Source organism: Paramormyrops kingsleyae, chromosome 3, assembly GCF_048594095.1.
Source record: "Paramormyrops kingsleyae isolate MSU_618 chromosome 3, PKINGS_0.4, whole genome shotgun sequence".
Classification (NCBI taxonomy): Eukaryota; Metazoa; Chordata; class Actinopteri; order Osteoglossiformes; family Mormyridae; genus Paramormyrops; species Paramormyrops kingsleyae.
In genome coordinates, this window is record NC_132799.1 from 16,509,157 (window position 1) to 16,650,709 (window position 141,553).

A 141,553-nucleotide genomic window follows, 5' to 3' on the forward strand; every position below is an offset into this window, starting at 1 on the left:
AGGCGCTGGTATTTGCTCAGCATGGCTTGGGTTCGCTTAAGGGCATGTGAAGCTGCCTCTTCAAACTCCTCGTCCACTGTGATGAAAGGGAGGCACATCGTTAGTGTCTGTTGGCCTTGTGAAGGCTGCGATCTCAATTGCTTCCTGTAAGGGAAACTGGAGGACGGTACCTTTTCTGAGGTCATCGCTGGAAGGCAGGGCCCCCTGGAACACGTGGTAAGCAAGGAGCCGGCGGGCTGCATCCTCAAGGGAGGAGAACGGTGACCGGTCTGGTGCCAGAGCCCTGGCCTGGTCCCACTGGAGCTGCTGGAGGATCCTGCAATATTGCAACATCAGGCAGGTCAGCATGGACTCATAAACAGAGTCAGAGTCTCATACACAGCTAAGCAGAGGCAGGTAAAAAAAAAAAAGAGGCAGGGAGGGAGAACATGGAGGACAAGCTGGCACTTACATGTCGCTCTTGGTCAGCTGGCGGGGGGCAGGTCTTTTCAGCATGCTGACCTGCGTGGGCAAGAAATGGGCTAATTAAAATCACACCTCACCTGACATTCGGCCTTGACAGCGGGCACCTGCCTCTCAGGGGCCGTACACTCAGTGTGGAAGGTACTCGCCTGATTGCCTACTGTGGGAGTAGAGCCAAGCTGGTTTGGCAAGTACACCACCGTTTCCAGGGCTGCAGATGCCTTCAACGCTGCAGGAAAAAGCAAGTGTTACTTCACAAACATCAAGCTGGCCTATGTTCAAACAAGATGAAGGACATGTGTGGTGTGTGTGCATGTGGGCCCAAACATCAATCTACCCCTGAGGGCTCTAGAAACAGTCCACCGACTGTGCGCTCTACAGTGGAATACCACCCATGGCCTCTAGGGGATTTTACCTGTGTGGCCAAGCAGGTTGACCAGCTGTGGTTGCCTCTGCCCATCTTGCATCTTGGTAACACTTGGTGTGAATTGTGAGTCCTGGAAGGAAAAAGAAAGTTTAGTGCTGGTCCAGGAAAGAAATGGAGAAAAATCCACAGTTAAGGAGCCCCAGGACATGGCAAAGTATGACATCACATCAAGGTCCATTCAGTGACTGAATACTCGCCTGGTTCTGATGGGGTAAATGCGTCTCAGGCTGCAGCTGGCGGGTGGAGTCCTGCTCCCGGGAAACCAAGAACTGCGATCCCAGCTGAAGCTCCTGGCCACCCGGAAGCGCCGTCCCTTGCATCGTCTGCACCTGAGTCGCGTACCCAACGCTGGCCGAATCCGTGGCATTGACAAGCGCATAGTGGCCCTGAACGGGGGCAGAGCCCAGTGCGCTGGAGCCGGCGGTGAAGGCCACGGGGGCTTTTGCTGCCACCGCCGGGGTCTGAGACATTTGGACTAAAGCTGGGGAACACTGTCCCAGCTGGCTACTCACCACGCTCTGGTTCACCACCAGCTGCCCCGCTGTCAAAAAGTTCTGCCCAGAGACAAGCTGCACAGCCATGCTCTGATTGGTCAGGAATGCCCCAGAATAGGTGCTGGTGGCAGTCTGAGTCACGAAGCCTTGGTTGGATGTACCCTGGACCTGCGTCTGTAGGACCTGCCCGTTCAGAGCCTGGACGGCGGGCGTGGCTGTGCCAGGGGTAAAAGGCAGAGTGGAGGGCAGCCGGTATTGCCCCAGGGGTAAGCTGGTCTGGTGCTGCTGCCCCACAGCCGAATGGATCACTATGCTGCCCGAGTGGTTGGCCACCTGGGGGCCCAAGGCAGGCTTCTGGAGGCCTGGCTGGTTCACAATGTTAACAGTCATCTGTTGGGGGCTCTGGGTGGGGCCAGTAGCGTAGGTGCCACTGCCAGGGGCCGGGCCTTGGGGCTGCAGACCCAAGCCACTGACACTGTATACAGTCTGCCCCCCTACCTGTAAAGGCTTAGGCTGAATGGGCTTAACCAGCATCTGTGGGGAGGGACCTCTCTGGATAATGATGTTCTGGAGAGGTATGGGCGTCGTACTGCCTTTGAAGGGCATGGACACCTGGCCGCCGCCAGTAGAGGGGCTGAACGTGGCTCCCGGTGTTGCCCCAGTGGCACACGATGGCCTCTGCACCAATGCGCCCCCTGCTAGCCCGGGCGAGTCGGGCTGACCCGGCTGCAGCAGGATCTGAGGCCGCTCTAAGCCGCTGATAGTCACCATAGAGGCGGGCTCTCCGAAAGATCCCATTAGCTGGATGTGGGCGGCCGATCCATTTGGCACAGCTGGAGGAGGCGCCCCCTGGTGGAAGCCCTGGGACTGCACCCCGGTGAACTGTGCACATGGAGACATGCCGACACCCCCGGACACAAGCTGCTGAGGGAATGCCAAGGAGGAGCTGGGAGATTCCAGGAGAGCCTCTTGCGCCAGGGTCTGCTCCGTGATGTCTGCCTCCTGCAGAGACTTCTGGAGGATGTCGAAGGGCTGCTCCTCCCCCAGCTCTGCCGCCGACGGGGAGGCCCTCCCTAGCTCCTCCTCGATGAACTGAAGGCTGCTGGGGAGCTGCAGTGTGGCCCCATCCACCTCGCCCAAGTGGTTGGCAGAGTCGTTCAACGCGGAGACAGGGTCGACCTATCAGAGGAGAAAGGCGGCGTGAAGGGTGGCGACGCCCCAGTGGATTTCATGGGTGCAATGAAAAAAGGCAACTCTTACGGAGCCGCTGATGAAGAAGCTGGCCGAGCCGAAGGCCGCGTTCGCCACATCATCTTCATCGATCTGCAAAGAAAACATCCACCTTTAGATGCATGACTGAGTTAATATTATTACTATGGAGGTTATCAAAGATAGCACAACCCAAGGAAAAAATCTCCCATAAGGTACAAGACAATCTTCCCCTTTGTTCACCCAGTTCCTAAAGAGCAGCACTATTTCCTACCTCAAAACATTTCACATGGTATATGGACTATCATCATGGTGGCAAGAGGAAAATGTGTAACTGCCAGGAGGAGCAGTTCAGCGGCTGCCGGCTTGTGGGCACTAAGCAACTCCGAGGTGGGGAAGGAGAAGCTAAGTCACTGGAGGTCAATCTACGGCCCTATTCCCCACCGAAGGTCATGAACCAAGGTAATGACCAAATGCAAAACGACACAAGTACAAGCAGACGAAATATGGCTTCTCTCCAGGGTTTCTGGACTAACATTCCAAGACCGCGCGGAGTTCTGGAAAGACGTTGCTATTAGGAAGCAGCTCATGTGGTTTTGATATTTTATAAGGATGCTGCTTAGCTGCTAGGTCCCAAGCTGGGAGTCTCCCTGAATGAGCTGCAGTCTATGGCCTGACCTGTTTGCAGTGTTACCATCACAAGGAAACAAGGAAATTATGGACATATGGACTGATACAGACAGTGAAGAATACATATAAATAATTTTAATATCCATGATATATGCCTTGAAAATTCTATGTAAATACTTCAGAATTCAGCTACACTAGCAAGACTATTCCCCACCATCTGGTTCTATAACCTTAATGAAATGCTTTAAATAAAATGAATAGCTTACTGATTTGTTGCTGGAACCATGAAGATAATCATTCAACGCCTGCACGTCTCTGTGGGACAGAAGCAAGAAGATTAACTCAGGATCAGGAACATGATTGTGGGCCAGGGACTGGAAATCTAAACACAGGAATGTCTGAGAGTGCAGGTCTAACAGTCTGAATGCCACAGCGTCTTCTGCATCCATGTTTCAGGCCAAATTTTCAAAAAAAAAGGGGGGAGTGGGAATTTTAAATGGAAAAAAAGATCTCGCCCTTTGAGACTCACCCTATGATGTCTAGAAGACGGCGATCATCTTCATCATCCATGGTGACTGTGTGGCAGGGGGGAGGGGAAGGATGTCATTTGTGACACTGAAATTACATTTGGCCTAGTGCCACAAGCAAATGACTCGATGCACTGTGGGACACGCTAGTCACTCACGTGTTTACAGGAATCATGGGACTTCTCATCGGATGCCTCTGAGCTCCTACACAGACAAGAGAGGCACTGAAATGTAAAAGCGGGAACCAATCTCAATCAAACCACCATTAGAATTCTAAGGCTAGTAATCACATAGGTAGATTATTAAGCTATAAGTAAATCAATGAGGCTGACTTATGGTTGCCTGAAACAGGTCAACAGAATATGAGCAAGTAACAAAATGATGAGAAATAAAGCGGCATTCTGATGTTTAAGCAGGCCATTGTAAAGCTTATGGGAATTCTGAACTGGTCTTCAGTGAACTCATATAAATGACTCACACCACGATAAAGAATCAGCTACTCACCAGGTTATTTAATCCCATGTCACAGTCTTTACTCAGAGGCATATACCATTGTAAACAGGTTTCCCACAACACAATGTATAATACAAGAATGATAATAGAATTAATGACTAGAATTCTAATAATAGATAATAGAATAATAGATAATAGAATTCTCTCTAAAATCACCAAACTATCTGATAATATTCCACTACAAAACCATTGAGAAATCATTTTTGTAACAGCATTAAATCACTACAAATTTGGGCCTTTCTTCTGGTGTATTACAGTGATCATGTAAACTGTTAAATGACTCTTTGGAAAAGAGAATTTATGATTTTAACACACAAACATCCACTTCACCAACAACCCAGGAGCAAAGTGAAAGAAGGAACTCCACTGGGGCGACCAGAGCCAAGTGTGAGTGTTTTCGCTGCCAAGAGTTGTGTGCAAAACAAACCAAAAAAAAAGATGAAACCACAAAGATGGGACCACCAGCAGTGCGGGTACAGTGTGGGTACAGTGCGTAGCCATGTGACAATCACTACACCCAACAACCACAGAAAAGATCTCAGCACCATATATAAACACCTTCCACTGTAAAAATAAGGAACAGGGGACTAACTATAGGTCTGACAGGGTTCTATACCGTTTATGTGTACTGGAAGACTGCATGAACTAAGTTGTTTTAGGCAGGCAAATAATATATATATATATATATATATATATATATACATACATACATACATATATATATATACATACATACACACACACAAACATACATATATATGTGTGTGTAGATAGATAGATGAACACACACACAAAAATACATATTTAAGAAAATACAGACGGAATGTGGGTGACGTAAGTGCCACATATATACACATACATGTATGCTTGCTTTTATACACACACTGAGGGCGGAACCAAAATGGCGGCCTGTCCTTGTCTTACTGCGCCACACAACTTGGCTCCTTGCCAGCCTCTCAACAAAGGCAGATTCTACTGCCGGAAATTATTTTTATTTTCAACCTCAATCACTATATAACGTGCAGAATAAAATATAGTTTGAATAAAATATTTTGCGTTAGTATGTGAAATAAACCATCTGGTCAAGGGGGGAAAACACGGAAAGGCCCAGGCTTGTAATAACCTTGAAAATGACATCAATAATTTCGCTAATACTAAAAATTTAATTTTAAAATAAGCAGCTGATTGAAAATAATATTCATGGTTTAGTCACAAATAACAAATGGAAATAAAAAGTCAACACTACTCCAAAGCAATCAGCCCAGACAAAAATACTTTTTTTTTTTAGCCAATTTGATAGCTATCTAATCGGTTCATGCTTAAAAATAAAAACTCAAACATACATACATTTCGCCTCTTTATTTCATTAGATTAAAATCATACAACACATTCACAGAATATTTATTAAAATACACAAAAATATACACAAGAGCAGCAGCACTTTGACTGCTCGCAGCGGATAACGAGCTACAGCTAGCTAACAATAACCAACACTCGGACTGGAAATGAGATTACTAATAGTTGTTAAAAAAATCCTGCGCTCTATGACACAAAATACAAACGTGACCAATAAAAAATAGACATTTAAAAATAAAGTCACACCGTTGCGAGGAAGCGGATTTTTAGAAAAGTAGCTCGGTACGGAAGTTTATTTCTTTCTTTTTTTTGCCAGAGCTCAACACGGGGAGGGGGCGGAAAATCGACGCAGGAGAGGAAGAAAAAACTAATTTTAAAGCAGCTCAATCACACCGAGTCACCGAAACGTTTCCCCGGATTAGCTGTCGCTGCCTCCGCGCCGTCGCCCACCAGCTTCACGTCTTTCGCTCGCTAGCTGTACGGACACCTTAAGGCGACTCTGTCCGCCGCGTCTCCAAGCCGAGCCGTGGCGCTTCCCCCCTGTGCTAAAACGGACGGATAGCGGGGATCGCATCGTTAGGGCAGACGCTCCCTATGCTAGTCCCGCTTCGCACTCGGCTTTCCCGAACCCCGTTTCCCAGCTCGCCCCGCCGCCGCCGTCCTCTTTCCTTCCTTCACGGAGACTGCGAAGAAAGGTCCAGCCTTTTATAATTAACATCGTTTCTAATTCTTCCAAGCACGGCACGGATGAAAAAGTCTGGGACGCTGCCGATGGACGGCCGATCGTCTGCCTGCTCCGCGGATGTGCAGCCGCACCTCCCGGCCCCGAAGCCGCCTAAGTCTAATGGACTCTCCTTCTTCCCCGTGATCTGGCCGTATGGGAGCCTCGGCTCTCTGCTGTCGTGGCTGCCTGAACTGGCTTAGATAAAAAAGGACGCCTATAAATATTTATTCAGATTTGCATAACATCGAGACGATTAAAGAAAAGGCTAGCCCTTGTTCCCGTCTCACCCCTCTTCTTGAAACCTAATATCTCCATTTGGCAACTTTTAATTTGCTCCCCCTCCCTTCACCTCCTCCTCCTCCTCTCCCTCTCTCACTCTTATAGCTAGCTATATATTTTTCTCCCTCTCCTTTTTTTCCTCTCAGATAGATTTTTCCCTCTCTCGCTCTCTTCCCTCCCCGAAGGAAGGGGAGGAAGGAGGTTGTGTGTTTTTTTTCCTCCTTGAAATTTTTATCACAAAATTATAATACACTCAAAGGGGAACTCACCGTCATGAAAAAGCAGTGCCTTGTCAACGGGGTTTCCTCGCCATCACATCAGGGGCCAGCGGGGCAGTGCCGCTCCTGCAGACGGGCAGCAACTGCAGGCAAGCAGCCCCGAGGAAACTACCACGATCTCTGCACACAGAGAAGCAACGGAGGAAGGTTGTTAAAGTCGTGCACGGTGCAATTTAAAATATAATATATTAATTTGGGCTCCAAAACGAAAAAGCATTCGAAAAAACGGTACTTGGGGAAATTAGGACGTTCAAAGCAGCAGGGTGCTGAATTTGAACTTGACAGCTCTATAAACTCGAACACACGGGGGCAGAATTGCCAACTTGGCATGGAAATCTATGAGAAGGAACGCAAAATATTTAGTTTTTTTTCTTTGCAAATGGCAAACCTTAGGTGTCCATGGCAGGTCTAGAGTTAATATTTCATACAGTTATAAATCATATAAAAGAGGACTAACATTAACACAAAGAAAATATATGGCTAAATATTGCTGAAGTGTGCCATATAAATTCACATAACTTGAAAGTACACGATAAATACATATCCGCATAACCATACCTCTTGTTAAACCGGTCTGGTTATTATGACCAAAATTGAAGTACTCTGCCATGCCTAAATGTAACACTGAGTCTAAAATCCTTATTGAAACGACCTCTCAACGCGGCTCGTGTTAATAAATCGTGGCAAAATAGAATTATTTCAATCTATTTTAAGAAAATAGTGAAAAGTTTTATGTAATGTTTATGCCAGGCTTTGCTTGTTGTATACTGATTGCAAGATGGCCTGTGCTCCTGGAAGCGGTTATATTAATCAGTTAATGATAAAGCAAAACCATAAATCTGTTTGCATCGTTGCTGCTTGGAATACAATAAAATTATACAACACCAATAACGCAACTCTCCTATAAATTTCAGTCGAGGTTTTTAAAAATTCACAGTGAGCTTCCTGATATGCAACTAGGTCACGTTAAACCAATAAGAAAAGTGAATGCTGGGAGGAACATGAAAAATGATCAAATCATAAAATCGTTTGCTGGGCAGCACTTGAAGAACGATTTACTTCCGGCAAATAGATAGTCTAAAGTTTCACTTTAATAATCGTTGGGTGTAAGAGGTGCCTGCGGATAGTGGTGGAGGATAATTAAAAATCAACGAGCAGTTACACAATAAAAGTTTCGTAATTGTATGTGCATCTTGTTGTTAGTAGTAGAAACTGGTATTTATCCGTCTTCTTCTTGATAACATGAACGAAACGGAGAATTAAAATTAATGGACATGTATGTCATGATGTTGTTAGGCAGTGTGTCCTGCGACGCATGATACCGTGACAATGCAACGGCAATGTTACTTATAGTCATTCCATATGGAAAATAACCTTCATTTTACGAACATACTGATTCCTGAATATATTTTTAATTTGTTTTACAGCAAATAGACGCAGAGCGGGTGGGTGAGCGGAACAATGTTTCGCTGGTTTTATTTACTTTTTTCAATACGTGAAGATACCGCATCATACTGGAAGGGTGGCACATATCATGTCATTTAATATAATCCATGCACTGAAATGAATTTCGACATACTCCTGAATTTAAGATCGTATTCCCTAACCGATCTATTCTCAATATTGATAATTAATTTGTTGAGAATTGCATTGTTTATTAGACGGACACGTTAGAATATGGAAACATATACGTAGTGTACAGAAGTCAACCACAGGATAAACATGCCGTATCTATATCAATGACACCTAAGAGGAGTGTTTCCAACCGCAAAATATAAAGACGGCTAGACTTGTATGTGGTATGCAAACTTTCGTGACTCAAAAAACGACTTTTGCAAGTTAGGTTATTAATAATATATCTTGCTGGCAGATAACACCCCTATTAAAATGAGTAAGATGGCGTACTGCTATCTTACTGATTATTGCTGCTGAATATATTTAGGCATAGCCTTGCAATTGAAGGGATCGCAAAAAGTGTTAAATGTGTAGGTGTTGAGGAAGTAGTAAGCCCATTTTGCTCCATAAGCAAATGGAGAAAATATATAATTTGCTTTTAAAAACTTCCTTTCCATTTTATCATGCCAATGAAAGTTGTGGTTTAAGGTCTGTGACGTTTGGGCGCTATCCTGAACCATCCCATAATAGTGGGACTTGGAGCATGGAAACATTAAACTAATTATACCATTGGGCAGGAGATTAGAGCTGCACTCATCTGGAGCCATGGATTTCTGCAAATGGGATCAGGGTGATTAGCGTGTCCACAGTGACGTGCTGGAACTTTCAGCTTGGTCATGAGTCTTCGTCTAGATTTCTTCTTTTGAAGCAAGGTTATACTCAGCAATAGGTGACCAGACACATATTCTGTGGATTTTTGCTAATTAATGAAAAACAAACCTCATATTTGGTGACAGAAACGTCTGCCACTTACAGCATGGAGATCCAGATTCTCAGAATGGGAATACAGTGGAGAATGCATACAAATTTCTCTAGTGCAACAGTCTTCCAGGATAGATTACGCTTTTCAGGGTTTCGGTGCCATTAATTCTGAGTTTTAATTCAAACAAATCAAAAACAGTAGTTGTGAGACACTGAAACCCAGTTCTCTTGGGAGACTTTGGCTGAGGAACAGTAGTAGGAGGGAACCAAACTGCTAAATTTTTAGTTGTCCTCTGGGTGCAGGACTCCAGGACTGATAATGGCACTGATGAAGGTTAAGTTTGACTTGAAGAAGCGGGTGAAACTGGCCCAGGGATTATGGCTGATGTATTGGCTGACCGTGATGGCCGGTATCCTCATCTTCAGTTTGGGGGTCTTCTTCAAGATTGAGCTGCGTAAGCGGAGTGAGATGATGGACAACAATGAGAGTCACTTTGTCCCCAACCTGCTGATCCTGGCAGGGCTGATGGCGTGTGGTATCAACGCCTTTGGCGGGAAGATCTGTCACGACTCACTGGACCCGACAAAGTTCCCCAAGTGGAAGCCCGTACTGAAGCTCTTTTTGGCCGGCTTTGTCCTCTTCAATGTGCTGCTCTTCATTACGGCGTTCCTGTGCTTCACTATGCGCTTGGCCCTGCAGTCCACGCTGGCAGAGGGCCTGAAGAACAGCATGAAGTTGTACAAGGACACGGACACTCCGGGTCGCTGCTACATGAAGAAGATGCTGGACCTGACCCAGATGGAGTTCCGCTGCTGTGGAAATAACAATTACAGGGACTGGTTTGAGATCCAGTGGATCAGCAACCGATACCTGGATTTCAGCTCCAGTGAAGTGAGGGAGTGAGTATTCAGCTGCTGTGTGCGTTTGTCAAGATTTGTCCCAATTAGGGGTTAGTCTGGTGCATTTTTTACTGGGTGACAATGGGAAACAGAGTAGAAGCTATGATATAACTTTAATTTGCTGAAAAAATAGATATTATTTTGAAGACAACTAGCACTCAAAAGCATGGACGGTAAATACTCAAAGTTAGCCTATTGTAAGGGCGGGCAGTTGTCTAACACAGGTTATCTAGATTGTTGTAACACAATACAATACAGCACAGACATCCTACACAGAACATCACATTGTTAAAATGGTTCATAGGGCATGTTTCCCACAGAAGAACAAAGAGGCTATTTATGTGTTTTATTGAAGAAGTTAGAAATCCTGTTGTGCACCAGTACCAATTTATTGCCATATTGATTGGTAATGAAGTGTTTGTGGAAGAGGTGGTAGAGGTCAATTTCTCATGAGTAGATACTCTTCGTGTGTCTCATTCTATGTGTTTCAAAGCTCACTGTCCCTCCTCCGACAAGGCCTGTACAAGTTTCCATTAAAGCCCTGTGCTGTGTTTCACACTAGGGCACCAGTGTGAGAGTGAATCCAAGCCAGCATGTCTTTCCTAATATTTCTTTGTGGGATTTAAGGCTTTTCTTGACATTTAACTTTGAAAGGTAGCTTGAGGAATCGTGCCAGGTAATTTGGACTAATAAAATGTTTTCATACAGAAACAATGCGAGGACAATATTTAGATTAAACCTTTACTCATGGTTTTTGTAGGCAAATATGCTCAGATGTAGTAAGTGTGTATGCTACATTTTTTAATGGTGTGTGAGTTCACTAAGCCAAAAGTGCACCAACTGCTTAGGACAACCCGGATCTTCACCCTGTCACTCTCGCTCATACTAATCGCATCAGGTCAACCTTCTAATAAATGGCTTTAAGGCCTCGCTGTCCTCGTTAATCTGGGAGCGAAAACCTGTGCACCAGTCTCCCAGCAGCGGTCTGCAGCCTAGAGACATGCCTCCTCGGTAACGACACATTAATATTCTTAAGGTTTGTTCCCCCCTATCGTGAGGGTGTTAATGCTGTAAAGAGCATTTAACAGTATGGTAGGAATTTAATGGCAGTTTTTCATAGGATTTTATTTAGTGCAGCTGGTTCACATTAAAACAAATGACTGAACAGAAACACAAGGGAAACCCAGAGGGCTTGAAAGATCAGCACTTCCTCAATGGTTGAAAAAGAGCATAAGGACCTTTACTGTCTTCCTTTGTATATATAAAAAAGGTCCTTTCACTGTAAATCTGGTGATTGTTGCAAGACGTATGGAAGCTAAAAACCTGGATGTGTGCACGCATGTGCATGTGTATGACACGTGACCCATACTTGGTTCCCCCATGGGCAGCCGTGTCATGAGCAATGTGGAGGGCAAGTACCTGATGGACGGGGTGCCGTTCAGCTGCTGCAACCCCAGCTCGCCACGGCCCTGCATCCAGCAGCAGCTCACCAACAACTCGGCCCACTACAGCTACGACCACCACACTGAGGAGCTCAACATCTGGATGCGCGGCTGCGGGGAGGCCCTGCTCTCCTACTACGGCAGCATGATGAACAGCATTGGGGCCCTCGTCTTTCTGGTCAACATCCTGGAGGTGAGGAATGCACAGGCCACTGAATAAACACTCCATGTTCTTCAGCTTTAAATGTCCCATAATCCTCAATGGCTTAAACTAAAGCTAGGCTAACAACTGGAACCAGTTACTCCATTCACTGAGGCCCTGTTCTGGCACTTATGTGGGTGTAATAATGTGTTATTATCGATGATGAGAGAGGATTCAGCGGTGCCAGAAGGTGCATGGTAAGCCTAGGCAAGTTGGCATCCTCAACAGCAGGATTTGACGTCTTGGGTGTTCCAGCAGGCAGTGCTAGGCCCCTAGGGTGGAGCAAGCAGCCTGCATCTGTTTGGGAGGGTCCCAAGCGTGTTGTGGATCAGTTACAGATCACCTTCACCACACTGGAGACCTGTAACACCTATGGAATCAGGCTTGGTTAAAACACAGCTTTTGCTTCAGGGATCAAGCTGCTTCAGCTCCCACAGAATTAAATCTTACTATTTGAGAAATATAATTTATTATTGCGTACATTTACAAAGCATGTGATACTATTGGCAGGATACAACATAATTTGTATTTTGCAGTAATCCCAGATATGTGGACCTCAGTCAGTCATGCAGTTTACTCATCTGTCCCACAGGTGGCAGTAATGGTGGGCTTGCAATACTTGAACACGGCCTTGGTGACACTGGCAAATCCGGAGGACCCAGAGAGTGAGAGTGAGGGCTGGCTGCTGGAGAAGAGTTTTAAAGAGACCATCGCAGATTTCACACAGAAAGTTAAATCACTGGGCAAGGGTGTGCAGGTGGAAGCTGGGGAGGGTGGGCAGGAGCAGGCAGTCGCCACAGTGAGCTGAGATTGTTCCACCCACCCATATTTAAACCCCTCCCTACTCTTGGGAACAAGATCAAAGTGGGAAATATTCTCTACAAACAACTAATAATACCTGTCCAACAGAAGGCTCCTTTTAACTTCAGGTATTTTTCAGCAGCATTATTCTAAATTCCATGGGTAAAATCGTTTAACACTTCAGAATAAAAACAGGATGGCTTTTGCCTTGCAGCAGAGGCAAAAAACCTTCCTTCACGCCATCATGGATACCGTGTCCTTAGACACCTTCCGCAGAGCGGATGCTGAACCTGTTCACCGCGGATGGCATGTCCGCGTCACAGGGCCTTTGAAGTTCAGCCCAAGACCGCGACACTTAGCCACTGGGGTACAGAGACACAAGCAGAGTTTTAGTCACAATGCATTAATATAAAGCTGCTTTAAATAATCACAGGGTACAGAGTCTGCTGTGGGGACTGGGAGGAACAATGGGGGCTCTCTCAAGGAAGCGGTCCTACTTGGGGGCCTGATGGTCACTCCCAGTCCCCCCAGCTGGAAGCGAGAAGACTTGAGTGTTGGAATGAGGCAGCCATCTTAACCAAAACAACCACACAGACATACACCTTAAAGTTGTATCTTCCTGTGTAATACTCACTTAAATCCTGACCTTGGTCAGTAGTGTCCTTGTGTTTGTGGGTTATGTGGCACTGGTAGGTTCAGCCCCAATGTGTAAGATAAACATTACGAAGACATTCAAAGGGTCTGTCTTTCTTCACTGGAGGAAAAGTCCACTAAACATAGAAGAGGAGTCAATTCCTCTGCATCTCATTAGGTTAGGGTGCCGTGCCTGTGCTCAGGGTGTTCAAATCCCAGGGTCTCACCGTTCGCAGTCTCAGTCTCACCATTGGGCCCTTGAGTCCCAGTTACTGCAGGGACCGGCTGAACCTGCTTTCTTAAACATAAAGTGTGTTGCTTTGGATGAGCACCTGCTAAATAAATAACAATGTTATGCATTTCTTGTGGTAACTTCATTTTAAATAGTAACCAAAATGGACAACATAAAGCAAGACATGGGGCAGCGCTGCACAGACTGAGGACCAAGACCAAGAGGGACAGACAGGGACACGGGGAGGGCAAAACGCCACAGGAAGCCGGGTTGGGGTGGTGTGGGAGGAATTCACCCCCCAGGGGGGTCTGCTTTAATTTCAGGGCATTGCGCCATGAACTGTGTAGGACATCAAGCGAGCAAATGACAAAGAACTGAGTAAACCCTGTGACCAGGCAGATCTTTCATCTTTGTTGTTGCAGCTTTTTTAACATCTGGTTATTCTACTGAAGTCTCATGCTGTGAACATGTGCAAGAAAATCCCATAACAAGACCCTGATGGACCCACATCCAACTCATATTTACACCTTAGACAAAAATTGCACAGCATGCATTTAATTATTTCTCTAAAATCATCAAATTCATGCACACTCAAAGTACATTATTTTAAATCCGACAGCACGAGTTGCTAACTACTGGGGATTCAGACAAAGTAAGCAGTGAAAGAGTTAAGACTACAAAGTAAGCTGCTGTAATGAGAACAATTACCACCTTTTCTTGTTTGTGGTGGGGGGGGGGGGCAGAAGGATTTGGGAAGTCATTATACACATGAGCTGAGGGGAAAGGAGAGCTAGGAACTGTGGGAAGGAGAGCATCAAGGATGGTTCCAGAGAGAAGTTACTGGTGGGTTTAGGCTCAAGAGGAACAACAGGTGTTGACAGTAAGCGGCTTTGGTCCCCAGATTAGCCTCCTGTCAACACTGTCCCGACACGCCTCCCTGGAAAAATGTTCAGAAGCATCTTGAGACAGGAGGAGTGCGATATTAGCATGGAGACACATCCCTCACATCCATGTAAGTATACTTCCTGTTTAGGTACCCAGTCAATATTTCCTGCTTTACGCTGGAAGTCTTTCCTTGGTTTTGTCTTTTGCTTAGAGGTTACCCATAGCCAGGATAAGGATCTAGATCCCCCACTGGGTCTAATCTCCATGTAAAGCCAGAGGTCTCATCCCAGATATCCGTTCACCTGCTAGTGGACCAACACGCTCGAGACTGATCAAGGACAGCATGACAACACACACTAAAAACAAACAAACAGGCCAACTATTTCTGCTTGTATTTTATTACTGTTTTACAATATAGTACATTGTACCCATTTATACAAGAATTCACATATTAACAAGTCTGTCCATTACATATCATAATAGCACATTCTCAGTACTGAAAGCATGTCACAGTATGGAGTGTGGCGGGGTGGGAGGTCACATGACAGCATGCCAACTGAGCATGGAGAGAAGGGGGGCGGAGCTTATTGTGCACACACCCTCCCACCTAGGGGGTGCTCAGCCTCACCCTCAGTGGGTAACTGGAAACAGGGTCTGAGATAATTTGTCACTACTGCTCTCCTTTAAGACCTGAAGAGTTTGGGGAACAGGAAGAGGCTGACCCACACAGTAAAATCTCATATTTATGAATGCAAAAAAAAAAAAAAAAAAAAAAAAAAAAAAAAAAAAAAACTTGGTTAAAAAAAAATAATTGCCAAGTGCTGATGATTCCTGCTCATGAGAAAGTCCTTTCAAGGTTTAAAAATACCCACCTAACTGTACTTAAAAACCACACATTTCCTCAAATGAACAGCTAAATCCAGGCTTCCAGAAAAGAGGGGAAAAAAAATGTAATACTGGGATTCTTAAACTTCTATGCCGGTCTGGTCCGAGGTACCCTGACTGAGTGGAAGCAGGGAGTGCTATGAATGAGAACGTTGTTCCTCGTGTAAAAACTAAGGGTCAGAACTGAGAGAGCGAGAGAGGGCCCTTCTCATACGCAAATGACTCTACAGCTTGTAGACATGCCAACCAGGCAGGCCCACGCCCATGTCACGCCATCAAGGCAAGCATGTGTGCGCACACGCACGCGCACACACACACACACACACACACACACACACACACTCCCATACTTCAGAATATTGGCTTGTATTCAACTGTGTTAGGAGCTCCTTAAAAATTAGCGTTTTGTTTTAATAAAGGGACTAATTTGACTGCAGAGACACGTGCCTACCACTAGGAGGCATGTGCATGCATAAACAACATACTGAATAGAGGATCGGAACATCGGAACTGAGGCTTCCATGCAAAGAGAACTTGTGCTTGCTTAAAAAAAAAAAAAAAAAAAAAAAAAAAAAAAATTAATCCACATGTAGTGTCTTGCTGAAACACTACAGAAGTAAACAAAACCAAAGCTAACTTAAACTTATATATGGATAAAGAGAAGTAAAACAGCACTCTGAGCGAGATGCATTTTATATTAAATCAGAATGAAATGCTACCTTGGCTGAAAGGAGCAAGAAAGAAAAGAGGAACTTCATGCATTTTTTGTTTTCTGAGAAGGAGGGCAGGGCTGGGGGGGGGCCATACTGCATTGTCATGGCTACCGACATCCTGTGTGTGTTTGTGTGTGTGCGTGCGCGCACATGTGTGTGTGTTTGTGTGTATGAGACCCAGCCCCACCCTCACTGGCTGGTACAACTGCAGTCCTGCGGTGTAGCCCTCATGATAATTGGGGGGGGGGGGGGTCCAACCAGGAACATCACAAGTGCTGCCAGTCGATCCCCACCAGTGATTGGTTGGCCTCCTGTGCATGCCCAATCTCTTCCGTGATGCTGTGCTGCCTCCATAGCTTCTGGATTTTCCGGTACCTCTCCTGGCAGAGGTGTAGCGGGTTCCCACGCCTGGGATGGGGGGGGAGGGGGGGGGGGTTAGAAACATATAGAAGGATATAGGCCGTGCTTAACAAAAAAACGCTTCGCACCTGAGTCCCTGGTCCGTTTCTCCGTAGTCATCCAGGTAAGGGGGAGTGTAGAAGCAGCCCTTTGTCTTTCCAGCCAAGAAAAGCACCTGGCTCTCCCTGACCCTGCAACACAGACCCGAGTCACGCTTGGCACCGCGTCGGGGGGGCCGGCCGCTACCGGAGAGGCCACTACCTGAGGAAGATGCCCACACCGGCCCCGCAGGCGAAAGTGTGGGCGGTGCAGGCCCCCACGTCTTCGCCCTCTAGGTCTGTCTGGCAGCAGTAGCTCTGCGAGCACAGCATGGCGCCACACACCAGGCACAGGGTTGGGGCGCGAGACTTGTCACCCCCAGACTTGGGACACCTGGCAGAGGGGGAGGATTCAACACCGGTCACATCGCAGGGAGGGCTTTGCTGTTACTGGCAAGCGTGCGCCCTCGCCGGGCTTTTGACTGCTAGCCTGATGGCATGGTGCCCGCAGTGCCAGGCCCTCTCAGAGGACACTTACGTGAAGGTGGAGGCCTGATTGATGAGGGCGCTGTAGTCATCTGGAAGGTCGATCAGCCGATTGGACTCCCGGGGGTAGCTGCAGAGTGATGGACCCATCAGAACAGTTCAGGGGGCCCTGCTGACCTATTGAGGCCATCTTCAATGCATGGGGGCGGGGGACTAACCTGACAAGAGGGCTACTTCCCTGCAGCAGTCCCTGTATGCTTGAATGAGAGCACCACCTATGGGTAGGGGAGTGGAATTAAGCACATCCACCCAACTGGGGCTACCAGAGAAAGACACAAAGATAACTGCCGACCGGAACGCTCCCCGAGTCGTACCCCTGTATCAGGGGGTCCAGCAGATCCTGGTTACTGTGGTACAGCTGCAGTAAGTTGGATGGCAGACCCAGGTATCCGCACAGGTACTCCCACTGACCAGAGCCCCGGGCTGCAGTAGGGTGGGGGGGGAGGGGGACACATCACCATCATCATCTTCATCATCAGCACCACCACCTCAAGGTGCGCTTATGCACTGCCCTGGCACAGCAACTCACCGTGCAGCTCTGAGGGGGTGGGCACCCCATTCAGGTGGTGGAAGAACAGAGCCCCGGCCCTCAGGAAGGGCAGCACCCCTGCCTTCACGCAGCGCCAGAGGTGCCAGGCCGAGCCCACGTCACGTAGGGCACTGTAAGAAACAGGGTCAGCCATGGGGTGTGAGGGGGCAACATTCTCAAACAACCCAGACCACTGAAAAGCTGCAGGCTAGATGCCCTCCCCAGGAAACCGGCGCGCTTACCCGCCCAAGTGTCTCCGAAGGCAGCTATAGAGGGCACTGATGCTCTGTTCTTCCTCACTATGGCCACCTCCACTCTCCTGGTCCATCGTCACCTCTGCTGCAGACATGCACACACACAGACGCACGCTAAGTTCTCTCCCCAACACCCGCGGTGCCTCCTAGCGCCTTCGAGGCCCTGCCATTCTCACCTGGCGTGGAGGTCAGCAGGACTTGAACCACGTGAGCCACGGTGACCAGCTGAAAGAGGTTCTGCTGAGCCGCGTCCACGCTGAGGCCAGAAGAGTCCTGGATGTGCAGCGACGGGTAGGACATCACCATGCTCACCTGTCATCATTGAAACAGCATCATGGTCAGCAGCCATCTGTACATTTAAATGTGGCTCTAATGGATTCATACCTCCAGGGATGAGGGTTTGAACCCTGTCCCCCACCCTGTCCCCCACGTGCCTGTAGGGCTCAGATCGGAGGGCCACTCACCAGCAAGTGGAATATGTCCACATCCAGTAGGCTGGGGGAGCTCTCCACCTCGGGGTCCGGAAGCAGCGCTGCGGACACATGCCCCAAATCAGCACGCCTGAGTACCCGTTTAACACGTCACACCCCTCGTCACACCCCTCATCACACCCCCCAGCGGGTCAGTCTGGGAAGCCGGAGCACCTACCTGCTAACAGTCGGATGAAGTGTCCCTGCACCGAGGGAAGAGACGCTGTGGTCCAGCACGCCGCGGAGAACCGGGTCAGGGAGCGTAAGCAGTCATCCTGCAGACCCGACACACAGCGGGCCAATTACCACAAGTTTTAGTCCTGTATTCATAGATCAAACCTCACCTTCATGCCCAAACAGCAGGGGGTGCTAGAAGCACGCTTACCTGTCTACATGGCAAGCTACCAAAGAGGGGTTTCTCCTCGTCTACCAAGAGTCGCTCTGGGGAGCAGAGATAAACAGGTCAGTTAACACTGAAACCCATCTGATGTAGTATAAATACAAGGGGGGGGGGGGGTTGTAGCAGGGCCCACCTATAGATTGGATGGTGTAGGCACAGCTGCCCCAGCACATGATGGGGACGCGGGGGTCCTGTTCATTGGGGTGAACTTTAAGGCCAATTTTGTAGGTCGCCGTCCCAAACGTCGTCAGCATCTCCTTGACAGTACTGGAGAAGGGGTTCCTAAAGGAATGAGGACCAAGGGAGAAGTTCAGGCCGGGATCTTGAACGTGCTCTGATCCAGCAGGTCGTGGGGGTACCGGGGTGAACGTACACTGGCACATAGTCAGGCTTGAATCCCTCTGGGGGAGGGAAGTCTTCCATGTTGCTGGTCGCATCAACGGCCCCAGCATCTAAATTTACGGAGAATGGTCGTCAGTCCATCCCATGAAACAGGAAATGAATGCGTGAAGACACACATGCAGAAACAGAGAGCTGGGGAAGAGACAGGAAGCAGACACTCACCAACAGGTCTAAGCTTCCTGTGTGCTGAATGCAGGGATTTGATCTGCTGAGAAACAGTCTTCAGCCACAGCCCGAGACCCGGCTGCTCAGTGCTAAGACAGACACATATACACACTTAGCACTTGCAACTGAAGAGCTGCCAGTCCTCTAGAATATTCCATGACCTGCAAGCTACCTGCCGGAACCCTTGGGGAGGGGCAGGAGGGGTATGACGGTGTTGCTGAGGCACTCGCACAGCGGACACAAGAACTCCCCGTTTTCCACGTCGTAGCTGGTGTGCACACGTAGCCGCTGTTGCCGCCGCTGCTCCTTCGCCTGCACCGCCTCAAAGTACCTGCAGGGGGCGCCCAAGTGACATCTCCATGGTGAAAAAACTTCCTGCATGTTAATTCATTACAACTATCCACAATTGACCTCCAAATGACACAGCATCCATAAAGACATTTCCAGCCCAGTGTTTCTGCAGGTAACACACCCGCCATCCCAAAATCTTTACCACCATGGCATAAAACATCTAATCCAACACCTTGGTGACTTGCTTTGGGAAGCCCCATTCTAGCCCCCATCCCCCCCCCATTCATGCATTATGGAATTCAGTTTGTTAATGACACTAATAGGCTATATTACACTGTTCAGCTCTTATAAAGCTCTAATAAAATAAGCCTGCATAATTAAAAAAAATTAAAAAACTATGTACAACAATGGTCTGATGCCTGCATTTTTTCCCCCCCAACAGTACCAACCAAACACTGTACGCCCTTAGTTGTGTCGTGGTGGGTGCCTGACATTAATTCCTATCCAACCCATAAGATCAAGGGTTGTGACAGTGACAACATGCAGGGTCACTGCCAGCCATGTGCTTCTTATAAACACGAAGGCGGCACATCAGCCTATATACCAAGGAGTGACTGGGCAGTTAGCGCACTCTGCCTTGGCTCCATCCCCTCCACAACAGGGTGCCTGAGCACTTGGTAGCTGGCCTATGTTCCCCTTTCCGTGGCCCGCACTGACCCCCTCCCATGCTGCGCCCAGGCCTACCTTTGCCAGCAGTGGGAATGCATGATGTGTCCGCAGCTGCCAGTGTGCGTGCCGAAGGATAGGTCCGGGTGCATGAACAGCGGATCGTGACGCTCTGGAACACCAACAGGACACGCATTACCATCAGGTGGCACGATGCCTAAAGACAACCGTAAGAGATTGTCCTGCTGTATTAATGATGGTGCCTGGTGGGGCTGCTGGGGGAGAGGGCTTAAAGCCCAGTGCGCAGCCAGCGCTCTCCCACTCACCCGGGTTAGGTGGCGGCCTGTGGCGATTCCGGGACATGACGGTGGAGCGCTGCACGAAGGCGGCCAGCACCATGGCCCTGCCGTCCCCACGGATCTCCTGCTCCTCCTGGCACAAGATGCAGGTAACTACCTGCCGCTTCTCCGTCGGCCGCGTCCTCCGGGGGCCGACACACAGCAGAGCGGCATCCGGGGAGCTCGGACTAGCGGGACGAGGTGGATGCATCATTGAGTGCCCCCCCCCCCCACTGGTGATTCACAGCCCTTTGGTCCTCCTACAGGATCGTACCTGTGCTCCAATGAGGCTGAAGTGGAGGCATCCAGCTCCTCCAGGCTCTGCTGGAAGAGCTCCTTATTCTCGTCGATAAAGTGCCGCTGCATGGCTGACATCTGCGCCATGATCTTCTCCCGACGCAGTCGCGCCATCTCCGCCTTGCGCTTGCGCTCCGCTTTGTCCTTGTCCCGCACCGTCTGTAGTAATGAGGGCACATCAGTTACAAGTGCAAACCCATCGGGGACTAGCCTAGTCAGCCCCCCCAGGACTAAGGACTTTTTCCACCGCACCAGGTTCCGTAGTTTTGGTGTTTTGCACTGCCGAAAAACTGGTACCAAATGACATAACAGCGCGAGGCAGGGTACTCTGTACTGCATTCGAAAAATGGCTGTAGTATATTATACGGCTTGGTGATTTGCGATGTTGGTATTAGTATTGCATGTTATGCACATAATTCTTACGTCGCTAGTCAGCTATTTTTCTTACTTTCAATTCTGCATTTGAGAAATTTATGAGCTCCTTTTTTGTTTTATAAAAATACCCCAATATTTATTACAACAAAATCACACCGCTCGGACAGCACACTGTATGCACACGTCGCTAGGATAGCTTGCTATATGTATTAGTATATTCAACAAAATACTTTTTAATTTGTCATGTCATCCGGATCATTTTGTTGTATATATTATTATGACCAAAATCACTTTTTTTTTTTTTTTTTACTTTATCATTATTTTCTGAGTTTGCAACTGTTTTCAAGGTGGCATTTATACTGTTTCAGAGGCAGACTATTTGCATAACCAATTGACAAAGCGTTTCAAGTCTCACCCCAAAGTACCACCCCAGCTGGTTTGGCACTTTAGGTACTGGAACTCAACCAGAAGTCAATGGAAAAGTGAAAGTACAATACGAAAAAGGTACAAGATGAAAAGGTACAAGACGAAAAGTACAGTACTTGGTGCAGTGGAAAAGTGCCCTAACATAGGGGGGTCCTGTTCCAGGCAGACACTACCTAAGAAAGGCTGAGGACTTTTTTCAAACTTGCGATAGATAACACCACATACACAAACTACTAGGTTACACCAGCAGAATGAAAATACACATCTATACAGGAGGTTGCTGAAAGAAATTCCAATCAATTCAAAATTCATGGTTTTCCAAGAGTTATGCACACAAAACCATGTTAAGATTCTGGTGGCCCAGAGCATTAAAGATTGCCCTCTCCTACCTCCTGGTGGTTCTGGCCCCCGCTGTCTGTCACAGGGCTGGTACTGCTGCGCTCCCGCATCGTCTTAATGCTAGCAACAGTCTGTGGGGAGCCGAAGGAGAACTAACAATCCAAACACAGCAACTCCAAATTTATAACCATCCCACCCTATTTCATACTGCTGCCCATTAACTCAATATAGCAATAGCTGCCATTTCTGAAATCTAAGAAAACCACAAATCCTCTTTCAAAATCTACATACAGTGGTACCTCAGAACTCAAACTTAATCTGTTCAGAACTCAGGATCGAATCCTAAAAAGTTTGAGTTCTGATCGAATTTTCCCCATAAGAAATAATGGAAAACCAATTAATTGGTTCCCGGCCCCAAAAATTACACCTAAATGTTTTTTTTAGCATTCAAACAGAAAATGAACTGGATAAAACAAGAGCATATACTAAACACATCCAAGTACATTTATCAAAACAGTACTTTGCAATAATAATAAATGTATCCAAACAATGTGTAAAGTCCGCTCCTTCCGTGTGCCACGCCCCCTCGTTAACCCCATGTGGAATCCCCATGTGATCAGCTGTTTCTGGTTGTTGTCATTAGTCCTCTGTATTTCATCCGCGTTTCAGTTTGTTTCCCCAGTCCGGCCATTGTATTGTCCGTCTGCGTTTTGCCTGCCTTACCTGTAATTAAACCCCGTATTCCCCGATACCCTGACATCGGCGCCTTTGTCTCCATTCCATCCCTGTTTGGCATGACAATATTATTATAATTAAATGTACTAATGGTTTATTATTAATATAAAAATAATTAAGAAATCTTTATTTTTAAATGTATTTTATGATATAATTACTGTTACTGTCATTGTCTAAATGTATTTTTACTGTCTAGTGTAAACATGCACGATGCTATCACAGCGAATGCGAGGCTGAAACTGAAGCTTTACCCTTTGTTGCCGCGTGACTCATTTCCTTGGGCGAACAAGTTTTAGGTCGGCGTTCACGGTTTGACTTCTGAGATTGAGATCGAGTTCTAGGTCATTTTTTTCCGAAGTGGTTGGTTTGACTTTTAAGAAATTTGAGTTCTAATGAGTTAGAGAGCTGAGGTACCACTGTATATAAAACAATTCAGGACTTCAGTGCATGACCTGCAGAGAAAAAGGCTGCTCTCTACTACCTCATGGTATCTGCAGCTCATAATGCAGGGGGAGGGCAGTGAGATCCCACAACAGCATACAGCAGGGCTGGCCAGTCCAGAATAACCCGTTGTGCATGCGTGTTTTCACTGCAACTCCCTAATTACCAATTAGAGGACTGTGCAGGGTTTTGCTATGTTACTTTGTATTACTGGCTGTTCTATTAGCACAGAAACCCCAGCTCATGTGGCCTCCCGTAATAGTAATGGTGTTTAGAAAATCACCCTGCCCTCGCTCCCTATTGAGAGCAAATCGCAAAGTGCTATCCAGCTAACAAAGACTGAGCAATCAGGCTGCCACGAGGTAGTTCATCTCATCTTCTGGTTCCCACTTTTTATCTTGTGGCTCCTGCCTGACTGGTTTATTGTCTTAGACTGAAAAGGCTGGTATCACACACAAGTCAGGAGAAGAAGGTTGAGAAGGTGCGTAACTACAGCACCAGCGGGCATCATCTGCAAATAAAGTCCTTCCTCCCAAAAAGACAGCGCCTCTGCTCTGGTTCATTGCTTAAGGCTGAAACAACTGAACGCAACAACTGATTTGCTGAAGAGTCCTCACACAAGGGTTTGAACAGCAGACCTAAAGGCGATCCCAAAAACCTGCACGCACACCGGCCCTTATAAGACCCAGCCATGATCTACAGGGCGTCTCCTTGACAGACACTGGACCTGCAGGCTGTAGCTCCAGCAGACAAGCCACCTGAAGAAACTGCACAGAATGACCCAGACTGTAATGACGCACCTTAAGGATCCAGCGGATCATGTCCTTGTGTACCTCCAGGTGGGCCGCGTTTTGCAACGTCTCCAGGAGAGCCAGGATGCTTGGGGTGTTACTGGGTGCCTCTCCGGGCCCTGGACACACACATGGACACACATATGGACACATGTCATTCCAGCTAACAGGACAAAGCAAACAGGAACAAAGCCCAGAGATCTCATAGATCCATTACACACCGCGATGGCAGAAAACCTGTTTGAGAGGTCAGCATGCACACAGGATGCCAAACACCACACGCTGAGTGTGAAGATTAACTATCGATCGGGAGTCTGTGCGTTCGTCTGGAAGACATCTTTATCTGCCCGTACGACACGGACAGAAGTGTAAATGCTCTGTGGGGCTGTTTGCGCACGGCTGTGTGACTCACGGGAGATCTTGAGGGTGAAGCTGAAGGTGATGTCGTCTTCGCTGCTGCTCTCCAGCTGCTGCTGTTCCTCCAACAAGGCCATGCCTATAAGATGGAGCACCTGGCCACACAGAGAACCACCTCAGATAAGCGTGAAGAGCACCCATCCCCCCCAAGTTTCACGAACGCGCACACTCGCTCACCCTCTGCAGCATCGACTCCGACCAGTGCCCCCCGCTGGGCTCCACCGCCCACTGCAGCACGACTCCCAGCATGCCGAGCAGCACGTCACACTGCAGCAGATTCACCAGGCTGGCGAAGAGCGGGCAGAAGGGGGGCAGAAGAGGCGGGGGCAGTGCTGGGGACACGGGAGGCCTGCATCAGCCACTGAGTCTCACACCGGCACGATCTCTCCATGTGGGTGTAAAACTCCCTAACCGTGATACCCAGACAGAAGATCGGTGCCATTTTCCCAGAATCTTATCTATGGTTGCTGGGTGTCGGCATGGACTAGACAGACCAAAAACTATAAAGAGGAGTGTATGGGGGATTTCAGGCAAGCATCAAATATAACCCAAAAGGCTTTAAGCACTTCATTTGATTCAACTCCATTAAGAGTTCAAACCAAAATTAATCAATTTCAAATCAATAGACCATAGATCAGCTACCATGCATGTACTCATGAACATTCAGGCATGAGCCACGCAGCGTAATCTGGCACACAAATATCACCGGTATGTTCATACAGACCCATTCTTAAGGTCAAGTGAAGCCAGTTGGTTTTTCTCAGGATGACGGACCTGGCCCAGAAAGCTCACCCAGTGACCTACACAGCAACGGCCCTCATTGACACACGGTTCCTTAGGCAGTACGAGCAGAAGCTGTTGGGAGAGGCGTCCAGTACCTGAGTCCTCGCCACTCTGCCTCCTCAGCTTCCGCTGGGCCTCTTCAGCCTGAGAGATGAGGGATCAGAATAAGGGTGCTGTCTTGGTAGCTGGAGCCCTGCTGATCTGTAAGGGACGGGGCAGCCTACCTTCGACTGGTCAGCACGCGAGTAGTGATAGAAGTAGAGGTTGAACTGCTTGGCACATTCTGGCCTCAGCTCATAAAGCCCCCGGCCTGTAACTCCCGGCTTTCTGTGATGATATGGGGGGGGCAGGAGGTTATATATAGGCTGAAGAGAGAAAAGAGGAGTGGCTGAGTTACAAACGGAGGAAAACCATACTTGAACAAGGCCACAGAATCGATGACCCTCTCCATGCCGGTCTCCTTGTTCTCCTGTAGGAAAATCAAACTTGCATCAGTCACATACCAACCAGCAGCGTCTTGTCACTACATCACCACTAGGGGGCAAACAAAGATAGGAAATGAGGCACACTCTGCTGCTGGCCGAACTGCTGTGCTTCACACACGTGTGCTTCAACATCAACGCGCCACGCGCCGCACATTTCGGTCAAGTGCTGTGGCCCTTCAGGCTCAAACAAGCATGGGAAAATCTTGCGCTCTGCGGATGGATGATTTTTAATTTCCAATATCATCAAGCGTGGAGGAGCAGGTCGGAATTGAGACCCTTCAGGTTGATTCCTGTGCGTATGGATGCTATGTTTACACATCCGAGATGCCTGTTCAGCGTCGACCTCTACTAATTAACTACAAAGAGAGTTCCACACACGGTCCACTGCAGCCACCCCACCCCCACGCTCACGTTCTCCGGCAGAGCCTTGGCTAGCTCGCTGTGCGCCATGGGCCGGATGCACAGCTGGTGGATGATCTCACGCTTGATCTCGTCGCTGGGCTGGACCTGGCCGATCCCCGGCGTGAACCGTTCTCCTGGAACGCACACATGCACGTGGGGTGAGCCCAGGCGGGAAGGCAATACTGGGAGGGTGGGGGGCACTCGTACTCACCCACAATCATCATGATGAGATGCAGCATCTCCTCGATCAGGGTGTTGTTCTGCTGAATCACGTCCTGAGGCACAGACAGCAGTCAGAGGAACATCTGAACTGGCCTCAAAATCTCCACCCACAACCTTCATTTGCTTTATCCCTGGGGAACCCATGGGGTCATATACGACCCTTCCTTTTATTTCTGCCTTACATTCAACCCACTCAAAGTTAAGAATTTTTTTTTTTGCTTTACAGCCCTTTGTACCATATATGACCCAGTAACAGTGACATTTAGTGATTACTGACTGAATTAACCAGATTTTTTTCCACAATAAATATGGCCCCCCAACACATTTTGAGGTTGTTGCTGTACATGCTGCAAAGATTCACCTGTCAAGCTGTGAATAGGTAAGTGGCAGAAATTTTGCATCATCAGTTACAATGTTTAGATGTTACAGAACATGTACTAGGTTTTGGATGTTTTGAAACTTTTCTGCCAACTGTGATCATGTTCCATGTGCTCAACATCAGCCTAAGACAAAAACAGGGAATACAGGTGGTGCAGCAGACCTTACAACCCACCACAGGTAAACTTTCTGAGTGTAGTACACCTTTTTGCAGGTCTGTTCACTTGACCGGTTTCTTGATGGGTTGGCATGTTTGAAGCATGTGTTTTATTGCCAGCACATGGTGAATGATGAAGAGGAAAACTCAAATGTATTTTGAAAATGAGAATGTTGCAAAGATTTGTTTTTTCCTTCTTTTATGTCCTAATTTCATAGGTGAAATTAACAAGTTGGAACAGCATGAACAGTCCAGCGGGTTGTATACGGCACATATCATAATATGGACTGGGAAAGGGTTATTTTTAACAAAAGACCTGTTTTTGATTTCACTGGGTCTGTATTATCATTTTAGCCAATGGACATATTTTTCCTATAATAAGGTGGTCTGGGTTCCCCAGGGTTATTGAAGTTACTGACTGGATACATGGTCATTAACTTGATCTGTTATTTTCATGAGGCTCACACCCTGCACACTTCTACCACAGTCCCCAGAGCACCCCCTGCTGGTCCACACACTGCAATGCAGCAGGAAGGAATTGGGCACCTTGTTGGCGTTCTCTCGGCTGTGCCGTTTGCGGCCGTCGGCGGAGCTGAAGATGTGATAGAGCTCGAAACGGCTGAGCACAATCATCAGGAAGTGGTTTGGATCCATCATAGAAGAACCAGCCTGGGAATGAAGGAGCACAGGAGCAGGGGTGAGCACCCAGGAAGAAGCTGGGGTCACCTGCACATGGAGGGGGCAGGGGGGGGCCGGGGAACGCACCTGGAGCATGACCAGGTCTTTGTCAAACATCTCCACTCTGCACTTCACATTGTGGTAGTAGTAAATCTGGAAGGGTGGTACACAAGAAAACATTACATTCCCATCAAGTTCTGCGTTACTCAGTTAAAAAGGAGTTTCTCACAAACCCGTCCAGGCGTGATTTAAACAGCAAGGATGAAAATGATTATGATTGTCTCGGAGAACGCATGCAGCACTCATGCAAAGGCAGCAACTGTAAACTATTTTTTAAACGTATACAAGATAATCTTGAAAATCATTAACGTTGCAAAGCTTAAAAAAAACGTTTCAGCATGACTTTCAAACCCTGTGCGCTATCATGTCCTTCACGATGAAACAGCCTAATCTCAACCTAGCTGACCAGCAACATAAGAATTGCATGTGCGTAATATGTGATGTTGGTATTAATAATAGCATATTGTACAGCCCTATAATATACTACAGCTATTTTTCTAACTCAGTACAAAATACCCCACCTCATGTTGTGATGTCATTCGGTGCTGGCATCAGTTTTTATGTCAGTGGAAACCCAAGACCTTGAAGTACCAAAAGTATGGTACCTGACATGGTGGAAAAACACCCGCAGAAACGATGAATGCCGCCATATGAGGTCACCAGCACACTCACCTGATTGACCAGAGAGAAGCCATTCCTCCTCCACATCCCAGCATGCACCTGAGCACATAGCACCAAGCAGCGCAGGGGGTGCTCTATCAGCATGGGGGGGCTCAGCTCACTCTGGAGGAAAGGGGTTCGGGTTACGGGATTCACTAAAGTAACACATCCTTTAATGTAGCCGGCTGGCTCTTGACCCTTTCAATGTGAGGTAGGTGGGCGTTAAAGAGCTGATCTATTCTCAGAAGATTCAGGGTACGTTTTCAATGTGACCCTACCAAAACACGGAGGCCTTCCAAGACGTAAAAGCAGCACTCACCAGGGGGAGCCGTTCAGGGAATCTGTAGGCCACCTCCGTCTTACTGAGCAGAACATGCAGACCTGGGGGACAGTGACATTTTCCCAGCTGTCACATTAAGAATACAAATGTGTCTCTGCTTCAGGGCCGGTGGCTTTAATACACAAGCCTCCTCCAGGCAAAACAACTGCTGAACACACAGCTCGTACTGCCAGGAGCTGAGGGAAGCGTCTGCAGCCCACAGTGACCCCAATCTTCAAGCATGGACAGCTTATCTAATCTCAAACGTCACTTAGTTCCAGGGCTATTTTGGCCAGTAGCTGTAGCCTACAATAAGATTTACCAGCCCTGCAGCCCTGTGATTCACTTCTAGCCCAGGCATGACCTGCCTTCTGCGAGAATGTCAGGGTTATTTCCATCCCTGCACATCTACATGAGCTTAAACACTGGGAACATTGTGTCCATTTTTTTTTTGTGGGGGGGCGGGGGTCTGTCATGTTTAAGGTCCACAAAAAACTGAAAGCTGCTGCCCAGACACGTCAAATCTGACCGGTTGTGCAACCTTTGAGCCAGAGATTTCTGAGGGTCAGACCCACTAAACTCCCTTAGATAACACACTGAAAGCCCACCACCACAGTAACAACCAGTCCGGGTAAGGGGAATGGCTGAGGAACAGCAGCATGTGGAATACTGGGTTGAGAGGCCTGCTGGCCAAGAGCAGAAGAGGGAAGGCGGCCGGACAGAAGCTCACCCGCAAGCAGGCGCGACACAGGCAGGTGGATGATTACTTTCTCCTGCGACACGCAGTAGCGGAAGGTGTCCACCGAGTGGCCGCACATGCTGAGCGTGATAGGCTGCTCGCCGTCTGCAAAGCCGCCGTGGCAGTGGGTCAGAGCCACCAGGCACATCCGGTAGGCCTCGATCAGCACCTTCTCCTGGACACGGGGAAAACAGAGGGGTCAGGGGATGGGGTAGGTAGCTTTTCGGAAGATGTGTGCAAGTGAGGAAGGGAGACTCACATCAGAGGCACACCACTCCTGCATCATGGAGATGATGTGCGTGAGCTTCATCTGCAGAGTAAAGGCTGCTTCCCACTCTGGCTCCATTTCAATGTGCTGGCCCACCTGGCGCACAACAGGGTCCATGCCCTGAGGACAGAGCAGTCAAGCAGGACATTAACCCTCTCACCCTGTCAGCCCCGCCCCCTCACCCAATCCGATAGCCCTGCCCCCTCACCGTCAGCCCCGTCCCCTCACCCAATCCGTCAGCCCCGCCCCCTCACCCAATCCGTCAGCCCCGCCCCCTCACCCAATCCGTCAGCCCCGCCCCCTCACCCAATCCGTCAGCCCCGCCCCCTCACCACACCCTCCCAACCAAACCCTCAGCCTCGCCCCATCCCACCCAAAACCTCTCAGCCCGACCCCTCAGCCCCACCCCCCCCTCACACTCTCTCCCACCTTAACCCTCAGCCACATCCTCCACTTGATCCACACCTCCTCATCCAAACCCCCACCTGCATGCACTTCAGCAGCTCCAAGAAGGTCTCAAACCCCTCCAGAAACTTCTCCCTGAGTTTGTCAGTCCACTCTGTGGGGCGGCTGATCAGTACATACCTGCAGAAGAACTTCTCACTTGTGACATAGTCATCTCCTTACAATCACTCTCACACACACACGCGTATACACACACAGATTCACTCATTCGCATAAAAATTCATGACAATGTTATAAACTTTGTATCTGCAAAATCTGATTTATTAATATATTTCAGGCCCTATGCCTTTATTATTTAAAAAGGTGACCAATAATTTTTGACCAGTAATCTTATATTTAGACTGAATCTCCCTCTCTAACCTGCCTGTATCTGTAACACAGTGAACTGCATAATGTCATTATTTTACATCGCATCACACCGCATTGAATTGCATTGTATTGGATCACGTCATGTTCGATCGCACTGCATCGTAACAGAGGTGAACATATTACTAGTTGCTTCATATGTATCTTTAATGTATTAGATCGTTGGCAATGCATGGAGATGCGCATCGCATCAGCCTCTGATGGAGATGCACATCCCTCACTCTCTCTGTCTCACACACACACACACAGACACACACACACACACAGACACACACTCACTTGAGGTCCCCGAGGAGGCTCTGCACGCGCCGGAACTTGAAGGCCTGCTGCGGTGTGTAGCGCTCGAACTGGAAGCGGCCCTGCAGATCTCTGTGTCGCAGATGCTCCACGAAGGTGCGGATGATGGTGGCCATCAGGTTCTCTTCCGTCATCAGCATGCGTGCCTGGTTGTTTTTGGAGGGGGGGGGGTTAATGGGTCGTGGACCGAGCCTAATCGCCGGTCCTTGGGTTTTACCCCTGGGCATTGAGGCCGGAGCTTGTAAATCCAAACTGGCGAGCGATAACCCAGCCTCAAAGCACTGAGTAATGAGATCAGAGCTCTCAAACCGGCACCGTTTGGATCCGGGCAAACGGGTCGGAGTGATGCAACACTAAGAAACGCTTCCTGGTGTCTAGACAGCCTCTCTGGTTTGATGTTGAACACAAACCCACACGCTTTTAAAGTGTGCGTATAAATAGATAACAGGAGTGCAAGAGCGCAGTTCTAGAAGATTCTAATGATACCGCCCCGTGAGGCACCTACTCACCAAGGAAGGCACCGTGAACATTTGCACGGAGAGGTCCGTGACTGAGAACTCCCTGTCGTGGTCGTCCTTCACATAGTCGCTCTGCAAGCGCTCATAATTCTGAATGGGCAGGGGGGAGGGTGGGGGGTACAAGAAGGCAGAATTGTGTGTGGGGAGGGGGGGGGGGTTTGGTACTCACCATGGTGGGCACAGTGAAGAGCTGGACAGACAGAGATGTCACTGATACTACACGCTCATGATCGTCCTCCATAAAATCTGTCTGAAGGCGCCAGTAATTCTAAACGGGGGGGAGGGGGAAGAGATTCACTTCCAGGGCAAAAGGCGGGCAGACGTCCCAGTGACCATTCCAATGACCTCTGCCCTTTGTCCTCCCCCCCCAGCAATAAGGCCAGCAGGCCATATGATCAGACAGGTCTGTCAGGCTGCGGAGCCTGGACCGGGGAGGGGGCGGACTAGCCCACTTAAGGGCCCAGCCCCAGACTCCCTTCAGCTTCACAAGGACCGGCTTCCAAGCTCAGATTTTAGGAGGGCGGCTGGGGCACTATTCCTGAAGTCATGGCGTCATCTCACAATCAATCACTGGCTGTGTACGTGTTTAACTTTTAGCTAGGTTAAGTTGGGGGATATGAGATGACTGGAATACATTAGGAATAGGAGCCCTCGTCTTACCTACTGCACTGCTGAAAACTACAATCAAAATTTCTACACAGAGACAACCCGTAAGCAGCCGGCACTGAAAACCAGCATTAGAGATCAAATTTTACATGGTTTACAATGGAATTCACTGGTTCTGGTTACATTACTTTTGACACCAGAAACTCTTAATTTTCTAAAGAGCATGAACAGGCTTCAGAGAGCCGCTATCCTCAGAGACCAAAGGCCTTTATGTTAATGAGGGCAGGGTGTAGCATTCAGTTTGGACTGTTTTCAGCTGCTGCAGCGGTTTCACACATACATGCACACACACACGGAGGTTTCTCACTTTGGCAAACTGAATGGCGAACAGCTTCTTATATTTCGGGTCCATGAGAAGGCTGCTCATTAAGAGCTGGTGGTAGACGTTCCTCGCACCTGGAGAAGAGCCACCGGCATGAACAGGGGAGAACGCCAGAATCGGGGACCCACTGGAGACCACTGTGGCCCCACTGAAGGCAAGCCCGCATGGGCTGCACCTCCACGTTAGCATCCTGAGGACCAACCTTTCCACATCTTGGAGTCACAAAGCATAAGGGTGTCTACCAGGGAGTTCTCCCCTAACGGGCCCTTCTCCAAGCCCACCTGGCACAGGATCCTCCGCAGGGCGTCTGGCATGGGGGGCGGGGGGAGGAGAGAGCAGCTTTAATGACGCACAAGCAGAGAGATGAAGGAGAAGCATTGGGAGCGGGCGGGGAGGAGACTAACCAGAGTGTCCGATTACCTGGCCCAGCCAGGCCAGGGCTTTGAGGGCGAAGCACTGGTGAGCCACCACTGAGGAGTGCATGACCTGCACACGTAGGGGCTTGGTCTGCCGGCTTGTGTTCCTCTGTGGGGGTCAGATGAACACGTGGTCAGAGACACCAGGGCCCGCAGCCCCACAGCGATCAGAAAGCTTTAGGGAGCTCTGAAAGCCGTGGCCGGTTAGGTAACCACACGCCTCTGGCTGCAGATTAAACCAGGCTGGCAGACTCCACCCACCGTGGCCCTTTAAGTACCACTGCTCAGCACAATTAAAGCACAAACTCTTCATTGTCCACCAGAGGAATGCAGGCATGACATTAGGGCCTGTGGCTGATGTGGGAAACCTTGGTGACTTTAGGGTCTCTCAGAACCCTAAATTTGGCAGAAGCTCATTTAACCACCAATCAAAATTACATGCAGGACCACAATGGGAGTGCCCATACAATGGCTGTACAAAGCCATAAGCTCAAAATCAGGGTAAACGGGAAGCAGATTGCAGATGGGTGCTACACAATAGCTGGGAAAGTGTTTCACATGCAGTGCGCTTACAGAACAGTGCAGAATACAGTCCCCCCGCCCCCCCACATAACAGCAGACTCACCACAATGACAGTCTTGGCCTGCTCGCAAAAATGGAAGTCGCCATAGCGCACCGACTTCCGCCCCTGAGAAGCAGAAGAAACACACACATTAGGAGGCAGACAGATGGGGCGTAAACCTCACGCTGAGCCAAATTACACCGGGGGGGACGTTCACTCACGTCTCTGTCCACCGTGGTGGCGAAGCTCACCGCCTCCTTCTGGGTACAGTTGACAGCCTTTTGCAACGTGTAGATGACCTGCTCATAGGTGTGCACCTCATCGTTGAACAGCATGCAGTAATACGTGTCCCCCCGCTCCCTAGAGGGGACGGCCGGGAAGTGAGTCGAAGTCTGTCCACCCCATCATTCAAACCCCCACCACTGTCAGCCATCCAATGACAGTGTTTATAAAGAAACACCATGAGGTCTCAGCCGGCTGCCTTTTTGGGGGAGGGTACTTACGGAGGTTCCAGGCCAGCTGGAAGCTCGTTTTCCTCTTCCCAAGTGAGCATGTCCACAGCGTACCTCAGCACAATGGAGAACACGCTGTAGGTGCGAGTGATCATGTTGGCGGAGAGTTGATCCAACGGGTCCTGTGGGCCATCAGATGGGGTGACACTCGTGAGACACGCAAAAGGTCAGCACCTACCAGGCCAACATCGGCAAACTAAACACGATGTGGCGTCGTTTCCGCATTCAGGCCAGGTGAGCGTGAAGGCGGCCCAGGCCCGTGAAGGAGGCCCAGTGCCCGTGAAGGCGGCCCAGGGCCCGTGAAGGCGGCCCAGGGCCCGTGAAGGCGGCCCAGTGCACACGACACTCAGGCCTCACAGAGAGGCCTCACAGAGAACACTGCATTCTGATTTTCCAGTGCAAAGAGCTGATTTATAGGATGTGCATGTATCACAGCACTGATGTCTGACTGCTAATTTTCCAAGCAGCACATTAACAGGAGTCTCATAATGCTAATGCAAGCAGCACACGGTGTCATTTTTAAAGAGTAAAAGCGCTAATTATAAAAACAAACAGCCAGACATTTCACAGGAGCAAATTCTACATGAAATGCAACACCTGACTGGGAAAGCCATGAAAATAACTGACCCTCCCCTACTACTGACTGCCCCCAATTAAAAAAAAAAGCCATTCACACTCCATTAGTAATGCATCACTAATGTTTACAGGAAATGGTCGTTTATGTATTTTAGTTAAGACTAAAACCTGAATATATAAAACCAGCCAAGATGAGACCATAATACCAGAATGGGCAGGGGGAGGTGCAGGAATGCACCGGTCATGTGTTTTTCTGAAGTGAGGGGCATCTACTTACACCTATCTGCTCTTGCAAGCAAGATGCCAACCGAGTGAAGGACTGAAATGTCCTCCCTTTACGTGGCAGACTGACCCGGCACTGAACACCCTGCCCGCGGTTTAACGCCTCACCTCCTGTGAGGAGTCACTGATGCTGGGCTCATGTTTCTGGCAGTAAGGACCCTTTTTCCAGGCTTCCGTGTCCCCACAGTCACAGAAGCCTCCGCCCCCGGAGGTCGTCATCTGCAACGGAGGCATGCGAGTCAAAGGCAGAGCACATTCTCACACACACGCGCTCCAGCACACGTACCCAGAGCCTTTAATGAAACATCTTAGCTGTTCTCACACACAGACACACACAGCCCATACCGTGACACAAAATGCTGTCACCTGCAGCAGCGGAGGCCAGCACAGATAACACACACACACACACACACACACACTTATACTCTATCATAATAAACTTAGAATTTGGTGATCAGTGATCACTGTTGATACACCACAGCACATTGTGCACAACAACGAAATGTGTCCTCTGCATTTAACCCATATGTGAGATCGTGACATAGCAGGGGGCAGTTAATTCAGCACCCAGGAAGTAGTGCTTGGGGGTTGTACCTTGCTCAGGGTACCTCAGTGGTCGGGGATTTTAACCAGCAATATTTCAATTACAAGTGCACATCCCTAACCATTAGGCCACCACTGCCCACTTGCTAAAATGTTTAAAATACCAATGAATATAATATGAAATTAGCAGTGGGTGACAGCAAACACCTTATCTTGTAATTAATCAACGTAATTAAAATGACTTCCAGGGTACACTTGAAATTCCACCAATCAGATTGCATATTATCCCAGGTGAGAACAGGGATGATGCCATTACAGGGTGCAAATTACCTATGAGAAAGGTCTGGTTTCAGTTGGACACGGCCTTTGACACTGAAAAATTGACAGCTGGGCTAATATGTGAGTGGTGCCACAGCCAATAGGCTCTTGTGGGCGTGGTCTCACAAAAGCCACATGCCAGAAACTAAGAGTGACACTGGTGCAAGCACTGGCTTCATGGTGGAGAGAATGGGCTACCGATCCTCACGCGTGTGTGTGGGTTCATGTTCCTACCCTGTAGCGGTGTCCTTTATGCACGCTGCCCAGGAAACATTGCATACAAAGGACGCAGGTAGGGTCGGCGGCACACTCCCTGTGGGCATGGAGGAGAAGGCACACGGTGAGAAGGCATGCAAACAGGCAGACACACACACGCACACATGTACGCGGCTCACTGTAACCCTTGAACTTAGCTGGGACCGCTTGGCCAAGTGGGGAGATTTCCATAATCCACGGTAAACGCTCAGGCCATGTAAACTGCACCGTAATGCCACTCATCCTGTCTGCCTGACAGAGACCCAAAGCCTTCGCAGACTTCCTCTTCTTCAGGAAGCCCGAAAGCTGCCCTGCTGAGAGTCACGACAACAGACGGTTGAGCGGGAAAATCCCTCACCTGCAGGAGTAGGTGGGCTCGCCCACCTTGAAGACATGGCCGCACAGTTGCGAGGGTTGGTTGCTCTGCTCCAACTTGGCCAGGCCTATGGAGGGGTCCTCCCCGCACAGGTACCACTCCAGCGGTCCCTGCAGAAGGAGCTGGGCCAGAAGATCCTCATTCTGGGGGTTCAGGTTGGGCCCCAGGCAGTAGATCTTGGGTACATAGCGGGCCAGGTGCTGGTAGACTGCTTTGGGAAGGTCGGAGGCTTGGAGCCATTTCTGTGCAAATAGAAGTAGGCGCTTCATTATTGTGATGACTGTGCTGCCATCTAAACACAAAACCATAGTCCACCATAAGCCAAAAGGATGCCAGCCAAAACACAGCTCTCTTAGATCCCCGCCAACCCCCAACCCATAACAGTGAACACAGAACAAGGCGACAGAAAGAAAAAGTAACTGACACTGCAAATGGAAGAGGGTGATGTATGAGTTGATAGAGAGATGGCTGGGTTAAGATTAGATTAAGATTAGACAATCTTACACTGCAGGAGGCTAAAATGAAACACTGAAGTGTAGTTTCTCTTTAGCTCATAATCTGAATTGTATCCGTCTATAGTAACCTGTCCCAGAAATAGTACAGTTTCGTACTAATAAAGAAAAGGTCATCTGACTAATGGTGTGTCCAACCAAACTAAGCAGCAGTATGTAAACGGCCTGAGTCAGTGAACACAAGCTTTGGGGCCAAGCTCTCAGATTAAGAAGAGGTAAACATGCCAAGTGAGTTGCTCTGTGTGTGTGTGTATGTGTGTGTGTCTCTGCCAGCAGCTTCACACATCGAGTCTGTTCTCCTAACCCTTCACTTTCCTCACAAGACAAACAGCACCCCCCATTTCAAACCAAAAAAACAAACAAACAAAAAAAAAACTAAGATAATACATTGGGCTCCTGCACCCTGTGTTACTGACGACGAGTTTTCTTTTTCAAGAAACCCTGCTAATACTACACAAAGTATTCAGTATGAAATTAAAAGGGGCTGTGAAAATGAAGACCAAGTAAATAAGTCAACAATCTGTGGATAAGACAGCCACATTTATTACTCCGGAGCTTTTTGTTGCTAGAAAGTCCCAGACATGGCACCAGGAAAAATATGGAGTTCCCAGCCGGTAATCATGCGGATTCACTATCCATATAATCTACTTCATCAAAAGGTGAACATTCGAAAGCATCTGAAGAGCTCTCAATAAGATGGCCTTGTTTTACTTATCTCGTCTGAAAACATACCAACCTACTCAGAAATTCCCTGCCATGTTCAGACAAGCACCATCTCCCTGACAAAAACTCAAATACCCTGTGCAAAAACATAGCATGAGACGACATTTCTGGAGTTGCATGCTTCTGCTTGTGTGTTGTTTTGATCAGGCCCCCACTTGGGACATGCTACCACACACCCCACCAAGACCCTGCAGGTGTAACTATATGATAAACAGGAGGGCATCAAACAGCTGTTGTTCTCAGCTATTGCACAACCAGTAAACAGATTTCTACACAATATACTGCACCTGTTTTAGAACAGAGAAAACCCTGAACCATCAGGAAAAAAACAAGTTACTTACTTTTCCTCTATCCTCTTTCACTAACTACCTGATACCCAACATTTTCCACCCTGTGAGATTTCACACACAGATCCAAAGGAGGAATCTGTTCTCCCTTATAATTAAACCACGCACAAGGCAGCTTCTCAGCTGTGCTTAAAACAACATCCAGACAAGACATTAAATATATGCAAACTGCATTTTTGCTGACCTACAAAATCAACACACACGATGCAGAAATGGCCATTGTATAGCACAATAATCACTCCTGCTCATTTAAAAGCACAAAGAGGAAGAGATGCAGTATTCCAAGCTTATAAGAATCAGTTAAGCCACAGACAGAACACAGAAATTCCTGTTAACTGAATAGATGACACAAAATCGCTCATCAATGGCACAAATAAGAGCTTTTCAGTTAAACGTCAAAGATCTGCTAACCTGGATTTAATTTAGCACTTTTATGGCAGTTTCCTAAATAAATATTCATACTGGCAAGCTGACACCCAGAAAGGTGTTTTCTCTGTACAACAAAATTACTGTAGATTTTGTAATCTATGTCTTCTTAAGCGTCCACAACATATTTTATAGCTACATTAAAAGTAAATATATTAATAATTCACCAATACTTGACAGTAGATAAAACATTTTGTACGTACTGAGAGTGAGCTATTACCAAGCTGCACTATAGACGTGCACCTATGTGTCCAGCTATGTGTGTGTGTGTGTACATATACTAAAAATTGTATTTGCTGACAGCAGTTAAACGCTTCCAGATCAGTGGACTCATTAATGCACCGCGAGGGTATTAATCTAGTTTCGCCTTATTCTAGTTAAAATGGGAGGATATAAATGTTAGCAAGCAAATTATTTGACAATTGGATATTTTGATCAAATGGCTAGTGTGTGGCATAAACACGATTTCAGTTAACCTGTAATGAGAAAGCACACTTAATAGAGGAATACGTTTACAATTACACCCAACATTCAGTATCCACAACTCCAACTAGTTCACAGGCGCATCCTATTAGTTAGTTAGCAACGAGAATAAGCCGCAAGACTGTTTACTTGGCGATAACAACAGCTGTCTTTGCGAGCTAAACATACAGCTGTAGCCAAACAAACTGTAACAGTACGTGGAAAATATTTTACGACAATACTAATCGTTTTCGGAATGCCAAAGCTACCGAGAGCACTGTCAGTAAAGGCGGGGGGAATAAATGTCATTTTCAGGACGTGTTGTACAAAGCAGCGTTTCGCTGAGCCAGCTGAGTTAGCAGGCTAACGGCGTAGCAAACTAGCAGCTAGGGCCGCAAACGGCAAAACAAGCCGAGCTCGGAGGGGAAAATTTAGCAACTTTCATCGCTCCGCGGACAGAGAGCGACTCCCTCGCTTAGCTCCGCCACCAAGCACGACCGCTGTCGCCTACCAGGCCCGTGTCCTTAGCGGAGAAGTCCAGAAATTCACTGCAAAGGGCGGACGGTGGTTCACGGTCTGACTCGGCCGCAGCCATCTTGAGCAGCTCACTCTGGCCCTCCCTCGCGACCAGGTGCAGGAAGCGGAAATCAGACGCCGTGTGCCACGCGCCGCCGTCACACGCGACTCCTGTTTAGCTGATCTATGGCAAACGGGGAGCTGATGCGGCTTTTCACGGATGTACGGGTATGGGTATGGGAGCATTCACAGCATCTTTAATTATATCATTATGAACTTCAAATAGTGCAAGAGTTATAATTAAAATGCAAAAGGGACAATAAAAAGGATTCAAAGTTTCCACTCTAGAGTGCACATGGACAATAAGTGTTTCTAACTCATGTGATCTATTTGTCCATTTATGCCAGTGTTGATTATATAAAGACATCGATATAAGGGAAACATGTGTTGTTTCAAGGAGGAAGCAAAGAGACATCAATTAATTAAAACAAGAGAATTTGTACCGTTTCTGTGATTGAAATTATACCCTTCGCCATTCACGTATAACCAAGATAGCCACCGTGTTCCTGAAATACGAGCTACGCTTTGTAATGAAATCCACGCAGAATTGATGTTTTGTTTCTTAAAAAACGTTTTATTATAGTATTTAAATTTCTTTAACTTCCTAACACTCTATTTTGTCATTGGATCTGTTTCATTGTAGATATTTAACCTGTTTCTCCATCTCCTTATGCTTAGAAAATATGATTGTTCATGGTAAACGATAGATAACATTTAATGTGAAACTTGAGCCGTTGAAAGAATTTTTTGGGTACCTTTGGAAGTATGGCTACTGTAATACGAAGTCCCGTAAGGTGAATTTTATTATCTTGTGCGCACAAGATAATTAACTTGTGCGATTTTTTTTAAGCACCATATGGGACTTTAGGGACTCCATACTATAACATAATAAGGCCTCTAAATTATAATTATAATAAATACACATTATATTTAATTTTTGACCATAACAAGATTGATACATCAATAAAGTTGTTTTACTGGTCCCTCTAGCAGGGTATCAGGAGCTGGAAGGCTAATGGGCCTGATGTGCCCCAGGAAATAGACCACATGACTATTCTCAGTGTCACATGGTACACTCCAGGTCAGTACCAGGTGGGAACCCAATGCACCCTGGGAGCTCTCAGAGTCTCTGATGTCTTGGTGCACAGTCTGTGTTGCCTGCTGGTTTGCTGGGTACCTGAAGTAAGAGATGTCAGAACTCAGAAGCAATGTCACGGCTTATTGGCTATTGGTACCATACGGGCTAATTAACCAGCCAACCAGTGTAGGGCACTATATTCCACGCACTGCTTGTCAGCCATTTTAACATGAGCCTGGTGCCTCATAAATGAACAAACACTTCATATAAAGTAGAATTGGCTACACGAGCCTGATTATTGTTACCTTTTGGCAGCCTTAGTAAGACACTCATGTCTTGCTTATAGTGCAAATAGAAAACTCAAAACTTCTAGGGACTGGAAATGGAGCTACCTCAGAATAACACACTGTGAAGGTTATCAGAGCAGAAGGTACAGTGGCACTTTACCGGTTTATTGAGGCGTGGTGAGGGGGGGCTTCCTTCACCGGCATCCTCTGTGGTCTCATTCTTTACACCTGCGGAGAACGTTAACAAAGTGTCGACTCCGTCCGGGTGAATCACTCCCAAATCACTATGTGAAGCAGCTCTTTGCGGTTTCAGTGGTTGTTAAAAACAGAGAGGGTGTGAGTCATTGTTTTAATATTCTCTCTGTGGCTCTGAGCTAGACTGACTGCCTTCTCTGTATAGTACACTGTGCAAACCCTGTCTTATCTACACACAATGTATTTTCTGTGCGGTATTATACCAGAGTGAATACACTTGGATTAATAGTTCTCTGGTTCTGGTCCTGATCAGCTATTTGTGCTGTGTTTCCCTAGAAATTTTAAATCATCTGTGGGTTTCTTTGCAGTTCTGTGAGTGGGTGATACTGACATAGCCTGGAGCTGGACTGTATCAGGTTCTGTAATAGAACTTGCAGCTCCTTCATGTCCTTCTTCAGTGCGCTTAGGTCCTGGCTCAGCTGGTTCTGGCCCATCTCCAGATGCTGGAGAGTACTCAGCCACTGCCCCTCGTTTAGCAGCACCGAACTTTCCAACCAAGAAAAGTTAGAGGGAAATACTCTGTTTACTGGGTATTTACAGGGACATGGCTAGAAATACTGGTCTTCCTGCTATGGTTGCTATTTTTAATCTAAATAAATAGCAGGTATATATGTTATAGAACCTTCCAAGTGGGGGGTCCCCGACAGCAGGATGGTACAAATTGCCAAGTGGAGGTATAATATTCCTCAAGGGTATAAATGATACTTTTTCATATTCAGGGGCCCCTGTAAAGTGTTGGGCCCTCTGAATCTGTCAGGGGATCTGTGGCCCTGCTGTGGCCCCGGCTAGTACATAAGTATCCGTACAATAACAGGCTCGATGCTTTGGGCCGCTACCCACCTGGGTCTTCCCTTCCTGTCACCCCCTTCCTTCGGGTCCAGCGGGGACATGTGCCTGTTAATCTTCAGGAGCTCATCCAGAGTCTCCTGTCACAATAAAGGGCCAAGAAACAGCCATCAGAGAGATTTCCAACAAGGGACTGCGAGCGTGGAACCAGCAGGACCTCCCACCTCCCTGCGCTACCTTGACCCCCACGGCTATCTTCCTCGTCTCTTCATGCCGTTCAGGATCAGTGACAAAGTGCTCGGCGCAGAACTCGCCGAGGGGCGCGCAGCGGCGCTGGACGTAGCGGTCGTCGCAGAGGGCTCTCAGACTGGGCATGGACTGCTCCACCTGCAGGATGACGGCAGCCTGCTGCATAACGCCGTTGGCCTGAGCATTCTCATACACCCTGGGAGGGGGGACACTCGTGAAGCACGCCACCTGGAAGGAAGCAGCACACCCACGCCTCACGACGCCATACCTTTGGAAGGTGTCGGACAGGAGTGCAATGAGCAGGTTGACGCAGAGTATAGCCGACAGACCAAGGAAGGTTCCGCAGAGCAGGTAGGCCATCATCGCGTCCATGGCAACCATGGCGTCAAACTCATACTCGTCCACCAGTGTGATGCGGTACAGACTGTATAGCAGCTGGGGGACTGTCTGCATGCTGGGCACAGCCTCCATGCCTGAACATGGCGTGAGAATGAAGTGGAGCGTGACAGAACCATCGGCTTAACGATACCAGGAAAAACTGGATCCACTCACTGACATGGTGAGTGCAAGCTTCCTGAGTGGATTATACCTTGGGCAGTCCGACTGGGCTTGTGGAACGTCGGAACCTATTTGGATGCCCCCTTACCTCCGAATATGATCCAGAAGGCACAGGCATAGGGAATGAAGATTTCCACGTACAAGAAGAGGAACCGGAGGACGTCACCGACGATGTTGCCAAGCATCACGATGAATGGGCCCATTTCCCTGACGACACAGCACAGTGCAGGATGTCAGTACATCCCACAACTACGTGCACTTTCACGTCCCTCTAGTGCAAAACCACAATGATGTGTATTAGACAAACATGTCACTTTTAAGAAAACAGCGTCTTTAATGCCTTACAGCAATTAATAAGTAAAGATGTAATTAAGAGAGAAAAGGCGATGAATTTAATTAGACTGCCGAGGATTCCTCTGATGAAGGATCGAGCGTCCCAGTGGTGAAATAGCCTGTGGAGTCAAAAACACACAGTTTCCCATGGTGATCTGAAGGCTCTGGCCATCTGGTGAGTGGATACCTGATGATTCTATCCCACTGTCGTCACGGTTACCTTAAGGCTCTGGCAGGGAGTCACTTTTGCGGCATTGCCATGGTTACCTAAAAGCCCGGACATGTTTCATCAGCCGTAGCCAGAGGAAGATGATGGTCACGGCGAAGAGGCGGAGGCTGTACTCTCGCAGCGCGCTCTCGACAATGAGGATGTCGGCCACATGGATTCCGAAGACCACCGTTAGCAGCACGTACACCAGCCAATCAAATACATTCCTGTTAAAAGAAATACACCAGTTGACAGGTGTGACTAACATACCTCAGTTATAAGCTAAACCTCAAAATGGATCCATTTGTGTCACAAATGAACCTACTTGAAGCGTTTTAAGGTTCTGTCACTCTTGTGGAAATATTTTAAAGATGCATATTATGAACTTCTTGACACGGACAATTTACCGTGGAAACAGATGGCAAGATAAAAGCCAACCTGACAGCAGATGAAAGGCGTACATGAGCACCTAGGAGCGCGCTGGGTCATTTACCAGAGATCTCGGTAGTAGTCTGGCTTCATTTTCCTGACAAATTCAATTTGCTTCTCCAGGAAGTGCTGCTCCTTTTCAAACAGGAAAATGAAAGCTCTTCAGTCTCTACTAATTACACCTCAGACCCCTGAATTTTTTTCCTGGTATATCTGAAGCGAAATAGAGGCTCAATAAGGTTTATTTAAGCAAGAAATCAGCTGAGAAGGTAATTGTGACCAGCGGAGAGTGCTCTTTACAGTAATGGACTGTAAAATGGGTTTGTAGGGAAAAAAGCCAATATGCAGCTGCTGTGACGGGTCAAGCTCTCTCTTTCTCTTCAGATCCTTTGGAGCCGCACCGTCATATGACGCGACACGCACATGTCGGTGCTGACCTGGGGCCACATGGGATGCACACGGCGCAGGTCGTCATGGATGCGCCGTTGGAGCCAGCCGCGCCACCTCCGCAGCTTCCTGTGGGAGCGAGTCAGCTCGGCCACCTCCCGGGAGACCTCCGCGACAGTGAGCCCCAGGGCGAGAATCACCACCAGGACCCTCCACCAGTCCTCCATGGAGTAAAGGGAGGTGGAGTGGGAGAGAGATGGGGGGGGAATGAGAGGACGTGTCATTGGTGGTGACAGTTTGGTCACTTGCCTTCCCTTTCTGTCCTCATCGATTAGCCCTTTGTTCATTCTCTCTCATGATCGTCCTTTCTTAGATTTTCACTACGAGATCACGCCATGGTCCCTTATCTTTCTTGTCAATTCCCCCCCCCCCCCCCCTTCTCAATAATCACTCCCCCCCCCCCCCCACTCTCCTTCAGGGGTCCCATCTTTTCTTCCTTCCTCACCTCAGGGAAAACATAAGGATGCTCCTCATCTCGGACCACGGACACTGAAATGGCAACCGTTGTCCAGGAAACGATGAAGAGGAAATTTAAAATCAACAGTATCCAGGCACCAGTTCTGTAAAATATAAAGGATAAATGGAGTGTTGTATCAGTGAAGACCTCCCAGATGCCCTCAGGCCAGCCAGCCCCGATGCCCTGAGATGGGAGTCAGATAAGAGAACCGCAGAAGGAAGGCCAACTGAACGATTTATCTGTGAGCCTCTCTTCCGTGTTACTCACGGCAGATGAAGGGGCTTCAGACAGCACACCAGATAAAGCTGCAGCTTAGTCTTCAGAGGAACAGGGTACTTACTCTTTATTACTTTACCAAAATATCCTGCTCCACACTTGCCCTTGGATATGTCTGACCCCGATGCATGAACCCCCGCCAAATTTGTTGCCCCACCCCTGCTAGACTTTGACTCATCCATGAACATCTCTAGCAAGTCCCTGCTTCAGATTCTTCCATCTCGACCCGAGACATAACCCCCCTCCCCCGAGTAAGACATACCTGCCGTACAGGTTCCACTTCACTGTGATCAACTTCAGCACCACCGGATGCATGATCAGGTCCAGCTTCCCATTCTGCACGATTAACTCCAACTGTCGAAGTGAGATCTGGGATAGAGCACCAGGAACATGTGACCCTCAGCCCCCCACCCCCCAACACCCAACTCCCTTATTGGCCTACCGGTGGCATCGGTTCATTCACAATCCTCCCTGAAAAACAACCCGACAAACATGGTGCATCACCAGAAGCGAAAAGCTAAACAGACCAGGCTCTGCTATGGACCTGCTCAGCAGAGCGAGTGAATCCACTTACCGTCTGAGTCACACGAGCTCCCTTTCCGGGCCGGTTCTGGTTCCAGCAGGTGCAGGTAATAAAACTGCTGTCGAGTTGTCCGGTCTGTCAAGTGGAACTGGTTGAGTGCCAAGTGGGCCTTGAATGACATGGTAATATAATGAAGGACAGCAGGACTGCTGGAAGAGTGGGAGTCTGGAAACAGGCAATAAACGAGCTATAAACTCTCTGAAAACTGTGATGAGCTGCAGAGTGACGCGAAAGTCCCAGTTTCCATGTTCACTGAAAGGCGGCAAGGAAGACTCCGACCCCTGCTTACCACGGGAGCCATCTGCTCGATCATAGCGGAGATGCAGAGCTGTCCGTCAGAGTCCTGCACACCGGCGTCCGCCCCAAGCTCTAGTAGGACGTGCGCGGCTTCGCTGCGGCCTGCGGATAGGAGGAGAACGCAGAGACATCAAGAGTGCGTGCGTAAAACGAGGCATGCAGTCACGCTACACACAACACGCTCTGAAGGTACCGCGGTTAGCCGCCAGCTGCAGCGGCGTTCTCTGCTTGTAGTCGCGGGCGGCAACGTCGGCCCCGTGCTGCACCAGAAGCCCGATGGCAGTGGTGGCATCGTTCTTAGCGGCGAAGTGTAGCGCCGTCTGCAGATCTGTGCAGGTCCGAGCCCCAAGGTCAGCTTCACGGGACAGAGGCCGTGGGAGGGCCAAGGGGGAATGGGTGAGCAAAGCAGAAACAGATTAACAAGGATATGTCTCATACGCGCACACACATACACACATTAAGTATCCATATCTTTGTGGGGACTTGCCATTAATTTCTAAGGGGATAGCCCTAATCCCAATATGACATCTTTAACCCCTACCCAGCCATAACCTTAAGCATAAGTAACCAAAGTATAAGATTTTTTACATTTTTAGTTTTTTGATTGCATACACAGAAGTTGCAGGTTTTTACTCGCATCATGAGAACCTGTGGGGTCCCCATGGTGTAATATATACATGATTACATACACACACAGCCCATCGTCGTGGCGACCAACTCAACTGCTAGGTCGGACATCAAAAATGAGACCACAAACGATTAAAAAAGGTAAAGTACCAAATAATTGCAGAACATTACCAAACAATTTATTTTTATTCATCATAGCTCTAATAAAGTAGGTGTTTTGTGCACTTTGTGTGCATTGTGTTCCTGTCCTACTGCGGACCTCGCATCCCCAGCAGGAAGCAGATCATTTCCTTATAGTCCAGGGCTGCGGCCACGTGGAGAGGAGTCACTCCGTAGGCGTCCGCCTGCTGGATATCAGCTCCCTTCTCCAGGAAGAAGCGCATCACATCCACGTTCCAGGCCCGCGAGATCTGTCCCAGATGTGTTTTGCTCAGTATCAACTAGGCTGTCTCACACACACACACACACAGCCAACAGCACTGTTTAATCATTAAATTTAAAAGAGTAACAAGACATGGCTGACAGGCAAACAACCTGAGAGCAGTGACCCCATTCAGTTCTACATCCCACCTCATGCAAGCACGTCTGTCCATATTTGTCGGTAGATTTTGGATCCGCTCCCTCTGCAATTACATCACTCAGGTACTGAAGATCCACCTGTAAAGACAGAGTGAGCACAGAGCTCTGTGACATCACAGGCGCTGTCGTCTAAAAGCTGTCTTTCGTCACCAAGGGGATGCTTAAGTGGCCCCTCTCAGACCCTGGGCCCTTCATCTCACCTCATCGCTTTCCTGGTTACTGGCCCCAATCGCTCTGAAGTAGTCCAGCAGTTTTCTGTTCGGATTTTTGCCCAAGCCGTCTGTAACGTCGCTGTCATCCTGAGCTAGGCCCTGGTACTTGCTCACTGTGGATTCTCCTGTAATTCGGTGACAGGAACAATGTATCCATCTACTGCGACCGTGTTCGGTCTACACATCTACTGCAGTCGGGGTGTAGATCCCAGAGCCGAATTTTCACACCATGGCAACCGTGAAATAAATGTATCAGTGCTACATGACATAGTCTTGGCTACCTGTGGGTCTTCCGGACTCGATCGTGTGACTGGCCTGCATCCAGCGGCTGCAGGTGTACGATGCCCACCAAGCCTGTGCCCCCTCTCTGCTGCTGGGAGACTCTTTGGACGCCTGGGGGCCGAGGAGCTGCTGGTCCAGACAGACGTCTTATGTCAACGCACCTGAGAGTGACCCCCCCGGACTGCCACAACTTACATGGCAAGCCCGAGGCCCCCCCCCCCCCCCAAGTCAGCTACACCGAAGGTCACCACTAAGCCCATTAATGGCAGGTGGCTGCAGCAGTACTACATACGTGATATTACATCAGAGATCAAAAGCGTTTAACAATCAAACAGCGAAGGGCTTAATTACAAAAAGGCAAGTCATACAGTCGTTCGGCTGTTCCTCACTTGCTCGGAATCTCCATCTTCGATCCCAAATGCTGCATTATCATGACCAGCCTGCTCCGGTCGCGTCGGCATTTCACACCACGGGGTTTCCTCGGGAACGCCAGTCGCCGCAGTAAGGAAGGGCGGAGTAACTTAAAGGGCTACCCTGGAGTGGCTAACCTCTTGGGACCAGCCAGTCAGGTATGCCTTCTGCTGGGGAGGCCTTGTCCCTGGAAAGAAGGCAAAACCCAAAGCAGCGGAGAGCTACACCCCGACAGGTAGAGTGGTCGTGGTTTATCTGGCACCCAGCCTGCCCCACTTATCTAAACAACAGGCAGTAAAGGTCAGCTGAGCTCATTACACAACCCGAAGGCGGCCGCTCGCCTAATGTTTAACGGGAAGAAACAGCACAAACCCGAGGCGTGCTTTATGGACCTTATCTTCTGCCGGCTGCTTGTGTTGACAAGCATTCACCCAGGGGGAGGAAGAAAGGCTGATTTATGGGAGATGTGAGCGGCCCCATGGGTGCGTGTCTATCCAGAGGGGCGGACAGCAACACGCCACGGGGCCTGGGACAGGGGGGGTCTGGCACAATGGCATGGCCGGCAGGATCTGTGACAGACGGCCCGGTGGCTGCGGGCGGGCCTGGGCCATAAGCGCTGGCCGAAGTCCGGGAGAACAAAAGTCCGGGAGAACACGGAGAAGACAAACAGAGGAATAGCGCAGAGACCAGGCTGCTTTCCCTGCTCTTTATTGGTGCGATGTGACAGGAACACGGACAAGCCCTCATTCCTTACATAGCACGACACAAATTTAAAGTCCAGTCCAAGAATAACAAATCCCATCATTACAATCCAAAACTGAGGTAATACATTTACTCAAATTCATGCAAAACAATTCACACATACAGTGGTACCTTGGAAAACAAACTTAATTCATTCCTGAAGGCTGTTTGAGTTGCAATTTGGTCGATGTCCAAGTTAAATTTCCCCATACAAAATAATGTAAATGAATTTTATCTGTTCCAGACCCCCAAATGATTGCCTATTTAATCTTATCTACCTACCTAATGATAAAAAGCACTGACAGTTAATATAAAACTCATACACACAGGAAAAAGCACATATACAAAAGCAACAAACATAAAATAAATGACAGTCTCATACTCCGAAGCGAGAGCAGACACACGTGCACCACCTTCAGGTCTTGCTATAATTTCCTTTGCAAGTTTTACAGTTACTCTCACTACTTTCCTCTTTGGTTTGCTGCTATCACTGCTCACTTTCTTTGGATTCATGATTACTGTATCACTAAATGTACTGTAGATGAAGCACAAAAAAAATTCACACCAAACACAGGAATACAGCATTCGCAAGTCAAACGTGGTTGAGAGGTACTGCGAGACTAAAATGGATTCATAGACATCAGCATCCCAGTAGGTCAGTTCGCCTTTGTTTCAGCCCACTCAGAGGCGTGCCTCGATTCGTACAAGTTTTAGCAGGTCTGTTTTGTTTTGTCGTGCTCCGAGTTTTCGGTCGAGTTGCAGTTAGATTTTTTTGGTAGAGCTGAAAGGGTCTCAACCCATACAAGTTTTAGCAAGAACGGTCGAGGTACAAGTAGAAAAAAAATTCAACAGAGCCATTCAAGGTCTGAGTTGGTCAAGTTAAGAGGTGTTCCAAGAAGTTCCAAGGTTCCACTGTATATTTGGCATTAATAATTCGATGATGATATGTCGGGGGTCAGATCATTACAGCATTCTTCAGAGCCAGTCAAGAATTGCTGATGGAGGGTTATGAACTCTACCTTGACTGTGTAGAGAAATGTACAATCATTCTCAATACCATTTTGTGATCCAACATGATTTCTGAGAATATGACTATGCTAGACAATATTTCATACCCAAACACACACACACACACACGCCACTTTCTGTAACAGGATCAGGAATCATACACTCAGTCAGATTCCCAGATAGAGATATATGTCTGTTTTCTGAGTGTGTTATTGGCTGTTTAGTCCCAGGTCACCAATGCTGCGTCGGCCAGCTCAGCCGAACCAGTGGCTGCCCATGCAGTCCCGGTTCCACTCCACTTGGCACAGCCAGCACCATTCAAACTTGCACTGGGCTTGGGGGCACACCATGTGCATGCAGCCTCCTGTGAACAACACACACACACAAAAACATGGAGCTGTCAGGGAAGGTGGCTTAGAGTCTAGGTGGATGGAGCGGTCGGGGGAAGTGGCTTAGAGTCTGGGTGGGTGGAGCGGTCGGGGGAAGTGGCTTAGAGTCTGGGTGGATGGAGCGGTCGGGGGAAGTGGCTTAGAGTCTGGGTGGATGGAGCGGTCGGGGGAAGTGGCTTAGAGACTAGGTGGATGGAGCGGTCGGGGGAAGTGGCTTAGAATCTGGATGGATGGAGCGGTAGGGGGAAGTGGCTTAGAGTCTGGGTGGATGGAGCGGTCGGGGGAAGTGGCTTAGAGTCTGGGTGGATGGAGCGGTAGGGGGAAGTGGCTTAGAGTCTGGGTGGATGGAGCGGTAGGGGGAAGTGGCTTAGAGTCTGGGTGGATGGAGCGGTAGGGGGAAGTGGCTTAGAGTCTGGGTGGATGGAGCGGTAGGGGGAAGTGGCTTAGAGTCTGGGTGGATGGAGCGGTAGGGGGAAGTGGCTTAGAGTCTGGGTGGATGGAGCGGTCGGGGGAAGTGGCTTAGAGTCTGGGTGGATGGAGCGGTCGGGGGAAGTGGCTTAGAGTCTGGGTGGATGGAGCGGTCGGGGGAAGTGGCTTAGAGTCTGGGTGGATGGAGCGGTCGGGGGAAGTGGCTTAGAGTCTGGGTGGATGGAGCGGTCGGGGGAAGTGGCAGAGTAGAAGTGGGTGTGGCGACACGAGATGCGCACCGCTCTTCTCCACGGGGACGCGGCAGCGTGGACATGGACGGGTTGTCTCCCCTATGGTCTTCTGGGACGCCTGCTCCCAGCAGGCACGCTGTGCTGAGTCCTCATCCACGATGTAGCCCTGCGGACAAGACAGGAACAGTAAGAGGGAAGTTAGGGGAAGAAAGTGGGCGGGGCTAAGGACTGCAGTGCACTTACTAGGCCTGTAAATAGCGATGAAAAATACAAAATGTAGACAGACTGCAGGTACTGCAGGTGACCACCACAGGGACACTTCTGTGACCTGCCATACCAACCTGCTTAGAGGGAAGAGCTCTTTCTTTAATTACAAGAGACTATCATTCATTGCTGTCAGTTAAGATTTATATAACTAATATAAAACAGTAATGTGTAACAAAGTGGCAGCTATCGGAAACTTTTTTATTAATTGTAATTAAGTATAATTAAGTGGATCTAAGCTACTGAAAATTGTCCTTCCTGTTATATATTGTGACACATCTGTTGTGTGCCAACAGTCAAACTGTGTCACTGTACAGAGCAGCTCCCCTGTGAGGAGGCTGAAGCAACCTGTCACGCAGTGTGGCTCCTACAAAGAGTCCCAAGGGGGCGGGGGGGGGGGGCTACCTGGAGTGCTACACCCGCCTCTGCCGGATGCCTGGTCTGGCACTCGCCTTCATGGAAGCTGTCCTTGCATTCACGGCAGAAGACAAACTGCAGAGAGAAAAACACGGCGTACAGGGGACATGAGACACAGCACAGGGGACAAGAGAAAAGACAGGGGAGAGGACAGGGGACAAAGAATAGGGAACAATGGACAAGAGACGACACGGGACAGAAGACAAAACAGGACAAAGCACAGTATTATATTAAGATGTCTTACTGTACGGTACTCATTACATGCATGGTGCAAAATTAAATGATGTTTTTAAGTAGTTATACTACAAGTTGTGGCTTGTGGGTATAGAGGATGGACACTGGTATGTGCTCACAGACATATTACATACTACGTAATATATATTACATATTACACAGTATGTTCTCAGGCCTTCTATATATGACTCGAATGAGATTTTATCACCAAAACGTTCCTGTTGCCTGTCAAGGTCACGTCTCACACACCATCCATTCACAGTGCATGTTAACTGCGGTTGTATATTTGGGGAGTCGTACATATGATTCAAATGCCCCATTTTTTGACCCCGGAAAAATGGAACATGACGACCCCATAAACCTTACACACCATGACCCAGCTCATAAAAAATGTTTTTATCAGCCAGTTTACTCGAATCAAAACTAACAGGTCACACTATGGGCACCGTAAGCTAAGAAAAAAAATCCGGTCACATGACATTCCCTCCTCAAGGTTTGCTGTGCCAGTCGGGCACTAGGGGGAGCAAACCCTCCACCATTTCCCAGCACGGCCCCGTCGTGACTCCCATGGCAGAATAAGGAGGTTCCCTCTCTATGAGGCCTCATGCAATTATTTTTTAGACATTTCTGGCCCAGCTGTATCACATGAGCTCCGGAGTGACACCGTCCGCCACTGAAGTCTGCAGCCTGGAGGAGGCGAGGTGGGGGGTGCAGTGAGGGCATTGTTTTGTTTGTCCTAAGGGGGGGGGGGGGCAATGTATCAAGATGGAGAAGGAATTAGGGCAGCCAAGACACACCTTCGGCTCCTGCTCTGTAGGCTGTGTTTGGGTCAGTGGTGTGGCCCCCTCCTCACTAAAAAGGGGAGTAAGGGGCACTGGCGTGAACATAGGACAAAGAAAATAAAGAAATACCCACAAGACTCACTTACCTTGGACACCCTCATACAGAAGCCCTCATTTACAGTTTATGTCTGCATTTCACAGCTTATGTGTTTTTAAAGCCACCTGCTAATCATTATGCTGTTGCCCACGTGCAGTTCCCCCTTGCAGGCAGCTTCCCCGGCTTGCTTCATTTAGCAGGCCGCAGTTTTCTTTACAGTTGCATCTTGTCTTCTGCAGTGAAATGAGCTTATTGCAATCGTAACCCTGTTAAATGTTCGTCGTTCAGGGCCATTGATTTTTTTTCCCCCCAACTCTTCAAAAATAGCATAACCACTCGAACCCAAGGACAGAAGAGGAGCCTGCTGCCGCGGTTTATGTTGTTTTTTTTTTTTTGTTTTTTTTAGTGGTGGGGAGGCGGATATTTGGGTCGAGTCAGGCCTAGATGGAAGCAGGCCAGCTGACCCCTGCGGCGGGGCTGAGAGACCGGGTGGCGTGGCGGAGCGCGGAAAACGCACGGGCGCAGCTGGGCTCTGGCGGCGGCGGGGTCACGCTGGCTGCTGACCTCATTTCCTTTTCGCCTCCCTCCAGTGAGCAACAAGAACAAACGGCCACACCTCATCCATTCCTCTCAGCCGGCACGGCCAGGTTCCCCCCCACCCCGGGCACGCCGACTCCAGGGTCACTCAGAAATATCACAGAATCGCGGCTCATTACGCTTCATATTTACTTACTTTAAATCACAATCGTGATTGTATCTACACAATACATTTATATCATTTGGGCTGTTCAGCTATAAACACTATAAAAAGGAAAAATAAATTGCACTAAAATAATGTTTTTTTCCAGTTGGTTTCAAAAGAAACTGTGTGAATGGTTTGTTTATGCAACGGTGAGACCTTAAGAGAAAATGAGTGTAATCACAGAGGGGTCGTGCCGGGGATGTGGAGGCTAAATTCTCACCTTTGTCACTACAGGGATAATCTCTCAGTGGCCCTTGGGGGCCGGGGACTTGCACCTGCTTGCTGTGGGGGAGGGGCGGGTGTGGTTTTGCACACTCTCCCCCTGTTTGCACACAGTCAAGGTAACTGGTATCTAAATAGCCCACAATGTAAATAGCCCTGGGTACCCTCTGACTTGTGCTCTATGCTGGATGGGACTGGCTTCATACTCAGTGTGACTCTATACTGGATAAAAAGCTGGATCATAATCTTGTTTAATTAACCAATTAAAAAAGAGATACTTTTTGTCTTATTCTAGTTTCTATAAAAGCATCACTAGGCAGACTTCCATAATGTACCCTAGTTAGACCCATCCTCTCCCTACAATCCGCTCTGCTAATCACAAATACATTAAATTTCCTGCCCGCTAGAGTTAAAGGATTCAGCCGTGCTTTCTCCTACAGCACTGAGTGGTGATAGCAGCCGACGTCACGAACAGCAGGGAACACTGGTGCCCCCCTCGGAGCCCCAGTGAAGCTGCACTCATCTTTTATTCCTGCAGCAGGGGCATCTAAACCCATATGGGGAAAAGAGGAGGAAAAAAACAGGATGGATTGGCAGACCAACATATCGATTTTTGTGTAAGTGGAGTCTGTAACAGGACAAGTGTGAGGAGCTCCCTGGACAGATTTAAAACCACAGCAACTCATCAAAACCCGTTTGATTATGCTCCCTCCATTCCACCAGGATACCCCTCTGTGTTTGGGCCCCCTTCCTATTCCACCAGGATACCCCTCTGTGTTTGGGCCCCCTTCCTATTCCACCAGGATACCCCTCTGTGTTTGGGCCCCCTTCCTATTACATAAGGATACCCCTCTATGACTGTACCCCCTTCCTATTCCACCAGGATACCCCTCTGTGTTTGGGCCCCCTTCCTATTACATAAGGATACCCCTCTATGACTGTACCCCCTTCCTATTCCACCAGGATACCCCTCTGTGTTTGGGCCCCCTTCCTATTACATAAGGATACCCCTCTGTGATTGGGCCCCCTTCCTATTACATAAGGATACCCCTCTATGACTGTACCCCCTTCCTATTCCACCAGGATACCCCTCTGTGATTGGACCCCCTTCCTTTTCCATGAGGATATCCCTCTATGTTTGGACTCCCTTCCTATTCCACCAGGATACCCCTCTGTGATTGGGCCCCCTTCCAATTCCACCAGGGTACCCCTCTGTGATTGGGCCCCCTTCCAATTCCACCAGGGTACCCCTCTGTGATTGGACCCTTCTTCAATAAACCCTTTATGCAGACCTAACACCACAATGGACAAGACCTCCAATCTCCACCCTCCCACCTCCACCTGGAATCTAGAATCCACACTACAGGATGAATGATGTGACTTCTCTCTCACTTCCTGGAGGGGCAAGCAGGCCTTACACTATAGCAGTCTTACAACAAGTCATTAGAGTATCATTAGGGTCTTAGGGGAACTTTAAAGATAAATTGGCAGGCTGCTTCATTTGCTGAGGCGTCCTATGCCCCGCCTGTGTGAAGCCTATGCAGTCTCTCCCTATCTAATTAAGTAATAGGACATATGTTCGTCCCACAGTATCACATGAACAGATTTAACTGCCTTGATGATGCAATTACTGCTGATTAAGAGCAAGTCTCAGCGCGAGACACCGCAACGCTATATATAAGCTGGAATGAGACAAAACAAAAGCAGACACAGGAAGAGGAGGAGGAGGAGATGCGGGATCAGCTGGTGGCCGGGCGATGGGTGGGTGGGACTGCTGCCAAGCCCCTGGACGGGGCCCTGAGCTCCATGAATGGGGGGCCAGCACGCACCCCCGGGCTCAAGCAGCCACTGGGGAAGCAAGATGCTATTTTGTTTCCCCGCGGCGACAATATTTGTGTTTCCAAAACATGCAATCAATCAGGCCTGATGGATGGCGAACTCCGCCCTGCTTGGTAATCGACTGCGTAATTAGAGAACATTACACACACCGTGTCATAATTACATCTTAATAGCGGCCTGATTGCGTTCATCTCCCACGGAATGATGGAGGGCCGGGTGCAGGGTGGGAAGACGTCACCACGTTCGACAGCAGCTTTGTGAGAAGGTGGTCGCGAAGAGGGTGCGGGGGGGGGGGGGGTGGCTGTCACCAAGGGAAGACTAACTGAGTGGCTCCTGTTGCCTGTCAATATCATTACCACGTCATGGAGTGGAATCTGCTGGAGGGAGAAGCATCTTCGTCACTGTGCTCACCCTACTCTTCCTCCCACGTCCCATTCCCCAGCGTTGCCCTTAGTATTGTCGCATCTGGTGGTCATGCGGTCACCGGCGTGGCAGTCATACCCCGCATCCAAGCTCGCGGCCCGGGTCACACTGAACCCGCCTCTGGCCCTCCTCAGGAAGAAGTCCTGCCCCACAGCCTGGAGTGGGGCACAGGACTCCACCCATTTGCAGCAGACATTCCTCCGTGGCATAGAGCTGGTACCGCTCATACTGACGCCGGGGAAGAGGGGGCAGGAGGGAGGGAGGGAGAGAGAGAGAGACAGAAAGAGAGTGAGAGAGCGCATCTTCAAAAACTCCAAGTACACAGAGGAAACACAGTCAGCTGGCAAGTCGTAGCTCAAAGACTCCACACTAACATGACCAACAGCTCGGCGGTGACATGCCAGCAAACTGACGACACACCTATTCCGCAGCATCACAGCAGTCGAATATACACAGGTCTACCGAGAGCCACGCAAAATAATCATGCAAATTCCCGTCTGTAATGAGAGTTAATTGCCATAATTAATAACCGCTCTGATCACAAAAACACGCCCTTGAAGCCTTGGGAAGGATTTTGGGCTCACTGTCTGGTGGAGGGGAAATGAGGCGGAGGAAGAGAGACAGGGGCAGCCCAGGCAACGGCGCCAGGCCCAGCAGCCACCCACGCCCTCCCCGATCCCGTGACACTGGGCTGCCCCTCCCCACACTGACGACTGGCCTGACGCAGAGCCCAAGTTTTAGCGTAACTCTGTTTGCCTTCTGTATTTTTCTGAAATAAAAGAGGCCTGTCACGTTTGATGGCACGATTTGCATTTGTGTGGGCTTTAAAGTAAACGGATGTGCGGGAGGAGACTGGGGGGCTTAGGATTGAGTCCTGAGCACGAGAATGAGTTACAGAAAAGGGTTGGCGCTCTTTAGCAGCCCCCCGAAAATGCATTTCACAGAATTTTAAGGTGGCAAAGTGCTCTGAGAGCTCAAGGGGGGGGGGGCTGTGTCATTTGAGTTGTTGTAGGTGATGTGGGACAATGGAAGATGCCATTTTGGACAGGTGGGGAGAAACCAATGTGACCATTAATAGTCTGTTTGATGTTGCAACCTGACAGGGAGAACGAAAACAGATTTCCCACGAGACAGGGGTGCGGTCAGGATGGAGCCGTCGCTCACCGGCGCTGAGATCCCCCCCTTCCCCCACCCAGCTGCCAGCCCACAGGGACCAGATCAAAAGCTGAAACTCACCTGCTCTTCACCAAGGACCCGGAAGTGATGGACCTCCTTAATTAGACAGTCTGGACAACCTGCTGAAAGGATGGAAACAGCGAGACAGAGAGAGGAAGAGAGAGTGAGGAGATTGAACGAGTCAAAGCTGCAGCTCTGTGGACATTCAGGCAGCAGGGGTGACCGATTCAGTCCAAGGATAGGTAGACAAAACCATAAAACCAGCCCTACAACCCCAGAATTCAACTCCAATCCAAAGATTATGGGGCCGTTTTGGTCTAGAAACACAGACCACATTATCACTGACAGCTGCATGAGCCCAGATTCGAATGCCCTGACCACCGGAATCATGGGAGTCTCCCCCGTGGGGCTCGAATGCCATTGGCAAATGCATGACCATGAAGACCGATCATATAAGCATGTTGTGACTGCTCAGCAGAGGAGCATGCATGAATATACATGTGAGTGCGGCTGTGCCCGGGCCCAGGTCAGCCAGCCCCACTCTCCTCACTCCTAACAAGCTCCGGATAATGATGCATCTCCTCCACATGTAAATTGTCTGCTTTGGACCAAAGGTGGTGCCTGGGAGTGACAGGCCGGTCTTCATGACGTGGGCTAATGACTCGCTGTCTTCATCGCTCCCCCGCTTCCATTGGCGGCCAGCCGGCGGGAGACAGGTAGCTGGCCGGTAGGGGGGTGGCTTTCTTGAGCTCCCCCCCCCCCCCCCCCCCCCGCTCAGTGCTGTAGGGAAGCTGAAGGCTGTGAGGTGGGGGAGGGCGGGGTGTCAAACGTTTGGAGGAGATAAACAAACAGCCCTCAGAGCAGGGGTCTGGGTGACATCCTTCCTGGAGTCAGCACCTGGGCCCCCGGAGAATGTTTGCTGTGGCAGCCGGGTCAGAACCTAGCTCTCCGTCATCCTGCCGCCTACAGGGTCGGCTCCACCATGTTCTGCTGGAGCCGGGAGGCATAGGAGCAGACAGGGGCTGTGGGATGGACTGCAGTCAGGGAGGGGCACACGCCACAGTGAGCAGGGAGTATTTATTCACTTTTGTTTATTTGTATTTGTCTACATGTGGTGATTTTCTATTGCAGATTGTATCCATTAGTGAGAAAAGTGCATTCATTGATAAACAGGAAAGGCTACTTTTGAAGTTCAGTTACATAAAACGGCATCTTTGGAATAATAATGTGTTGTGTTTATGTCTGTATATAAAATCACATTCTATTATATTTGGGTGCACCTTGAATGAGCTGGATGAAGTAAAGCTCTCTAGGGTGTATGACAAAGTCTGCTCAAAAGCTCATTATATAATCTACATGTTCGGATTTTTATCTTACAAAACAAGAACAGAGATGTCTGGTAGAGAGCTTTCTGGAAAAGGAGAAATATTTAAGCAAAAAAGAATTCAAGGGCAAAATGCAGGTACTCAGAGCTTAATATTATTCCCCTGATTCTGAAATGCAGAATTTTCTGGCGCAGAAAATAGGAAATGAGAGGTGGGTTAATGAAACGATCAGCCCAAAGTAGCCAGGATGCAACTGCAGACCCCCAAAGTCCTGTCAGCCTTGTGCTGGGGGAAGCACTATCACACCATGGTGGACTGGCAGGGACGGAAAGGGACATGTCACCTGCAGAGAAGGGGACCCGAGAAACACAACCAGAGCTCAGGGGCCGATTGCCGGCGCAGCCTCTGTCCACCCGTTCCATGGTGAAGGTAATGGGCCATTGAAAACACCACCTGCATGTGCCCCCCCCCCCCAGCTGGGGCATCTGTTCCCAGATAGGTACGCCCAGGTTCAGGGGCAGAGGTGTCGAAACCCGGGACAGGGCGTGGGCTTGGGGTTGCTGGTTCTATACCCAGGGGGAGCTTGCATGTGATCTATTTCCCCACCCCGGTGCGCAGTAGCGAGTAGCGAGGATGGGAGGAAGCTGCAATAGCAGTGGGCCGCAAGCCAACATCACGCTGGCAGGAGAGGGCGCAGGCACCGACACACACAAGGGGGGCATGGGGGCCGCAGAGCCGACAGGAGCAGCCATTATGCATCATAACAAAGCACCTTAAACACCCCCTGAATGGGATTAGCTTGTTTGGGAAACTGAATTCAGGGCTCGTACCGCCCAATGACGTTTTTGGAGTTGGAACTAAGAAACATGTTGGTGTGAGGACCAGGAAAAGGTGTTGGATTTTACAGCAAAAAAACGTTTGTGTCCCTTCCAAGCTGAGAGTCCCCTCACCTCAACTCTCTGCTGATGCAGAATATGGCACTAGCTTCTCTGGACCAGTATGAGCAAGACCAGAGTGGAAGGACACTACATTCCGCAGATCTGAATAGCAGCCGAGCACCGGCACCGCAGTGAGGAATTCGGAAGTGGCGCCGCCCTAGTGATGGAGAATGCTAATGCAGTAATCTCTCCGGGGCCATCTGAAGCTTCACTTTTATCATGCAAATGCCTCTGACGAATGTTAATCAGACAGACAGGCTGGGACATCTTAGGCGGAAGACATCTCACTTTTGTCTAAATGTAATTAGAGATACGGTGGGGGCGCGGCATGACATAACGTTGCCATGGCGACGTGTTGACGGTCCACGCGGGGGAGGGGGGTGCATGGAGAAAAAGAGCGGGAGCATAAGGATGAACACGGGAAGAGGAATGGGTGTGGAGAGCGAGAACGACAGGCTGGCAGAGAGCTGGACACAGAGAGATGGCGATGGGGAAGCCAACAGGCAGTGAGGAAAATGGAGACAGAGTGACAGACAGATGGAGAAACAGACATGAAAGAGAGAGAAACAAAGGAAGACTGTGCGCAGAGATAAAGATGGAGAAACAGATGGAGAGAGTAATACGGAGGACACAGACCCAGGCACAGAGACAAGGGAGATGGTGAATCACAGGGAGACAGAGAGAGGCACAGTGGACAGAGAGACAGGCAGACAGATGGGTGAAGATGGCGGAGGGAAACACAGAGACTGACTGACAAGTGGGAGGCCAGGGAACCCACAAGACCCATCAATGCCCTCAACTGAGCCATTGACCTGCATTTGAACCTGGGTTATGTAAATGATCTTACAGGGAGGCTATGAGAAATGGGGGTGGGGCCTCATGCATACCAGGCAGGACAGTCAGGTGACCACAACTCATATTACGTTACCACATCTGCTGGCAGGTGGGGTGCTTTGTATTTGATCATTCAGATTCTGTGGCCCCACGACTTCCACTCTCTCAAGATCCCCGGTCCGCAAGCCTCATAGCTCAGTCAAGAGGACCTGTTTAAGGGCTCCATTTGCATGCTGGGAATGGTGGATGCCAAGTGGCTAATGTCTGCAAGAGCTAGCAGATGAGACCATGAAGGGTGCGACCAGAAGGGGGAGGCGGCCAACCTGATGCGGCCATGTAACCATCACATCGGTCCAACTGTCATTATTTATCTGCTGTGTACGAAGAAAATGGCCATTTCCCAATGTGTCCCTTTCCTCACAGAGGGGTGGACCATCACTGAAGCCATTACGTCTCTGACTTTGATCAAGGGCTTAATCTTCTGTCATCTCATTGTTCCTCTAATGCCTATACATATTTCAGGGCGGACGCACGCACGCACAAACAGGATAATGAACAATGCTGGCAGATCGTTAAAGCACCATTTAGCAGATTTTCGGGCGATTAATTACAATCCGCCGCGTTGGCGACGATGAGGATGCCGCGGCCGATTTGTCAGGGCCCCTCGTCAGCAAACGGCATCGCGTTCGACGTTCGGGGAACGTGTGGCTAAACACGGGACGATGACGGAATCTGGGTGGCAGCCTGAATGACAGGAGATTCGGCAGACACCTTAGCATCAAAGTGGCCTGAACATCACAGCCCTGCAGAGACGCCCCCTAAAGGTGCCCAGATGCACTTGTCTATTCTCATTTGATTCTGTGGCCATATCTTGGATATTGCTCGTCGGAAGTCAGGACCACGGGGCAGCGAATGGAATTGGTTTCTTTTCATACAGCACGGACACAGAGAAGAGAGGCTGGGTCCATTCCAGAGCAAATCTGCCCAGGCTTCTCCCACAAAGCAGAAGGACCCTCTTTCCTGTGGTTCACCTGCTTTCCCCCCCCCCCCCCCCCCCCAGCCCCCTTGGCCATCACTTTCCTCATTCCAGCCTAGGTGGAACATCCCGCTGAATGAAGACCTCCCCTCCAATGACTTCTGAGACAAGAAGGGGTTTCGGGGGTCACTGACACCCAACAGGCCACATGCTCCCGGCCTGTCATGATGTCATCCCTGATAACGGGCTGTCCCGTTCGCTCACCAGCCCCGATGCTGTTTGATAGCCCCTTTTCTGAAGGACTTTGATGCCTCCCCCCCATCCGCATCAGACTTCAGTGGTACTGCATCTGAGAGCTTTGATGGCCCTCATCTCAGACTGACTTTCATGGTCTCGCCTTTGATGTCTCCTCGTGATTCAGTGGCTGCTTGCCCCCAATTATAAGACTAATGGAGACCAACTGTACAGCAAAGCCGATAAACGACAGCACATTGCCCCTCCCACCCCGCGTTTCTGACACGCCGGATTTCAAAGATACGCAATCGATTTCGCACGCATAATCTCACTTCCTAATCAGCATCTGATTGCGGGTTATGAGAGAATGAAAAATTTGAATTTGCATTTGAAAGCACAATCAAAATCAATGGCTTTCATTTAAATTATTTACGTAGACAATCGATATCTCTGTCCGCTCGCGTTTATCTGTCCAAAGGACTGCGGGATCAAGAATTTTCTCCACTGATATCATTAATTAGCTGCGTAAACAGAACATGAAATACATCACTGCCGTTCTGCATTTTCATCACTCCATTTGCCGTTAAATAATCCCTCCTATCCAGCAGTCCAGCATCCAGCATGGAGACGTCATGGCTGAAGTGGGCGAGACTCGTGCCTGCCTGTTAAGCACATGCTTCTGGGATGGCCGGTGATCCGTCGTGGTGCCCTGGTGAACTTCCGGCTCTACTGATGGGCGAGAGCGTAAGCCGTATGATTCACTTTGATTAAATACACTATAGGGACAAAAGTATTGGGACTCCTGTAAAATTACTGGAATTGACCACACAAACAGCAGCCATTGCTGACATACAGGTGTGTAATCAAGCAGACGGCCACGCAATGTTCACCATCAAAAAATGGCAGCAGAATGGGTGGTCATACAGAAGAGGTTAGTCTACCTATCACCATCACTGGATACCACTGAACACCTTTCAAACAAATCGATTCTGTCCTGCTAGAGCTGCCTTGGTCAACCACAAGTGAAGTGATTGTGAAGTAGAACGTCATTATCTCGTCATCTTGGAGCAAGTTCAGCTGTAAAGTGACTGCGACACACGCTCACAGAAAGGGAGCTGATCAACCAACATCGATACCCAACCTGAATGACTGCAAATCCCATCAGCAATGTCCCAACATCCAATGGAAAGCCTTCCCAGAAGACTACAGGCATAGCAACTAAGGGTTACCTGACTTCATATTAATACCCTTTGATTCAGAGTGAGATGTTGGACAGGCTGGTGTCCTGATACATTTGTCCGTATAGTGTACGCCCAGACGGCGCAAAAACAAAGTAATCTGAGGCAGACAGTTAGGCACAATGGGGGCTACGGGATTCGATTTTGGCTACAAGTGGGAAAAGCTTTCACCGTCCAACCCAAAACAGCCCCCCTGCCCCGGAAACACCAAAAGGCGGGACATGGGGACAATAACACAGATACATGCTGGGGAGAAAAGATGCAACATTCAAGCCTTCTGATAAATATTCCCGTCAGGAGGGAGCGTGTCAGCAGGGCTGAGTTTCAGAGACATTAGCCTGATGTGTGGAGCTCCCTGGGTGAATGGGGCTGGAGGGCGGGGTGGGGGAAGACCCCCGCAGCTATGCTGGCTCTTAATGGCAGAGATTTTAAAAAAAGAAACTGTTTCTGCTGCTTTATAAACTTATCAGGAACCTGCTGCTACTGGCAGTGGTGTGAACAGGTCTAATGGCCCGTTTAATTACACCATCCGCCAGCGTCTTCGAGACACCGGGGACCAGGACGGTGCCTCGGGGCCTGCTTCATCCACATCCCCCACCCACCCACCCCGCCCGCCTGCCCATCCACCAAATGAGGGAACGGAACCCGGGAAAATGCAGAGAATTTCAGGGGCAAACTGGATCCGCATCAGTCGTCCTGTCACACTGAGGGACGAAACCCCAAATCCGCGTAATTAAGTATCCGCCACGTTTCGTCACCCTAAAATCATCACCAGTAATAAAATCCACTGCTTTTCTTTTACTCACCAGCCTGCTAGGGATTAGCGGCCCGATGATGGATGGATGGATGTTTTTATTTTAATCCAACAAGAAATTTAGATGTACACACGCACACTGCATGAAATATATTAAAATATGCAGCATATAAATAAATATATAAACATCGCCTGTGTGCATTCTCCATTTAAAAAGCAGACGCAATTTTGGACAAGGTCATGATTTTGACAAATAAGTTCCATTTGTAAGCTTTACCTTTCCTTTTAAACTTAAAGTAAGCATATCGCCTGTCAGCTAAAGCTCTTAGTAGCATAGTTTATATATTTAAAATCCCTGTACGTGGAAAAAAAAAATCACTCAGCCTACGCTGCTCCTGCCACACAAAGAGACACAACAGGCTAAAAAAAAAAACAGGCCTTCATCGAGCTGACATCTCACACGCTGTTCTCCAGAAACCACGCTGCAGAAAAGCCTTTTGAAGATGTGTGCAAACAGAGACAGGCGGGCGACAGGACGGGCGCGAGACACTATCCAATCAAGCGCTGCCGGCAGCAGGGAGGTACGTCAACGCCTTATCGAGGCGGCCGGCACGTCACGCCACTCCTGAGCTGTCCGGCGACGCATTTCTGTTGGAGCTCCTCAGAGGGCAGGGCACCCCCGTCAGACAGCCAGACCAACACGGTAACCCTCAGACACTTGCAGAACACTTCATGGATGGAATCCGAGTTTCCATGGCGATACAAGAAGTGAAAACCAATTGCCTCACTTCAAAGGCTCGGGGACTTAAAAGCCACGCTGCAAAGTGCACCTTATCGCTGCTCCTGATGGCAAAGCGCTTTACTGAGCATTACTCCCGTGAGGGGGCTCGTTTTCAGAAACATTTCGCTCCCCCGAGAAACCTCTGCTCTCTCGCCCCAGAGATGGAGGCCACACATGTGCCTGTTTACAAACCCCGAGTGCTGAGCCCCAGAGCGCGGCCCTCTGAGAGAAGAACATATTACCGTGCTGCTTATCTGAGGCTTTTACCCAAAGCCATGTAGAATTTCACTCATTTTCAGGGGCGCATTATTTGATCTGAATAATTCCGGGTAGGAACCTCACTTAAAGGTGCTGCAGGGTGCCTTTTCGGGAACGTTTCGGTTTAAGAACAGCGGGCACCCGGGGACTCTGCCAACTCCCAAGTTTGCATTTTTTTTAGAAGGTCTGCCTATCAAAGGGGCTACTTTGGGAAGGAGGTACACGGGAAGGTTCCAGACACGGGGAAGGCACAGGCTTCTGAAAAGAAGTGGAAATGGGTGGCGTGCCACGCGGGTCCTTCATCAGAGGGCGGAAAATAGCTTATAGCTAGAATGTTAAAAAGCGAATAGTCAAAATCAGCAGAAACGCTGCCCCCAGCTGGACAGGAATTCTACCTGTTATTAGTTGGAATCCGAGGGGGTGGGAAGAGGGGGGCAAGGGGGCTCTGAAGCTCCAAAGCATCTCCATGGGTGATAGAAGCTAGTCAGATACTTCTTCTGTTATTTTCAAGTGGGTCGGATCGGCCCATTCTTGGCCTGGGGGGTGATGAAATCAGATATGACGCCTGCCCGGTCTTCACCAGAGCAGCTCTGGGATGCAGTGTGCTTCGTTAATGCAGTTAAAAACATCTCCCGTTGCTTCACGCACCCCGTTTGTGTTTGGTTTGACTGCGTCCGTCCGTTTCTATGTTTTCCCGTGGTGCGAGGAGGTTCAAACTGCTTCTGTTTCCCCACCGCGCTCTTAAAGGCACGCACCCGAGATGAAACAGCGCCGAGCTCTATTACCTCCCGGTCACATCTGAAAGCTTCTATATTTAACTCCCCCCCTCCCCACACACACTTCTATTGTTGTGCTAAATCCTCTTACGCTGAGCTCGACTTAGCATTGGGGGGGAAAAAAATGCCAGTTCAATACGTGGAAAGAATAGAGGGGGGGCCCAGTCAGGGCTGTCCCATCTGCCCCATACCCTGCTGTGCCCAGCAGTGGTATTTACCACCACTCAAACCACACATTTGCATGGGGCCCCCTGTTGGTCATGAACAGTCACTACAGTGGGGTAGCAGAGTCCCTGAAGTTACTTTTTCAGTGGGGCCCCAGTAACAACGAACTTACTCCTGGTTGTGGTTCCATTTTTTGTACATATCTGAATCCAGTACAGTTACTTCAATGTAAAACAGTTTTTCTGACCTCTTGTCAGGAGAAAAGCAGTTTTTTTTGTTTATTAAAAAAAGAAAATAATACATTTAGTTAGTCACCCGGATCCCGGTAATCAAATCATTGAGAAAATTACTTTAATGAGTACCAGAATTAGATGATGAGGACCAACACAATCCCCCATCCCAAGCCCGGTAAGAGAAGAGGATGAAAGCGGGTCAAGCCAGAGAGGAAACAGAACAACTGGACCAAAACATGTTGTGAAAAATCCATCAGAATTATAACTCAATTTCCACTTTAATAACTAGCTGAAATAGATAACAAAAAAGCACCTTTTTCATGAAGAGAGGAGCCACTGAATCAATACTCATATAAAAACCTGGTTGGCGTCCCCTAGATATAAATACGAGCCATATTTCACCCCCTGCTCTCGCCTCGGGCGTCCCAGGTCTGATAAACGGGGATTGAAGACATCCGAGTCTCATTTTTAACGCCCTTGTAGCAAGCAAAGGGCAGTTGGGCTGGACGTGGGGCTGGGCGGAGGCCAAAGGCAGAGGGCGGGGGGTGTGGTGGTGGCGGGGGCCAGGGGACGAGATTGTGCCATCCCCCAACTCCCCCGATACCCTTTCCTGCACAAACGGCTCCGTCTCACCCCATTAACGTGACGGTTGTTCTCACCATTGGCTCCAGCTGCTTTTTGGGGGTTGAACACAAACCCTGCGAGCCCACCCCCCCCCAGGACCACCGTCTGTGTAAGCGGGCTGGAAGCTCAGAGCGGCTAATCCAGAGGAGCGGCCAGTGATCCTGGCTCTCTATCCCTGCCAGCCTGCGCCATCCTCTGCTGTGTCTTTTTACCATCGCTGGTGGGGGGGGGGGGGTAGGAGAGACGGGGAGGACGCAGGGAGGCCCGTAAGACAGACACACAGCGAGACCCCAATTACACGCGGAGATCCCAGCGACGTGCTCCCACCATCAGGTAGGCCGCGCATCAACCTGCCTCAGATGACACAAGTTAAATCGTTTCTTTTTTTTTTAAATCCAAATTTCCAACCTGCTAATTATCTGCTAATTATCTCGTTGATTAAGGAGCGCGCGGCCCTGTCCTGCAAGTGACAGGGCTGTTGATGAGGATTAATGGGCCCGCCTCTCTCGGCACCGGCAAGAAACAGGTTCATTACCGGCCCGATTGGGTCTCCGGGCCAGCGAGACAAGCAAGGCCACCCATGGCCACCTGGACTGGGAGCACCTGGGCGTGATCCGACTCAGAACCACTTTCCAGTACATGGGCCTTACAGTTCCACTAAAGGTGGATTGTAGCCCAGCACAGCGCTGATTACACCCTGCAGATGCTTCATCTCTGACACGGATGTCCCCTTTCATCGACCAGTCAGCCATGACGGGGTCGTATGTGTTATTTCATTGTATTATTCAGGATCTTCCTCTTCTCTCGTAATATCGCCGTTCTATCTGCCGATGCATAAGAAGGGAAAAAGCGTGACGTCGGGCCGGGAATCTCAGCTTTGAAGAGTCTCGGGTGGTGGAGGGGGCACAGCTGGCAAAAGGCGGTACGGGGACATGACCGGGATCCTCTGATCTGTGGCCAGAGAAGCTTCACAGATATCAGCTCCTCCATCTACGTGGGAATGGTTGAGGGGACTGGGAGGGCCAATCGGGAGTGCTCACCTGGGATACGCAGGAACGTTGGCTATTCCGATAGGAGGGTAGGCAGGAAGTGTGGGGGGGAGGGGGGGTGGCACAAATACTGCCAACAGCAGCATAAAGCTTTTTACTTAAAGCAGTCATCCCCATGGGTTTAAATGGAGCTTGAAGTATCTTCAAAATACGCACCTGACAGCTTCCAGTGACTGTGGCAATGATTATCACTTTCAATGCCTTGCAATACAAAAAAACCCACGCATTTCTGGACTGACACGACAAAGGGACCCTTTGTTGATCAGCCTCACAAAGACAATCCTGTCTCCATTATTCTATTAAAGGGTTTTTTTCCTTCCTGATTGTGCAAAGACAATAACTTGCATCAGTCTGCCAAGCGCTTCACAGGCAGGGTGAGATCACATGGACCAATCAGCTCACCCCCCTCCACTGCTCGTCTCCGCCTTCTCTCTCTCTCTGAATTCATGCTTTCCTTCCAGTCGGCACCCACAAACCTCCCCCCCACCCGTCATACACGGGTGCAGGCACAGGAAAGGTGGGTACATTCCCGTTCGATTGTGGCTTTTTATGGCCGGTCCTGTCCATTTTTCCTGATGGTTTTTCAGAATGTCCATCAGTCACGATTCAATTTATAGTCAGCTGGAATTCCAGAAGACTGGGCAGCAGCCAATGGGTGCCCTCTTTCACACCCTGCATCCAACCATAACGCCTGAAGGTCTGACCCCCCCAAACTGTAGCTCCCCCTTGTTTACACTTTTACCAAAAATCACATTGTTACGAATAAAAGATAACGGTCTCCTTGACTTTGGAGTCATGCATCGTTTCAGTTCATTGTGATTCTCCGTTTAATGGCTCTTACAGAGTTGGTGAGTTTGTGTTAAGCTATTACCCGGAAGGCAGCCATCTTCGCCTTGGCCTAAATGCCCTAGTTCATCCCAGAGACACTCCGCTGGGATTAATTCTCCGTCGGCCATGGCCACAATCCCACTTTATTCTTTGCAAACCAAAATACTTGCAGTATTCATGGATTCTACCAAATGTTGTGCAATTCAGGGGGGTGGGTGTGGCCTGTGCCTATTTGCAGGAATACAAAACATACCTATCATTACTCCATTAGCCCCCTCAACCTGAGTGGGAGCTACCCCACATTCCCAGTCTTTCTGAGAAACGAGATTCAGCTTCCCAGGAACAAACACAGTCCACGGTCATACTCGCAAAACCCTAATCCCATTTGTTCAGGTTTTGTTTCACAAAGAAACAAAGATGGAGCCCTTTCCAGGACAATGACCCTGCGGCGCCTCCTATGGGAACAAAGATGCAATAACAACACGAATAACCACAAAACTCCCTCAAACACAATTCCTAGATGTATGAATGCCGTGAAATTTTGCCTCTATTAACCCAAAACTGTGGATCAAGCATCCAGGAGTTGACTGTTGAGTCAGCGTGCAGCGGCGCACAGGGGGTCCACAGCCACGGTTCTGCCAGCGGCTGCGCCCGTTATTTCGAGCGCCCTTGTCCTCCTGCTTCCATCACCCCCTCTGGCAGACAGGCACGTTCAAGCGAGGCCGTTAAAGTTATTTAAAAGTGGCAGTGCCATTTAACGCCGGGGTCTGACCTTTTCTGCGCGACTGTCCGTCCTCAGCCACGCGAGCCGTGATGGATTGTCCTGGCGCACGAGAGGCTAACACACACACACACACACACACACACATGTTTGTGTCCATATCTTTGTGGGGACCGTCTATTGTTTTCTATAGAAAAAACCCTAATCTCAGCAACGGCAACCTTAACCCTAACCAAGCCCTGTCCAAACGAAATTCAAGACTTTTGGCATTTTTAGTTTTTTGATTGCATTCACAGACTTTTATAAATTTGAGGTTATCATTGTGAGGACTGAAAAAAATGTAAAAGGTTTTTATCACATTGTGAGGAAATCTGATCCCCACAACGTAATAATTAAAAAAAAGTCACATACACACACAGACACACAAACATAGACACACACTGCGGAACAACTTTCCGGATCATTTGTGCTTTACCAAAGCTGCCCTAAATTGGATTGCTAATTATGAGTACAAATGATAGAATAGTTAAAGAAGCGCGGTGAGTTATAGAGAATGTGTCTGCATGCAGATCTGCATGCATGCATTTGTTGATACATTTTCATACAATAAAATTGATGTATAGTGAGCAGCAGCATTTTGTGTGCCTGGCTAAGGAAGTGAGTGCGTGTGCGTAACATAAAACTGTTTACCGCCCTCCCCTATCCCCCCGCCTCCCCCCACCCACCCAACCTTGAGAGACAAGGAGGGAGTGCAGATTGGAGCGTGAGGCTGGGAGACGGGGACTGGCCCCCACCCGCCGGCCCATTACGTCCTGGCAGTTACAGATGGAGTAGGCTGGTAGGGGGGCAGCGGGAGCGTGTCTCTGAGGAGGGCGTCCCGATACCATCGGGCCCTCGCTGCTGTGGCGGCCCCTGCACCATCCATCACCGCTGCCTGCGGCCTCGGAATCCACGGTTACTGAGCCCCACTCGAGGGGGGGCATTTTACAGGCAGGCGTGCTGTACACAAGCACTTCTCCCTCTCTCTCTATCTCTCTCTCTCTCACACACACACACACACACACACACACACACACACTCACACACAAATAAATATGAATGAGACTCCCAGTGTGAGGACAGTTACAAACAATCAGGGGTGGGCTGGCACTGACCCGGGCAGGGCAGGGAATATCCGACCTCAGGGTGGTGCACAAACTGCCTCTCGTTGAGCCGAGTGACGCAGTAGATGCGGAAGCAGTCCAGACAGATGACATGGCGGTCAGGACATGGTGACACCAGCACTGGGCTCCTGGACAGGACGGGCACAACACAAAAAATACCATCAGCGTCACGGTGACACCTGGAATGCATCCAGCGGGGTTCACAAGCCGAGAGGTGATGAAGGGGGGGGGGTGAGGAGGCGAGAGGCGGAACGCCTAGACGGGACCTCCCAACCTATAGGAAAGCGTTGGCCCGAGTGCCTGATCTGACATCATCAACGAGCGACGCAGTGATAACGGCAGTGATGGGCGGAGCTTCCTCTGAGACGCAGGCACCCACAAAGCCACTGTCTCCCTCACAGCAGTACGGCAGGCTGGATATAGAAAACATCTGCTTCAGATATGGCGGACATGGGGGGGTGGGGGTAGGGTTACCATACGTCCGGACATGTCCCCTTTTTGGGCCCCCGACTGGGCATCTGGGTGGTTTTTCAAAAATCGACGGTGTGTATCAGGTTTAGTCCTGCAAGCCGTATGACAGAGTGTTGCAAGTTACAGTGGAGAACCAAGTGAAGGACAAGGCACCAACCTTCAATATACAGCAGCCACTCAGGATCATCACACAGCGTTTGCTAGGCCCGTGCACACGTTTACTTTAAAAATGAACACTTAATTTTTATTTTCATGTGAACTTTGAATCGCGTCATTTGCTTGAAGTTTAACAAACTTTAGCTTAGCATTTTGTAACTTTTGTTGAAAAAGACTTGGATACACATATTATGTCAGTTGTGTGTAGATTGTAAAGTGAGAGTTAACTGAAAGGTTGCCGCATGTCTGGGTTTCTGGGTGGTCAGGAAGGGTCGGAGGGCTTTATTGACCTCAGCTGACAAGGCCATCTTGGTCTCCCCCCAAACTCCCTCCTTACCCTCGCATCCTAAATGCATGCCGGCTGGACCTGGTGCCGCTCACTAGAGCTCATTATCGCTACTAGCCTCTAAGCCTTGAGTGACGTTTGACCCAGGATTCTCACAGAGTTGCCCCCCCCCCCGCTTCGCCCACCCTGGCAGAGAAACCAAGCAGCTTTAGTGGAATTAGTGCGGGGGACCCGTCAGAGCTGCCACAAACCTACTGCCAGGATCACTTTGCTGTCCTCTCTGCATGCTTCAAGCCCGATTTCAGTGCGCCGCTTGCTGATTTGGTTCCATTGTTTTCCCCTGATTGCAACTCCGCCCTCCACGACCTTTCGGTAAATACTGTACACAACGAGACCACAGCAGGACCTCCTCCTCCTCAGAGCTCCTGCCTCCACACAGTCTCCTCCTTGAGACCCGTCACGTGACTGTCTACAGCAGGGGTGGCCAATCTTAGAGGACTGCTAAAGGCATGCAGGTTTTTGGGATAACCTTTAGGTCGGCTGTTCAAACCCAGGTGTCAGGACTCTTCAGCCAATCAGTCCTCTAATTATTAATTTCATTAGCCTGCAATGAAAATCCGCATATACAGCGGCCCTTTCCGGATCTGTCTACCTAATCCTCATCTACAGTGAGGGGGCCTTTGAAACCCAAGTTGGGGGGGGGGGAACTCACAAGATGTCAGTGCAGGCGATGCAGGGGATACCCCGGACGTTGGGCGTAATGAGGTCCAGGGCCACAGATGTGTCATCAGCAGCAGTGGGGTGGGTGGCACACTTCAGGTAGAACTCCTGCAGGGGTAGCACTAAAGTTAGGACAGGACCTGGACCCCAAGTGTCTACTGGTGCCTCAGAGAGACTCCATCCATTGTGCTTCCTGTTAAAGGCCTACTTCGGCCACCCAATTCAGGCGCGATGACTGTTTTGGTGAGGGGCATAACAGGGGCTATAATTCATACAGAGGGGCCAACCTTATCATTAGCCAATGATATGTTTTGAACTGGTGATTGACAGGTGAAGGGAAACTCTGGGGGCCAATCAGCTTTCAGCTGGCCCCACCCGTTTATACACCCCTGACATGATTTAATGAAAAGTGCAAAGGCTGACGTGAAGAGCTGTGGGAACCTTATGGACAAGTTTTCTGAACACCTGAGGATATGACAGGAAATGGGAACTTTGGGAATATTTTGGGTGGGGGGAGGGGGGGCTCTTACCGCCATTCGGCCGTCACAGTCCTGGGACTGACATACACCGTGTATTCTGTTCGGGAGGAGAACATCGTCCCAACAGGAAGGACCCTGCATTGTGGGGGGGGGGGGGGGGGGGAGGAATGGAAAAGTACTAGGATGACTAACTCCTCCAGCATACCTCAGCATACCCAGCATGCCTTGCCCAGATTTCCCAGCATGCATTGCATAATAGCTAACAGCAGAGGCCTGAGCGGCAGTGTGGAGACCAGAGCCTACCGATGTGCCTATGGCCTCATTTTTAAGCCAAAAGCAAACCAGCACAGTCAGGATCTTAGTCAGGCAGCAAAATCTTGAGTCGGCTTCACTTATCCAAACTCTAAAATGCAGGCCTGTGGACAAAGGTTCCCATGGGACGGGGATGCGGGGAGACCTCAAATTTGATGCAACGATCAGAAGACCCTCCCCAGAGCCTGATGGGATGTAGATTAATTGCAGTTTTTTCATGCAACCTGTGGATACCTATGCCATCTGACAGGATCGACAGGTTCGAGAGCAGAAGAGTGGACCAGGTGTGGCCCCGCCCAGGTTGCTAGACCACGGATCGGCTAACACACTAACGTTACTCATGAAGGCAAATGAGTACGGCCAGTAATGTATGTGTGTAATAATTGTAAAAATTCAGCTGCACTTAGAGGATGAGACAGCAGTGTGGCCACCCCACACCAGACTACCCCCCCACCCCAACTGGAGATGCCTTCCCAACTTCCCCCACGACCAGCATTAGCCCCAAGGCGCCAACTGCCAGCCCTCCTCTTCGTCGTCGTCCTCTTCCTCGGTCGCCCAGGCCCTGATTAGCATAAGCATTTAAACATTCTGACAGGCGCCTTAATAAGCCTCCGAAAGGTTAAGAAAATCATTACTTCCCCCGCGTAGGGAGGAGTGTGGCTGGGTGTTAATTTGGCAGGGCTGGATCCGGCACAGAGCGCCGGGGCTCCGAGATTACGCGCAGACACCTGCTCGGAGACAGCCGCGAAAGGTCACATGGACCGCCGGCATTCTCTCCGACACAAAAAACACCTCCGCTGAATGTAAATGATTAATGAGAGAACCGGCGATGAATAATTCACCGCACACCTCTGCATTGTCAGCGGAGGCCCGCCCTCCTGCCGTATCGCGCGAGAGCAAGTTTGCGCGTTCGCAACACAAGAGTAAGCGTCCGGATCTCCAAAGCTTTAATTATATTATTGTTTAACAAACACTGATTTGTTTTAAAGCAGTCTTAGCCACACCCCCCCCCCGAACCAGGTACATATATCTCGAATAACTACAATGGGCAAATCCCTCGACCCTAACCCCCACTACCCGCCCTACAAGGGCACAGTGAGTAAAGATGGAGTCAGGATGAGGCTGAGCAAATAGACTTTGGGTGCTGCTCAATATGCGTACTTGACCATACTGGTGTTCTCATGTACCCGATTTACGTCATCATCCATTGCCAAAGACCAGCTACGATACTCAAGGACAGAACTACAGAGGATGGTAAAAAATCCCTGCATGTCGTTCTTGCCCCGCCCCAAATATCAAGGATACATCGATCGCATCTTCGTCCAAACGAGAACAATCCCATGATTCATTGGGCCCCAAGTTCGTTCTTGGAAGGCAAGTCAGCAAGATCGGTCTTGCCAAGACCACAAGTACGGTCTTTGTGTTCTTGGTACCGAGAAACACCCTTTAGCTGAGCTGCTCCGGGGGCCATGGTGGAAGGGAGGTGCACATTTCCAAAGACAAACGGTCTCACTCTGCTATGAGGGGTCAGTGTTTCATTAAGCAGGCCTGACGTAAGCAGGTGTGTGTGTGTGTGTGTGTGTGTCTTTGTTTTTATCTGTTTATGAGAGCGTTTCAGCAAACAGCTCCCTACTGAGCAGTGATTGCCTCCCCTTGTGGGGACATCCCCATCAACTAAAAAAAACAAACAGTACGTGCCAAAGCTTTCCTTGTGCTATCAGATTCTGTTTGTTTTTCAGTTTCCTTGGGGGGTTATGGACCATTAATCACATTAAATATTAGCGTTTTAGTGTTGGAATCTAATTGCGCAGGTGTTTGTGCATGTCGCTGAGTGTTTGTTTATGTCTGTCTGTGAATGTGTTTGTGTGTGTGTGTGTGTGTCAGTGTTTGTGTCTGTTTGCCAGCATCACTACGTGCGTCTGTGTGTCTGTCAGTGTCACTGTGTGTTTCTCAGCGTCACTCGTGTGTATCTGTGTGTTTCTCAGCGTCACTGTGTGCATCCGTGTGTGTGTCAGTGTCACTGTGTGTATCTGCGTGTTTGTCAGTCTCGCTGTGTGTATCTGTGTGTTTCTCAGCGTCACTCGTGTGTATCTGTGTGTTTGTCAGTGTCACTGTGTGCATCCGTGTGTGTGTCAGTGTCACTGTGTGTATCTGCGTGTTTGTCAGTCTCGCTGTGTGTATCTGTGTGTTTCTCAGCGTCACTCGTGTGTATCCGCGTGTTTGTCAGTGTCGCTGTGTGCATCCGTGTGTTTGTCAGTGTCGCTGTGTGTATCTGTGTGTTTCTCAGCGTCACTCGTGTGTATCTGTGTGTTTGTCAGTGTCACTGTGTGCATCCGTGTGTGTGTCAGTGTCACTGTGTGTATCTGCGTGTTTGTCAGTCTCGCTGTGTGTATCTGTGTGTTTCTCAGCGTCACTCGTGTGTATCTGTGTGTTTGTCAGTGTCACTGTGTGCATCCGTGTGTGTGTCAGTGTCACTGTGTGTATCTGCGTGTTTGTCAGTCTCGCTGTGTGTATCTGTGTGTTTCTCAGCGTCACTCGTGTGTATCTGTGTGTTTGTCAGTGTCACTGTGTGCATCCGTGTGTGTGTCAGTGTCACTGTGTGTATCCGCGTGTGTGTCAGTGTCGCTGTGTGTATCCGCGTGTTTGTCAGTGTCATTGTGTGTATCCGCGTGTGTGTCAGTGTCACTGTGTGTATCCGCGTGTGTGTCAGTGTCGCTGTGTGTATCCGCGTGTTTGTCAGTGTCGCTGTGTGTATCCGCGTGTTTGTCAGTGTCGCTGTGTGTATCCGCGTGTTTGTCAGTGTCGCTGTGTGTATCTGTTTGTTTGTCAGTGTCGCTGTGTGTATCTGTGTGTTTGTCAGTGTCGCTGTGTGTATCTGTGTGTTTGTCAGTGTCGCTGTGTGTATCTGTGTGTTTGTCAGTGTCGCTGTGTGTATCTGTGTGTTTGTCAGTGTCGCTGTGTGTATCTGTTTGTTTGTCAGTGTCGCTGTGTGTATCTGCGTGTTTGTCAGTGTCGCTGTGTGTATCCGCGTGTTTGTCAGTGTCGCTGTGTGTATCCGCGTGTTTGTCAGTGTCGCTGTGTGTATCCGAGTGTTTGTCAGTGTCGCTGTGTGTATCCGCGTGTTTGTCAGTGTCGCTGTGTGTATCCGAGTGTTTGTCAGTGTCGCTGTGTGTATCCGCGTGTTTGTCAGTGTCGCTGTGTGTATCTGTGTGTTTGTCAGTGTCGCTGTGTGTATCTGTGTGTTTGTCAGTGTCGCTGTGTGTATCTGTGTGTTTGTCAGTGTCGCTGTGTGTATCCGCGTGTTTGTCAGTGTCGCTGTGTGTATCCGAGTGTTTGTCAGGTTCGCTGTGTGTATCCGCGTGTTTGTCAGTGTCGCTGTGTGTATCTGTGTGTTTGTCAGTGTCGCTGTGTGTATCCGAGTGTTTGTCAGTGTCGCTGTGTGTATCCGCGTGTTTGTCAGTGTCGCTGTGTGTATCCGCGTGTTTGTCAGTGTCGCTGTGTGTATCCGCGTGTTTGTCAGTGTCGCTGTGTGTATCCGCGTGTTTGTCAGTGTCGCTGTGTGTATCCGTGTGTTTGTCAGTGTCGCTGTGTGTATCCGTGTGTTTGTCAGTGTCGCTGTGTGTATCTGTGTGTTTGTCAGTGTCGCTGTGTGTATCTGTGTGTTTGTCAGTGTCGCTGTGTGTATCCGCGTGTTTGTCAGTGTCGCTGTGTGCATCCGTGTGTTTGTCAGTGTCGCTGTGTGTATCTGTGTGTTTGTCAGTGTCGCTGTGTGTATCCGTGTGTTTGTCAGTGTCGCTGTGTGTATCCGTGTGTTTGTCAGTGTCGCTGTGTGTATCCGTGTGTTTGTCAGTGTCGCTGTGTGTATCCGCGTGTTTGTCAGTGTCGCTGTGTGTATCTGAGTGTTTGTCAGTGTCGCTGTGTGCATCCGTGTGTTTGTCAGTGTCGCTGTGTGTATCCGCGTGTTTGTCAGTGTCGCTGTGTGTATCTGAGTGTTTTTCAGTGTCGCTGTGTGTATCTGAGTGTTTGTCAGTGTCACTGTGTGTATCTGAGTGTTTGTCAGTGTCGCTGTGTGTATCTGCGTGTTTGTCAGTCACTGTGTGTATCTGCGTGTTTGTCAGTGTCGCTGTGTGTATCTGAGTGTTTGTCAGTGTCACTGTCCATGTCAGTCGGTCTGTCTGTCAGTGTACCTGTGTATCGTATCTCCCATAGGTACCCCAACCCGCCTGCCCGGCCATCTGCGGTTTGATTCTCGCCCAGCCGTCCGCAGCTCCCCCTGCTGCTAATTGGCCCGGAGTGGTGATGTAATCTCAGCACGCGTTCTATGCTTGTCATGGACACCTCAAATCGTCTGGGGCTCCACTCGTGTCCCCATCTCCCGCAGTCATGCCGAGGAGCTGAAGAGGTCTGCCCCCCCACCAATGGATGGCTGAGTTTTGGGATCCCGGATCAGGAGGCCCTCAGGAGCAGTTGCTGGCAGCTTAGCGACACACATTAGGGGGGAGAGCCTGCGCTGCGCATGATAGCGGCTGACTGGCACTTGGAGGGTCAGCAGCAGGCAGAGCGTGGGGAGGGTGGGGGTGGAGCAGCCGCATATGCCAGCAGTCACCTAGGAAACGGAACCCAGGTTCATGGTGCGAGGAAAAGAAGCCCAACAGGTAGGATGGGATGGCTGGGTCAACACGGAAAGAGCCGGGTAAGTCAAGAACCTGAGCCCTCAGATCGCTCGGGGTGGGGGGGGCACATTCCCAGCTGACCGCACACCACACACACTGTCCCAAGCACCTGATCCTAGGGCCCTAGTCTTAATTGTTCATGGGAGGGGGAATGGGGGAATCGATTAATCAGGCCTGCAAAGTGCACGGCACCAGGGAGGCAGCGGTACTGACCCGGCTCAGCGTCAGCGTCCCCTGCAGGCAGGTCCGACACCGTACCCGCAGCTTCCCGGGCCTGATGGCTCCACATGGGCTCTTGCAGAACACATAAAAGCTGCAGTGTGGCCTGGACTCTGTACACAAAGGGAAACAATCCACAGATCGTCAGGCAGTGGTACAGAGCAATGCTCTCAACCAGTATCCACACCACTGCATGGCCACGCAGCCAGATGCAGGCTGACTCACGGCACAGTAATACAGGGGAATAGCCACGGACACATCACGGACGCTGGGCGAGGCTGTGAGCGGCGCCCCCTATCCCCCAGAGGCCTCTCTGATATCCCTCGCTATCCGAATGTACCTTTTCAATTTGCGGGGAGGCCGTGAGGCGGCGGGAGCCGGGATATCTGATACCGGCAGGGACATGGACCCGAGTGAGCCACGGCCAAATGAGAGCTTAACAGCAAATAAAACAATGTCTGTGTGTGAGTGTGTGTGTGTGTGTTTGTGTGTTTGTGCATGTGTGTGTGTGTGTGTAAGGGCGAGAGAGGGACAGAAAGACAGAGAAGGAGAGCTGACAGTGGAAAGCACACTTTCAGGGAATGGAGCCGCACGCCATCCCGCTCCGGAGGAATCCTCCACGGACAGACAGACCGGATGTGGCTGGTGGGTGGCAGGTCTGGATGGGACTGGGGGCGAGGATGAGCCCCAGAGGGAGGGGTGGGATCGGCGGGGACAGACACCAGCTCCAATTATCCGAAAGGAGCTTGAGGACAGCGGGACGGCTGGACACCTCTATGACAGATAATTAAGTCGGGGGGAGAGGCATCCTTCCGTTATCGTGCCAGGGGCAGTGAAACTGGCAGCCACGCGGAGGGGGGGGATGACACTGGAGGGGGGGGGGGGGGGGGTGGCTTTAGCGCACTCATTAGAGCTAAAAGCCTGGGACAGAGGAGAGAACCGTGATACTTTGACACGATCCACAATAAATCCAGCCAAGTAGATTTTATAACCCTCCGTCTAATTCATCATTTCTATGGAAGGGGTTCCATTATGCTGATACATTTAAAGGAGAGGAGAGATGGCAGCACGGCGGGGGGGGTCACATAAAGGACAGGCTGCGGCCCCAATGAGTGAGCGGTGAGTGGGACGGGGGCCTCTGGGGTGACAGCGGAAGGGTGCGCAGAGGGCGTTTTTAAAAGGTGCATCTCCATGCGCTGGGATGCGGCACTGGGAATGCGGCATGGCCTTCGGGAGACTGTGGCCTGCATTGTATCCGACGATTATGATGGTGGGAAAAAGAACTGGCTACTGGGCATTGGGCAACGCAGCACTGGACCAGATAATGTGGACACACACACACACACACACACACAGGTACCTGGGAAGGGGGCTGAACCCGCCTCTCCGCCATTCTCTGTCCTCAGGATGCTGGCCAGCCCGGTGCAGGCTGTGGGCAGCCGGGCCTCACTCAGGTCCAGACGGGTCAGGCTGTCTGCAGTGCCCCTCAGCTGACTCTGCAAGAAGACCTCGCGCCGACGGGCTGGGCCGGACGTGGGCAGCACCACGTGGACCGTGCTCTGCTCCGGGAGGTCATAGCTCTACCAGAAAACACACACCAGTAAGATGCTTGTGCTCAAACCCGCACACGCAGACATATAGAGATCAGCGTGCTCCCACCAGGGGGCGCCGGCTGCCGCTCAGAGGCGATGACATCATAAAGCTGTGGTGCTGCTGAGCACCACATCTGAGAACCTTAACCTGAACACGTGACCGTGGAGAGAAGCCGCTCATGCTCAAAATCAGACGTCCAACATGGAATCTGCATGGTTATTAATGGAGGGCCAGAGCAGCCGGGGAACCACGTGAGATACCCTCCCCCGACAGCGGATGGGGGGCTCGGACTGAACGCCGTGTAATACCAGGGCCTCACATGCCCTGCAGGGCCCACCTACCTGCACATTTTCTAATGTTAATTAATAAACGGCTCTGTAATTATGATATGACATTTGAAATCGTAATGCCTAATTGACGGCTGCAAATTATTGCTCCCTGTTTTGGCAAAACACGCTACTCCGGTTCACTGGAACGCGGAGCTCGTGGTTATAAAGTGTGTAGGTTATTAACTGCTAATTAAATAATTCATGAGAACTGAGAAAAAAAAAAGCTGACTGGCACTGAGCAGGAGCCGAGCCGGACAGCGAGGGGTGGTCGTGCTGGGGTGGGGTGGGGGGGGTGCCAACTTGGAAGATAAACAAACAAATAAATGAATGAATGAATGAGACCACCAGGACCCAAAGGGCAAACGGACTGGACAACCCAAAGTATGACAGATTACAGCCAAATAAAGGGAGAGGAGCCAGGGCTGTGGAAAGTACCAGAAAACAAGTTACACTACCAACACCTGAGTCATGCAGTTTAATTTACTTACTCTAAGATTTTTCATTATCGGCCGATTCACATTTAAAGATGGATGTGAAGCAAATTCCATTCTGACTTAACCACTATGATCCTTCTTGTAAAAAGCCAAACTGGCCTAAGTAGCTACTCTAAGCGGTCAGGAGGTCTGGTTAACCCCACCTCCTGCCCCACGTCCCACCAGCGAAGCCGTCTTACTGGCCCTGGTTGTGAGAAGTCGCAACAGACTTACTGCATCCTGTCCCGTCCTTAAACCACCCCCTTTCTCAGGTGGATAATCCCCCCCACCCCCCCGCCCCCCCAGCAGGCTCTCCTCGCACGGCGCGCCTTACTCAGCGTCTGCCTGCTCCTCCAGGTCATTTTTAATATGCAGGGCTGTTTATCAGGATCCATTTCCCGAGTTATTTTTATGCAATGCAAATGAAGGGCTTCAAATACCGTGTCCCTTTTAGTTTATTAGAAAGAGGTCATCGTTAGACCAAGGGCCTCCGTGCGTAGAGGGAGAGAGACAGCGGGAGAGAGCGAGAAGGAGGGACAGAGAGAGGCTCCCCAAGAAAAGGAGGTCCAAAAGAAACAGAGGTCACATGGTCTGGCTCCACGTTTCGGCACACGCGCGCGTTTAATCTGTCCTTCCCGGGGAGCACGCCGTGCTGGGTGCAGATCCAGGGAGATGGAGTGTCTCAGGATGCAGCAGCAGTAATAAGTCAGGGACCCGTAATCGCTGGCAGCCATTCTGATGAATGGGGTGGCGGCAGGCAAACAGACAGCCAGGGAAATGACCTATGACAGAATGTGAGACGCTGGCGACTGGAAATGATCTGAGCAGCGTCTCGGGCGCGATATTAGGGGGCCGTATCGCCAGAGGCATCCCGGCACAGATTACCGTTCTGCCATTACGGCCCTGCCTGTCATCTTAACTGGTTCCGCACTGGCTCACCCTTACGGACACAGCCTCACGCTGCCGCCCCGCGTCGTCCGGGTTACCGGAGATAGCATCCCAGGTGAGTTTGCCGTTTCGGAGCTGCCGGTCACACGGTACCCGGTCTCCGCCATATCAGAGTCAACGCAGCCAAGAACCTGCGTGCATTCGAGATGGTCAGAAAAACCGCACTCGAACTCCGGCTGTGTCCTGCCCTTGTGCCACACCCTCAAATGGGGGGCAGGGAAAGGGTTAGTTTGGCCCCTGAGTGAGATGTCAAATCCCAGCATCTTGGGGGGGGGGGTGTACTGACGCAGCACACGTCTGCCCTTTCGGTATTTGAGTGGTGCTTTGAAGAGCCTGGACCGTCCTGAGGATGATCTCGTCCCGTAATGAATTAAATCCAAAACCCGGAACTGAGCCAGAATTCCAATAAGTCAACAAAGTAATCAATCATCTGTACGCCTGGCATGCAAACAGAGCACGCGGGCATTTAAAATGAGATAACGCTATTAAGATGTGCCGGTATAGCGTATTTCACCAGCTAAATTGATTAATTACTCAGAAGGAGATTAATAATCATGAGATGGGACCTGCTGCAGTAACGGAGTGGGGGGGGGGGGTCCCTGGGGTTGAGTGTTGACGTGCGGCAGGGACACAGTCGGCCCAGGGGTCCGGGCGGGAACTTGTGAAGCTGTGCCTCAGGCAGCCTCACAGGAAGTGACACGCAAAACAAGTACAAACTCCCTTGCCGCTCTCCCCCTGGGAATAGTGAATCCTCGAGGCGTACCGGGGAACCACGGGGTGAGGGGATGCTGAGGATTCCCAGGCAGCAGCACCCAAAGATGACTGGTTGAAGGTTGTGGCCACACCCCGTCGAAGAGCCAATCATTGTGAGAGCTTGAGAGCTATGCAGTTATCGATTACCTGTTAAATCTGTCATATGGCTCAAACTGCGGGGAGTTGCCGACCAATCAAATTGCCCAGAACTCAACTTAATGCCTTGCCCTATGTGGTTAGTGTGGAGAGACACAGCCACCAACAGGCCTGACACAAACGCTGATAGCATACATCACAGAAATAGCCGGAATCCTTGCCCACGCCACATTTGCATAACGCGACCTGTGACTTGTGCAGTTTGGACGCCCAAGTCCACGAGCATTATCAGACAGACAGATTCGCGTTCCCCAGGGACTCAATCCAGCTGTCACACAATGCCATTATCAGCGAAACTCACACCTCAGGAAGCGAGTCTCTTGGGGAACGTTCCTTAATTCCTGATTTATCGTACTTCTGCACACCTCACATTTACCACAAAGCAACACTTTTATTTTGGAAATTCCCATTTCGGTCCGTCTGACCCGACGTAACCCGGGGCCGTCCCAGAACCCCAGCTGTCTGTGACCTGTGGGGGCTGGGGGGGGGGAATGGTGTCACTCACATCCCCACACCTGCTCCCAATCTCCCTCCTGTTGCTCTGTTGCTATGGGACTCCAGTCCACTGACTGCCTGCAGCCCAATTTATAGGGGCGGGCAAGAAATGGTGGGATTCCCCAGAGGGGATCCGAGAGGAAGGATTAACAGGCGGTAACAGTCCCAGCCGACGCAGCACCCCAGGCGAGCATCACCGGCAAATCGCTGCCCCCTCAGAAGTCGCCCTAGGCAGCTGCCTATGTTGGATATAGGACTGACCGGGACTGGTACTACCCAGCAGAGTGACATTCTGGAGGCAGGCTGACCTCGGACCGCTGACATCCAGCATTACGTGACAAATGGGGAGACCGGACTCTCGGACACGTTAAGGGGAGGAGGAATGGTGACTGGCTAACTCTGAAATGACTCGCCGGGTTCACGGAGGCCCATGAAAGGCTGAGGGTTTCTGCAGCTCCATCGCCATCAGCTTGAGTGGAACTAGTCACCTCCGTAGCGACCCATTAGGTTCTGCTCTGGCCGGCTGTGGCGCGGCCCACCTACCATCCGCATAATCATCTTATAGTGGCCTTCTCACCAGGCTCCCGGGGGACGCCTTCAATTAATGATAAAATATGTGTGCGACTTTTTAAAATAAGGTTCTGTCCAGATTTTTCCAGAAAATCTCCCTAACTGCTGAATAAACAATCCCCCTCCTCCCATGGCACCTGCTTGATAGCCCACAATGCTATTAAAACATATAATAATATAAATTAAAAATAACTGAACAGTCAGTGTTCAGCTATATGTGGGCTAGAGAGTGGCACAGCGGATAAGAATCTTGACCTTTATTATAATAGTCATTGATCCATGACCCAAAACAGGACGGCCTATCCCTGTGCACGATGTGGCACTTGGTGGAGCCACCTGACATATGAAAACCAGCTGATTGAAGAGACCAACTACTTGTTTTTCTTGCCTCATGTTCACAATGAAGCTGGAGCAATAACATAGTTGTGCTCTAGGGGGCAGAGTTGAGCCACTCCAGGCTTACCCCCAACATATAAACAGTACAGCTAACTGCTAAGTCCCACACATGGCCAGGGTCTCAAGTGCAATTTGTCGGGGGGGAAATTGAGCATGGCACCACAGAGAGTGCGGCGAGTGAAAGTGGGCGGCTTGCAGGAGCCAGGAAGTGTGTAACCCCCCCCCCCCCCACATCCTCGTCTTCCCTACCTAGGAGTCTGGGCCCTTTTAATGCATAATTAAGAAGGTCAAAATTAATGAAGCGATGTGGAGTAAAGTTCACAGAATCCCCAGGCTCTGTTTACGGCATCAACTTCGGGGGAAACAGGACGTCATGTGTAGGTTGGATGGAGAAACGCGGCCACAAGCATGAGACTTGGTGGGGCGACAGGGACCGCCGAAGATGGGGGCACCCCCCCCTGAGCATGCAGAATGGCACATGCACACTAGGGGACGTCAGACAGCGTAAGTCAGATCTGCACGCTGCATCAAACCTTCAAACTAAATCCTCCAGTCAACAAAAGCCTGGGAGAAATTAATTACTGAAGCTGAATTCGCTGCATTTAACAGCAGCTTCCACTCTGGTAACATCTGCTAATTTCTTCCAGGTTACCGAGCTGGGGGGGGGGCGGGGGGGGGTTTACCTGGAGGGTGCAGTCGTTATGTAGCTCCCGGCCCGCGAAGATGACCCGCAGTTGTTGGGGTAGGACGCCACACTCCTGACCCACCGCCTCCTTCAGCTGGACCACCCTCGCACTCTCAGCCAGCTCCACCGGGAACCCGTCACTGGAGTTAAACTTCACAAACACTGCGGGGGGGGGGGGCATGTGAGAGGTGTGAGATGACAGGGGTGAGAGAGGGCAGCTGGGAGATGGAAATCCAGCAAGAACCATAATTTCCACAAAGGCCACAGAGTCACAGACCTTCACTAATATCCGCTCATTAATCTCGCTTAACGACAGCGATATCAGCTACCCGCCCCATTCGCTGTCTGCCAGTACGCTTCATACATTGTTCACCGTTTGTTGTTATATTGTTCTGTGTCTGTGCATTCCGCATGTCCTCCCCCCATCCGCATGTCCTCCCCCCGTCTGCATGGATTCCCTCCTACAGTCCATAAACATTCAGCGTGGTGACTGGGCGAGTGTCCCAGCGTCCCGTACGCTGCCACACGCCCGCTGATGTGCTGGCATGGCCTCCAGATTACTGTGCCGCTGTACTCCATGTTAGTCATGACCAGTGCTGCTGCATGGACTGCACTGTCTGAGGTGTAGCTAGATGGGAGGGGACAGGTGTAAATGACCGGCGATGGTGACCGGCTTGGCCATCGAGCACATGGCACAGCAAAAGGAGAGAAGCACCAAAGCCCTAAATGACCTTAATTGATGGTTTTCCTTCTGTTATCATTCCTGAGTATTATCTTAATTGAAATAAATCAACCTTCAACGGATCCTGCAGGACTGCTGATAAAGTGAGTCTTGGTGCCGTTCAGGATGAGCGACCAACATCCCACACGCATACAGCAGGCGGCGGGGGGGGGGGGGGGGGCTGCCAGGGCCCTCGGCCGCACTCAGGCGAAACCGTAACTCGTGCCTGAAACCGTGTCCCTGTTGACTTAAGCAGTAATGGCTGGGGGGGGGGGGAACTCTGTGCATAAGCGAAATAGACCGAAATTCTCAAACTATAACGAAAGGCTTGACTGATTGCTCTACGCCCAGGTGTGACACCGCCCCACAAAAATGTTTCATCACCATAACCCTCAGACTTTGTGACACTTAAAAGCAGCGGGGGGGGGGGGGGGGGGGGGGAATAAAAACAAATGCCCCATCCCATGGCAGAGTAGAACCAGCCCGGACCCTGAGCTGTGCCCCCAAGCCCCTGGACTGGGTGGGGGCGACCGCTTCCCGGTTTAATCGAACCGGCGAGCTAAAGGTGACGGCAGCAAATGAAAGTCCACGTTTAGGACCTCAAAGCTGGACCGTGTCATTTACAGACTGACACATCAGACTAAACCGAGACAACCCCTCATCAAGTGCAGCTCGAAGGCGTTTGGGTACATCCTCCAATGACGACGTCCACATGCGTGAGGCCACATTCCCCACGTTCCCATCCATGCAAAACCCAGGAAGAAAACGATTGTGAAGCATTATATCGTTATTCCCTCAGACTTAATTTAAATAACCTGAACTATAACCCCAGCCAATCAGAACAAGAAACATCACACGCTTTCATTTCCACACAGCCGTGCAGCACAGAGCAGCTGTACTGATCCCAGGTCACGTTTAAGCGTCGGAAAATATACCACGGAGATGCGCTCACTCTTTAAGATGCAAATTTAGCATCGCAGGTTACGACGTCTTTAGCTACGGGCCAAAACAGAAAACCTGTTCACGCCGTACGTCATTACGAGTGAATCAAATGTTCCGAGCATCTTTCAATCGGAATTAAAAGACTCAAAAAATAAAAAATAAGATATTTATTCAGCTCCTGAATTAAAATTAAAATTCCAGCAACCAAGAAGCCCACAGACTTTGGAGATAATGTGCTTTGGAAAGGGATGTGATTTGCCCTGTCACTGTGATTTCCATAATCGCCCTCATTGTTTGTGCCTCATCCAAGTGGATAACAAATGAGTAAAATCGTCCTTTGTCATGTTTCATCACAGGAAGAGTTGGCGTGTGAGGGAATTTCGATTTGCCTGAATTCCCAGAGACCTGTCAGGGAAAAAAAAAAAAAGACTGACAAGAAGCCATCATATAGCTCTGCCAGACCAGATTACTGAGTCCCCCCACCCCCACCCCCACCCACGCAATGGCCTCACGTCCCCAAACGCTCGACAGCTTTTTGTTGGAGCAGAAGGAAAAATACATTTTCCAGGATAAACATCTAATTTCCATGTTTGGTGTAGAATAGTTCAAAGGCACTAGGAATCAAGATAAAAAAAAAGCACGTAATGGCCAGTGTAGCTAATTCCTGCGAGTGGCGGCCAGTTCAATTCACTTCAGATAGAACAATCAGCGCCACGACTGCGTAAGTGGTTTTAGGAGACAGATGGATAAAGTCATCTTATATGCAATTAAATGTGGTAGCATTAACAGCGTTGTTAGGTTACCAATGATGCTTTTATTGTGTTAGATGAATGACAGGATCATTGCAGAAGGTGAAATGCTCCTGGTATAAATCATCCAAACCTTTACCCCTCTGCCTGAGGCCTGTTTAGCACAGAGCACCTGTGCCTGCCTGTCTCCGGACAGTCTTCCTTTAAACTCCCCTTATGTCCCCGTTTATGAATGGCATGATTCATTTACACGGCCGCCTTGGCATTTTGGCTGCGCCGGTGCTGAGCCAAGCGGTTTGGGCTCGACGAATTCCAGCTGGCCGCACGCTCCACCCCTCCGTCAGACGCCGTGGTCGAGGTTTGTGCGAGGAGTCTCCTTACTCCTCCACAGTCAAGGAAGAGATGTAGGACATTTCGAAAAGGGAGGAAAATGAATAAAAGCTGAAATCTACCTGCCAGTTTGAATCTATCCTCGACATAATGAAATGTGTGTTATTTACTGATAAAACCTTGTGACAGTAATTCTGGGGGGAGCAGAGGGAGAAGGGGGAACAGGAGCGACAAGACTTGTCCTGTCAATCAAATTAGGGAGGCAGAGCATTATGGGTAGCAAATGATTCCTGTCTGGATGGAATGGCAGGCTGCCAGGTCAGGCTTATATATACAGCAGCAGTAATATGAAGACAGATTGGCTTAATTCTGAACTGCAGCATCAGAGGAAAGGAGATCTGGGACTGTTTAGTGGAGGAGCCAGACAGTGGGGGGGGGGGCAGGGAGGAGGCGGATGGAGAGATTTGTCTCTGTCTTAGTGCCCCATTCGTCATAATAAATGTGTGACTGACAGCTGACTAAGTCGCTCTGATTGCTGAGGGGTCCGCGGGCACCTCCCGTCGACGGCGACGGAAGTAACGTATGAGTGTACCATCCCTCCCGAAAACCATCTCGCCTTGTCCGCACACCCGCTCCACACGCACCCCGTCTGCCGCTGCCCACCGCTCATCGATTAGCCATAAAACCACAGAGCGCCGGCCTGCACACACCCACCTTAAAATAGTGTCGACCCATATCCCTCATTTCCTCACACATAACAGTAAAGAAGATCGATTCATCAATTCCAGAGCTCGGTCCGAGCAATTAGGAGAATAAAAACCCTTTTGTCCGTTTGCAGTTTTTCATACCTCCCCCCTCCACCCCCCACTGCACGAGGGGTAAAAAAAAAAGACCCGCAGACAGGGCATTGACCCAGCCTGACGAGAGGGGGGGGGGTGGGGTGGGGGGCGCTGTTCTTTTGACATTCATCCTGGCAGCGGACAGGACTGGACCACGGGCCCACTGTCCTGAAGAGGATTATCTCATAGATCAATGGTGAAATTGATTCTGGGCCCCCGCTATTTATCAGCCGGCAGCCGGCGCTTAAAAAGCCAGGAAATATTTCCTCTGTCTGTCCTCTCTTATTAATCTGACGGCGGTGTGGGGAGTTGGGTGGACGGTAGTTCGGTGGGGGGTTTAGCTTAAAGCCCAGATGAGTAGCGCGCTGTATCGATTTGACAAAGACAGACCCCCTAACGCCCCTAAATGAGAAGTCACCTGACGCGGGCCAGCGCCAGGCTGAGAGCACTGGCTCGAGACGGCAGACAGAAACCCACTGGATTTATGTACACGGTGAAGCTCAATACCCCTGTAGTCCTACATTACAGTCCTGTTCATCTGTTTTAGCTTTCTGCTACAAGCCTGTAAAGAAAAATCCAAAACCACAATCCAGAAATGAGCAGAATCACACATTTCCATGCTCAGATTTCCAGACGCTGTGGTCACCTGACATTTAATGGCCACTGAGGAGGACGTACCCCCCCGGCTTTCACGCCTCCTCCTCCCGCTCTCCTGTCAAGAGCCTTCTAAATCAGCGAGGCTTTAGGAGAGACCCACAGACAGAAGGGTAATTAACGAGGTAAATAACAATTAGCCCAGGTCTGGACTCTGAAGCCCAGAGGAGAGTGGAGGGGAAGCGGGGGGGGGGGTAAGCGGAGGCTGGGGAAGGCAGCACAGGTCTGTGCGAAGGTGTGCAAGCTGTATTTCTTCATCACCACCCTCTGCCCCCAAATACCCCTCCCACCAAGATATCCCCTTCACAGAGGTTACTTCAGACCAGTCGCTCACCCAGAGAAATGACATCACAGTGACACTGTAACCCAGCGCTGCCCCCCACCCCCTAAGCCCGGAACGTGGAGGGCCTATCTCAGAGCAGTGTTTGGGCTGACTGCGATTCATACTATTAAATGGCATCAGGACCACCAGTGTGACCAGTGTGACCACAGCTCCAACGCTCTCTCACCCACCCTCAACTGGTCATTACAAAGCAGGGCAGCACGTGAAGGCAGAGAGGTGGCTCTTCACTTGGGCGAAAAGGACGTGGGGTTCCAAGGGTAAAGATGAGCCAAGACCTGACTAATCAGCAGCAGAATAGCTGATGACACATACTGACATATCTCCTCAGTTTGCGATCGGCAGCTCCTGTTTGTCATGCCAGCCCCTCACCACAGCGGTGTGCAACCGTGCACTGCATGGTGTGACCCCCCCCCCCCTCCAGCCACCACACACAAAAACGACAGTTTGTTCAAACTACCAAAGCCATAAATGTTTACCTAAGCAGTCCTTCCCTGACTGACTGGCACCTCCACGCCCTCAGATTTTCAGGCACACGCTGACATTTTACCAAAGGCAATTAGGCAGAGCTATTCTGCCTGATTTATCTGCATATCTGTCCTTCTCTCTCCCCCCCCCCCCCCCAGCACCATATTCAGCACCTTTCTGCGCCTCTCCCTTTAGCCCCCCCCCCCCCCCCACCGGTTTGCTACAGATATGAAGACTAATGATTGACGTGCCAATTTCCTCTCTCTCGAAGCAGACGTCTCAAGGTCTGCACTGATTCTGTAGGTCTGCAAAGCCAATGAACGGAAATATGAATAAAAAGACACCAAAATACTGATAAAGTAGCAAATCAGGTATTGAAGGTAAATGTCTGATTGATGCTGACAAGGTGGCGCTCGGTCATCGTCGCTGTGTGAAACTCATCCGCCAGGCCGCCGAATCTCTGCTCGGAAGGTACGCCCCAAGTTCTCCCCATAAATTAGACGCCACAATTAAACCCCTCACCAGCGTGACGCCTGGTCCTAACTGTGATGGGAAAAGACAATCCATCGCATCATCAGGCTGATAAGGCAGTGCTGCTTTTTTTATACGCCGAGCGACAGCCCATCCGTGTAATTTATTTACGCCGTAGCAGGAGACGCTAAACGCCTGACATCGTTAACGTCGCCTGCAGATTAAGACGAATGTGGATTTTGAAAAGCCGCAACAAGCAGCGCCGATTTATCCCACAGGATCGCACCGAAACGGCTCCCTCTTTGTCGCCTCCACTGACGAAGGTACCCTGCATCGGTCTGTCTCATTTTCCGCGATGTGAACACAAAATGCCCAGTTAGAACCCATCACACCATTTGTGTTTACTGCCCGGCAAATCATTAGCTTCCCCAAGTGCGACGACTGGAGCCTGTGACTGATCCCTCATGTGCGAAAACAACAGGACCTTTCAGGCCTTAATTAAAGAGCCAAGGTGAGACTGACACAGCTCCAGAATAACAGTCAATTAATACGTGTGACAAAAGCAGACCTGCGAGCCATTTTTATTGACTCGCTGATGTCACCCATTGTCAGAGCTCAACCCTACCATCCTAAAACAAATAAAACATGCTACTAATCGATTCAAGGAACATCACTTTATGGACCAGTGGGTTGCAAAACATGCCTACTCTTTCAATATTGGTCCCTCCAGTACTAATCAGCCCAGAATGCACACTTCCAGTGCTCGTCCAATGAACAATATCAGCCCAGAAGATCAGATCTAGATCCTTATACACAGACTTCCATTCAAGACAGACGAACACAGTTCCTTCTGACGCATTTACCCATAATCCATCAGGGGACCACTTAATACACCACAAAGGCGAAGGTCTCCACACCGTCTCAGATGCAAGCTGCAGGAACATTTCAGTGGCATGAGTAATGGGACTCCACGGTCAATTTCAGACTCACGCTTTGCATTGTGACATTACCCAACGGCGGTCAGCTGTCAGGAAGACCTTGGGCGCGGACTCCGAGGACGACCCATCCATCATCCCGACCGCGGGCTGCTCTCCCAAGATGAGTGCGTTAAAATGCGTGCCACCGTCCTCCCGCGCCATCGTGCCATCTTCGGCACTCAAGCACAGATCTTCTGAGAGCATCTGGGAAGGGAGCTGGCTCTCGGGCAGGGAGGAGGGACAAGCTACAAAGGACGTGTCCCTCCCTGCCCCCTTTGTTTGACTTTTATATACATGATTTGATGAAGTCCTAAATGCAGGGATATGTGAACTATCTGGCTTTGAAGCAGAGACATTGGCACCCCCCCCCCCTTCGGCGTAACCCCACCAAACACTTCTCTGCCGCACTTGACTGTTTGCGGGTGGTAATGGGCACAAATCTTCACTACTGCTGTTCTGCTGGATACCAGCTGTCACACAGCGTAGCGTAGAGGCTCAGCGGGTAGCAATGTTTTCTCGCACCTCCAGGGCTGCGAATTTGAATTGGACCAATGCGCTTGTGCGCGTGTGTCTGGTTGCGCATGTATCTGAATGGTGGTGTGTGTTTACCCCTACAGCGCAGAGACATGCGGCTCTGGTGATGCGATGACCCAGAATTGCCCTTAAGGCACGTGAGACTGTGCTTGCCAAGATGGGTTCCACCTCAGTGCAACCATAACTGGATGAACAGTGACGGAAATTGAAGGATATTTTACAACTCTAATGTCCTTACATCTAAAATATAAGATTTACTTAGATAGCCGAGAATATGTGCCCCATCTGAAACAACTGCTTCCATAAGGGTGCTGATCTGAAAGTGACAAAGAGTGAGGGACAGAAGAGAAGAATCTAGAAGACCGTATAGAGCAGGGATGGCCAATCTTATGGAAAAAGAGTCACTGTGTGCAGGTTTTCACTGCAAATCCCTAATTAGATTACTAAATCAAGGACTGATTTGCTGTAGAGTCTGGGATTTGAACAGCTGACCTACAGGTTATCCCAGAAACCTGCAGGCTCACTGGCCCTTTGCGGATAAGACTGCTCACCCCTGACGTAGAGGAACAGCAGAGTCTGCATCTCACTCGTCGGACGGAGGCATAAAGCCAAACAAATGGATTTCACAAAAACATACTTAACTGTGAAACTCCATTTACATTTTAAAATTCTCTTTCTAAAAGGAAATCAGTTTTAAAACACACAGCACTGCCCAGGAAATGTTTCGGGTGCCACTGTACTGAGAAGAATAGCCATGTGACAAAGGACCATTTTCTTTTTTTTTTTTTGCACCAGTGTTTCTCAGCCCCGGATCTGGGGACCCACTCTGAATTATTTTTGTTCCAACTGATCTCTTAATTAATTAGCTCATATTGTGCTTTTAATTAACTGCTGGTTTGGATTTGATCTCTTGACAGTTACCTAAAATAAGTCTTTTGTGAAACCTAAGTGTTTTGGGTCGTTTGTTTATCATTATTATGTGATAAAAGCAGTGGGTGCTTACGTCTGTTTGCTCTTGTGTGTCCCTGCGACAAATTAGCTCTAAATGATTATTTATTCAATGAATAATTGTTCCAGACCTTGAACGGTTTATTAATTAAAAACATTAATCTAAGTGATGAATATTAATCTTAAACTGCATGCTAATTAACAGCAGAGGTTTGTTTAAGTAGGGCAAACTCGCAAAAGCACAGCAATGTTTTTTTTTTTTTTTTTGCATTAATCTTTCGCTTAAGGCAAAATGTTATTGGATCGCGGTGGGGTGGACCTATCTGAGGCACCCCCAAAGCCGTCTAGCCGTGTGTCTCGCATTGGCATGAGGCGAAAATCAAGCTATGGGGCTCCCGCTGGGGGTAGCAGAGGACTCCAGCTGTCTGCGAAGCATCGGGACAGAGGAACCAGCCCTAAACCGCAAAGAGAAAACCTGCGTAGTGAAACGAGCCCCCTTTTTATTGTGTAACCCTGTTGTTATCGGTTCATTGTCTTTTCATATTTAACAGCCAATGAAATGCATCTGAGGCAAAAGAGAAATACGGCAGCCATGCAGTATAATTATGATGCACGGGATTACAGGTTTCTTAAAACAAGCAATTTACTGGAATCCTGCGATGCCTTCAGTAGGGTTTGTCAGGTTGCAGGGGCTTCTAAACCCCTTTCTGTTTTATTATACGGTGGGCAAAGCAGAGCGGACAATAAGAAGCCTAAGTGTCATATCCTGGCGAGAATTAAAATTTTACGGTCCTAATAGGAAACAGAAAGAACCCAGTAACCTCTATGACACTGTTTAAAAAAATAATAAAAAAGGTTTAGCGCAGATTCAATTACCGCTGAGCCGCTTCCAGGGATATGTAGAAAATGTATAGGGGAAATGATTAGGGGAGTTAACATCGTCATTAACTGCGGTGCAAAGCGCCGTTTATTTAAACCCGTCAGCTGGTAACTAGAGCCGCAGGCCACTGGAGGCCCAACTACACTATAAACCCCTGGGAGACAAAGGTTAATTTGGGGCAGCGCTGAGGACCTCCTGGCTTTAACACTTCTGCCCTTCATTGTTAAACTCCCGCCTTCTTTCATGGGGGTCGCCATTTCACACCTTATCCGGGTAAAAAGAAGGTGACTTGTGTTTGCCTGCAGAACTCGGGCTAAATTGGGGTTACCGGCAGCCCTGACGTAAACAGGACTACGCTCTCTGCAGAGCCATTAAGGTGCAGTTCAGCTACGCCTCGCATCAGAGCGCAGAACCACACAGCCGCTGCATCACCCGCCCTGCTTCCTGCAGACGAATGCACGCATCCACCTTCAGCACACCAGCACCCGAGACGAAACCTCAGCTTTTAAAAGATGAACAGGGGAGATGAATGGGGGTAAATATTAATGAAAATTATTCTTAGCCAACAGTCAGGAAAGACACTTAACTGCAATGTACCAAAAAATCAATAGCAATTTATTCTCTCCTTGGGCTCCGAACAGAGTGAGTAAATAATACTGCCCCCCCCCTCCCTGCCCTGGGAGCACTCCGGCGTCTCGATGCTCGGACCGTCTCCGGACTCCGGAAACATGCTACGGTCCCGGTGAATTTGCTGCCACCCCCGAGTTCAGGAAACCACACCAACAGCAACCGTCCCTCAGTGCCTCGCGGTTCTGGCGTCCGCCTCTGACAGAAGGTCCACAAAACGACCGCAGGTGCACCGGAGGCGGGACGATTCAGCTGGAACCGTCAGGCCAGCTGTTCCTGATCCCGGCCCTGGCGACCTCCCGTGACCCCATCTGCTCCGGCGTGTGCGCTGCTTGTCACTCAGACCGACCTCATCCTCAAAGAGGCGACCAGCCTGCTCACGGGCTCTGAGTAACCACACCAGGCAGGCACACACACCACAATGCCTTTCCTCTCTCTATAAGCGGTTGCCGTGTGACAGCTATTGATTTAGAACCATTACACACAATTTTTCTACTGTGAATCATATAGGCGTTCCAGATTTTGATATCGGTGAGTGACGGCCACCATTAGTCAGAATAGTGCACAGACTTCACTGGGCTGACACAACGTTAAACGAAAAAAGCCCCCCCCCCCCCCAACAGTGTTTCTCAGAATGACTGCTGGCAGACAGTCCGTCTTATTTCATCAAAACTGTCATGTTATTTCCCCAGGCAAACTGGCCCCTTAGCTGGTACTTTATTTTTATTCATAAGCGAACTTAGTGAGTCAGTCTCCTTATCATTTCCTATTAAGTAACACATTCCTGGGCAAATTGATATGATGCCCCTGTGCTGCACTAATAGCGCTGCGACAGCAGTGTCAGCGGCCTCACTCAATATGCTATAATGATAAGACGTATTATAAGCATATATATATATATACATATATATATTTCACAGCTATGCAATGGGGGGGCGGGCCACTGTCAGTCCCAGGAGGATAAATCATTCAACTACACGCCTTCTCCTTAATTTTCTTCAAGCTGATTCTCATGCCCACTAGTCATTCATATGCATGTGTGTTCCTTATTTTCTTCCCCCGGACATAAAAACATTTGGGACAGCCCCGGTCTCCAGAGCTTCCCCCCCACGCCGCCCGTGATGCCTGGAGTCACGCCGGCTATCAAGCAACATACATCCAAACACCCTCCAGTCATTTCAATGCCCCTGATTGCAAACACCGCATATCATTAAGTACTCTCCAGTATTTCTCAAACATTTTTTCTATGTCTATTTTTCTATGTTTATTTTTATTTGGGAGACAAATTAGAACTTGACCATAGCAAGCCAAATTCTAAACCAACAAGTAACCAATTACACACCAAAATAATTGCCAAATAGTATATTTACAAAAATCAATGATAGATGATGAACTTGCATAACAAAAACACTGTTTCAGGACTTTCCATGCTACTCCTGGAGATAATTTAGGACTATGGTATTACACATTGTTTTTATGCATGACTTTTAGCCATGCAGCATGGCGGTAGGCATCACAGCACATGTTCTGTGTCTGCTTGCCCTCCAATCACATTGGCTGAGCTGCGCAGTATCTGTTGGATCTGTAGGTCAATCATTACTTTTACAAACGTGAGCAACAATAGAGCACTAGAGTCTGTTCCATTTGGACTCGGAAGGTGGAATTTCTGAGTTCCTACACTGTCAGAAAAAAATTATACCAAATTGTACCTCTGCTTGTCACTGGGGCTGTACCCTCAATGGTCTGCCAGTTGTTCCCTTAGCTGTATGTAAACGTACTTTTTAAGGTACAGCAATAGACTGTGAGAATTTTTTTTGTACCATTGCGGGTACATTAACGTTGTTTGTACCTTGGGGAGTCCATTTCTGTACCTTTTAAGGTACAGAATTGTAACGGTAAAGCCCCAGTGACAAGCAAAGATACAAACTGGTACCTTTTTCCCAAGAGTTTAGTCAGAAATTTCAACTGGAACACCCCCTAAAGTTGGAGTTCAGACTCAGATAGTAGGGAACCTCTACAATCTCAAACAGAATTCAAGATGGCTGCACCAACAGAAGTGAAAGCTGTAGTTGTATACTGTTTATCAGCACTTATGTATTATTTGTGTCTCATTAAATCATCGTACAGTATTGTTCAACTGCTATCTGTGGACTTGTTGCTACAGTGTTTGTTAAGCACAAAATACCACATAATGCATTGTTATCAATGGATATTGCTAACAATGGCTAACAATGTAGCTGGCTAGAACTGGTACTGCCAAATCGCTTTCCAACTTATGGTACTGGAACATGGTTAACTTAGGTGTGGCGTCATTCCCAGCTGCAACGTCCAACCTCTGAGGTAAACAGAACGCAGCGTGTGAAAAGCAGACGTGACGTCATGCAGAAATTGCTGCTGCTCGACATTGAGAACACAGGTTGATAAAGTTGCGAGTAGGGCTGTCACGATTACTTGATTAAATGGAATTACTCGATTATTAAAAAGCGTTGATTAAATTTTTCTTCTCAATTATTTGGCAATGTGGGCGCATAGCGGATGAGGGTACAAATGAAGAGCGAAAGTATCAGTTCTGTGGAAGCACTTGACATTAAAAGTGAATGAAAATGCAGTCATCTGTCAGTATTGCACAGCAGGACTTAAATATCACCACAGCAGGACTGCAATGCAAATACACCTTAAAAGACATCTGACAGGAAGTCTGGTTTGATGGATCTACCCCAATAACGTGAGATTTACCATACATATGTGCCAATTGGCCTCTCAGAGTAACCAAGCCTGACTGTCATCATATGGTGACTTAAGTTATTTTTCTTAATTTACTTTGTATGACTCCTGTACGTCAACAAAATATGGGTTAGCCAAGTCGCTAAGCTGCATCATCTTACATAATATGGTATACAATAATAATAATCATTAAGTTAACATATTTTGTGTTTTAGGGCTGAATGATATCGGCAAAAGCTCACGTTTCGATATTTGAAGTTTTTGCAATATTTAGGAGTTTAAAATGAACTATACAGCCAAATATAACTAATCTGCCAACAGTCTGTCAATATCGTCTCTATGGAATACAAAATATTTCCACAGAGTGTCAGACGAATATCTTTTTGTGACCGGTGGCCTGTCCTACGAAGCGGGGTCACTGGTTTATCGGGGTAACCCGCTTCATAGTACGGGCCACAGTTCTTGTTCACTTCACTCATTTTTGTTTAATTTCTCCCAAATGTACCACACTGTCTATGGGTGTGTTCAACAGCAAGGATGCGAATGATTACGTTTGTCTTGGAGTGTGCATACAGAGCTTATGCAAAAACGGTTCATTAAAGGAACTGTCATTAAAATTGCTGAGCTTGCTAAGTTTGGTTTCCCAAGACTAAGTAAAAATGTTTAATACAAATTATTGATGGTTTGAACGCAGCATAATATCGCGGTTCTTGCAATGTGACAAATGCATGTGCATGAAATACCATATGCTATTAACATTGCAAATCGTGCAGTGGCGCACTGGGTAGCGCTGTCGCCGCACTGTGTGCGTGTAGTTCGCATGTTCACTCTGCCTATGCGTCTTTTCGCCACTTCCGCCGATTCCCTTATACTTGTTCAAAAACATCAAACTTAAATGAACTAGGGTGCCTAATAAACTGACCGCATGTGTGCCAGAGTGTGCACATTGGTTCAATTAGAATTAGGTGATCAGTGATCAGTGGTCATTGTTAAAACACCACAGCACACAGCGCGCAACAACGAAATGTGTCCTCTGCATTTAACCCATATGTGACTTTCGTGACATAGCAGGGGGCAGCTAATTCAGCGCCCGGGGAGCAGTGCTTGGGGACGGTACCTTGCTCAGGGTACCTCAGTGGTGCCTTGCTGGTGTGAGATTCGAACCTACAATCTTCCGATTACAAGTGCGCTTCCCTAACCATGAAGCCACCACCGCCATTGCCTCACACTAACCGCATTATATTAATATCACATAACATTTTATATAAACTATGACTCGGTAAATCGTCAGATTAATATATAATCAATTATTGATATAATCGATAGTAACAGCCCTAGTAGCGTGAGGTCGCCAAATGTGTCGCTGGATAAGATTTTTAGTCCCTAAAAAGGTCAAAAAGTTGCTAAATTGGTAACACTGCTTCCCTCAAATCACATTACAAAAACGGGATTTCAAGAAAGCAGCGTCGACGTTGCACACTGCTGCACTGCAATCACAAGAGGGCCTGTAAGCGTCTCCTGACCCTTAAGACGGGGCCCCCCTGCTGTCGGGTGGGAGAAGCGTTAAACAGTCAGCACCGGTGAGTCTCTAATCCAGAGGTCACCGTGCGAGTGTCTGGGCTACAGCCAATTAGGAAACAAATATAAAAAAATATGCTTTTTTTATCAAATATTTTTCTTATTACCTCTTCACATTTCCTCCTAAGTAATCAATCTATATACGCAAGAAGAAAGCTCCTTTTACTAAAGGGCAACGAGGCTTTAAATAGGCTACCTGCAGCTTTCGCTTTATGCACTCAGTGAGCAGTTGAATTTTGCGCTGCGTATTCATTGCGGTCTTTGTAGGGATTTTGCACACAGTCGCAGTGATTAATCTTGGTGTATTATTGATATTAGGTGTCAAAATGTAACAATACACGCCAAATGTAACGCAGTAGCTGTACTCAATGTCAAAAGTTGTTCCCCCATTAAAGTGGCACGGGACACGTGACAACTCACTTAAATTGTTCAAAATACAGCACCTAAGCTACTACGTCAAATTGGTCACATACCTATCATGTTGACGATTTCGGGGTATAGATTCTTGTACCGTCATGAGGATTTTTGCCTCTTCTGTCCCTCTTTAGGCTGTGATCATAATAACAAACCTCGCACGCCGTATTCTTGGGGAACCGCGATGGTCTCTGGGAAATGAAGTTCGGTGACTGTCAACTTCTGAATACCGGCATAATCATTCTGCACATTAGATTGTGGCTATTCTTATGTACTTGTGTAACGCGGAACAACAATAATTTGTTATCATTTTGCGTTAAAAACAGGCACAAAAGGATAGTTTATCTAAGATGGATAGAAACATTTCTTTACGTCATGCCGGAAGTAGACACTTTCGACTCCGCTATTGTGTTTAGGAGGATCTAGGGGCATGCTTTAATGTTTTGATTGAATACATATTGTTGATTCCTGACGTATTGAATGTACCGCTAATATAAATAAAAAGAAGCACTGCAAGTGCGAATCGGTTAAAGAAAATAAAAATAAATCGGCCATAGCTAATCAATAGAGACAATTGTGTAAAACCAGAAGGAATCTTTGGGAACAGCGATTGAACCACGGGACAAATGATGACGAGTACAACTGCAAATAGAGTAAGACATTATTTCCCCTATATATAACATTTCATATATGTTAGATTTGATTTCGTATATATAGTCTTTTCATTCGAATAGAAAAATCGCCCTCTATCATTACAATTTGCAAGCTAGCGCAATTCATTTCTATTTTAGGCAAGGTTAATAATATTTTTAGGGTAGACTTAAATGTGCTTTAGTTATTTGTATGTTACTAAAAGGCTTCATTTGCAAATAAACATTTCTGGCCGCACTACCCACCTCTATTCTTTATAGAGGCAGCGTTCATGTCTAATAGTAACCTGTATCACTGTGACATTCTTCTGCTCCCAGCTTCTTACCTGTACGACATAACGACTCTTCTCGTCGCACCATTTACACCGGTGTTTGCTCGCAACGTTTATTTTTTTTAAAAGATGGCGGCGATACAATCACATTTTAAGAATAATAGATGAATGAGCGTATTGGTATGTAATTAATTTTCATAAGTTATCAGGCGTAACGTATAGCCTACTACAAAGGCCTATGCCTAGAAAATCGATTTTATTTATGAAAATTGCAAACTCATTAATCAGAAAAAGGCGAGTGATTTATAACTCTGGACGTATACTGAAGCCTTTCTATCAGCTCTATCTGTAGGTAATTGATATTTATCAGTATTACAGATCGAGCAGTCAAGTGCATTTTAATGTAATAATTTTAATAATTTTTAATAAAAAGGAATAATACAATTCTACAAAAAGGCGAAGCCCTTGACAAAGAAGGATAAACGGTGCAATTCAGGCTGACTTCAGGCAAACTATAATTTAACCTGATTAGTTGTGTGGATATGAATAGGCTACATCCAAGGGAAACAAATATTCTGAGATGTTCCATCTGGTAGCCTAATTTTTTTAAATAAATTTATATTCACGTTCATAATTTCTGCCACTGTAATATTTGATTCACTTCTCATTATACCACCTCGCAGTCACATTATTTGAAATGACAAATTGAATGAGATTGCAACACCAATTAACCATATTGGTAATATACTGACATATACGTACCGCACATGTTAAACTGGAGTTGCAAAGTAAAACTGAAATAACATTTAACAGTGCAACGCCTGGATAATAGGGGTAAGGGTTGAACCCAAATAGAACGTTTTATTTTCTGTTGCAGTGTAAACTCAAACATTTTGTGTAGAATTTCCTTCACTCTAGGGCAGAAAGTCATGACTACACGCTGTGCTGACAGTACCGGGTAAAAGCTTTTCATTAACTTCAGATGAAGAGTTGTACAAACCCTGGCTGACACACTGTTTCGGAAAAATAAAATATGACGTCTTCGTTTAGTGACGTCATCTACAAGAGGCATCTCGTAACCGTATCAAGGTGCTCCCAGGGACTCCGGAGTGACGCGGCAGGCAGACACCTCTGATTGTCCCATGGGCCAGCCTCCTGCTTCCTTAATAAGCCGTCATATTAAAACCCATCAACAACTGACAGTTTTTCCGCAGCTATCTACCACGCCTTCCAAATACCACTGTGTTTTCTATATATTAACTATTTTTTAATAATTTTTTTCCCTTTAGTATTCCCTTTAGTATTTTTAAGTAGAAAAAAGCAGTAAAATAAAAAAAATCCTTCCTAACTCTATTTCACTTTTTGTAAATAAGGTCTTTTCAGAGCAAGGTGTTGCAATGCCCAGTTAAAAGAAATATTGTGCCTTTTTCTTTTTGTAGCAGACATCTGTGTATATGCTTACATGTAGGGTGGAGATAAAATCTTTCAGAAACGTGACTGTATACTGAAAAAGCGTTTAAAAGATGCATGAATGATTTTTTTATTGTTATCGTGAAATTAGCTGCTCTGTGCTAATTCACGTATCCGTCTGAGTACTGTAAAGTCTAAATTTTGTTAATGTGCTTCTAGGGTTAATGTAGAGCACGCAGGAACCGGACCTCATCCCGACCTATACTTCATACACATTTGAAAATGCACTGCAGCCTCCTCCCTTGTGAGGCAGTGCAGTGTGGCGCTGTTTGTGCACTTATTAAACGTGCAGACCTGCTAAAACCTGGGGACCGGTAAATGATGTAAACTTCATTAATATTCAAATTGAAAATGCATCAATGTAATGTTTTCTGCATCTCTTCAAATGTGATGTGGCACATTACAGGCAAGCTTGCACGGTGAAGTGATTGACTAAACACGATTCAATTTGCATATTAATGAGCAAGATGACAGATTATAATATTTGGCCTTTCTTTCCCCCTTTGCCTTTAGGGAGCAACTATACTTTCAGACATTTATTTTGAAGAATGGATAATGGTTTTGAAAAAAATTGAACAGATAACCTATAGAACAAAGAAACTTAATTCAATCTTATAATTATCAACTCTTGAGTGACTTTTTTTCTTGCCATCTGATGGGAATAGAAGCTGTATGTGTGTCCTGCACTTGTGCTGAGGGTGCTTGTGAGGGCTTGTGAGTGATTGTGAGGGCTTGTGAGTGATTGCATTCCTTTAAAGTGCACGAGACCACAGGTACTGGCGCGCACCCTTCTAAAGTGTCAGTCTGACTGCAAAGTGCTCTTTTCGTCACGCCTGTGTCACCACAGCTTCTCCGCTTGCGGGCTCCTCTCCGCCCTGCTGTCAGCCTTGCTCTGTTTTGATGGCTGCGGTACAGTCTCTTTGATGCAACAAAGCTCTTGTGAAAATATGGTAGAGTTCCCCTTTTAATTTCAATTTGTTTGGCCCACGTCAACTGGAGTTGCCTTTTTGAATAAAATTCAGTTATTACTTTAGGCATCTTGCTTGTATTTTAAGTAACCCCCCCCCCCCCCCCCCCCCCGTCCAATCATTAGAAAAGGTTATTGCTCTTAGGTGACAGTAAAAGGTATTGGCATTTAAAATTTTACATTTCCTCCCTATGATTTTGTACGCTTTCAGCTACTATGAAATTATGTGGGAAGACTTGGTTGTTGGACCGGGCCTAATAAGAGGACTATCCTGTTACTTCCTGCTAAGGCTTCACACGCTTAGCAGGGGGTCCACTTAGCTGGAAGTTTCTCTGAAGTTAATCTTGCCATACTTCCGTCGACTGCTGAGGTCTGGCTCGGCAGAAGTGGTGCTCCCTGGACTGTCAGGCCGGTCAGGAGATGGAGTCACGTGGTGCTTTTCCACTGACACCAGGAACCGAGCCGTACCCAAGCCGTACCTGGAAGAGACGGTTTTCCACTGTAAATTAAGCAAACCATACCCACACTGACATGGCGCTGCTTACTATCATGACCAAACAGAGCTGCTTGCATCACCAGTCTCCGACTGATCAAAATGTAGGGAGATAACAAAGATTCTCCAAATACATAAATAGATAGATAAAGTTAAAGAAAGAAAAAAAATAAGATGGTGATTCTCGCAGACTTGCTAGTGGAAATTACCACATAGTAAATCATGACGTACACCATGTGAATAGTGCAGCATCTTTTCGGTTTTTGCATCACTATAGCTCTCCAAACCCGAACGCCTTTACTGAGCTGATCCTTCTGCAGTGGAAAACCAAAGTGGACTGGAACTGCACTGTAACTAGTCTCTCTTCGCTGTACAGTTTGGTGACTGAATGCCAGTGCAAAAGCGCCAATGTTGAGGGGCCTCTGCTTGTTTAGTGTCTGTTAAGCATCACACCATCTATGTCCTTTAGTCCAGGTCATAGCTCGATTAATTTCATTACTTGGGCTGCACTGCCACTTAATTGGCTAATTCCATCTCTCATCTGGGAATCTGTGTGAGATGGTTAACGGAGGGGGGATGGGGGGGGGGGGGGGCGTGACCTATATTCTCCAGTCAGATGAAACCTGTTACAGGCCACATTTTTGTTTTACTTTGCACAGATCTGCCTCCGGGAAGAAGTGTACCTAGTGTTCAGTAGACTGCTGTGTTCAGAGTTCATAATTATGGGACATGGTTGAAGATCACAAAATATTCTCCCTCCCTTGTAAAAAACCGTTACCGGAAAAAATGTTCTTCTTTTGATTAATTGATGGAATGAATCCCGCAGGATAATGGTCTTAAAGCCCATTCTGCAGTTTTCATAACCCCTACCCAAATGCCGAGCTGGCACACACTGGCATGCTCCATGCCTGCAATTTAAACACGTGGCGGGGAGGCGGGGGTGCTGACTGCAGGGGGAGAACGTGCAAACTCCACATGCACAGAGCCAGGTGTGACAGTTGGAGGGCACACTGCTACCCACTGCATCCCCACACCATGCCAGTGGCTGCACATTAGTTAAATACAGGTGTGTGCGCTGGAAGGGTGTGGTGGTTAGCAGAATGCCATACGTTATTTATTAACCGCTCCAGGAATATCGATCCGATGTCCTCGGCCGGCTTCCTCCCAGCGTTGGTGACAAGGCAGACCGATAGCGCATCCGCCTTTTCTCATTGTCACCTTTCTGTCCGGCATAGGAAATGAAAGTGGAGCCAGATTTCGGGAGCATGTCACCGGCGGAGGAGCTGCTCCTGCTGAGAACGCGAGTTCGGGAGCTGGAGAGGGAGAAGGCCCAGGTGGACGCGGAGAATCGACGGCTGAAAGACCTGTTGGTGAACGGTGAGGACCACTGGTGACCTCCCCCCCCCCCCCTCCACTAGCTCTACTTCTTGTTAGCTGTCTGTGAGATGCTCTTGCTCATTGAGCTGCCGGTCTTGCTTTTACCTCTCTAGAGATTCCATCTCTCCTGTCTGCCATGAGGCAGAATGTCGGTGTTGGGGGCAGAGAGAGTGATCCTGAAGTCTTCCAGGGGCTCTCGCCCTGCGCAGAACGACTGGATTGCGCCGGGTTCCCCCCGTCGATGCCAGCCGACGCCGGGTTCGGACAGGCCGAGGACGTGGACGGCTTTATGCAAACTGTCTCTGACGCCCAGGTGGCATTGGTCAGTGGTGGTTTCCCTGCAAGCATTGAGGACAGCGGGCCGCACTGTGCCCTCCCTGTAGAGGACAGTCCCAGCTGTCCCAGCCCGGCCTGTAGCTCGCCTGACTTCGGCCCAATCAGAGACTGCACGGAGATGGAGCATGTGCACACGTCGGGGCACCTTAGCAGCCATGTAAGCCCATCGTTGCACCTCCACTGACAGGGAAGGAGAGAAGCAGAGCCGCTTGTGTCCACCCACAGCTCATTTTACCCACTCTCAGCACTGGCTGTTGTCACTTAACCTCAGTCTCAGTTGTTGTTCTGTCTCTGTGTGTCAATCGTCTGAGGACTTCCATTCGGAGGTGCTGGCGTGTGTGTGGGTGTCGGGCTGATCTCCTGAAGGTGTCCCTCCATGTTCTCCCTATTCACACAGCCCATGCTCTCCTTAAGCAGCATCATGCCTCTCACTCTCTCTCCCTCTCTTCTCACGTTCGGTCGGCGGTTCCCCAGGCGCGCCCGGTTGAGGTGTATCCAGGTTCCGGAGTGTTCTGTGAGGCGCAGGCCTGGACCTCCGCCATCCAGGCCCAGTCTCCCACGGCCATGGTGCGGATGCTGCTGCTGGGCGTCTTTGACACAGACACCCTATTGCACAGCAACCTGAGGGGAGGGCGGAGCCGGAGGCCCATGTTCCCCAACCACCGGGTGGGCCTGGATCCCCACAAACTGGAGGCGATTTACAGTAAACCTTTATTCCTGTATCTGTGGGTTATCCGTGTTCCTGACCACATGATCAGCACCATCAGGCATTAAAGAGATCAGCTATCATGCTCACTGACTCCACTGAAAACGCTTATATCCTGTTTTAGTTGATGCTAAGCAGGTATTTATTCATGTACAGTTTATAGTTTTAAGGTACCCTTTGAAGCTTTCTTAAGGTTCTTCTAATTTGTGTGGTGTAATGCATGTACTGCCATTTATTCCAGGATGAATGATAATGGACAGGACCAGAATGAATGTTGAGGAGGTGAATACCCCGGTAGGGGCAGTACCTCAACAATAATTCATTCACATTCATCCTCATTCCCGTAAATGATTTGACAGCACTGGCAGCCTTGGGGGGGGGTTAGAAAAAAAATTGTACTCACTCCCACTCACTGCATGTCTCCTCCACCAACTGTTGTTGTGACGGTTCTTCCAGATGCCACCCTGGCGAGGTTCCCACTGGCACGGAAGGGGCAGATAGGCACCGGGATCAACTCCAAGCTGTCGGAGATGAGATTCCGATCCAGGAGAGCCAATCAGGAGAGGAGATATTTGTGAGCGCTTAAGTGTAGTGGAGCATGAGTAGAGCCCACCATAAGGTTATGACGTTCTACAGAGACAGTGCATGCAGGCTCCTTGGCTGATCTCTGCCCATTTGGAGGGCTATAGGAAGGAGGAAGCGGGCCGGAGGTTGGTGCAGTCTCAGCCAATCGGTGGGCGAGCTGGAGAAAAAAGCATCTTTGAGGACAGAGTGTGTCCCTCCCACCTGAGTCTGCAGCCCTCTGGCCAGTAGGCTACAAGGAGGTGTTTTCCAGCTCGTCATTTCCGGAAGCGTCTGCTTATTCTGTCTCCCCATGAAGCCTGCTGTCCAGACAGGTGGCAGAAGAGGAAATAGAGCTTCTCCTTTTGCCTCTGAAGCTCGAGAATCCTGGACGGGGGCCAGATGATTTTTCTTCATCGATTTGCGTGCTCTGTGGCGCGGCCCACTGAGAGGTTCATCTGGCAGCTCTGTCGCCGGCCCTGAGTCTCCTTCACCCATGGCGAGCAGCGGGCATCAATCCTGCCCCACAGGTGTCGTCGCCGTCCCAACCTAATGGGTCTCCCGGCACTCTAATGCCTCAAGGAGCAGCAAGGGGAGATTAATTCATCTTCATACTCTTAAACAGCCTAAGGTCTCTCTCGTGCTGAATGTGAATGGAGGATCCCTGGGAGCAGAGGGAGGGGGCTGGTGTTGTGGTGATGTAACAGCCGCAAGGGGGCTGCATTTCCTTACAACCCCCCCCCCCCCCAACACCCCACCCCAACCAATTGTGTAACTGCAGTCGCAAACACAAAGACTTGTGCCGGACAATGCGTTCCTGACAGACCCGGGAACAGGGAGACGGGTCTTGGTCTGAATGTAAAATCGGCCAGTTCTGGTCCCCTGCTGGCCTGGCCAATCATGTTGCAGAATGAATGCAGGTGACCATGTGCCTCTCTAAGAGTCTAAGCTTTTAAGATTCCAGGTGCTGATTACTTTGTATGAAGACCCAGAAAATAAGAAGAGCAGGAGTTCAGCCAAATTGTCTATTATCTGGCTTTTTTTGTGTCTTTCTGTTTATGAGAATTCTAAACCCTCTATCCATCCACACTAGTGGGTCTGCTGTTCAACATTAATTAATCGTGCCAAGTTTCACACATCATAGAGCAACTGCTTACAGTATTCCCTGACATGTTCCCTACGCAAAATATTTCAGAAAATGTCAAGAAACCCCAAAAGCTTTTAATTGCAAAACTGTCTGAATTTTTGACGTGTACGCATTTGTGTTGACCTTCAGTTTGAGCAATTTCTCGGTTGATCAAATTACAAACGACCAACCCAGAAGCCGACCCACTGGGAAAGTATAATGGGATTAGCATTCTTTGGCAGCTATCGCCAGTAATAACACCAGTATTGTAATACCGTATTGTGTGACTTCAGCCGTTTTTTTTTCCCTATTCATTGTTAAAGGACATATTTCTAGTGACACCAAAATGTATTCAGCTTAAAAGTTTAAAAGAACCAAACTTCTAACAGTGGTTTTCAATGTGCTCTTCAGCATTGAAGTTCACCATTTATGAAATGCCCTGGAACTTTCTATCTTGCCAAAATGTTATTTAGTAGATTAGCGTCTGGTATATCTTTAATATGACTGTCAGTGTGAAGGCTGACTGATTTTTTTTTTTGGAGGGTTGATGCAATAAGGTGTTTGGAGCCAAGCCAGACAGACGGGAAAAATGTCCTTAAATGATCTCCGAATGCTCCCGGAGAGCTCTTTTGTGTGCCTAAGTGATTTTGAAATCAGAGTTCCCTGTCTTGGGTCCACGGGCATGATTCCAGTTGTCCCTCTGCAGGCAACACCAAAGGCAGCTAACACACTGTAACCCGAGGACCCTGTTTCCTGAGCGCTGGCCTTATCCTGGCTCAGAAGAGCTGGATCACCTCTTCCACACTACGGTGCGTCAGATGCTACGAGTTTGTGTGCCTCCTTTTTGCCCTTGCATTAACCTTGTCATGTCTGAGCCTCAGATGGACCGACGAGAGCATTTTTCCACATGAACCTCTGGTACAGGAGTGACACAGATGATGACTCAGACTTTGGCAGCACAGCTTCATGGGACAGATTTCCTGACTCGGCAGCAAAGGATGGGCAGAGACTCCGCCATCTTCTGCTATGTTTATTTGATGCTTTTGTATAAAGTGACCATTATGGCTTGTCAGTAGCGCTTTGAGTTTTACTGGTGCAGCTCGACTTAAAGACAGGGTCCTATGGCAGGGCTGCCGACTGGGGGCTTCCTGCATCCCGTGCCAGTTGATGTCCTGAAATGTCACATCTCCTTGTTTCCCAGGGTCTGTCTGTCCCCGTTTGCTACTCCATGATTGCTGCGTGTTATACAACTATCCATAAATGTACCAAACCTCTCGAGAAACCAGAAGCATGCGTGCGTTCACTTCATTCGCTTCTGCTGAGGAAATGTCTTGTCTATTAATGTGGTCATTCGTGTGATGAGGCCAGCCGTCGAGCCCCCCCCCCCCCCCCCCACCATCCTGGGTAATGGATTCAGCGTGGATGTCCCCCCAGCTAGGAGATTTCACCGCTTGTAGTCCAGCTCCGGGAACAATCTTGCTTGGATCCTCCATCTGCTCTCCTTGTCCCAGACATATGCCGGCGCATGTGTGGCCCCGGGCCCCTGATTTATCACCAGGGAAGGCAGAGCCAGCCGCTGGCCTGCGTGATTTGTTTGGCTCCCGGACAGAGACGATTGGCAGCGTGAGAGAGAGGGGTGTGCGGTAGGAGGCGGCGGTCTGAGAGGCAGGTCGCCTCACCCGGAGATTCGGCCCGAGCAAAGCCGACAGGTCCGTAGCGGAAAACAAATGATGTTTGTCGATGTGGAGTTAAATCCAACTCTGAACTTGACTCGGGGGAGGAGGAGATGTGAAGAGGGGGAGACGGCCAGCCTCTTAATCCAGTCGTCGGTGATGTATGAATTCAGGCCAATTTAATTTCCAAAATCAAGCCGAGCGAAAAGGCATCGAGGGCTTCAGAATAGGAGGGAAGCCTGATGGATGCAGATCAATTCGCCTGTGGAACCGACCCTCTTGCTCGAGCCCAATTAATAATTTAATTTGTTTATTTTGTTTTTCTCCTGCTGTTTTTCCTGCACAAACGGCTACTGAGAAGGGAAATGGGAGGAAAAGCGTTTTAAAAAATCAAAAGGCTTGGACGGTGCTGTCTGGCCTTTTCATTGTGGAATCAATGGCACTTCTGATATTTTCATGTATAGAACGAGACGCGTCCTCCGGTCAGAGGCAGACGCAGCGAGGCAGGAGACATCGTCAATAATCACTGAATGTCACGGAAAGGTGAAATGATGAGACCGAGGGTGGGACGACGCAGTGCCTGCGCAGAGGCGGGGGGGGGGGGGGGCAGACAGCATGCAGCACGCTGCCCTCGGGCCCGGCACAGGATCGACTGTTGACCTCCTAACATGAGGTTTGACGTGTTGTCATACTCGTAAGCAAGTGTCTAGAGAGCTGATAACACAAAGAGGATCATTTCTTCCACACGGCAACACCAAAAAAAAAAATAAAGAGAGACGTTTGCACTATACTGATTTCCTGGTTGTTTGCTCATGTGTCTTCTCTTGGCACATGCAGCGATTAGTCATTGCCAGTTTTTGGGTGGAGGGGGGTGGGGGGTCAAAAAACTTTGTCACCAGTAGGTGGCGCCCAAAGTATTCTGCTTCCTTGGGGGCATACGCACAGCTAATGATCTACCAAGGAGTTGCGCTGATTCAAAATGGCTTAGTAATAGTAATTAAACAATTGCTTTTCTTTTGTCACATGATGAAGAGTGTTGTGTGTTGTTAATGGATACCAGCTTGGATATGGGATCCTGAAAGATACATATTTTCGTTAGCAGATGTTCCAGCTGAAGGAAGAACAGCCGAATATGTACGTTACTTTGTAATTTGCCTATATGTTGCAGATCATTTTTAGTATAATGACCTGTCTGAAACGAGCTGAGTTAGCGTCATATAGAGCTGCCTATCTCGTCCTTAGTAAATATGAAGAGTGTATGTTCAACAGGATTGGTCACTCACATGTCTGCAGACATTCTAGCTATTCTAAATAAAAACCTTGTACTTTCTCTGTTTCTTCTCTTCTTTAGCAAAGGAACACAGATGCATGCATTTTGTTACTGTATTTACTGTAATGTTCATGCAGCTATCGATTGCAGTGTCTCCGAGATTCGCCGCCTGGCAGGAATAATCCCTTATCGTTTTGTCCCGAAATGCCAGTGGAACCCATGGAACAAATGTGCGAAATCCTCAGAGACCAAGCCTGTTCGTTAAATTGGCCGAATTTCTGTTTAATGGGAAATATTTACGACACAGTGGCACAGGACTTCCAGTTATCCCATATGACATGTCTGCGGGGGCTGGGAGGGTGAGTCTGCGTCGAGGAGAAAACCTTGAGTCAGCTCAATGTGGCGTAAATGTGGCCGATAAAGAAAGGCCTTTTTCCTCCAGTGTTGATTTGCTTTCGGATCCCTTTTTTCCTGTTTCCTCCTGGGACGTTTTTATTCAATATGTGTCACAAGTGACATTGTTCTTCAGTGCAGCCTGCTTCTAGAGAGGGACAGGAGAATACGTGTGCGAGAAAGTGAGTGAGGCAGGAACGGAGGGAGGGAGAGGGCCCGCAGCGACGTGGATCTGAAAGGCCGACAAGCTTGGGTCTGGGGTCCCCAGTGGCTCTGAGCTCCCGTCTCCAGTAGCTGTGTTCCTGCTCACTGCCTCAGCCTTTTGTCTGCCGTCCTTGGCAGGCCTGCAAAGAGCCCCAGTCCCCTCCGTGTCATTCAAGGGGATAGAATAAGACATTGTCTTCATTAAGCAGGCCTTGTTTTAGGGCTCTGGGCCCTGAGACGGGGGCGAGGGTTCTGGCTGAGGGGGAAAGGGGGCTGGCAGATGAAGGAGGGGCACCGGGGTTCGAAAGGGGGGGTGGGGGGGTAGCCGAACAGAATTTTCAAGTGAGAGACTCTTTGTTGGCTTCTGTTTTATGGTTTGTTACTGTGGAGATTCATATTCAAATGGGCCGAAGGCTGTGAATCGGCCCTTCGCACATTCTCAGGCACCCCGGACGCTCGTGATTGTAGCTAATTACAATGACGGATGAAATCCCGAAAGAGCCGTCTCAATCAGATTGGCGGTCATGCGTGAAGAGGCGCGGGGCCCGGCCAGCGGAGGGGCAGGCTGTTCCAGAGGGCTGCCAAGGAACGGGTAAACGGGGGAGGGGGCTAGGGAAACACGTCGCTCGCCAGGATGACCTCAGATTAATCACCGGAGACCGGCGGTTCACACTGCCCACCCCCCCCCCCCCCAGCCCCCGACCTGAGTGCTGGGGGCTCAGCGTCCTCACCAATGAAAGTGCTGCTCTGCTCTCAGCATGTTTCTCACGGCCGATGACATATCGGAACAACGTGGCAGGGGGAAGAAAACATCCACAGTGTGCAGTTTCCCAAGGCTGAGGCTGTCCAGCCGTGGATAGCATGGCCATCTTGGTGATAAAGAGAAACAGAGAGTTTTTGTGCTCCTGAGGTGCCGTGTGAAGGGACAGCCCCACAGCCCCACAGCCCCCGAATTGTGGTTATTGAAGGTTACGGAGAGGTTGATGGGTGGATGCAGTGTGATGATGTGGGCCTGGGAACAAAGTGCGGATACTCTCTGTGTTTTGCCAAAAGAACATGGAGCCCCCCCCCCATTGACAAGGGGACCACGGTAACCCTGTCAGTGTGTGGCACTGCCAAATAAGTGCCCACATGAATCCACGGGTCAGCTACTGGACAGTCATTTTCTTGGTCGATAGGCACGTTCAAATATCACCTCATACCACAGAGAAGTTTCTGAAATGTCAGCTTCCGGATCTTTCAAAAAAATAAAAAAGGCAAATACAATTTCTACGATTTGAGCGCCTCTGTTTTTGAGCATGGACTGAGGGCTATATCGGGGTGGGAAGAAATGTGAAAAACATTTACCGCGCATCTTAGTGGTGGAAAGGGGCACGCATTTAAAAGGAGCTTTCTGGAAAGTGGCACTTTCTCTGGTGACTAAACTAACCCAATCAGGGGAAATCGCTTAGTGCGGCTCTGCGCGGAAGCTCTTTGCACGTGTTGTCACATGGAAATGCATCGAGCAGGCAGCCTGTCAGCCTGTCATGCGCAAAACAGGAAAATGCTGCATGTGCATTTCCTGTCCAGAGTGCAAATGCATCCTAAAATGTTGCAATAGGGTTTGCGTTTTAGTCTCGCCTTCAGAAGGATTAGGGTTCAGTGTTTATGAGAGAGAAGAACCGTAAAAATGCCAGTGACAATAAAGGGGGTGCTGACCCCGCACCCCCCAACGGCCCAACTGCCTTTCACAGCCTCATATTTGCTTAGGACACCCTGTCTTCATGCTGTTTTTTTCTGAAGGAGGGGGTCACACGTATATTGAAGTCACTTGTGGAAAAAAAGAAGTCTTTTTTTAATGAAGTCAAGCTTGTGTGTGGCTCTGAGTGGGCGGGGGGCTCTGCCATAGCTATTTAGCTACAGCTCCGTCCACTTGGGGGCAGTAATTCGCCCCCCCCCCCGCATGGAAGCATACCCCCACTGACCCGGGGATGACATCAAGGTCCTATGGATTTCCCAGTGTGCAATATTTGTCACGAAAAAAATAGTAATGATGAATAACTGTGCATTACCTGTAAATCGTTTCAGGATTGATGTCAGTATCTAAGAGTAAAGATAAAGATGGTGAATGAGCAGCTCGACTGGAATGGACCCCAGAAGAGAGCTGGTCTTGGATAGATGCGCACTGCTGAGACAGTGACTGTCGGGCCAGCCTGCTACGCCTCTGGATGTCAGCCCTCCCGGAAGGGAGAGAAAAAAATGTGGCAAATTCCGGCCATTTTGCCGCATTCGTCACATCAGATCCCGGCACCGTCGCTGCGATTCTCCCTACCTGCCCTTATCGTCCAGCAGATGCACGCCGCCTTGCTGACCTGGAATGCCAAGGATGCTGCGAAGAGCCACACCAACGTGAGGCAATCCTTGGAAAATAAAACAGACCCCCACCTCACTTTTTAACAATACTGACCGTGATCTCATAAACACTTATAAAAAAAAAAAAAAAACGCTTCATGTAAGACAAGAAAAATCCATTATGCAGGATGTTGCCTTAAAGGAAGCAAAGCCCAGCCTGTATCGCGTTACATTGCACTACACCTTTTAAAGAGATTGGGGGAGGATTTTAGGAGGGTGAGAAACACAGTGCAGTGCAACATGCAGCTCTGAACGGCACACATATATGCAACAGAGCAAATAAAAGCACCAATCTTGTTTGCCTGCTGTCAGTACATTGTAAATTTACACTGAACGCCACAGGCACTAAGTGATAACCCTCAAGGGGGGGGTGGGGGGGTGGGCGTGAGCTCCAGGCTCGAGTCTCCAGGCAATGTCTCCTCACACAGAAAGGCACGGAGATAAGGAGGGACAAGCGATCCAGGCAGTCAAAACACAAGCTGGAGATGCTATCGGAGGGGACAGCGGAATCCGCGAGGGCAAATGTGTAACAGCATCTGGGGGATGGGGGGGGGGGGGGCTGAATCGAGACCCGCACGAGAAAGAGGGGGCGGGGAGAGATTACTAAGGTACTGAAAGGGAGAGATTAAGGTCTGAAAAGGACTTTTTAGAGAGGTGGAGACAGGAGTACATTTCTCCACTGAATGTGAGATCGGCAGGGAAAGGGGAACGTGTTCCTACAGAATAACAGGCGTCCACCCTGAATTCGGTAACGCCTCCAAAATGGCTAGAATGGTTTTCCATTTGGCTCAGCAGGAAATAAGGCGTCAGCTGCACAGTACTCTGGCACCCAGCGCAATGCGGGGTCCCGGGTGGCCATGCCATCACAACAAAACTGTTTCTCGGCATCAGCACGTGGCATTGCTCTTTGTGCCTGTCATTCCATTTTTAATGTTTGTCGTTTTACGTTTTTGAGAGACATGGTGAGAGAAAAATAATCAGGGAGTGTAATTAAGGTTGTGACCTGCAGAAGCACAAATACTGACCGAGCGTACACGCGCCTCTGCAATCCCGGCTGAAAAATGAGAACACAGCAAAATACCACTTGACTAATTGTGATTCTTTTTCATTTTTGTTCCGGAAAACTTTGCAGATGAATGTTTGATATGATGCTTTATTCCTGCATTCACTGGGACACATATAAGCATAACTCAGTCATATTTTATTGAAATCTTTAAAATATTTAATGCTTCATTTCTAAACATGAGTCATTCTTAAATTCATGAATAATCTCATTAAAGGCTTTTGATGTTTAGTTTGAGATGTGATAACCAATGTCTCTTTATGTTCCCGTCTATTTTCTCATGTTGCACTTCAAATTCTTGATCAATCTTACTCGGTTCTTGTTTTGTTAGAAGTTGTGTAGCTGATGCTCCAATACTGCTTACACTTGTACCTGGGCATTTGTTGGAACCTCTGTCTAGCTGCATTTATGCCTAGTTGACTCCTTAAGAGCATGTATGTCGGCAATGTGCTATTTTTTTGTTGTTTGGGCAAAAGTGTCTGCTGAATATGTAAAATGTAACTGTCAACTGTAAGGCTATCTGGAGTATAATTTCTTATATGCAAACATTGGTAATTAAATGAGAAAAGTTAAACGGGCATTAATTTGGTCATTGTTCAGAAGGGTCCTGCTTCATCCAGGAAGTCCAGAAGACATTGCTCATGCTCTAAATGGATGGTAAGTTTTAGCTGAATATTTATCAAAATATTGCTTTTAAGCATTGTTAGAAATGGGACCAACTGAATAATTCTTTGGGGTGATGCAATAAAATATTGATGTAAATTTTATCATGTATTTTAATGATTGAATAAATAATGAAAGTATTACACTTTGACATTGAATTCAAGGCTCTCTGTCCCACTAGGCTGAATGTTGACCATTTTCAGAGCATGTCCACTGGTCCTACAGTGTGGAGACCGACCCTATAAATATGGTAATTAGGCTTGACATACAATTAGACCACCTTTATATCGGCAAACTGCATAATGTCAATATTAGAGGCTACAGCAAATATCAGACTCCTGCTATGTATGATTTTGTCAGTCTGAGATACGTAGCCTGAGAGACAGGCAGATAATGACCAGTAAAGGCAGGACCAAGTACAGGAATAGGCTGAATGCAGATCCCAGTGACAGATTGGCGACAGAAGGATACAAGCTTCATTCAAGTATCATTCCTTGTCCCTTATAAATGTTTAACTCACAGTGATGGCTGTTTCATACACCTTTCTGCAAGTATCAGGAGGAAAAAGCTTGAGAAGAGACTGTTAGTCAGTGTGAAGTCACTGTCACCAGCAGCCAGAGAGCAACTGTGAAGGAAATGAACAATATCGAGAAAAAAACATAGAGCAGGATATAGGGCCGTGGAGGTGAGGCTCGTGTTTAAGTGCTTCTTGTTTGCCTAATTTTTGCTTGTTTTTCTAGTCCTGAGTGACCACCGTTAATGAGCATGGTCACTGAAACTTCGACTATAGCTATAACTGAAAATTAATTAATATTGTTCTCAAAGAGTTTTAATCTCTACTGGTGCTTGAAAGCACTCGAAGGCTACAAAAGTAATTAAAGATTTCATACAAAAGTGGGCAGATTTCTATTTCTGGTGTCCACTGCTGTGACATAATGTCCTGCGATGATCATGAAAAGATTAAAAGATTTTGTTGTGCAAATTCCTGTGAAAAGTTTTGAGTGGAAACAGAGTAATATAGTCATTGAACGTACCTTATTCCACCAAGGTTTGCTATAATTATAATGATTATAAATGAACCTTTTAGGAAAAGTCCCTACTAGTCCCTACTTCACATCATTTTAAATTTAGTCGGGTACGATTTCTGCTGATACATTATCAGGACAAATTTATAATGATTAAGCGTATTTTTCCTGAATCAAATATTATCATTAGAAATAGTGTCACATCAGAGTACAATTTCTAGAACTGCTGCATTAAAATGTTAAATAAGGGATTAAATGAGACCACATAAAATTTTGCGTTGTTTCAGATTTAAAGGAATGCAATGATATATTTTTTTATATTCATTTTAGAAATTGTTGTGACTTAAACGTATGTCAACTAGATGTATAAATAAGTAAAGAGGTACATGTAGAATATTGTTTGTAATGATGGCGTTGCATTGTGTGCTGTACCCGGGCATCCTCTGGGGGCAGTGTGGTGCCAGCCCCATCAGAGGGTAAAGACCCACAATTAATAAAGAAGATCCTACAAGGGGTCAGGGGGTGCCCTAATTCTCAGGGTTGTGGGGGAGATCCGCTGTTTTATACCTTTTCCTTCGACATGGATGCATTCGGCAAACAGCTGTAACGGCCGGAGACGCAGATTAAGCTCCATGAACTTGCTGACAGATTGAATGCTCTTCTTCTGGCTGATCTTGGCTGAGACCCTCTCTGTTGCATTATTGTGTCAGTCTCACTAACAGGATGAAGCTGTATTTCAAGCGGGAAGTTTTTTTCGGGCCGGAGGAGCAGGTGAGGTTGTGGCATAAAGGGATGCATTCTTTGGCTTGGTATCTGCTGGAATGGCAGCACCTGGCCATCTGGAGCGTCTCAGTGATTAAGACATCATAAACGGGTGATACTAGCGGAGGTGGGCAGCCAGGGGCAGCCGACTCAAGGCCACAAAGTGTTCTGGGATTCCCCAGCCTCGGAGCTTAATTTCCTTCTCAGATCACTGGCAATATATGTTTGACACCTTATGCTGTAGTCTTCACTGAACTGCAGAAAACACAGGAGGCTGCATCTTCCAGTCACAGTCACCTCCACACCTCCAACTCTATCTAGCTAATCATCATCATGTTAATCAGGAAGCACCAGCAATCAGCCTTTTTTTTTTTTTTTTTTTTTTTTTTGAAGAGAGGATCGTCCTGATGACACATGCAGACGTGCTGATTTTTCAGCAGACTTTCTGAAGCCATCTGCAGGTAAACAGACGCTCGTGCCTGTGGGTGCCGTGGTCAACCACAGGGTTGAGAGTGTGTCACCACATCCATAGGACTGAACATCCAGCCATTGAGTGTTGGCCTTGTTCTGAACTGCTCAGTCTCATCTCATCTCATCTTACACCCATGGGGGGCAGATCAGGTCGGCTTCTCAGCCCACAAACGGACATTATCATGATTCCACTTTGGTCTGCAATCCCAGTCTTCAGCCCTAGTCCCTCATTTTAAATGGCTCACTATGTTCTTTTAAGACCTTAGTAATCAGTGCTGGCCAACCCATTAGGTGGCATAGGCAAAAGCCTAGGGAGCCGACTTTTGTAGGGACACCGACTTAACAAACTGCTTAGGTCGCCATCTTGTAAGGGGGCATCGTCTTAGCAAACTGCCTAGGGCACCATCTTTTGAAAGGGCACTGACTGAGCAACCCGCCTAGGGAGCCATCATCTAAGGGGGCGCCGACTTAGCAAACCACCCAGGGAGCTATCATCTGTGGGGGCACCGACTTAGCAAACCGCCTAGGGAGCCATCATCTGTGGGGGCACCGACTTAGCAAACCGCCTAGAGAGCCATCATCTGAGGGGGTCCTGACTTAGCAAACCGCCTAGGGAGCCATCATCTGAGGGGGCGCCTACTTAGCAAACCGCCTAGGGTACCATCATCTGAGGGGGCGCCTACTTAGCAAACCGCCTAGGGTGCCATCATCTGAGGGGGCGCCTACTTAGCAAACTGCCTAGGGTGCCATCATCTGAGGGGGCGCCCACTTAGCAAACCGCCTAGGGTGCCATCATCTGAGGGGGCGCCTACTTAGCAAACCGCCTAGGGAGCCATCATCTGAGGGGGCACTGACTTAGCAAACCGCCTAGGGAGCCATCATCTGAGGGGGCGCCGACTTAGCAAACTGCCTAGGGAGCCATCATCTGAGGGGGCACCGACTTAGCAAACCGCCTAGGGAGCCATCATCTGAGGGGGCACCGACTTAGCAAACCGCCTAGGGAGCCATCATCTGAGGGGGCGCCTACTTATCAAACCGCCTAGGGAGCCATCATCTGAGGGGGCGCCTACTTATCAAACCGCCTAGGGAGCCATCATCTGAGGGGGCGCCGACTTAGCAAACCGCCTAGGGAGCCATCATCTGAGGGGGCGCCGACTTAGCAAACCGCCTAGGGAGCCATCATCTGAGGGGGCGCCTACTTCGCAAACCGCCTAGGGAGCCATCATCTGAGGGGGCACTGACTTAGCAACCCGCCTAGGGAGCCATCATCTGAGGGGGTGCCTACTTCGCAAACCGCCTAGGGAGCCATCATCTGAGGGGGCACTGACTTAGCAACCCGCCTAGGGAGCCATCATCTGAGGGGGCACTGACTTAGCAAACCACCTAGGGAGCCATCATCTGAGGGGGCACTGACTTAGCAAACCACCTAGGGAGCCATCATCTGAGGGGGCGCCGACTTAGCAAACTGCCTAGCGTGCCATCTAGGGTTAGTAACAAAAAAAATTCTCAGACAAGAGAGCCCAGTATCATTACTCCTACTGCTACTGGTAATAATAATTCATATGGTCAAAACTGTTATTATAAGAAATAACAAATAACAAAGTTAAAATCTGGCAACATAAGTGTCATTTGTGTGTAGTGTTTGGACACAGACACACACATGCAGGGTTGGCCTTCAAAAATGTCTTCTCTACAAAGCCCTGAAATTTGGCAGTGAGTGAGATTTGCCGTGGCCTCAATGCATCCTTACCCATAAGATCCCATTTTTAATTCCAAAGCCATAATTATTAGGGTTCAGCGCCCCAGATCTTTGCTGGCATTGCACAGAGTATCAGCACGTGAGCGTGAACCGGCTCGGGACAGTGTGGGAGGAAAGCATTTCTGGTATGAAAGATGAGAGGTGGGACAGGAGAGAGAGAGAGAGAGAGAGAGAGAGTGAGGGAGGGAGAGAGAGGGAGGGCGTGAGTTGGCTACAAACTTGGCACCATGGCAGCCTGGCTACCAGAGCTGTGTGGTGTGCTCATTCTACGTGACTGGTGAGCAGATGCCAGGCTTGCACAAAAGCTGGTGAAGAGAGGGAGGGGCAGTTGCATGGTGGGGGGGTGATTAAGCACCCACTTCAGGGTGGGGGAAAGATGGTGCGGCCTCGGCGAAGGGTGTAGTCGTAGTGAAGATCCCCAGGGCAGTCCTTGATTCACAGCCGAACATCAGGGCTGCTCTGCGGAAACATGACTGACGGCAGCTCCTACAGTCCCCTAGGTGCAGTACTTTCCTTACGATGGTACGGGACACATACACTTTCCTTGAGGTTCACACCTATCTGTGCCAGAGGCTGCAGATGGCTGAGACTTCCTACCTAAACCACGTATGATGGATCATTTCATTTTTCCCTCGAGACTAAACTGCTCCATCAACAACCTGATACAGCCAAAATAATGCACTTAATTTTTCTTTAATTGCGGCCTGCGATCCTGTCCAGGGTGTCCCCAGCCTTGTCCTCTGTTTCCTGGGATAGTCTCCAGCCCCCCTGTGACCCTGTATTGGTTAAGCAGTTGAAAGATGGATGGATGTCACTATATAAACATATTCGCCACATATGGCAACAGCCATTGATGGATGGTGCAGATCCGTAGCCCTGATGGGATACGGCAAAGCGATAAATATTTTTAACTCCAGCTCCACAAATCAGCAAATTTCTCTGCTAAATGACATCCTACTAATAATTATAAAAAATAACAGGGATGCATCATCACCGAAGTAGTGCCTTACTAAGCCACTTGACTGCAAGCTGGTCATCCCAAAATGGAGGCAGCTGCACAGTGTCAGGATGCACACGCCGAGCTGCAATGCGGCCTTCTGGTCCACGTCGGCACCACGTATCAAGCAGCATCATCTTCCTGCTCGTAAATGGCGAAGAACGGACGCCTAGGAGAGTCTCTCCAGTGTGTGCGATTTAAAGAGCTTTCCGGCTCATTGGGTGCACCCATCATTTCGGCAATCAGTTCTATTTGCATTAATTTAGACTCCCCACATTCAAATGTAATTTCCTCGGAGTTTCTACCACATCACTTTTTCCATAAACATGCAGAAGGACCCACAGGTGATACTTTAGGGGTTTCTGTGTGCCACCCACTCTCAGAGGGGCGATGTCATTCCCCCTGGCGGTGTCCCTCCACCATGTTGGAGCATTGGGAACCCATGTTCCTGTTCAATTCCCTCTCTTTGGACAAGTGATCACCAGAGACCATGTGCTCCAGGTGTGTCTACAGGGGCGGGCCTACAGGGGCGGGCCTACAGGGGCATTGGCCCCAGCTGAATTCTGATTGGTCTCCAGAGTCCCTCCTTCCCTTTCACGCACCAATTCAAACCACTTCATTGGGCAATGATAAGATGTGCCCCTCCGTATAAATTATGGCCTATTATGCCCGCCATCTTAAAAACATCCTAGAATTGTCCCCGATGTGCCCCCATCTCCTCAGCAATGAGGTGCTCTTATAGCCCCACGGACTCAGGCCGTGCTAAAATCATGATTCCCCGCGGCCCACCCAGATAGTGCTTGATCTCCTGGCATAATGTTGGACAAAGGATCTCGAGCTCCACCACGAGGCCCCCAGCACCGTGTATTAGTAAGAAGAAGCAGCAATATGGCTTCCTGAAAGTGCAATATACCACAAGCACACAGGCTACACAGGCTACACAGGCTACACAGGCTACTCTCATGCCTCCTAACTGCAGCATTGCCTCTACCATGTCTGCATGGCTTTCGATTTCAGTGGGGTCTACTGTAAAGTGCCTAAATAACACTGGATTGGTTTGATTATAGCTGGTGTGTTGCATATGTGAAGTGTAGCTATGCTGTACGTGAGCAGTAACTGAGGAACCAGCTTGTCCTGCTGCACAGCTGACGCGTTCCCAAGCGACTTACAGTTTTAATCCATTTATACATTGGCATCTTTTTACCTGGACTGGTTCAGTGCCCCACTGCTGGGGCTTCTGTGTCCTTATCCAGTGGGCTACTGGCTGAGACATATGGGAAAAGTGGTTCTGCATTATTTTGAACACCCTCGTGTTGTGTGGCTGTCCTGGATACAAGCTGGTTTGCGAGATGCTTTCTCTGTTTCTGCAGCTGGCTGGCTGCTAGGCATGGCCGGACCTTTCACACAAGTCTGTTCTCGACGGCCTTGCACAGACGTCATATTAAAGCCATAACATACGCTGCTCTCTGCTTATTTTGTGGTGTGATAATTGGTGTTTTCCCTCAGAGGACACGTCTTGGTTCTCATCTAAGTGTACCGCCCTGAATATTCGGCTCTGAGTTGTACACACACTGAAACGAATTTTCACATATTTCCTTAAAAATATATAAAATAAAACCTTAAAACCCCAATATTTTTAATTCCATTTGTAATCAAAATTTCAGTTTAATGCCGGGGATTGAAAGTTGGAGATTTCAAAGACACAGAGGATGGAGACAGGTGACTGAGTCAAAGGGGAATCTAGGTAATGTATGCCTGTCCATCACCCAGCTGCCTGCATTCCACTGTCGTAGAATATAAACACACTGCTTTCATGACTCCGGACGCCAGGACACACACCCTTGGGAGAACTTACTGCTCTGTGCTGCTGTGCATATGCCTCAGAAAAAGCTCTGGCTGTTTTTTAGCTGTTGCAGCTTGAAGAATAAAACAGCTTTAAAAAAAAACAGGAAGTGAGAATCACTGAATGAATGGTCAGCATATAAAATATAATATTTTAGAAATGTATATAATCGATAGTCGTAGGGCAGAAAAGGATGACGTCTTCAAGCAATCGCATCTCAAGATGCCTTGAAAAAAGTGAGACTTCTTCAAGATATTGCAGGAGTTTACTTTTAAGATGCAAGCCTTCTGTGAGGTGTGACATTTTATCTTGGACAGAAATGCAACAGAAATGAGAGAACTCAAATGCAATTCTTCCTTACCTCTAGGCAGGCCTTGGGCTGGGAGGCCAGAAAAGCCAAAATGATGACCTGGAACTAACATGGGGGGGGGGGGGGGGGGGGGTGGTAGTGAGAAGGGAGCCTTGGGGGCTGAAGTTCTCTGCTAATTCCCATTGGGCCTTTTCCCTGACTGAGCAAGCAGGGGCACAGTCTGCTGCAGCCCGGTGACTCACGCCGGTAACTGCGGCTACACTGAACCATTCAGCTATGTGCATCCTACCAGATAATCAGCTGTTTGTGTCCCAGGTTCTGTCAGGCAAGTTCATCAGTGTTCACAGAAACACCCCCTAGAGAAAGGTCGCTTTTGCTGTGGTAGGTCTGGAAGGCGAGTGCTCCTCGGGGGGGGGGCGGTCGTATAAATTTCCACAATCCTGTCTGCAAAGGTAACGCTATCGTGTGGCGTCAGGCCTGCAAACTATAAAAAAAGAAAATACATCGCAGGACAAATCCATTTCGATTGTGTTGGTGTCGTGCTTTCATTGTGTTTTTTATTATGGTTAGGATTGCTCCAACCATCTTTCTAATTTTATGAACACCGCAGGAGAACAAACCGATGTTTTTTAGGTTACTGCCGGATGTCAGCAGACCCTTGTTGTGACAGAGGATGCTCTCTTTAACACAATATGCCAGGATGTGACGAACAGGAGGAAGGAGACAGGAGGGGAGGTGGGGGTGTCCGGCCAAGAAGAGCGGAGATAAGATCAGATTCTGTAAAATGAAAAGAGTGTAGTGGGGAGCAGCATCCGCTAGGACAGGATATCCAGGACTAGGTGATGAAATGGACCTTCAGGAATAAAGGGGACCACCTTCGGGCTCCTCCATGGCCAGACAAGTGGGACTTAAATCAATCTCAGCTTCCACTTGGACCCAGACAGACTGTCTGTAAATTGGGTTTCGCTGTGGGGGTAGATAGGCAGTATTGGATGGGAGATGGGCGGGATGGTCACCTCTTATTTGGTCATTTGTTCTCTTAGTTGAGGAGATGTGGTCAATCATCTCCTTACCTCCATCAGCTGCTCCGTATTCAGGCTGTGCCTACCACCATCCCAAAAGGACCTGGCACTCAAATCCCAAGAATCCTAACGCTTTCCTTGCTAGACAAAGTGGGAGAGGGAGGCAACCACCCGAAATGGAACAACAGCTGTGCATGCAGGGGTCACTAAAAGCCATGAAATCCTAGGGATTCGGAGCAATCATCTGGCACGTCGGAGAGAGAATGTCAGGAAAATAATCAGAGATCAAATACACACCTCAAGTTTAATCTCCATCAGACACCAATCCAATAGTGACCTTGTCTTGAGGACAGACGACTTCTGAACATATCCCCCCCCCCACCACCGGTATTTCAGAATCGATATGGATTAACGTTGCCACCTTTCAGGACCGCCTTTTCACGCTCTGGACACAATTATAATGGGATATAATAATGATCAATGAGGAAGGTAGGGTATCGATATACTCGATACAAACACCATCAGTGCTAAATAAGCTCTGGGAGAAAGAGCTGTCACAAGTGCAGTTACAGAATCTTGGGGCCTCACAGGAGATCTCTGCAGCTCAACTGCAAGTAGGTGACCCAACAGAAGCTGCGGAGAGAAGCCTGTCTTAACACAAATGCCCATAAACGCTACGGCCCTGGTTTCTCTTCGCGAGCAACTCGATTTTTGGGCCCGAAAATCCGGAAAAGAGGAAGTTCACTTTAAGGGTTTCATGTCTGGAGATATGGAGAGCTTCCGGACCGCATGCCATGAATGAGAGAGCGTTTACGGCAGAGCAGCCCTGTTTCGCCCGTGGAGCAGCACAGTGTCCCGGTTTTGAAATGTTGCTCCACGGGAAAACATGCTCAGACTTGCAAACAGGCGCTGGAACAGGCAGCTGTGAGACTCATGAATTATCCTGCAGGCCGGTTCCCATGGCCCCCCTCCATCAATCACAATGAAAAGCCGTACCCCTAACCCCCTTTTTTCCCCCGGTAAACAATTTTCTTGTGCTAAGTAAATGGAGACTGAGAAAAGAGAGAAAGAAAAAAGAACAGGGAAAGATGGTGGCGGAAACAAAGATTCAACCCAATTATCCCAGGCAAGGGCGGTACCTCTGTCTGATTTTGCGTTTTTTCTCTGAATGCACTGTCTGTTTTTACGCCAGAGAGCCGGTGCCCTTCACCTCCGCCCTCCTCCCAGAATGCAACTCACATGGCAGATTCACTTCATATGCTATCGTACTGTCTCTCACTCTGTCAACCAATCAAAAGCTTTTTTAGGCACTGTAATCTATGTGACCACATTCATTCTATGTTATTTAAGGGCCAGTTTGGGAACCCAAATCAAAAACCTTGTTAGTGGGTTAGTCTGAACGGGGGCCCCATATATCTGTCAGCTCAGCGAACGTGACCGATAGCCTGGCCTGCTGCAAACATGCCCCTAATGGGAGTTCAATATTACATCCAGAATGCCAATCAAAGCACATAATGAACCCAGGTCTGTGAGGTTCCGTCCCTTTGAGTTTCCTTCATGTGCTACCTAAGGGAGAAGCGGAAAGTTATTTTTAAAGCAGCCCAGGCCTCAGGCACAGCGGCAGGGGGTTCTAATAAGATATATCGATTTCCACACTTCGCCAAATGGCCCGCGATCGCTGGGCAGCACTGGTCGAGCCGTGTTTCTGTAACTGCCGGCAGTAACGCATGCTGTTCGCTTTGTGTCCTCCCCCCCCCCCCACCTCCACCTGCATGCCACTCAACTGTGGAGTCAGTGGCAGATGCCCCGGAGCCGGGGGAGGCTCCTCAAAGCTGCTCGACGCGGTGCGTCGACAGAATCAGCCATGCATGTGGCGCTACTCGAGAGGGTGTGTCTCACCGCCCATCCCTGGTTGGCGCTATGACATCACTGCTTCACTGTGGTGACACCGAGAGGTTTCGTCCCCTGCTGAAATGCTGTGTTGTTAGGGTGTATGCTGGGGTGCCATGGCCCGCTGGGGGGCATAGATGGTTCTGCGGGTATGGGTGAGTCCCGCCGCATGGTACCGGTACTGAGACAGTGCAGGCCAAGAGAAGAATAACAGTGAAGACGCGGGCAGGCCGTGTCTGTGAAACGCGGTTTTGTCTTCTGACCTCGCTGCTGCTCATCCAGCCCTCCGGTACAGTCCGTGATTTGTCCCGGGAGAATGTAGGCACACTGAAGAATGTGGCATTGTTCAAGAATGGGGGGGGGGGGGGGGTGCAAAAAACAATGGAGGCTCCACCTGCTCTGGTCCACGCCATGGAGGCTGAGTGTCCTCTCTGGATGATGATAACGTGCCCGCCCCATTCTGCACAGATAAGCCCACCGTTGTCCTGACGTCGGCATGCCGATACATGGCCCGATTGTTCCCGTGGAGGGGAATGTTGTGGGCGGCTCGGCTCTGGAGGTGTAGCGCGCAGAATCTGACTTTTCCGCGGAGATACATACTTGTTCCTGACCTCCACAAAAGGGTACACAGTTTGCCCAGGAGCGTGCAACAATGGCCGGACAGTGTTCGTGCAGAAAAACACACCCCGTAAATGTTAACAGTGTATTAGCATAAACTGCATGGAGAGAAGTGTGTCTTTGTCCTGCAAACCACGCGAGAAATTTTCAGAAGGCGGTTAAGACATCACAGCGATGTGCTAAGAGTTATGAAGATGAGTGAATGTATAGAAGAATGACATGTGCGTCCCCAAAATCACCATGTACACAAATGGACAGGCTCCCTCTCTGCACTTTATGCAAACATTTACCCCATTGTGCCCCACTGGAGAATAGCGGGGTTGTTCTTGGTGAAAATGAGCGCAGTGCTCAAGGCTGGGTGGGGGCACAACATAAGCAGGCAATTGTCCATAAGGAGAGGGGGGCTGAGTTTGTCTCTCTGTCCTGGTCCCACTGGTGGACTGGTACCAACTGGGCTGATCCAGGGCATGAGGCAGTAGGAGAACATGGATGTGTCTAGAGCAAGGTGCCGTTTGACCCTGATCCGGTCTGGGCCACCGTGGGCCCATCGCTCATGTCCCGCCATGTCTCCTTCAGCGAGGGCGTGTGTATACGTGTGTGTGGAGCTTTCTCCTGGGAGCAGGACGGGTCGACTGTGTGGCTCAGTGTCTGTGTCTAAAGGAGAGCAGGATGGGACATATGAAAAGAAGCATTCCGATGTATATGTTTTCATACATATACAAATAGCAAATAAAAGCATTATTATAGTGGGTCTCTGTTAAAATATCTACAGTGGCCGCAGTGCCAGATCACCCAGATTTCATGAAGAACATCAGGCAGGGTGGTGGTTTGGGACTCCGACTCGTGACACGAAGGATACCGCTGATATCCCATGAGCCTCTTCTTCGGCATCTCTGAGCAAGACGCATGAACCGTAAGACATGCAGCCATTAAAACACCACTTTTGATAAAAGTGCTGCATGGGCCGAGGTATATAACAATATTTCTCACTTTAAACAGTTATTACATAATTTTTTTTATATGTATCTCTCCTCGTCCACCCTGACAATAAGACGCATGTTCCAAATTAAATCCGCCATCCTTGGGTGTGGTGGTAATGAAAGGTTTCGCGATTCTGCATATTTAGGAACAAATTGCCCCACGTGTTACACGCGCTGCTATTTTTTCAGTTAATTGTGCCACTTTTCTCATGGTACAGTAGTTTAATTTAGGCGGTCTGATTGATTTCGGTGTAGTGCGGACTCCCAAATCCCCACCCTCCACTCCTGTCTGACGAGTGGAGCAAACAGGACGAGGCGCAGAGACGCAGCGGCCCTCTTTCTGCAGCCGTTCACACCCCCTCCTCGTATCTCCTAATGGCCCGGAAAGGTGTTAATGTGTTTTTTCAGTTAATTAACCAGTTCAATTATGGGCGCCGAGTCCTGACAGGGGGTGGGGGTGGGGGGGGGAGCTTTGTCCTTCGGCAAGAGGGATTCACAGTGTTCTGGCACATGGCGCCGTCCGCACCATCTTCCTGCAGCAATAAACAAAACGATCAACAAAAAACACCTGTCATCCTGGGGTCTGAAAGGTCAGATGACAACCCCTGCAAGATGTTAGCTAAAATGCAAAGAGGAGGCCTTGTCCTCCATCTGGGTAACATGGGAGCCTCATCTTAACTTGTGCCTGATCCAGGAGAAGGTCCAAGCTGGGCGGCTGGGGAGCGTCTGTGTGTGGCCCCCAGCAGTCAGCAGCTCCTAATATGCATGAGTGAGTTCAGACATGTATCACCACCCCCCCCCCACACACACACACACGGCGTTCTGGCCAGCCCGACCCCGGCTCGATAAACAGGACTTCCGACGATTGCTCTTCTGCGCGGCTGCTTCATGCCATTAGCGGGCATTACAGCTAAACAGCAGATCTGCGCGGCTAAATCTAAAAACAAGCGTGGCACTGCGTTGGGCGAAGCTCGATTGCTTTCGATTCTCAGAAAGAAAAGGCAGTTTGATTAATTTTCAAGGCCCCCGCATTCATTAATTCTGTAGCTACAGGGAGACCTGGGTCTGTGTGTTCCAGGCTTGAGTGTTCGCAAATGAGTATGTTATATTTTTCTATTTGTAATTTCCTTATGAAAACTGAATTAATTATGAATCTCTATGGAGGGCAATTTTTTTGCAATATTAGCAGGTAAAATTGTTTTTTTTTCTTCAGTACAAAAAGTGCAACTCTGCCGTTCATCATTCTCCGTCTCCCTTCACGTTCTCTAACTTTTGGTTGTGTTTCTGCTTCTACAGCTCTGTTTTCCCTCCCCTCTCCATCCTTTCCTCGAGATCTGCCACAGCTTTGCAGAGTTTTATTTGATTGTTTTTGCCTGGTTTCTGTGGCTGTTTTTTAATGACATTTTAGCACTTTTCTTTGCACTAATTCAACCCTGTAAAAAAGAAAAACCTAGATAATGCCTTCATTTCTATTTACACAGTCCGTGAGTGTCATATTCCCATTCACATTCATAAGGCAGAAATTGATGTCAACCCTGCCTACAGGAAGAGTTTATTCATGTTGCCTGCTATCAGATTTCTTCTCAGATTGGTGTTGATCGATCGCAGGTCTTCATACAGGGACGACGCTCTCCCTGACAGCCACTTGCGGATGGATCAGAATTCCATCACTATAAATAGAGAGTGACTGCAAAGAAAAGCTGAGAGATTCTCATTTACTTTCTAGCTTCACTTATAGCCACGACTTGGTTGAAGTTTTATCGGACGGAGGTGTAAGACTGAGAGTTCACCTCTCTTACCGTGACCTCACTTTTGACCTGGCTATTCCCAGCAGGCCACACGCCTGTGTTTACACACTGGGCTTCATGAGAAATTCCAGTTGTGGCAAAATTGAGTTGGGAGGTAGCTGTGATATTTGTGAGGAGACATGTGAATGATGTGCTGCATGATGCACCGCTACGAAAAAGTCACAGACAGAGGGCTCTCCTTTATATATCTCACAGTTCAATGGGATACTCACGCCAGGCCCTCAGCTAACACCTCGCTTACACATTGTTCCCAGCGGCCTTAAGTGGGCGGCGTGGAAGTGGAGCACATGCCTCAGGATGGAGGGCTTTTAAGCAAACACTCGGAAAGTAGAAATGGGTGGGCCTCCATTGATGGGCAGCTAGATATGACCCCTTCTTATCTATCCCCCTCAGTGCCCTGAGTGCCACATGGGGGTCTAACCTCCGGTTCAAGTGCGAAACCTCATTACTTCCCTTTTTGTAACCGGTGCTATAATTACTATATATCATTACCCATATTGCTGTGTGGCAGCAGGTTTATTTTCATATTTTCCCCACTGATAAAAATCCAAACGCTGCTGTTTATTCGACTGGCTGCTCGCGGCTCTATTTCCCCTGTGTTACGGTCTTTTGCGTTGATTGGAAGGCATTACCACTCATGATTGAGCTGTTTGGCACCTGCGTGATCTTCTTCCACTTTCTCCTCTTTCAGCAGTTGTCGCTCTGTGTAACGTATTTAAAGACCGCTCAGTGCTACCCACAGCAGGCCTCAAACACGTCTCTACGACGGCATATTTAACCGGAGCCATTCAGGGTTAAGTACCCTGTCTCCGCACTTTTTCGAAGACGGATCGTGTGTTTTTCCGGGCCGGCTCCGTTGTTCTCTGATCCGTGACAGCGGTTGCTCCTTCCTCCTCTGTTCCGCGCTCCGGACTCTGCGCATGTGCTCGCCAGCAGCGTTGTGTAATTAATGAAGGTTTCTTTTAAATCGCGTGTCCCTCAAACGGCACAGACCTGGGGCGACGTCAGATTGCCAATTATAAAAAAAAATAATTGCCAACACATCCTAATTCTTGTTAAGTCTGCTCTGTGGTCTAATGAAACCGTTGAGTCTTTTTTCTTTTGCTCATTTTTTAGAAGAAATAGAAGAAAGATACAAATGCAGCAACCGTTCATTTGCATCTTCTGGTCAACACAAACCATTCGTTTGCATCGTCGGGTCAATGCAAACCATTTGTTTGCTTCTTTTGATCAACACACCCTCGCCACAAGTTCTTCAAATGGGTTTAAAGCTTGAACAGACCGACGTAGAGAACTGAAATTAAAATAGGTTGTAGTGATCTGCAAGTTATCAAACCGAGCCGGTCACTGTCTGGTACCAGTTGGCCCCAATGTCTCGCTTGGCCATCTCACACAAAGGGGACCTTCTCACCATAAACTTGTCCTGCTGACTCTATGAAAAATGTGAGGAACAAAGTCTAACAATCAACAAAGGAGGGCGTATAAAGCGACACTTGTACTTTAACTATGGTTGGGGGGGGGGGGGGGGGGGGGCTGGAATGACTTTGTGACAGTTTTGCATCACAATGCCCCTCCCTCATTCTGCCACATGGGACATTTCCCTATCCACATTTTTCAGGGGCATCGTGATCGGCGGAGATGTGGAGAAGGTCGCAAGGTCGGTCCAGTTGCAGCCTGATTGACTTTGTTTCTGTGCTTCAGGGATGAAGTGGTGCGTTTGTCTTGAATGTGGGGGCAGCAGGTAGGCCAGAGTATACGGAGTGAGGGATGTGGCTGAAAACGTGCTGCCCTAAGGAGAGAGCCTGATATGAGGGATGGGCGGAGTTATGTGTAGATATATGGATCAATATAATAAAAAATGCAACGAAAAATGCAATGACAGCCAACCTCTGTCTCTGTTGTACCTGCAACTGTTTACATTTGATCAGCTACCATGTCCTAAACTGTGCTATATGCTCCTGCTGGGTTAGAAGGGGTTTTGTTCAGTTTCCAGTTGGCCAACGTGGGAGTCCCTGCCTATATGCCCTTAAAAGAGCTTTACTGGGAGCCTGCACTTAGAGCTGATTTCATCCGGCGCATGTGACGAGGCGTTCTAAGGCTCTGGATCCACGACCTTAAACGCGCGCTGAATCATGCATAAGCCCCCCCCCCCCCCCCATCACAGAGGCATCCGGGGTGCCGCTATCATGGAACAGGGAGCAGCAATGACGCACAGACCCAAGGGGAGCGCGGCTGCCGGGCAAGGGGGGGGGGGGGGGGGGTTTGAGGCGCCGGTCTGGGAGGCAGCCAATAGAAGGGCCACATTCTGCTGCTCGCCGCATCTCTGGAGAGGGGTCTGGCCCACGTGCACTATCGCGGCATGACCTGCGTCTCCAAGCTCCGTGGACAGACGGGCCTTGCAGGTCGCATCTTACATCTTAGCGGGCTGCAGACGTGCCTTCCACCAGCCCTTCAGGGAGCTAATTAAAACTCCATCTTGGGTAATCCGTGCTCAGGTTCATCCCGAAATCCTGTGTCACAAATGTGCTGCCCGAACACGGATTATTTTTGCCTCTGTCACTGAATTGTGGCATTGTAAGTGCTTTCATAGGTTTCGGTTTAACTCCCTGTTGGTACGTGAGTGGCCACCCTCCCTTCCTTGTGAATCAAACGGGACAACAAGAGCTGCCGTGGGAATATATGGGGGTACCCTGGGTGTCAGGCAGCAAATGGTTCCCAGAAGCTTCCCCAAGGTACCAGAGCTATTTTAGCTCACATTCTTGCTAAAATCATCAAATAATTATCAACATCGGTTGAGAGCATGTGACCTTGGTTCCCCCATTTGAGGAAACGGCTGCTTTTGCACGGTGTCTGGGTGTTTAAGCTGTGCCTGGCGAGTTTCTGCGCCCGACCACAGAGGGTGCTCGGGCACAGCCCTCGTCAGGAGCCCTCGATGCTCATCTGAAGAGGCCTTCATTAGGAGCCTCGCTGTCGGCGATGGCACAAGTGTGTGTTTGCTCATCACTGGAATGGGCTCTAATTGGCAGAGACCTTGACCCCCAGATGAATCAAGCGACGTGATCCACCCTTAAACTTGAACCTGCGCTCCACCAGGGAAGCCATTGTGGGCTAGGAGGGTGATGAGTGGAACTGGTGTGAAAACTACACTGGCAGTCACCAAGTAGATGTGGAACTTTCTGGCCCCTCCTGTGATACATATCTCTGACCCTCCGCGACACGTGTACAGTGGCAATTATAGATTTGTACTTCCGCAATTTGAGCCAACCACACCTTTGCTATCTATGCAGACACAACAATTTCATAAACAGCTAACAAAATGATGCCACCTCAATATCCCTCTCCTCTCTTCTCTCCATCTTTCTGATGCTTTTCACTTTCCCTCTGTCTTCTTCCCTTTTCCTACTGCCCTCTCTCTTTCTCCACACTTCTCCTCTTTTCCCCTTACCTTTTCTCACTGTAACCTCCTCCTCTTCATTTCTCTGATTCTCCAGTGCCCTGGGTAGATGTGTTTGTGTTAAACCGCAGGATTAAATGCGTGTGGCTTTCTCATGGCCTTTAGGAAATATATGATCCGAGTTAATATTTTCGATTGAGTAAGAAGCTTGTTGGGGCATGCTTCTGACCTACTGATCTCAGGTCAGTTACACTGTGGTGTACAGGTGCAGGAGGTGCGCTCCCACACAGATGGTGTCCCTTTCAAACTGCTGTAATATCTAGTGGGAAAAAAAATTATCCAAATTCTGCCAGTGTAATCAAGAAGTGAATTCTTGCTGACGACCGTTCAATAGATCACACTCCGCCACTGTTCTGCCTCCACCGGCTTCAGCTTCTTTGATTAACAGCCATCTGTTTCTAGTTTCTCTCCATGACAAGGGCAGCAAGACCTTGAGGTTGTCATGTGTGAAGAAGGTGAGGCAATGGCCGATGTTTACTATAAGAAATATAGGCCCCAGGATCCCTCCAGAGACAGCAGGATGGCATTGACTACCACCATTAAGTTACAAGTGTCTGCATTTAGCTCGTGGAAGTTTTACTTACACAAAAACGTCCTTAGGGCAGAACAAAAAATTGGTGAGAGATAACCAATCAGATTGTAGAAGACGTGGGTCCAAGCAACTAGAAGAGGCAGAACATCAGAGACATCCAAATGATTGGTCCGGCCTCTTGTAGTGTGTATAGGACACACCTCCTATACAATCTGATTGGCTGTCTCTTGGAACCAATCATTTTTTTGTTCTGTATAAGTCAAACTCCCATGAGCCTGCATTTACTCCCAAAATGCCATTTGTAGTAATGTGCCATGATAACTAAGACAGTAAAACACAAGTTAATAAGGACCAGACGTAAATTAAAAAATAAAGGAATAATGGATCAAGGTGAAGTTAAAAGCCTTGTAAGTCCATGAACTAACTGGTCTGTTCACCCTGCAGTCAAACCTGTGTCTCTAAAGGTGTACTCACGCTTGGCCTGGTTGCCTTGTACTGTACCTGAGCAGGATTGCCCTCCTCCCCATTCCCCCACTGGTCTGCGTTCATGTTGCATACTAGCCCAAGCATGCTTTCATCATCACCGTGTGACTTTTTTTTGTTGAAGAAAACAGGATGGAAAGCAATATTTCATAGTAGAATGAAATTCATGATTAATGTCCTAACTTTGTGGCTTGTTTGGAGTTGTTTTGGGCCCAATGACACACAGATTTTTATTCAATCATAGTTCATACTGCAACTATCCCACATTTTACCAGATATCTCACAATTTTGTAGTGCAGACTAGTGTTGCACAGGATACTGGTACTGAAAAAGTACCGTGGTACCGCAGTTTTGAATGCTATTTGCTATTACATTTCTTTAGTATCAGTACTAATTCACTATTACAGACATCGCTAATGCTGATATTGCTAATGCTAACCATGGAATCAGAACCATGGACTCAATGCCCCACAAACTAACTGCCAAAACTCAGTTCTACCCTATGTCAGAATTGCACGCATCATGCTATATAAAATACAAAAATGTCAGCTAGTTAAATATGATCTCCCTACTCCCTACTAATGTGCTACATGTGAAGTTTATTGAGCAGATGAACGGAGGAAAGCATAAGAAATTGTTGTAGTCTTTATGGGCGCTGATATTATCTGTAAAAAAACGATGCGATGTGTTCAGTGTATCAGACCCGTTTCTTCTGGTTTGGTCCATGTATAGCGCACATGTGCACATGCGTGTGTCAGTGTGTCATTGAAGTCATGTCTGTGTTCCATACTTGGATATGGTTAGCGATCGCACTAGATGCATACCATGACTGAACCTGAATAACTGCGCTCTGGCCCGCCAGGGTACGATTAAGCGTACTGCACCCAGGCAGGGTACGGAGTGACCACACTAGTCAAACAAACTGGACTTTGGAACGGTACAGATCAGCTAGTGTGAGTGCACCCTAACTTCATCTCCTTCTGTTTACTCTCCTTCCTGATCTCGTTCACTTTCTCTTTGCCCCACCTAGTCTCTTGTCCTTGTTCCCACCCACTCCTCTATCTCCCACCGTCTCAAAACTCTTCTCTTACTCTGGTAGCCTCCCATCTTACCCCATCCCTCCATCTCTCTCGGACCGCCTCTCTCCTGTAACTGCTGCTGTGATCTTAGACACCTGCTATGTTATATCATCCAACGCGTTTTGTGAGCCGCCTATAAATCTGCCCCAGTATTAGCTATATATCTGACATGCTCTGTCTCGGTCTCAGGGGTGTGATGCTTCCTCTGAATGTCAGTGACGTCGCATGATTTACCCAGAACGATGGCAGCACAGAATCTACACCCCAATTCTGGCCACTATCCAGGAAACCTGGACCGTTATGGGTTTTAACGACATGAAGGGCGATAAACGCCGGCTGTAGGAGTGCCAGGGAATCTGATGTGTGTCCCAAGCAAATGGGACGAACACACTGATACCCAGGCGGTCTTCACTCCTACAGCCCTTAGCTCACCGATCGAAAGAGGTATTTTATCATGAAAGCTTGAGGCAGGCAGCCACGAGTCTCCACATGACAGCGTCCTACGGGACTCAGCTTCAGTACTGGGACCTAGCCAGTCAAAACCTCACAGTTTCTGCATTGGCTGAACGTTGCCTGCACCCCAAGGCGGGGGTGGGGAAAACTGGGTGACGGTGTCTGCAGGTGTTGGGGGGGGTCATTGTTCTGTTAGCTGTTGATCCAGTTTGATGCTGTCCTAATAACAAGTTCCCTGAAGCAATAAGGAAGGGACAAAGTAAGCACCGGCACGTGTCTGTGGAACAGGCATCCCCACCAATGCCCTAAAGGTAAGTCCTGTTTGGGTTCTAGTTTTAGGTCAGTCAGCTGTCATAGTGGGTGTCTTAATGGAGAGGCTAATTCACCATGGTTCTCTAAAAGTGGATCGCGAGGAAAAATTTTATCGTTCTCTTAACTTGGGAAGTTCTCTTCTCCCACAGAGAGCCCCAGGGGATCTTGGGTGTCTACAAGACCCAAGAAAGGGGTGAGGCAAAGGAGGGCAGGGACACTTGAAACTGAAATCCAGAGCAGGGAAGTGCCCCCGTCCCTTGACAAAACTTGATAATTGTCCATTGGAGGTGGAAAGAATTGAGAAAGTGCTCTCTTTGAGTGTTCTATGGAGGCAGCATTTGAAGTTCCATAATTGGTCTTCACCAAAGGGAAGGAGGACACAGAGGTGATGCTTATAAGTGCCATGTAAAGGGTCTTTTTGGAGGCCCAAGCGTTACACATGCTGTTATTAGCCGAGTGACGGCACCTGCTGATGCTCTTTGATGTAAGGGGTGGGCAGATCCATGTGAATTAGCTAGCGCTCTGTCTCTAGCGTGCCTCATAATCACATTTTAAAAAGCTGGCCATGGTGGTACAGCGATAATGCCTGCTTTGTCATATCGTCGCTGTAGAGGGGAAGTTTACGTTTCCTCGAATGCACAAATTCCATCAGCGTCCGACTGAATGTTTTTGTTGTTTGTTTTCATTTTGAATGCCTTGTTATTTTATACAAAAAAGTTATATTGCCTTGAGGAAAATAATAAATCTTGCCATTAACAACATCAGTTATCAATGTCAATAAAACTGAATGTAGTGTGGGAAAAACAAATTGCACAGGCTATAAAGCTGGAAAAATTTGCTTTGGGAGGTTGTGGCGCCAGCTCATCATTGGTTATGCTTTTGTAATAATACCTGAAAATGATTTTTTTTTGAGCGAAAGATGATGTGGAACAAAGAGTAATACAAGGAACTTAGAAATTCATCAGATTTTGCTTTTGCTGGGGTTTCACTAAATCCACACGATGCCCCCATAAATATCAGTTATGCTCATACATCTTTCTCCTTTTCTTTGTTTATCATCAAGAAAAGGAAAGACTAGAAGGAAGGCCTACAATGTATGAAGAAGTCCTCTGTGACTCTAAACGCCCGCTGCCTTTCTGCACCAGTTCAGCACAGCTAACTGAAAACTCCACAGAGGCAGCCTGTGAATCCCATAGCCTGTTCAGTGCCAGTACTGGGCCAGAGCTGGGTGGGGTTATGATTTAAAAAAGCAAATAACATGCTATCATTAGCACAGGCTTGTTCAATAAGTCTTGGTCTCTGTATCTCTCATAAATGTTGAGCTACACACCTAAAGTGAGTATATTTGCCTTTAACACTTCTAAAAAGCAGTATAGACACTGCTTGCACACAAATTTACCAAATTACATTTCTAAATATTTAAACATCAGTATAAAATATATATATTTTTTATATTAAAATGTATGTAATATTTGTATACTACTTTTGTTTATTATTTCCTTAAGAGAATCAGCTCCATTGATCCACAGCGTTGTGGGAACAGCATTGTTATGTAACAAGAGCAGATCGTCCCCCAGACACTGAGTCTCGATTTCCCTGCCGACGACGTTTCACTGTTCCAACAACTGTTAGAAAATGTCAGGAGCCCAGCGCTGGCTCACCGTCTAAATACCGTTTCCTGGGAATGTCGGCGCAGCCGAAAGCCTGTGCCGTGAAGGCGCCACAGAGATAACACAGTGAGACGTGGCTGGTGTGTCATTAGGCTAATCCTCATTAAACTCCCCATGGTTCCTGGGAGACTGTGGGGAGAGCTGTGATTGGAGGACACTGCCTAGGACTATGAACAGCTGGTGTAGACTGCTCCGCCCCTGGTTAGCTTTTCAACAAACAGTATTGGGCGGGGGTGGCACAAACTAACGGGCAACCCCGTGTTAATTGGCTTACCAGGAATCCACCAAGCCATGCCTACCCTGTTGGGCGCACAGCACTGAATGGGCGTATTATGGAAGTATGAGTCATGTGACATCTATACCTGCCACTCTGCCCTCCTCAATTTATGGATTAGTAAGGAAAGACGATTCTTCGTTGGACAGAAGTCATCTCGAGCTAAACCATCCCTAGGAGGAGCCAAGTTCAGTTAAGTTCAGAGTAAAGCTTACACATGGTCACATGATGTGGGTCAGACTTTGGCGGATGGTTAAGGAAGAAGAAGATGGTTTGAAATCAAAACCCCTGGTGTCATAGTGAGGTGGGCTCATGCTCTGATTGGCTGTGGGCTGGGAGGTGGGCGGGGTTAGGGTGTTTCACAGGATTACTGGGGGAATGCATGGCAGCGGCCTCAGGGAGCCCATTCTCCCTGCTCCGCTGCACCTGTTGAGTCCTTCATTCAGGCAGTGGGGGGGGGGGGGGGGGGCTGTTGTGTCCCACTTTAAAGGTACCAGCTATAACAGGAGGGGCAAGAGCATGGGGGTGAGAAAATGCCCTATAGCTGGCCCCTCCCCCTGCCCAAGTGGGATCAGCCCAACCTGTTGTATATTCACCCCACCATGCCCCCTAGCAAAAACCCACTTTCTGCTTCCCCGCCACAGTGAAAGTCTCCCACCCCCCCCCCCCCCACCAACAGGAAACAAGAAAGCAAAATTTTCCAGTCTCTACATAACATGCAACGATGGAAAGACAGAGCATGAGAGTATGCTCACGAGGGTAATTTTTTCCTATTATCATTCTGACAGACCTTAGTGGTGGAATTACATGGGATAACGTGGTACTGGTGCATTTGGCCCCTACCTAATTAAAGAAACATGGCATATACACCCTGGGTGAAAGCTTGCACAAAGTAACTGTCAAAGCCCAGAATGCTGGAGATCGCACTCATCGTGACAGCAATACCTGGAATTATAATATGAAGGAGAAAGGAACTTCGGGACATAAAAAGAGTGGATAAAGTATACATGGATACTCAGCGAAACGGGAATAGCACAACTCTCTGACAGGACACCAAGACATGATTCATATCATAACAACTAGTCCCAGTAAACTGTCAGGCATGGTGCAATTGTTGTCATTTAAATCGACTATTCCCAAGCCCACCTATCTATGATGTCATATCCTCAGACAAGAAGTGCTTGATGACACTCAGAAAATAGGCTACCTCCCTCCCCCCCCCCCCCCCCCGACCAGATGAATTCAGCGGCAATAAAGCTTAAATATGGGACTGCTCATCAACAAATCATTCGCGGCAATAGGACACGGTTGTCCGGATGAATTCCGGCAGAGAGCGAGGACAGCTGACATCGGTGGGTTCGCTGTCGATCGGCTGCCGTCGTATCGCACTTTCGGCTGCGGACAGAGAGTTTCTCTTTCTGTGGCAAAGGGACAGTTTTTTCAGCACCTTTGTGCTGCTCTTTGAAAGTGGCTATTGTGGCAATGCCTCCGCTGGGGAAGTCGGCTAATTGTCTTTGTGTCACTCTGCTCTGCCCCTGTGAGTCACAAAGATGCCCTGTGTTCCTCCCACAGTGAACAATCCCCCCCACTGTTCACTGCGGCCTCTGGTGTCACCGTCCGCTGCCGCCATGGACGCTCTCGTGCAGACACTGGCGCATTCGGCCACCAGGCACGCGCACATACATGCAAGAATGCGAATTAAACTGTTTATGACTGCAGACTCACAGCGAACCACCCATACAGTCATGAATACATGAATGGCCTGTCGTGAACATGCACGCGAAAGGATTCGCATGGTCACAGACACAGAACCGCACACACAGAAATTAATGTGCACACACGTTTAGCCGGAGAGCCACAAACACACACACACAAAAGCACATGTACACACACACGTTTAGTTAGTGGGCCACAAACACACCCATGCACATGGGTATAGCTAAAGAGTAACAAACACATTCACTCACAGACCCATAAACACTGACTTGTGGTTGATAAGTCACTGTGTCTCAGTAGGCAGCAGAAGTACCTTCCTGGCGTCGCAGAGTGGGTGAGGAATGAGTTTGGTTATTATTTTCTTCTGTGTCCCAGGACATTTTTCAGCCCAGTGCTGTTCAGAATGCTGTTTATCTGCAACAAAGGCTGCCACTTACGGGATCAGGATCAAAGGCAGAGGGCCTGCCCCCTCCTGCAACCTACTGAAATTTCAGTTCCATCAAGAAACACAGAAGATACACCGAAAGCGAAACGCACCCAGGTGGAGGCCCTTGACGGACTCGCTGGGGATATTCTTCCTCAAGCTCAGCCCCGTCCATTTGAATACCTGCACAAATCTGACAGGCACACTGTCTACTAAATATTACATGCGAGACGACAAGTTAAATAGGATTACGGCTCCAGTACTTGGAGTAAATTACTCCAGTTGTTCCAGTTTACCCTGAAGATGCTATTAATCATTATTTAAAACAAATCCATCAAGTGGCAAGTGAACAAACAAATCTAAATGATAATAACAGAGGCTGACTGGAGCGGAGCGGCTGAGGCCCAGCTCAGCAGAGCAGTAAACGCTGATGAATTTCAATTCATTCACTGTCAGTTTAATGCTCCAGCAGTACAGAGCCCCAGCTACAGCTAATGCAGACACTGAGAATGGATCCAGTGTAGCACGGATACTTGGGTCTCAGAATCTCTGCACTGTTTCTGTCTCTGGCATGGAGGTATCCAGGAGAACAGAGGCCCTTGCTCTGCCAACACCCGTAAGTCCTAATGGTGCAGGTCCAGCCTGTTGACGACCAGAAGCTCTGAGTCCTTGCACAGTGGACACTCAGGAGTTCTTGGCATCCTAGCAGCGCAGCATCCTGACTGCATAGCGCCCATAAGTGAGGAGTCTCAGTAGCGTAGGCTCGAAAACCATGTAACACCCAGGAGTCCCAGCTAGGGGCGTGGTAATACATGATGTCATATCTCCTTCATAATGGAGTCATTGAGTCAGCTGGGAACAGGGTGTTCAGTTGAAAAGCCAGTCTTAGTCATTTTGATTGTCAAAGCCTTGTCATCTTACTTCTGAAAGGTGAAGTATGCTGAGCTCTCTACCACACCTGTTTCTGTCGACAGTCAAAATCAACCTAAAATGAATCCACGGAAATGCAGCAGTGAGGGACATGTGACCCACACAGGCTGTGCGTGGCCGCAGTCGCCTGCTTACTCCTGACGTGAGGAACAGTGGCTGCATTGATTTGTAATTCTGACAAATCTCATTATGCCGTTAGAAATGCGTGAGTTCAATTTGGCAGCGTCGGATCAAAGTCTGCAGCCAATGTGACCCTCAGGATTCCATGTGATCTTGAGAGGATGTTCCTGACAAAAGGGGCCTCAAATCAGTTCCCCTCACTCCATTTATCTATCCACTGTGCTCCTACATTACAATATACCACACAACACAGGGCTTACATCTACCTCATGCCATGATCTGTAGAGGCATGGCTCAAAATACAGATTTATATGAGATCCCATGACCTATTTCTTTGGAACTTGTCAGATGAAGCTGAACGATTCACACCAAGAGTCTGGCGGAAAGGTCTAGGTCCACTGTTTACAACACGGATACAGCGTGGCTACATTGTGGACAGCGCTACTCTCTCTGCCAGCCCCTTTTACTGGAGCAGTAATGAAATGCAGGCTGTCCTCGCAGGGCTCTGTTAATTACTTCTCTATTTATTTAGCAGATCTGTCGGTGGGGGCTGTCCTCTACCAGCGGATTGTCTGACTCCCCTGTTAAATAGCCCACATTCCGATCCTCTGATGCGGAAACTAACAAGAGTTCCGCTTTCATCTCAACTGCGCATCAAATTAGCACCCAACAGATTCCTGATATAAAGAAGCTGCTTACCAAAAAAAAGGAAAAGAAAAAACGACATCAATAAATAAATAACCTGGATACAGAGCGACTGTGATGGACGTGCAACAGGGTGGTTTCCCTGAGCGAGAGTGTTCTTGAGTCTGACCTAAATTCTGCTGCAGCTGTAATCTAATAACATCCAACAACATAAAACCACGAGGATGGCAATCGCATCCATGTTAAACTGATTTTACGTCAGTTTTATTGTAGACGTTACTGTTGCTGATCGACCACATCCTTCCACGGGAATGTTCTTGACACCAGCGATACAGGGCAAGGCGTGTCCCAAACTGTCAGTATCTGGAAAGTCTATTTGGGGGATTCTATCTGTGGTGTTGGGGCTCCCAAGCAGCGTGTTGCACGGAGCCCAGGAAAAGATAAAAAAAGAAGAACTATTCAAAGAAGAGCCTGCATTGTTCACTGGTAACATCAAAAAGCCTTATACTGTACTTTAATCTAACAAGGAATAAATTAAAAATGATCTACCACCACTAATCTACCACATAATATCTAATACCCTCAACAGATAGGGTCAGCATACTGTTGCTTTTGTTTACTCAACCAGCTAATTCTGGTCCCTGAAGAAATGCTATATTGATATTTTCCCTATTCACTAGGGTGACTGATTTTGCTAAACTGCCCCAAACTGTATGTTACTTTGATACTTACCTGTATGAAGCGACAACGCACAAAACTATTAAAGGTATCTGTTGCAATGGCTAAGGCAGCCGGGTGATTAACAGCAGTAATAATCACAAGATGGTGCTGATGATTCTGCAGGACCACAAGGCTGAGTTACTCTGGTCTGGGGGTCCGTTGCCATAGAGAGGGCTCAACCTTAGGCCCCCCTGAACCAAAGTGGTTCACCCGGCCAGATCTGGTTTCATAAGTTTATAGGCTGCTTTTATTTTGGGCTCTGCGGCATATGGGTCAGGGTGCCGTCTCTGTGAGAGCTGGACGGAGTGAGAAATAGATGGATTGGGAAAATGAACGAGCGAGAGAGAGAGAGAGAGAGAGAGAAAGGGAGAGAGAGCGAGAGACGGGGGTGTGCTTTCTTTGCCTGGTTTCGGAGTCTGAGTGTGCAGGCATGCATTCATTAACGTAATTCCTCCTCTTTCAACAAGAGCACCGTCACAGAGCCCAGGAGACAGAGTCCCATAAAAACAGACCCTACGCAGCAGTACCTTCAGCTAGGGGCTGGACGGAGGGCTCCCAGCAAACCGCGTCCAAGCCCATCTGCATGAGAATGGCCCCCAGTGACCACAAAGGGATGAAAAGGTGCTGGGGAAGCCGGGGACAAGCCCTTCCTGTTCTCGGGGGCCGTTTATTTCAGCCGTTTTGTGGCCAGCTTTGCACATTCTTCCCTGCTTTGTCGAGCATGTTTTCAAGCATCGCCTTTTTAGTTTTACCTTAATGGGAAACGAGTGAAAGGGGACATCAAACAGAAGGGAGCGACTGTTTCCACGATATCCGTAGCCATTTGGTGTCTACAGGCTCCTAAGGAAGTAGTAGCAAGATTGCTAAAGCCTGAACCAATTAACCCAAACGTATACTTCAGAAGAATATGCTCCAGTAACTAAATTTTGCTTTATCAGTAATTTTTTTCATGTAAAGTAACTATGTCATTTTAACAAGAGGAATTGTAAAGCTACATGTTTCTATACAATTTTTCCTCAAAGTGACGATTACTCCTTTTCTCTGCTTATCGGCCATGCTGATACATGTATGCATTTATATATTTCCTAGATAACAAGATTTTAATGACAGTATATTGACAATGATGATAACTCATCAATGTAACTCAAATGTAATCACTCCTCCTGTGAAATAGAGCCATTTTCCTCTTTACCAAAACATCCACATAACTAAGGAGATTTTTTCCGTTGAATAAACCAGTTCATCTAGGTCAACAGCATTGAACTGTACGCCCGCAAGGGACACGCAAAAGCTTCACTCTGCCGCAAGTCCCGCCATTGTACCTCGTAAAATCGCAACGTTAACAGTGCGCCTCTGACCCAAAGCACTAATCATACACTGACATTTCATTCATTCATTGATTAATTCATTCATTCATTCGTTTTACTGCAAAAAAATGTCATGCGGAAATTTCACACGAGCCACTTATAACGCAGTTAAAGATCGCATTTCATAAAAGGGATTCTAATCGATCTAAAATAAAGATTAATTGCTTAGGAAACAATACAACATTGATCATTTCTTATGACAGATTATTAATTATAGTGGTTATTTCTCATTAAGGGGGATAGTCTCCTAGAACCTTGAAAAAAAAATTCTAATTTTCTTTTATTTAAACAGAATTAGAAATACATAGAATTACTTTGTTGTTATGCATCTACTCCATAGGGTAAAGGTGAAAACTGCAAATTTCCCCTTAAAGCAAAGTAGAGAGGGTAAAAAACAAAAGCTAATCAGTTGTCTATACTAAGAGATCTCATTCCTTATGTACGCAAGCCTTCCACATCACGTGTCTGGTACTTAACTTTTCCTACTGCTGAAAATACAGACTTACAGTATCTTGAAGTCGTTTACCCACGGTGCCACACAAATGTGCTTATATTTAACGGTACGACAATTTTAATGTCTCACAGCTAATTCCAGTATTGTTCGCCTGCTTTCACGTTCATAATAAACAATCTTAGAGTCCTCCCAGTAGACCTCCAAAACAAACACACATAAAACCATAAATATCAGAGAATTGTGAAATCTCTGAACTACAGAAGAAGCCTAATGGACTACCTGGCATATGTAGGTCCCATAGTACGCTATTGATATTATCCTCCTAAACACTTACACAAACACATAAAAGCCCATCAAAAAACAACAGTATAATCTCCTATCAATCCATGGCGTCTTCATGCTGCTAAACCTGCTCCTGCACTCAGAAATAGGGTACCAGTTTGTACCTTTGCTTGCCAGGACTGTACCTTACAATTCTGTACCTTTTAAGGTACAGAAATGGATTCCCCAAGGTACAAACAATATTAATGTACCCGCAATGGTAGAAAAATGTTCTTCATAGTCCATTTCTGTACTTAAAAGATACAATTACCTACAGCTAAGGGAACAACTGGCAGACCCTTGGGGGTACAGCCCCAGTGACAAGCAAAGGTACAATTGGTACCCTTTTTTCTGAGAGTGTGATGACCTCAAATTTGCACCTGAATT

General features: G+C 48.5%; 6 protein-coding genes across 21 annotated transcripts in view; 2 read left to right on the plus strand and 4 right to left on the minus strand.

The window, feature by feature from the left end:
- Positions 1–7,515, minus strand: part of LOC111848827 (BRD4-interacting chromatin-remodeling complex-associated protein-like) — a 10,317-nt gene extending 2,802 nt beyond the window's left edge. Inside the window, exons 1-12 of one of the 4 annotated variants that reach the window (XM_072709729.1) lie at positions 7,458–7,515; positions 6,891–7,019; positions 3,908–3,973; positions 3,752–3,797; positions 3,489–3,537; positions 2,644–2,706; positions 1,087–2,562; positions 878–959; positions 612–691; positions 452–501; positions 171–316; positions 1–76 (exon numbers count right to left, since the gene is read on the minus strand). The exon at positions 1–76 is cut by the window's left edge and continues 19 nt beyond it. In XM_072709729.1, the coding sequence (XP_072565830.1) occupies positions 1–76; positions 171–316; positions 452–501; positions 612–691; positions 878–959; positions 1,087–2,562; positions 2,644–2,706; positions 3,489–3,537; positions 3,752–3,792 (2,063 nt within the window). In that variant the 5' untranslated portion in view covers positions 3,793–3,797; positions 3,908–3,973; positions 6,891–7,019; positions 7,458–7,515. Of the gene's footprint in view, positions 77–170; positions 317–451; positions 502–611; positions 692–877; positions 960–1,086; positions 2,563–2,643; positions 2,707–3,488; positions 3,538–3,751; positions 3,798–3,907; positions 3,974–4,253; positions 5,788–6,890; positions 7,343–7,457 lie in introns of those variants that run through there. The other 3 variants (XM_072709728.1, XM_023821155.2, XM_023821156.2) reach the window with 3 other exon arrangements.
- A 412-nt stretch (positions 7,516–7,927) lies between these two features.
- On the plus strand, positions 7,928–13,612 carry prph2b (peripherin 2b (retinal degeneration, slow)). The gene is made up of 3 exons (XM_023821157.2): positions 7,928–10,175; positions 11,564–11,810; positions 12,412–13,612. Exons 1-3 carry the CDS (start codon positions 9,595–9,597, stop codon positions 12,625–12,627), a joined length of 1,044 nt encoding a protein of 347 aa, XP_023676925.1. The 5' UTR covers positions 7,928–9,594; the 3' UTR covers positions 12,628–13,612.
- A 1,138-nt stretch (positions 13,613–14,750) lies between these two features.
- ubr2 (ubiquitin protein ligase E3 component n-recognin 2) lies at positions 14,751–39,078 on the minus strand. Of its 5 annotated transcripts, none has more exons than XM_072709733.1 (47): positions 38,894–39,067; positions 35,895–36,154; positions 35,516–35,594; positions 34,529–34,639; positions 33,554–33,684; positions 33,272–33,410; positions 33,114–33,176; positions 32,477–32,597; positions 32,275–32,379; positions 32,058–32,146; positions 31,076–31,174; positions 30,549–30,712; positions 29,924–30,023; positions 29,430–29,558; positions 29,162–29,345; positions 28,432–28,493; positions 28,125–28,235; positions 27,480–27,545; positions 27,261–27,383; positions 26,169–26,232; positions 25,967–26,091; positions 25,487–25,539; positions 25,295–25,397; positions 25,166–25,214; positions 24,465–24,619; positions 24,283–24,382; positions 23,880–23,989; positions 21,954–22,034; positions 20,741–20,922; positions 20,455–20,654; positions 20,207–20,300; positions 19,344–19,502; positions 19,169–19,260; positions 18,978–19,056; positions 18,738–18,886; positions 18,590–18,645; positions 18,383–18,479; positions 18,199–18,266; positions 17,911–18,046; positions 17,723–17,816; positions 17,481–17,611; positions 17,266–17,374; positions 17,110–17,166; positions 16,944–17,021; positions 16,629–16,799; positions 16,457–16,558; positions 14,751–16,376 (listed from the first exon to the last, which is right to left on the minus strand). In XM_072709733.1, exons 1-47 carry the CDS (start codon positions 38,975–38,977, stop codon positions 16,235–16,237), a joined length of 5,256 nt encoding a protein of 1,751 aa, XP_072565834.1. In that variant the 5' UTR covers positions 38,978–39,067; the 3' UTR covers positions 14,751–16,234. The 5 variants fall into 5 exon arrangements, with proteins under 5 accessions (XP_072565834.1, XP_023676921.1, XP_023676920.1 ...); XM_023821153.2 differs by lacking the exon at positions 31,076–31,174 and adding an exon at positions 31,254–31,352 and having other exon boundaries at positions 17,723–17,819; XM_023821152.2 differs by having other exon boundaries at positions 17,723–17,819; positions 38,894–39,066.
- A 788-nt stretch (positions 39,079–39,866) lies between these two features.
- On the minus strand, positions 39,867–47,586 carry LOC111848809 (transient receptor potential cation channel subfamily A member 1). 3 transcript variants are annotated; one of them, XM_023821097.2, is made up of 21 exons: positions 47,270–47,586; positions 46,901–47,030; positions 46,608–46,744; positions 46,399–46,485; positions 46,088–46,238; positions 45,395–45,556; positions 45,194–45,303; positions 44,896–45,013; positions 44,764–44,792; positions 44,584–44,675; positions 44,034–44,148; positions 43,579–43,749; positions 43,206–43,276; positions 42,772–42,939; positions 42,260–42,378; positions 41,882–42,086; positions 41,602–41,809; positions 41,419–41,504; positions 40,910–41,064; positions 40,484–40,551; positions 39,867–40,135 (listed from the first exon to the last, which is right to left on the minus strand). In XM_023821097.2, the coding sequence occupies exons 1-21, from the start codon at positions 47,360–47,362 to the stop codon at positions 40,079–40,081; spliced, it is 2,532 nt and encodes an 843-aa protein (XP_023676865.2). In that variant the 5' UTR covers positions 47,363–47,586; the 3' UTR covers positions 39,867–40,078. The 3 variants fall into 3 exon arrangements, with proteins under 3 accessions (XP_023676865.2, XP_023676863.2, XP_023676864.2); XM_023821095.2 differs by having other exon boundaries at positions 41,602–42,086; positions 47,291–47,586; XM_023821096.2 differs by having other exon boundaries at positions 41,602–42,086; positions 46,901–47,027; positions 47,291–47,585.
- A 418-nt stretch (positions 47,587–48,004) lies between these two features.
- prkn (parkin RBR E3 ubiquitin protein ligase) lies at positions 48,005–98,128 on the minus strand. Of its 2 annotated transcripts, none has more exons than XM_023821161.2 (13): positions 98,089–98,128; positions 97,172–97,303; positions 82,915–83,078; positions 77,879–78,098; positions 76,513–76,631; positions 71,366–71,449; positions 70,828–70,943; positions 69,194–69,330; positions 56,366–56,424; positions 55,208–55,357; positions 50,779–50,865; positions 50,158–50,275; positions 48,005–49,425 (listed from the first exon to the last, which is right to left on the minus strand). In XM_023821161.2, the coding sequence occupies exons 2-13, from the start codon at positions 97,176–97,178 to the stop codon at positions 49,316–49,318; spliced, it is 1,371 nt and encodes a 456-aa protein (XP_023676929.2). In that variant the 5' UTR covers positions 97,179–97,303; positions 98,089–98,128; the 3' UTR covers positions 48,005–49,315. The 2 variants fall into 2 exon arrangements, with proteins under 2 accessions (XP_023676929.2, XP_023676927.2); XM_023821159.2 differs by having other exon boundaries at positions 56,366–56,427; positions 98,089–98,127.
- Positions 96,608–108,073, plus strand: LOC111848831 (uncharacterized). 6 transcript variants are annotated; one of them, XM_072709737.1, is made up of 7 exons: positions 96,608–96,700; positions 97,247–97,320; positions 102,200–102,341; positions 102,455–102,834; positions 103,152–103,380; positions 103,840–103,957; positions 105,777–108,073. In XM_072709737.1, the coding sequence occupies exons 3-7, from the start codon at positions 102,203–102,205 to the stop codon at positions 105,979–105,981; spliced, it is 1,071 nt and encodes a 356-aa protein (XP_072565838.1). In that variant the 5' UTR covers positions 96,608–96,700; positions 97,247–97,320; positions 102,200–102,202; the 3' UTR covers positions 105,982–108,073. The 6 variants fall into 6 exon arrangements, with proteins under 6 accessions (XP_072565838.1, XP_023676932.1, XP_072565837.1 ...); XM_072709736.1 differs by lacking the exons at positions 96,608–96,700; positions 97,247–97,320 and adding an exon at positions 97,425–97,765; XM_023821165.2 differs by lacking the exons at positions 96,608–96,700; positions 97,247–97,320; positions 105,777–108,073 and adding exons at positions 97,426–97,765; positions 103,625–103,677 and having other exon boundaries at positions 103,840–103,953.
- The last annotated feature ends 33,480 nt before the right edge of the window (positions 108,074–141,553 follow it).

Excerpts from the sequence above, each read along its gene's own strand:
- prph2b (XM_023821157.2), top strand. The coding sequence starts at position 9,595 with ATGGCACTGATGAAGGTTAAGTTTGACTTGAAGAAGCGGGTGAAACTG. Across the intron at positions 10,176-11,563 it reads AGCTCCAGTGAAGTGAGGGA|CCGTGTCATGAGCAATGTGG; the intron begins GTGAGTATTCAG and ends CCCCATGGGCAG. Across the intron at positions 11,811-12,411 it reads TTCTGGTCAACATCCTGGAG|GTGGCAGTAATGGTGGGCTT; the intron begins GTGAGGAATGCA and ends TCTGTCCCACAG.
- ubr2 (XM_023821153.2), bottom strand. The coding sequence starts at position 38,977 with ATGGCTGCGGCCGAGTCAGACCGTGAACCACCGTCCGCCCTTTGCAGT. Across the intron at positions 19,261-19,343 it reads CTCCCCAAGGGTTCCGGCAG|CACTGAGCAGCCGGGTCTCG; the intron begins GTAGCTTGCAGG and ends TGTCTGTCTTAG. Across the intron at positions 17,375-17,480 it reads CACCCCCTCAGAGCTGCACG|CCCGGGGCTCTGGTCAGTGG; the intron begins GTGAGTTGCTGT and ends ACCCTACTGCAG.
- LOC111848809 (XM_023821095.2), bottom strand. The coding sequence starts at position 47,362 with ATGCCGACGCGACCGGAGCAGGCTGGTCATGATAATGCAGCATTTGGG. Across the intron at positions 43,750-44,033 it reads ATCCTTATGTTTTCCCTGAG|GACTGGTGGAGGGTCCTGGT; the intron begins GTGAGGAAGGAA and ends TACTCCATGGAG. Across the intron at positions 42,940-43,205 it reads GACTACTACCGAGATCTCTG|GAATGTATTTGATTGGCTGG; the intron begins GTAAATGACCCA and ends TTCTTTTAACAG.
- prkn (XM_023821159.2), bottom strand. Across the intron at positions 71,450-76,512 it reads GGACGCTGACGCTGAGCCGG|GGTCCTTCCTGTTGGGACGA; the intron begins GTCAGTACCGCT and ends CCCACAATGCAG. Across the intron at positions 49,426-50,157 it reads CGTCCCCGTGGAGAAGAGCG|GAGGCTGCATGCACATGGTG; the intron begins GTGCGCATCTCG and ends TGTTGTTCACAG.
- LOC111848831 (XM_072709736.1), top strand. The coding sequence starts at position 97,739 with ATGATGACGAGTACAACTGCAAATAGA. Across the intron at positions 102,342-102,454 it reads GAAAGACCTGTTGGTGAACG|AGATTCCATCTCTCCTGTCT; the intron begins GTGAGGACCACT and ends TTACCTCTCTAG. Across the intron at positions 103,958-105,776 it reads AATCAGGAGAGGAGATATTT|GCAACACCAAAGGCAGCTAA; the intron begins GTGAGCGCTTAA and ends GTCCCTCTGCAG.